The sequence below is a fragment of the Oreochromis aureus genome, linkage group 6 (genome assembly GCF_013358895.1).
Source record: "Oreochromis aureus strain Israel breed Guangdong linkage group 6, ZZ_aureus, whole genome shotgun sequence".
In the NCBI taxonomy this organism is placed as follows: Eukaryota; Metazoa; Chordata; class Actinopteri; order Cichliformes; family Cichlidae; genus Oreochromis; species Oreochromis aureus.
Window position 1 is genome coordinate 10886104 of NC_052947.1, and position 144179 is coordinate 11030282.

The 144179-nt window shown below is 39.4% G+C and overlaps 4 protein-coding genes and 1 pseudogene across 6 annotated transcripts; 1 reads left to right on the top strand and 4 right to left on the bottom strand.

Annotated features, from left to right (window-relative positions):
- Window positions 1-55704: 55704 nt before the first annotated feature.
- vasna (vasorin a) lies at window positions 55705-86743 on the bottom strand. The gene is made up of 2 exons (XM_031754108.2): window positions 86483-86743; window positions 55705-60329 (listed from the first exon to the last, which is right to left on the bottom strand). Exon 2 carries the CDS (start codon window positions 60306-60308, stop codon window positions 58218-58220), a length of 2091 nt encoding a protein of 696 aa, XP_031609968.1. The 5' UTR covers window positions 60309-60329; window positions 86483-86743; the 3' UTR covers window positions 55705-58217.
- An 18468-nt stretch (window positions 86744-105211) lies between these two features.
- On the bottom strand, window positions 105212-117681 carry LOC116331428 (beta-1,3-galactosyltransferase 2-like). Of its 2 annotated transcripts, none has more exons than XM_039613766.1 (2): window positions 116241-117681; window positions 105212-106774 (listed from the first exon to the last, which is right to left on the bottom strand). In XM_039613766.1, exon 2 carries the CDS (start codon window positions 106770-106772, stop codon window positions 105756-105758), a length of 1017 nt encoding a protein of 338 aa, XP_039469700.1. In that variant the 5' UTR covers window positions 106773-106774; window positions 116241-117681; the 3' UTR covers window positions 105212-105755. The 2 variants fall into 2 exon arrangements, with proteins under 2 accessions (XP_039469700.1, XP_031609969.1); XM_031754109.2 differs by lacking the exon at window positions 116241-117681 and adding an exon at window positions 108366-108646 and having other exon boundaries at window positions 105212-106753.
- On the bottom strand, window positions 113917-117851 carry LOC116331430 (beta-1,3-galactosyltransferase 2-like). The gene is made up of 2 exons (XM_031754112.2): window positions 117690-117851; window positions 113917-116219 (listed from the first exon to the last, which is right to left on the bottom strand). Exon 2 carries the CDS (start codon window positions 116212-116214, stop codon window positions 115222-115224), a length of 993 nt encoding a protein of 330 aa, XP_031609972.1. The 5' UTR covers window positions 116215-116219; window positions 117690-117851; the 3' UTR covers window positions 113917-115221.
- An 8126-nt stretch (window positions 117852-125977) lies between these two features.
- Window positions 125978-126835, bottom strand: LOC120440541 (annotated as a pseudogene).
- A 4311-nt stretch (window positions 126836-131146) lies between these two features.
- Window positions 131147-135423, top strand: LOC120440462 (sterile alpha motif domain-containing protein 3-like). Of its 2 annotated transcripts, XM_039613026.1 has the most exons (9): window positions 131147-131302; window positions 132237-132432; window positions 132602-132760; window positions 132919-133006; window positions 133202-133357; window positions 133819-134025; window positions 134289-134460; window positions 134586-134665; window positions 134770-135423. In XM_039613026.1, exons 1-9 carry the CDS (start codon window positions 131185-131187, stop codon window positions 135064-135066), a joined length of 1473 nt encoding a protein of 490 aa, XP_039468960.1. In that variant the 5' UTR covers window positions 131147-131184; the 3' UTR covers window positions 135067-135423. The 2 variants fall into 2 exon arrangements, with proteins under 2 accessions (XP_039468960.1, XP_039468961.1); XM_039613027.1 differs by lacking the exon at window positions 133202-133357 and having other exon boundaries at window positions 134770-135422.
- The last annotated feature ends 8756 nt before the right edge of the window (window positions 135424-144179 follow it).

A 144179-nucleotide genomic window follows, 5' to 3' on the forward strand; every position in this document is an offset into this window, starting at 1 on the left:
TCATCACTCTTCCACAGTAATTTTCTTTCCTGAGTAAATCATCCTGTACTTCATGTATTCCATGTGCTTTCAATCTTAGGGTTACTCTGTCATTCTGCTTTTCATCTCACCTCCTTCCTATCGCCACCTTATCCTGATCAGTTATAGGGGGAGTCCCCTCCTACTTTTGAGCATTATGGGAACTTTATGAAAGTCTGCTTTGTTATGTACTTTAATAAATAATTTATTTTTTATTGTCTGCATTTATTGTCTGTGTGGACTTATACTGTACTGACTTAGAAGTTACTTAGCTTAATTAGCACAAATAAAGAAATAGAGAAGGAAAACCAGACTAGCTTTGTACAAAGGTAGCAATGTCTTTTTGGATGACTTTTTAGAGCTCAGTAATTGTTCCATTGTGTTCCATTTAGTCAATCAATTCAAAATCAGAACCATAAAAGATACACATTGTGCAGAATTATGTGCCAAACTATTTCTTGGCTGACTAAGCTAAACAAATTAGTTATACAGACCCAGAACGTTCTCTGTTGTCTTTACTTGCTCATTTCACTAATGCAAATTGAAGTACTTGCATTTTAGATTTGACAGCAGCGGTAGGAGAATCATGGACAAGAAAAGTAATGATGATTATGAGCGTTGTAAAATGTATCATCCTCTGTACAAGCTTTTATCTGTGCAAATTTGAAAACATACAATCGGTATGAATAAACATATATATATGTGAGGTACACAAAAAGAAAACAGCAGTTCTAAATGTGCATAGAGATGTGAAAAAGAAAGAAAAATAGCAAATGAGAGAGGAGGAAAAATGTGCCGCATAGTAGAAACAGAGGGAGGTTTATTTCTCTTGTGTTGTTACAGCTGTGGTCAAGCAGAAAGAGAGTCATCACCACATATTAACATCTTGCTGCACTGGGCCTCTATATGCTAGAGGTTCTGATTAGCATGACGGCTCATGAGGAAAGAAACACACTGTTTACAGTTTGTTTATGCAGTGTACATTCCACTGAGTCCCAGCAGTGGAAGGCTTTGGCTTTGTAAATTGAGTGTGCAGAGGATACATGTTAATTACTCACTGTGATGACAGAAAGCAAGATGGAAAGCAAGCACTAATGACAGTAATAAGGGAAAGACAGAAGGAAGGAAAGTTTTAAGTCGGTATGACCCCCGCCCCCCACGACCTGTAAACCTGATAAAAAGCTGTCCTGTCCATTTACACTCAAATAAGCCTCAGCTCATACTGCAAGGACTGTTGCCAAGTGCTGCTTTGGACTTGGATAAAGGTTTTGTGCCGCAATCAAGCGATGTGAATGTTAGATTTGGTTGGACTTTTGTCCGAGGTCATAACACAACTCTTTGGACACGTAGTACCTTTCCACTTTTGGAAAGCAACTGGAGATTTGGCACATGCTGCTATTTTTCTCTGATTTTTTTTTCCCCCAGCATGCGCAATGCTGACTCTTGTGTATTTTGTTTCTCCAAAAGGCCTGCTGCTTCACGCATCATTATACTTACAAGACTCAGTTGATCTTGTATGAGAAACAGTTGTGCGTAATAAAGATTGCCAAATGAAATAGTAATTTTTTTTTCTTAAAGTGGAACTGCTAGACAGATTTCCATTTTATTCTTGACTCTACATTCCTATTTTTTGAGGCTCAATATATTAGTATACTGGGCCTTGATGGAACCCCTTGGTTTATTCACTACCTAATAAAGGCTATTTTAGTACTGCTTTTTTAAGGCCCCTTGTCTTAGCTTTCATTCTGATTCGCCCTTGGCTTTGCAAACGTAACAATGGTTATGTTGGTGGCAACAATGGTTAAAATTAATTCATATATATTTAAGTCCACAGCATAGTGGCATGGTGGTTGGCGCTGTTGCCTCCAAGCAAGAAAGTCCTGAGTTCAGTTCCACCATCAGGCCGGGGTCTTTCTGTGTGGAGTTTGCATGTTCTCCCCATGCTTGTGTGGGCTCTCTCTGGGTACTCTGGCTTTCTCCCACAGTCCAAAGACATGCAGTTGGTTAGGTTAGGTTAACTGGAAACTCTAAATTACCCATAGGTATGAAGGTGAGTGTGAATGGTTGTCTCTGTCTATGTGTTAGTTCTGTTGTTAGTCAGAATTCATTGGGTATATACTGTGTTCTTGTAATTTCTTCTTCAGGAAAGCCAGACAACATTAAACATTCTCTAAAAACCTAAAAACTGCATTTCTAGGCAGGCTCCCACATCTGCAGGCAAATCAGTGAGAAACATTCAAGGTCAGATGTTGCAGGTTGTAGATGGTGATGTGCTCAGTTGTCGAGCTGTGGCTCTGCCTAACCATGTTAGAGACTTCCTTCTTGCTACTATTAACCACTCACATGCATAGAAAAGTATGCTGGAAACAGTGCATTTAGTGCAGCCTGAGCATATGTTTTAGTGGGACTGTGCACATACGATAATTAGAACTATGGTCATTTTATCAGCCATTGTTTCTGTATGTACATGACAGTAAATAAAGGTAAAGCATAAGGGATTCATTTTAACTATAGAAGATCATATAGAAAGATAGATAGGGTGTTGTCTGTGACCTGTTTTTTCACAATTAATGAATATATAGTCTTCACAGAGACAGCTTAGCACACTGCTTGTTTCTGTAGTGACCAAACCAAACAGATTTACTGCCCACCTTTTTCTCCTGTTTGTGAGATGAACATCCGTTCTTCCTCTTTCCAGTAATCTGTAAACAGTGAGTGAAAACAGTTCTCACAGCTTTAAACCTGTGAGCCCAGTATGCTGAAGAGTTTATGACACCTCTCTTCTGTTTACCAAGCTACCCTCCTGTTTGCTGAGACCACTTAATCCAGGTTTCATTTGATGCCAGACCACACACAGGTGGGATTCATTTTATGATTCACTTCTTAGGATTTGCAGGTGTTTGCTCTGTGCACAATTTGACATGCAGGTAAACAGGAGGAGGCTGGCTGGTTCATCAACATGTGGGACTGTCAAAGTTTGAAAGAGGAACTAGTAAAAAGTGCTTTGTGTTTGAAATGGGCCTACAATAATACATTGTCCAACAATCACACAACCCCTTATGAACAACTACTTGGCAGCAGTGGGAAAAAAAAAATCCCAATTTTTTTAGGAGCAAGCCTCTCCGCTTGGCAGGGAGCACTGACAGAGCCCTACAAAACGAACTCCAGTGAGGCTCCTGACCAAAGTGTCAAAAACAGTCTGCATGATGGTGGCATGAAGGCCTGACCTCCTTTAGTGGGAAGTGGGCTCACAATTGACTGACATTTGCCTGAGAACACCTGACAACTGGCAGCACAAAAACTGGCGCCCTGTTCTCTTCACAGTTGAAAGGAGGCTCACGCAAAGTACATGTGACAGACATGAAACAGTCTGGAGGGGCAAACGTTATGCTTCCTGCAGCATCGTGCAGCATGACCCCTTTGGCACTGGGTCACTGATGGTCTGCGGAGGAGTATATTTGGAGGGTTACACAGACCTCCACGTGTTAGCCTAGGGAAGATAATAAATAAAATTGAAAAAAAAAATGGACCCACTGTCAGATTTTATGGACTTGTAGACAAAGGCATTGATTCTAGTGACTGGCCTTTACGTTCCCCACATCTGAATCCAACTGAAACCCTCTGGGCCATAAATATTACTCAGCCTCATTGTGACACAAGTTGGATCAGACTTTTAACTCGATTTTTAACGTCACTGGATTTTAACAAAGTCATTAAACATCAAAGGGTTGACAATTTTGTGATTCATGGCTCATCTTGGCAAATTTCACAATATATAATTTAACTGGAAAACCAGAAGGGATCAGAATGTGTTCTATGCCCTAAAAGTATAAATACATTTCTTTAATATATGGCTTTTATTTCGTTTTTTTGTCCATGTGCATGTGTGTGAGTGTGTGCCTTCATGCCTTTCCACTCCAAAATGTGTGTAGACCTTAAAAAAGACCAAGCATTTCTCATAAGTTTCAACTAATTTAGAGGTTGGTTTCAGTATTTCCTGGAATATATATAAAAAGACATGACCTCGCTCTGCCTGTGAACTCCTGGTGAACTGAGATATCCTCTGGGACTGGCTATGAGCATACTGGACCACGTGGTGAATGACTTGTAATGACAACATTTCATTATTCATTGTAATAGAGTGCAGATTAAACATTGAATATATGTTTGTTTTTTTACTCAGTTAGTTAAAGTTTCTGAAAATTAGGGGGAACAGAGACATTTGTTGTAATAAACACACTTATGTGCTTGTATGTGAAAGACCTTCTGTCGGCCCATTGGTTCTACTCTTAGAAACTAACTCCTGCCAGATGTGACTGTTGACCTTCACCACTGTTCATCTCGTTCTTTCTTCGCAAACCCTCTTTGACTTTCACTCTCTCATCACTTTTCCCCCATATTAACCTTTCTTGCCAAGTTCAATCATCCTCAAAAGTTTCATGTCAGACAGAAAGTGTAACATACAATATAGCGGCCAATACAATCACACATTTACCCCACATAATAATCTGTACGTCATAGCTCAGTCATGGATAGTGACAGAAATGTGTGTGTAAACCAGCTGTGTGTGTTTGTTTGTGTGTGTGGTGTTGGGGTGTTTACACTTGACATTCTCATGGTAACATACCTGTTGCTGTGACCAATCCAACTAATTTCCCCTCTAAAGACTCACTCTCTATCAACTGGCAGGAACAGACATGCTGCTACTCACTTACAAGCAGTGTATTTGTACAAATCTATGTGTATATCATGTATATGCACACTTGCAGCGTAGCCAGTTAGTTAAAAATAAGCATTAAATTTATATACTTTGGTCTTTTTCAACAATTTCAGAAAAAAAATAAAAAGAGGATTCCTCTAGTGTTAGGCATTGCTGGAATGCCAAAACACTATTAAAGAAACAGGCTGCACCCATGTGTGCATTAAAGCTTCATTTAGTATATGAACCGTAAAAATTACCACTCAATTTATATTCAGGTTCTGTGACTAAGTTGCCAGACTCTCAACTTTGTGGCCCACTGGCCAGGAAGTACCCACCACTTTTGGCCTCGAGATGCACAACCAAATGGGGAACTTCACAGGATGGCTCCAATTCAGACTGGCCAAGACTTAACTCACCCACATAGTAAGCAGGTGTGGCCCAGATCTGGTATCAAGCCGGCACTGCTGGCTGACTTCTGGCATGATAAGACATATGTCATCCAGATATGGGCCAGGCCTGGCATAGATGGCACTGTCTATGGGATTGCATGCCATATCTGGCTCGATTGTGATTTGGTTTATGTGGCCCAAGCCCATAGAAAACAGGTCTGGCCCGGATCTGGCATCAAGCTGGCACATCTGACTGACTGGTGTCATGGCAGGGTGTATGTCAACCAGATGTGGGCCAGTTCTGGCAATCATGGCACTATTTATATTCCTATTTTCCTATTTTAGTTAGAAGACCCAAATGCCATGTTGCAATACTATACTGCTATGGTAGCCAATGTTTCAAATGCAGGTTTAGCAGGTTTGTGAGTGTACACTTTATCCAAAACCTAGTGACGGTTTACTCATCTTTGCCACTGGGTGCCTGTAGCTCAGCAGGTAGAGCAGATCACCTACTGATTGGAAGGTTAGTGGTTCAATCCCTGTGTCCTCCAGTCTGCATGTCGAGAGTGTGAATGTGTATGAATGTAGTTAGGAAGCACTCACTTTAGAGAAATTGGGTGAATGTGGCATGTTGTATAGAGCGCTTTGAGTAATCCGGGAGAGTAGAAAAGCACTATGTAAGAATCGGTCCATTCACTGTCTGAACAGTTTCCTCATGTTGCTTTTGCACTATTATGTTCCGGCGCATGTTGTTATTACATGGTGTGTCTACAACTGGCCCGTGGCTGCACACAACTTACACATGGCCGACATACCGCAAAGAATGACGGCCCTTTGGTGGCCCAGATCAGGTTTGCCAGAGGTAATCCACACATGGGCCAGCACAGGACAACCAGTGTGTCTGCAACTGGCCTTGTGCTGGCCCATGTGTGGGCCACCTCTGGCGAACCAGATTTGGGCCACCAAAGGGCCGTCATTCTTTGCGGTATGTGGGCCACGTGTAAGCACATTGTGTGGGCCAGATCCGGGTCATACCAATTTTGCTATGTGGGCAGTGCCTCTAACAATGAGTAGTTGAATATCAAATGAAAAACTCAATAATTTATTAGAAAAAAAGTCTTTCATTTCGTTCATTTAAGATCTTTAAATCTTTAAAGCCTCTAATATATATAATAATATTACATTTTTTTTCTAAAGTAAATAACACACTTTATAATGTATATTGTGCTTGTTGCTTCTGGTAAATCCAGATGAGAAGCTGGTTTTGGATAACTGATCAGACAGGATGCAGTCATGCAGATTAGTTTCGTGCTGCTTTGAGAAGCGGACTGCACTGCTTAAAATTCTTATGTTTTCATTTTCTTGCCAAGTTGTCTAACTTCACCACTTTTTGACTTCACCTGGAGGAACATGTGTTTCCAGAATGTTGTCGGGCAAATATTAGTAAATGAGGGCCTTTATGTGTCTGTTTACACATTTGTTCTGTTTGTGTGTAAGGTTTATCAGAACACAGAATCTAAACACATCCATGTCATGAGAACTGTGTGGAACTGCTGATGCAAAATGTTCAGTATTTGGTGAAGTGATGGTTTGTTTTGATTTTATTTTAAATGGGATTTTCAATGGATTACATTATTCTTTCAGGGCAAATTACAAAATAAAAGTGTTTCTAAACAATAGGAAAGGCTCATTCAAATATGACAAAAGCCAGTCTAAAAAGGAAACCTCAGTTTATATACATCCAATATTCACTTTGTATATACAAAGTTTTGCAGCTGTTTGTGAGATTAAGAAGTTTCTAAATGAGTCAGGTTTTCTTTTGAAATACTAATCAGCTTCCAGCTACTCCATTCTTTGTGGAAGTTTTGCAGACTAACATTTTGCATATGATCCATTTTTGTTTGTTGTGTGTGTGTGTGTGTGTGTGTGTGTGTGTGTGTGTGTGTGTGTGTGTGTGTGTGTGTGTGTGTGTGTGTGTGTGTGTGTGTGTGTGTGTGTGTGTGTGTGCAAAATGGTTGACTGTGAATTTATTTTCTGAGAAACACCTTATGTTACTGTATGTGGGGAAAAAAGCTTTCCAACGAGTATTAAACCAAATGCTCATCTACCTTCTATTATGTGCCTTTAACTGAACATATTGAGAGTGAAAGCAAAGTTATGTCAATTCACTTTGATCATAATTTGTGGGTGAAAATAAGAAAACTTGCTAACATACAGTGGGGCAAAAAGTATTTAGTCATCCACAAGTTGTGCAAGTTCTCCCACTTAAAAAGATGAGAGAGAGGTGTTTGGAGTGTTGGAGTGTGACTCTTTGAGTTTGTGAACAGGTGTCTTTTATACTAATAACAAGTTCAAACATGTGCCATTAACACAGGTACCGAGTGGAGGACAGAGGAGCCTCTTACAGAACAAGTTACTGGTCTGTGTGAGCCAGAAATATTGCCTTTTTTTTGGAGGTGACCAAATACTTATTTTCCACCATAATTTACACGTAAATTCTTTAAAAATCAGACAATGTGATTTTCTGGATTTTTTTTCTCATTTTGTATCTCATAGTTGAGGTATAACTATGAGGAAAAATACAGGCCTCTCTCATCTTTTTTGGTGGGAGAACTTGCACACTTGGTGGCTGACTAAATGTTTTGCCCCACTGTAGAATCAAAACCTTGCTGTTACAGCAGCCATAACATAGCCAAACTGGTGCTTAGCTTTGATTAGCTTCCTTCTTGCTATGTTAGCTCTGCTGCTAGCTACTGCTACTATCAAGTGGCAAAGCAAACACCGAAAAATGTAGGACTGAAGAAAATGAATCGGTTCGTGGACTGGTTGATTGTCATCAATATCTGATCTAGTTGGGTCAGCCGTGGACCAATGTCCGATCCAAACATTGGATCAGTGCATCCCGATTTGCAATAACAATAGCACCAAATCACAACAACAGATGTTTTTTCAGGACTGGGCAAATAGTCCTGTAAAACAGGAATAGGGTTTTGGGGGAGTAACATCAAAGTCTAGCTCATGCATGTACAGTTAAAGCAGTGACTCTGTGTAACCTTATTTGACAGAAATTACTGCATTGTGGTGTCATTTCTGACCTTGTTTGATGAACAAAAAAGTGTATTATACACTTATTATACAAAGACCAAGGTTTGTTTGGGGAAAGATATGTTATATAGGTTATTGTGTATTCTGTGCTGTAGAGTTCCCGAGAGTGTAATTGTATAACTAAACAGATGAAGAAATACACTTGCTATTTTCCTGGGAAAGTCTGTATCTCCTCTAAAAATACACACCATCTGCTTCAAGAATTAAGACAAACTCAGCCGAGCTAGCATGCCATCACACCAATACCAACAGATCAGCAAGTTTTTTGGTACCATAGTTATGTAATATACTGTAGGCCAAAGTCCCCAGTGTCAGTCAGTGGTTTCCTTTGCAAAGAGCTGAAGACCTCTAATGACTTTAATTCATTTAATTTCCATTTGTTCTTGTTGAGGTTTTGTTTGCTGGGATCAAACGTGAGAACACCCTTTCTTTCTCTTCAACTTCTATTATTTGACTCTCTTCTGTGCTTTTCCTCCTCCCTGCCTTTAGTGGGTTTTCCTCTTAATTTCAAATAGTTTGCTTGTCTATTGTTTTTCTCATGCTGCTTGGGAAATAGAACATGTAATAAAATGTAACATTTTTAATTACCAAGGAGCTTAAAATGATAAATTTGCATGTCTGGCATAATCACTGCCCTACTTCTTAATTTACACAGGAGCATGATGAAATGGTCTTTTGTTTCAGCAAGCTGACCAACTCTTAAAAATGAATACGCTTGTGAAATAAGAGAGGCGAGAAAACATTGAAGTGAAATCAGCAAGAATAAGACAGACTAAAAGTCAGACTGTGGGTAAAGAACAAGTCCATATTAGTAAGCTTGAAAAAATAAGCACAGTATGTTTGTGTTATCTGAGTTGTCATTTTGTTGCAGTTTTTTTTTCTTTGTGGCTTCTGTGCATGAGTCCTGGAACGGCTGCTGCCTGGGGCAAAACCTCCAACTGTTAAAGGCTCTGAATTGCAGAAACCAGTTGTTGCCCTACGAGACAGGCTTTGAACTTAACACAGACCCCCAAGTCTTGGCCTTACTCCCATTTGGATAACCTCGTGTTCCCTACCACCTCTGTGTAGTGATGCATTTTAAACTGAAATGTGCACTGGAACCAGTGTAATTTAGTTCAATTGATTTTATTTATATAGCAAAAACAGAAAAATCCAAAACAATCAAATGATCCCCTTATGAGCAAACACTTTGGCAACAGTGGGAAGGAAAAACTCATTTAACAGGAAGAGCTCCTTGTATGTGACAAGAAGGATTTTAAATCAATGAAGAGAAGCCAGTAGAAACATGCCCTCTCTTTTTAGCTCTAGGTTCCCCATCTTGCTACATGTATCCAAGGTAACCACTTGGAACCTTAGCAAGGTGGAGGAACGTCTTTCCAAGTACGCAGCTCTCACCCTAACTTCAAAAGGGTGAGGATTTTATTCATAGTCATTATAGTCATTTTTTGTATGAGTGGAAATGGAAATTCTTAGCCTAACATTCTCTACCATTTATGGTTTTAGCAAGTATTTGTCCAGCCTTATGGAACTCTCTGATCGTGTATAATGAGTACGTGGGCAGAAGGTTTGAGGTTAGGCCCCAGTCGAACAGACCTAGAGACCAGTCAGTGACTCCCTGGCAACCATAAGTCACTAGGAAAAAAATGTATTTCCCAACTGGTTTGCGAGTGGTTGCTTGAGGTTGATGGCTGTTGCTGGGTGAAAATGGCTGCGAAGAAGGTACTGCTCAGAGAGTAGTTGGCAAGTGTTTGCAGTTATTCAGTGCATTGTGACCAAAGCAATTACAGAGAGGTTTTGTTACAACACTGTATACTTCTTTGAAGCCAATTTCCCAGCAACTGCCATCAGGTTGAGGAATAGATCTGAATCAGTCTGGCTACTGGTTGCCATGGGGTCGCCAGCGAGTGTAAATAAGTCTGTAAGGGTATCTTCAGACAGCTGTAAGTAGGTACAATTGCTTGCAAATTTTTTTTACTGATTGCCACTGGGAATTTTAAGAGATATAAAATAAATGCTTCTTAAAAAATTGGCATCCTTAGCTCTAAGATGTAAAATGAAGGGATCTTTTCCAAGGTCTTCATTATTAATAACTTGCATTTATGCTGCATTTGTAAAACATTCCTGATGTTCAGCTTCTCATGTTGATATTGCTGCTCACTTTCATGCCACAATACAAGTAATCTATAACTTACCCATTTTTGTGATGACCAGATAGCTTATCTTCTATTTTAAGACCAGCTTTGTTTCTCCCACCACTTTCTCCGTAAACACCAGCAATGAAATTTAAGACATCTAGCAGCACTACAGTGATTCAGCAGTTTGAGACCGGTGGTCTATTGGGGGCTCTGTGCCAACAGCTGAAAGACAACACTGGTGAGAAAGCAGCTCTGGCACAGCCACTGTATCAGCAGAGGAGACCACCCGCCTCAGCCAGACCGCCCGCTCTCATACGAACAGGTATTTTTAGCAGCTTAGGGAGAAGTACAGCCGGGATCTTACCTCAGCATGCTTGATTGCTCAGTGTTGTTCCCTGGCTTGATCCGTCCCCGATCTCTTTATGCATACACTGAATCCAAGCACTAACTTTGAATCTGTGTAACTTGCCTATCTTGATTTATTAATCAAAAACACATTTGTAAGATTCCAGCAACATTAAACTGAAGCGTCTTGCTGATATTAAAATTCATGATACATATTTGTATTGGCTACTAGTATATCAGAGATTCATTGGAGACATAGATTTTGAATGCTTCCAAAACCACATTTCTTCTTCTTCTGACACAACAGATTACACTTAAGTTGATAGAGGAAAGGCCAGATGTTACTTGGGATACATGTCCTGTTTTTGCTAGGTGCAAATGCAGTTCAAATATACCACAAAAATCTCCATAAATGTTTTTATAGCTTTACATCTACTGTAAAGTCCCAAGAGTGGTATCAATCTTCTCGTCGAAAGGTGGTTTCTATTTAATGAAATGCAAAAACTTTGAGATGCCACATAGCCAGTATTTAGTTTTCAGTCGTACTTGTACCAACAGATGTCTGGGGAAAGTAGATCCCAAGTAGATCCATGAGACATAATGTTATTCATATGCATCACCACACTCATTCAAACTCTGCAACTCATTTTCCTCCCAATCTTTTCCAATGAAAACAAGGCCAGGCTTTGACTCACTCCTTCCTGCCTGCTCCTCTCTCACTTCATCTCCACCTTTTGGGACTTTCCCTCATCCTCTTCTTTACTCCTGAATGTTGTCCAGGTTTATGATAAATCTCCTCTCTGGATTTGGGAGCCCCTTGCACCCACCCACGCAATCCTCTCCACCCAGTTTTCCCATACTTTCCACTGTTTTCCCCTCACCGATCTATAAACAATGCCAACACACGAATTACTCAGCTTGACCAAAAGTGTGACACAAGTTTATTTAAAAGTGATGCGAGTGTTACCAAGTTTTGGTAGTAGTATATCACATAGATTTTATTTTTTAATGGCGAGAGTTTGTGTATTTAACTCTGGCCTAACATTCAGCTCAGTAATGGTAACAAGTCTTTGCATGTGGCCCAGCCCAATATGTGTTTGAAAGGTTTTAATTCGCATTTTGAAGAAAGAATGATGGCACAAATAAATAAAATGCCACTGACTGACTTCTTAAGAGATCAACAGCTTGATTCTGATTTGAACAACACAACAGTCAGCTCACTTCTTTTTCTGTTGCTCAGCTGGCAACATGGGCTTCATGTTCCAAAAGCAATAAACGTTTTGGAGAAATTTAGGCACTTTCCAGTGGTTTGCGTCTTGGCCCTTTAACCAATCCCACTTTTAGCTACTGGACTGAGAGAAGCACTTAACCTGTCTGCCTCAGTAAATATCCAAGTGTTTCCTCCATGGACTGTGTCATAACAATAGGAAGCCGAAGGTCACCCTGAGGTCTCCTGCAAGACAAATAAACTGTGTTTAGACTTTATTATTCAGAAGAATTGCTTGGCACCTCAAGATGCCTAACATGTTACTGTACAAGTCATTTGAACTGCGTACTCCATTTTGGCATGAAATTAGGCAGTGTATGTAAACACAATAAGAAGATCTTTTTTTAAAAAATATAATTTTGGGGGGGGTGGGCAATAAAGAAAGAAATCTCATCAAACTTGCACACAATGATCACCTAATGGGTCTTAACCCAAAGTGTGCTTAATTGTCATTTGTACCATCACTGTTACATCACTGATGTTGTGGCTAAGGAATGAAAATACTGGATAAAGACTAATTTCCTCTTGGGCTGACCTTTTTTTTTTTGATAGATCATTACTCTTTCTTACCAGTGTCACACAGTTGAAGTCTTATCAGTCATAATGTGAATGGGTTGATGAGTTGGAGCCAGTTGGAACTTGGCTCAGAGATGAATGTGGCTTACTGTCAGTATCATGGGGATTTACAAGTGTGCAAAGTGTGGGGTTGTATTAGGCATGGGGACCTAGATCTGTTTATACAGTCAAATTGTGAGAACACTCCACTTTTTGTGGGACAGAAAGTCCTGATTATGTAAATAACTGAAGTTATGAGTGGATATGTGGTTTAAGGTTAGAGTAGGGTTGGGTTTAGGATAAATATCCAGGAAGTGTTAACTGACTAAGTTGATTTCATGTCCTAGTAACTGATGGGAATGTTGCTATCTGCCTGTGTGTGGTATTAGGGTTAAAGGGAGACAACGATTAGCGACACTTGTCCTCCTCTTGCCTCCCCTCTGGCTGCCGAGGATCTCCCTATTTCTGGCTCCATCCCAGCCAGATCGTGGGAAGATACCCCTGACTGAAAAGAAAAATAAGCAGATAAATAAAACAAGATAAGATAGTAAAGTAAACCAATTCAAACACCGCAAAATGTAGAAAACCATCCAATCACAATCAACTCCACATTTAGATCCAGATAAAGAAGGGTCAGAAGGAGGGGTCTCATAATAGGAACAGCAGGAAAAAGTCGATAGTTAGATTTACATCAACTGTCAAAGACTTTTTTGAAGGTCTTGCTTGTTTTCTTTTAAATGTATAGTAGTATGGATTCTTCCCTTTGCCCACCCACACACACACACACACACAGACACACAGACACACAGACACACACACACTATAGGGAATAATGCATTCAGCTGAGAGTCAAGAGGAAATGCAGGAAGAAGTTTCTCTATTACTTGGTTTCCCAGCTTCCGCCAGGATGCTCATCAAAAGATCATCATCAGCCAGCTCAGCGTGCAGCACTGTTCTCTGTAGTATTTTGGAGGTCAAGTACTGACTCCACAGAGGTTTAATGACTAAGTTCATTCCAAATGAGGCTTCTCTGGCGTCTATGACAGCAACAGATCATCCTGCTGCAATGTCCTCAAGTAAGATGCTCGGCATCGCATTGCATCAGCCCAGAGGTTAAAGCTCCAGTGTGAGAAATGTGAGAGAGAAAGATTCATTTCTCTTTGTGAGGACTTGTCAAAAGTAAGTCATGATGCTTGGCTGCAAGGCTTTTTCAGCAGGAAACTTTAGTGGGGGTGTAGTTAAAAGTGAGAGAAAGAGAGATATGGAAATAATGAGGACAGAAATGAGGGGGCGGGGGGATGCGAGGAAGTGTGGAGTGCTGTTTCCAATTAAAAGGGGCTGAGAAGGAAATGAATGAGTGACGTCCATGTTGCGCATATAGATTTCTATCTGTATACAGTGCAGTTTCCAAGTAGCTGAACGGAATGCAAAACAAGTTTCACTTTTCACTGGCAGAAAAATGCGGTTGGCCCTCTCCTGAATAATAAAATCCCAGGTGTTTATTCATTTTGGATTGGAAATTTTTTTAACTATTTAGAGCCATTGGTAAGAAAGTGGAAGGATATGTTACAGCTGTAATTTATTTTTCCAATAATGGAAGTATCTCTGAGTGCCAGTGGGAAAAAATCTATAAAACTGTCCTGCAATCATTCAAAAAACTTCTTCTACGTCTTCTAATATTAGCTCTTGCTTTATCATCAGATTGCACTGCAAGCACACTTATTGGCTTGGAACAGTTTGCAAAATGCTCATGTAAATGTTTTTTTCTGAGGTTTTTTATCTGGTTAAAAAATGAGCTTTTCTTCACTACTGTCATCAAGTACTTATTCATGTTGAAATTATTCGAGGTGAAGACTTTATAAGAGTGGGAAACCCATGGCCTAATCAAATCGCAAGGCTAATCCAAACCATGATCTTTCTCTAACTTTGATCAAGTAATTTTTGTGTTAAAACCTACAGCCAGTTGAAAAGCCTCTCACACATACTTTATGTTTGCTGATGTATTCTCAATGATTTCACAGTTACATTATAGTTTGTGTACCCTTTAAATATGAAACTAACGATGAACATGAAATTTAAGAAAATCATAAAAACCAGGCAGTTGGAAGTAGATGTGCTGGCAGGTGCTGCAGCATCCCCTGTCACAAAAGCTGAATATCATAAAAATCCCTGCCAAATGCAAAATAAAAGAATTACACCAAATAATGACATTTTAATGATTATAGTTAAATGATGTAACAAAGTAATCTGATAGTTAAAAGTTAAAAGTTAAAAAGTTAAAAGTCGTGCATTTTTCAAAATGGCCCATTGACCTTAGTCTTATCATAAGCCATAGTAGTAAGACTAAAACATTTTTATTATTTTTAATCAGTTGAAAACTGCCAGTGTATAAAAAGAGGACAGGAGGAGACCAGCACAATAAGGAGATTCATCCTACTTCATGTACATGTCCCTGATAAATGCTCTCAGAGACATTTTGAACTCTTTGCACAACACCTGTCATGAAGAAACCTCTCAGTGCCAAGTCACATCTGGAGTATCATAGCCATGCATGCAGATGAAGCTAATGTTTTCTCATTAAGCAAATTCTCACTGCAACTTGGAACTTGACTGCAAATTTGTCTTTTAAGCTAAGTATAATACGCACAATTTGGCTCTTGTCTTACATATATGCACACATAGACACACTTCTTCTGCTTTGATCTCTAGCTGGTGTTAGGCCTGGATCGACTCCTAAGCCCATATGCTGCTGTGGGTGCCTATGGTTGTCAAATTTCCTTCACAGCTCGTTTCCATGCATTGCGATCGTTAACAATTGTCCTTGCCTCGTCGAGATTTATTCTGCCATCTCTGATGTCATCCTCAACCTGTTTTAGCCATGTTTTCTTCTGGGCCATTTCTTGGATTCTCCACTAGGTGGGTCATTTACATCAGAGGAGTTGGTATGGTAGTCGGCACGCGTCCATTCGGCACACTTGGCCAAACCATCGCAATTTTGAATTTGCTCCTCGATTGGCGGTTGGTTGTCGCCTCTCCGTCAGTTGTCCTTATTTCGACGGTGGTCTCGAAGTGATACTTGTAATATATGCCGAAGGCAACGCATTTGGAAAATTTTGAGTTTGTTGAGGTCCGCTTTGAGCACCGTCCACGTTTCAGATCCATAGAGTCGAATCAGCAGGACCAGCGTCTGGAAAAGGCGAATTTTGGTCGAGATGGAAATATTGGTTTGCTTCCACAAGCACCATTTTAGAGAAGCGAATGCTGCGGTTGCTTGGTCTATTCTAATGTGGATATCGTCTGTGGATGCGACTTTCTTCTGCTCGATCAGTGAGCCCAGGTATTTGAACTGCTGAACTTGCTCTATCTGGATGCCGTCGAGGTGGACGTTGTCAGGCGACCCATCTGTTGTCAACACCTCCGTCTTGTCAGTGTTCATCTTATCAAGCAATATGACTGGGCGGCACGGACCCACACACACTGGCACCCCCAAACTTCATGGCCCTTTCCACAGCTTTGCGTAAAAATAACTCTAACCTTAATGTCTGTGACAGCATTTTGGACGGTTCGAGGAAGACAGAGTGGGAGACATGGGGAGAACGTGCAAACTCCACACAGAAAGGCCCTTTGAACCCAAGACATTCTTGCTGTGAGGCAACAGTGTTAACCACCGTGGCACCGCGCTGAATAACAAAGAAGCAATAAGCGAGGGTTCACTGTAGCGGCTTGTAAATTTTCCCACTTTATTTAAGAATTTCACATTTTTCATGCTGATGGCTTTTCAGACAAGGCTCGCCTCACAAAGGAACAACATTTCCCATTACCACCCACAGTGTTTGATTGACAAGCGTTTGACTAATTAGAGAAATTGGCAAGAAAAATTGGGCATTAAATGGTAAAACTGCCTATTGTGTATTACCACTTTAAAAGCTAATTTGAATTTGAAAGGCCACATCCTGTAGGACCTCTTAGTTTAGTTGTACTTTGTCACTGTTAACCAATTATCTGAGGCTCCGAATCACACAGAGAGAGGTGTTTGCCTAAAAGCTGCAGAAAAGCCAAAAACGCAACACTAACTAGAGACAAATGGTACTTGTCATGAGTATGTGTGAGAGCGTGTGTGGAGAGTTTCTTATGTGAACAAGCAGTGGGGAAAGTGTGGGCGTTGGAGCTCGAGGGGAGCAGGAAGGCTTTCCAGGGGAGTGCAGCAAAGTTTAGAAAACGAGGGCAAAAGTGTGAGAGAGAGATGGAGAGGGGGCAATAAAGCAGGAGGTAAGAACAAAAAAGGAGGGGGGAAACTGGCTCTGTAGATCCAAGTGTAAATATTGAGCCAGTGTATGAACGTGTGCGGGGGCGCCAGGGTGAATTTGACAAAGATAAGAATATGAAGGGAAGGAAGGAAAAGGAAAGTTAGCAGTGTTTCTTTTATAAACAGGCCTTGTCCTTAGTTTCTCTGCCCACTCCCCTCACTCGCTCTATCTCTCTCACACACACACTGGTTTTCATATCTTAGTGAGGACAAGAATTGACATAATGCATTCCCTAGCTTATTACCCTAATCCTAGCCATTAGAAAAGAATGCCTAGCCCCAACCCTTACCCTGAACCTAACCATAACCTAATTGTAATCCCAACCTTAAAACCACATTTTGAGCCTAAAAAATGATTTCATTTTTGTGACGACGTCATTTGGTCCCCACAGATATAGTGGCATGCCAACTTTTGATCCTCACAAAGTTGTATAAACAAGTACACACAGACACGGGAAGGCTAAAGAAGATAACAGTTTTGAAAGTTACCAAATACTGGCTTTCTGTTCTTTAGGTCCCTCTTTCTCTCCACTTAACACATGCATTTCATGCCACACGCCTCCTCCAAGCAGGCCACACACAACCACATGTTGGGCCCACATGGGCTGCAAGAATCCAGGATTCAAACCATCCACCTACACACACAAACATAACAGCACACACACGCGCAAAACACAAGACAGCACCTAAATACACACACCAGCAGCCAAACTCCACAGGCACATCCAGCCGTTCTATCTCGGTCCCTCACACATACACTAACATGCACACACACCTACACACAAGCACACCACCCCACATAGTGAATGCTTATGTTCATATGCACACTCTTCAAGGCTCTGGACTGAGGATGCGGGGATTTCCAGCCTGATGCTGCACAGCTGTGGGACAGCACCCAACTCACCGCCAACCTGACGCAGAGTGATGACCTCACCAAATGGGAGTAACTGAAAAAACAAACTGCACACAGTCAGATAAAGGACTTTTCCTCTATGCTTTATTATGAGGACTAAACACAAGATACATATGAAGCATTTTCTTTCTGATTGTGCTGCAATGAAGCACATAGAGTTTTTAAAATGTCTAGCTGTGACACTTAGAAGTTTTCATTTTTGCACATCTTATATATTTTCCTAAATTCCTAAATTTTGCAACATAAATTTACTATAAAAAGATGATTAATCAGCAAGTATTTAGCTGATGAAACATTTATTACCTCAGGAGGTGCCCGGTGCTTATCATCTGCCTAAATGATGGTGTCAGGACAATATACACACTTCTTGAAGCTTGGTGTTTTTGACATGAACCAGTTTGAAAAATGGGGGCAATCAGCTAATGCAAGTGCTTGATAGTGAGCTCATTTAGGAAGCTTATTTCACTGTGACATTGTAAGGATGCTAACTGTGCCTATCAACAAATATTGGTGGAAAACAAAATGTGGCTACCATTAAACCAATGGTGCATTCATGTCACATTCATAGACACCAATGTTGTCTATGAATGGAAAGGACGATAAGCCAAGATGAAAAAAAAGGTATTTTGCCAAATCTGTGGCACATTTACATTGATGTAAATTGTGTAGTTTCTCTGATAGATCAATATAACCTGAAACATCTGCTGATTACATTAAAATGAATATCTTTTCCTGCTCAGTGGGTAAAAAGAGTAACGCTGCAGTTACACAAGGGAAAACAGTGGTTAGAGACAGTGGCACAACTAATATTTCTGTGAGCAGGTGCAATAAATACGTGATTTCATTGCCTTTAAAATAGTTTCTTTTTTTTCTGCAATCATTACAGTCAGTTGCCATTCTCAGTAATCAGATGGAGTCAATCGGCAATCAGTCTGATCTCAGTTTGTGGTGCCAATGATTTGACTAGGTAACGCTGTGTTACCAGTATAGTGAAGCCGTTTCTGTTTGGGACACAGTTTTGACTTTATCTCTGCAGTTTCTCCATTTGTGCAATAAAAATTAAACTAAATTTCCACTCCTAAAAAACCTGTAGGCCACTCAGCTATTCTCCGGAAATCAGTTGATTACAAGGCAAGTAAGCCAGAGGAAGAAACACAATTAATGTGTATTTTCTCTTCACCTGTTGAGATGACTGAAAAAGCTTTGTAAAGCAAGTAATAATTTAACTGTAACTGTAATGTGATTATGGAATTTATTACAATAACATGTTAAACTACTGTCTTACAGAAAAATGTAATGTGATTACAGTAACACATTTCAAAATAACACAACGCTGATGGTATGTAAAAAATCGCAAATCTATTACGTTGTCTTATCTTCATACACAGAGATTCACATTATCTACTCCAGACAGAACCTCATAAAACTGAAACATAAATTTCTCCACAAACAGTGACGTAACTGCTGCAGAGCAGTGATTTAACTGCAAAGTAACATAGGAGCTTAGCAGCCTTGCGGTTGCAAAAAACATAACCAGAATACAACCATCTGACTCAAGTCCCCAACTTACGCTGTCCCAAGTCAGCCCACTATTGTTTGAAGCAGTGAGGCCCACTACACGTTGCCTCATGTCATGCAACATGTGCACTTAAGCGTGTTGATGGTGTTACAAGCTTAATGTGTGGGCATCTGATTGGTTGCTCCAAATTCAGTAAAATCACTGAATAACCACCAGTTTGTCGTAGACACAAGGAGGTTGTTGTCCTGTAGTTACTCTAGTGTGACTGAGCCATGAAGTGCACAGCAGATGGATATTCAGTGGACATATTTATGAGCCTGTGTCTGACACTTTACATCTCTCGCTCCTTTTGGACAGTACTGGATACCAGCGTACCTACCCTGAGAGCTTTCCCAGGTTAATAAAAAGAATATATTGTGTTGTGAAATGGGAAGAATTATAAGTGAAATGGGAGAGTGGGAATAACATGTTGCCTCCCCTGTTTGCTTCAAGTATTGACTGCTGAGTTTTCTCATGGAGGTTGTGTTGATGATTTTTAGCATCTATGTCAGCAGTAGAGTCCTCAACAGCCAGATGAACCACTAGCTGCATAATATTTCACCCTTATTCATGTGCAAGTCCTGTAACTAAACTTTAAATGGGACTTTCTTTGCAATTAATGGTGAATGGTGAACATATGGCAGAAAAAGCAGCGATTAATGAGTTTGAAGTCTACGGAGACAGATGCAGAGGTGGCGATGACTTACTTACTAAATATTAAAAATTAGAGAGTAGATAGGACAGACTGGGTGTTGCCTATTTGAGCTGGACTCAAGAGATGAACAAAAGGGAAAGGGGTTACCATGAAAAGAAAGCTCACCCTGACCTCTCTGCTTTGCTGATCCCTGAAAAGCTAGTTCAGATTTCAGCCAAATCAAGTGTAAATGCATTCAAAACAGAAATAAGCTCTTAGTTTGGTATGCACTTTGACCAATCAGTCGTCTTTTGATTTCTCAACTTTTACAACACAGTGCTTCTTGGGCTTATTCAGCATGTTTTCATTTCTTCCATTCGCTGCAGTGCTGTTATGTGTTCAAACTCAAAGAGCTGCCAGAAACAATTTAAGTACTCACACATGTCCAGTGCTGGCTCAACATGTCCACCTCATTATGGGTTGCTTAACAGTTTCACAATGTGTGCAGTTCAAACCTGATCACCATCTGTCTGTGTTACTTTTCTTTGACTAATTCAACAAGTAAATGCTCAAGGTTTCAGTTCAGATTAAAGGTTACGGCACTGCTAGATTGCCACTGAATACACTATAAATCAATGAGGTCACTCACTGTTTGATCTTCTTGTCACCAAAACACTCTAGAAGTTAGAACTTCTAAACATGGAAAACAAATTTAAAATGTCATGTTATGTATCAGATAATTGTTGAAGTTACAGGCAAATATATATGAGAATTGCACACTTTTCTAGGCCTGATATTGCAGTGGTTAAAAGTTTTGCCACTTTTTAAACATGAAGCATAAAGCACTTTCACTTCACAGCCTTGACTGGAGGAATCAACCATTTTTTGTTCTCTTTCTAGAAAACCAATCTGACACAAGCACTCAGTAGTGAAGGTGAATTCTTCTCAGGTTTACCTCAGAATGAGATGCAAAAACAAGACATCTGGTCTGAATGCAATTCTTATTTCCTCTCCATTCATAGGTAATCAACATCTAATTTCAACGAGTTTACAAGTGTTCCAAAGTTTAATGAAAGAGAGAGAAAACAGGGGACTGGAAAGTGGGTGCACCAAAAAAGGTCCTCTCTAAAATATTCCAGAAGTAGTTGTTAAAATCAATGATATATGAGAATCCCCAGTGGTCAAATATTCCCTTTAACCTTCATTTTTTCCCCCCAAATAAAGCCCATTCAGTGGACAAGACTGAGGATGCACAGGGGAGCTTTTAAGCGCGAAGCATTCTAACCATCTGAGGCAGTATGGTGTGAAAACAAGTACAAAAATATGACCAACAAACATTCTACCACAAACTCTTTGTGTTTCAAATGGACTCTGTCAAAATGTCGGTTTGATCCCAAACTTTCTCCACATCACACCATTTAGCAGCCATTAGGAACGGCCATGGTATTGATCAAAGTGGTTTTTGGGGAAACTTGAAGAACCCATTGTTGTCTTTGGCCAGCAGCTTCACAGAACATTGGGAATAAAGCTCAGTCTGGAGAATCCATTGCCACTCAACATCAATAACCTCAGGAGACAGAGTGCAAAAGAGCTGGGTAGAACAGCTGAGTCAGAAGAACATACCAAGACTGTTCACAGTGGCTGCTTAAATAGACTGAGGAAATTAAAAAGGGTTATGTGACAAAGTACTTAAATACAAAAACGGAGAAATTAAACCTATAAAGACTCATAATGTTTCTTATCTCCTTACAGCATTTTCTAATGTTTTATTTGATTCTGTTTTCTTGCTTAAATTCCTTTTAACATTTTATTGGAAAAAAGTGAAAGAAAAATCTGTAAGATACTTTTGCTCTTAACTAAAAGAACAGCTAACATTTTTGAAAATATTTATTTCTAGGTTTGGAACAATACTAGTTACTGGATAAAATGAACAGAATTTTCCTTTGCTCTAAGAAAAAACACAAATATGATGGTTAGCATCACTTAGCATAAAGGCTTAGCATGATTAGCAAGTCATGTTCAAATGTTATGAGCACAATTTCTTGCTTTCTTCACTGTATCTTATAGCCTGCAAAGATCTTATTGCCAGTACTACAAAGCAGGATTTATCAAGGTAACTTAAGTTTTAACCCAGGTTTTAGTCTGTCTTTTAGTAAGAATTTTTATATCACTACCTATGTTGCAGATCTAACTTGTTGGGTACAAAATTGCCACCTACCAACAAATAAGTTCTTGCGAAAATGTACTTTGATAGCTAGATTTAGATACTTTGGGTTTAGCCCAATAGCTTCTGTTAGTGAAGCCAGATAATGAAAGATATCCTGTGTATATACAGTCAACTTTTTGCCACTTCATGTTTTATTCAGATCAAGAAACTATTTATGAGCTTATATGCTGATTTTGTTACATGTTTGGAGACAGTCTTACTCTTATTCAGTGCTTTGAGCCTTAAAAGTGAGTTTCACAAACTGGCTTTTGTACAAGAAAGTTATTTCCCAACTGTTTTATGTACTTTGTCTTGGCTCCTATAATACAAATAGACCTTTTGTTTGCACCTCTGGTTTTACAGTTATGACAGACCTGTCTGATGTGCAAGTGTAGTTTATAATGTGTGTCATGTGTTTGCCTCATGTTGCTTAGTATGTGATAATATAAATAGTTGAGGCTGGCTTTACTGGGTGAATAGGCAGATTGTTTTTGGTTCTATATTCACAATGACTTTTCCCATATTCAAGAAGACCCGTGCTGACTGAACTTTTGTTTCACCTTATTAAGCAAGCTTAAGATTATGGGCCTGCAGCTATTGGAATGTAGTCTTATTGTATAAATCTGCAACGTTTAATTTGAAACATTATAACAAATACATGAGTCATCGTAATTACAGTAATATCAACAAAAAAGACCAACCTCAATGGATGTAGCATCCACACTGAAGAAACTTGCTTTGGCACTGAGCATTGCCAGGAGTGATAAATGGGAAGTCGAGTGAATTGGGTATCATGAAGTGTTTGGCCACATGTTCATCTTACATGTATTGTTGTTTTTAAATAACATTTCGCTATATGAATTTTATATGATTACTTTATAGAGTTATAATATAGTGAATTCAATAAAGTTTTGGAAATTTGAACTGTTTGTGTTTAACAGTGCCACCTACAAGAAAACAACATGCAGAACAATAATTTAACCAGTATTCCAATGTTATTTTAGTCATTATTTAGTGAGAGCCAAACGGTCACAGTTTGATGTGTATTTATGATAACTGATGTAACTTTTCACAGTCAAGTACAAATCACTGTTATTAAAAACAAAAACAAAAAAAATCTGCATGTTGCCCGAACCATAGTTTTCTCTCAAAGACAGATGTAACAGAGAAAACATCTTTTCAACAAATCTGAATCTGTGGCTTTTGCTTGTATTGTTCTGATGAAGCCGTGCACTTTTCCTGCTTGTGAACAAAACTGCACAGAAATCCGCAGGATTTTTACTGGAAAAACAAATACGGATGGATCCGTGTGCATGTTGTGGCCTATTTCACTGAATGGAATTCAAGTCAGACAACATTGGTGGTCTCTACTTGGTGTCGTATATGGGGTAAAAACATGCTTGTTTCATTCCAGTGCTGAGATAAAAGAAACTTGACCTACTGTCATGTCCCGAGGCTGCAAGTTATTTACATGTCTCTGTTTGTTAAGGAAAAACACTGCAGGAGATGGTGACTGATAGGATTCATCCACTGACAGAGTCTGAAGCATGTTTCACCTGCGCAGTAGGAAACTACTGCAGTACCAAGAAGGAAGCTGTTGTTACTTGCATGAAAGCCTCAGATACTCTTACTCAGAAATCACCCTGTGATTATAAAATTATTTATAAAATCTTGGTATTTTCTACCTGCTTTCAAGCTTCCTCTCCCCTACAGTAAGCCATTAACACTGAGTCATGCCTCATTCATAACACTGTTAAATGTGACCTAACAGAGTCATCCTAGCTTAATAATAGTTGTGGAGGAGACATGCAGAGGCCCACCAGCTTTTAGGTTTTGTTTCATGTTTGCTAGTTACTTCAGTTCTTCTAACGCATTTTGACAGTTCCCGAGGAATGGGAGAGAATTGAAGTCAGCTGTGGTTAATATCAATAATCTGCTGTGGGAATAAATTAGCACAGTGCGTTCTGTTAAGGTCAAGAATGAAGATATGAGAAAAAAAAAAAAACAAAGTGTCACGAGTTCAAAATATTGGGGATGGATACAGGAGGAAAACCAAAATAACAACACTGGTCCGGCCGGGTCAAGTCAAACGATGATTTTAATGCACACGTGTGGGAGATGGGACACTGTACGCAGACAGCACCAGATCTCTCTCCGAAAACCACACAACAATAGTTTTTATGAACATCAGGGTATTGGAACGCCCCCTCATGCGTAAAGTAGGTACAATACAATCAATGTTGACAACTTTTAACACATTAAAAGAACATCTTCTTCTTCCCGAGGCCAGATCCTTCCCAGTAATCTTCTAACTCTGCTTATCCCCTGGAACAAACAGTCTCTCCTGCAAGCAAAATCAAACAGCTACAAGACCTTGCAAACTCTTATTTAAATGTTTGAACTCTCCCCTCTACATGAGTTTAACTGCTGCTTGTGTGTGTGCGTGTGTGCCTCGACCTCAGCATTCACTCTGTCTATAAGGACAGAGGCCAACTCAGCATGTGTGCAATAACCTAACTGAAACCATACATGTAATATGTTGAATAAATGTTCTAATCAAATGCCACTACTCAAAGCTTAATAAAAGAATATAAATGACTAAAGGATAATGATGAATAACATGATATATGTGTTTTGTAAGCGTGTTCTTTCTATAGCTCAAGATCCTTAACACAATAGATTGTTCAGTCCTCGCGCCGAACAAAGTTTCCGACCCTCCACTGGTTGACCGAGCCCCCTCATTGGCAAGCACAAAAAATACAATGCATGTGTATACAAAGGATTATCACTGCACCTGTAATAGAAAATGTTAATATGGAATCATGACAATACCTGTAATACAAGTTGTAACATAAGGCCGACAGCCTAAAGAAATTCTCTAATGAAGTAACACTTAATGATGATGATGATACATAAATGAACTAATGAGTAATTATTGCCAATACACACTACTTAAAGGTTAACAAAAGATATATCTAAATAAAGGATCATAAAATAACATGATGTAAGTGTCTTGTAAGCATGTGCGGCCTTCTACGCTCTGCGTCACTTCCCTCAATAGATCAGCCAGACATCCCGCTGACTGTAGCTTTTAACCCTTACTGACGTGAGCACAACTCCATAATAAGCACCAAGCGGCAATATGTATAAAGATGATCATGGTTACACCTGTAATGAAAGATTATATGATTATACCAACACCTGTAAATAGAAGATTAACATGAGGTTATAACGATCACTGTAATACAAACGTTAATGTAATGTCAGTAGCTTCAATAAATGCTTTAATGCAATGCTTATTATATGATTCTGATGTAATGATAAAATAACAGTAAAATATCTCTTCTCATTCCCTCTATTGGATAACATCCAGAGGTCACCACAGTTATTGCCGTGTCACACCCTCAACCTACACAGCCACTTCCGTGTCCATCACCGGCATCATGGACATCGGAGTAATCACTCCTGGGTCCACCGCCCTCATAATTACCTTTTCCAGCAAACCTCTGGCACAAGGAATGAGACAACAACCACATGTGACCAAAATACCCACCAGAACAGAGAAGGAAAGCATGACCGAGACCACAACCCCTTTCCACCGTCCGAACACCGAGGTCAGCCAGCCCCCCAGCGGATTATGAATCCCCGAGTGTTCATGCATGGTTGTAGACAGACTCTTCAGGGCCTCCAGAGCTCGAGTTACTGACCCATCTGGAGCCGTGTTCTGCTCCGCTAACCCCTCCATGGCGTCTCTGAGACCTCGCGTTTTGTTCTCGCCCACGGTTCGATTTCACTAAGTGGTGCTTCGGATGGTGCTGGGCTGGCATGACCCCCGTGCTCAGACAGTTTGTGTGGGCCGGTCTGCAACAAATAAACCAAAAAACATACAACTGTGATTAATAGCATAACCGACATCAAACATATGATACTAAGTAATATCTTGATAATTTGTGTCCCAGTTATCTTTGTCTCTTTTCTGATCATTCCACACTGTAAAATGTCTTAATTTTTAATTTGATGGCTTCATACCATTTTCTTCTTGATCTTGTAGATGTTAATTTGAAACATTTTCATTTTTCCATTTGCTTCACATTTAGTGTACATCACCTGCACTTCAATTAACGGTCTCCAAAATCTGTATCTGTGGCAGACTTTTCTTCGGGTCACCACTAAATAGCACAGCAGACCTGTGTCGTCAATACATCCAGACAGCTTAGTTTAGTTCAGCAATATAAAACAATTAAAATCACATTTAAAGCTCTGAAGGATAATCTTTCTACAGAAATAATAGCCGTGTTGGATGGCACAATGGTTAGCACTGTCTCCTCACAGCCAGAAGGTCCTGGATTAAAATCCAGCCTGGGGCCTTTGTGGTGAGTTTGTGTGCTTGTGTGGACTGTGGGAAACCACAGTCACAAGACATGCAGTTAGTTGCCTTAATTGGTGATTTGAAATTGTTCATAGGTGTTAATGTCTGCCTGCATTAGCACTGCAAACAATTGGTCAATCAATCCAATCCATCAATTTTATTTATATAGCACTTTTAAAAACAACAACTGCTGACCAAAGTACTGTACAAAAAAATAATCAGATAAAATTTAGAATGAGTGTAAAATAAAAGATAAGAAAATAATAAGAATAAAATAATGACAGACTCATACAGAATTAAAAGCCAAAGAGTAAAAATGGGTCTTTAAACGAGTTTTAAAAGTATCCAGTGTTGGAGAGGTCCTGATATGTAAAGGCAGTTTATTCCACAGTTTCTGAGCAGTCACAGCAAAAACCTGATCTCCTCTGTGTTTTAATCTAGACCTAGGGACACCTAGAAGCATTTGGTCCGCAGACCTCAAAGATCTCGCCGGAGTAAACCAATTTAAAAGATCAGAAAGATATAAAGGAGCTAGTCCATGCAATGGTTTAAAAACAAGTGTCAAGATCTTAAAATCAATTCTAAAACTTACTGGCAGCCAGTGTAGCGAGGCAAGTATAGGAGATATGTGCTCTCACTTCTGCTTGCCAGTCAGAAGCCTTGCCGCAGCATTTTGAACCAGCTGTAGTCGGCCAAATGATGACGAAGTAACACCAGAGTAGAGACTGTTGCAGAAGTCGAGGCGAGATGGAATAAAGGCATGGATTGCTTTGGTAACCTATGAGAGGGTTTACCCTGCTTCTTAGTATCTAAAGAAATGGATAGAACAGCATTGTGAAAGTTTGTAAATGCTGTGCTGTGAGTAGCTGAAGGTAGGACAGAATGACAGTTTCCATTAAACAAAAACCTGCACTGTATTATTTTCATCAGCATACTACTCACAGCATCACCAGGTCCTCTTGTGCCTCACCTGCTAATGTGCACTGCTTTTTAGTAATTATGGCCCACTGAGTAAATCTAGAGTTCTTCCAGCCACTCTTGTTCGCTTCCACAGACCAAAGATGAGCATGTTAGGTTTATCGATGATTGTACATTGGACAAGAATGTGATGTACACTTGCATTAATCTATGGTCAAAATCTTACTTGTAGTATGAAGTGTTTTGAGTGGTCAGCAAGACCCCTATTTCACCTATTTCCACAGTTTTTTTATCACCAGAAAGTGCACACAGCACCAGTGACGTTAGCATGATGTTCATTCCAAATCTTTTGTTTCTCCTAGTCAAGACTTATAAAGGCTTGGTCTTAAAATCCGAGCCATGTCTTTATCTCCAGTTTCCTGTGTGACATAAATAATCAGTCCAGTTGTTTCTATGTAATTACTATTTCTTCAGAGTTTAGAGGCTTTGTTGTACCGTAATGTTGCCAAGTTATGCCCCTCATTTTTTTTCATATTGTTTTTAGTAACAGTGCAGCAGATGAGATCAGATGGAGGTTAGGGAGTATGACATGTTTGTTAGATTGATGAATTTATTTCCAGGAAAACCGCTCTGCCATCCGGAGTGTAATGCCTCTACAGACTGTTTATTTTCCAAGATAAAAATAGAGGAATGTTGTTTTCTTCCTGCTCGTTCCAAGTGCTCAACATTTTTTTAGAACACACCATAAAAACTAGACAGTTCACCCAGCAGGCGGCATGGCCATGACCTCTTAGCTGTCAGCGTCACTGGAAAATGTTTTTGGAGCTATGGTTTATTGTTTGATGTCCTACAAGATTTAGATCTTTAGTTGTACTGTAATAGCCCATTTTGGCTAAATTAGCATGCTGTTTAACCATATAAAGTCTGAACTGTGAAATAATTCATTCAATAACATTTGTTTTTAATTAATTAAATATCAGTTTGCTTATATGTATTTTCATTTTTATCATTTTGCTACACCTGTCATCTCACAATTTGTTTTTTCTTAACAGAAACATGTAATAGGGTTTGGATTAAAAATAAAACCCCACATTTGGCGTTACACTGTGAGGAATCTTGGAGTCGTTTTTGACCAGGATATGTCCCTCAGTGTGCATATTAAACAAATATGTCAGACTGCTTACCTGCATTTCTCAATATCTCTAAAAATATATCTAAAATTAGAAACATCCTGTTCAGAGTGATGCTGAAAAAGTAGTTTGTGCATTTATTGCTCCTGGGCTGGACTATCGTAATGATTTATTATTAGGCTATCATAAAGACTGAAAAGCCTTCAGCTGATCCAAAATGCTGCAGCAATAATACTGACAGGGACAAGAATGAGAGCATATTTCTCCCACACTCGCTTCTCTCAGTTGCACCCTGTGAAAATCTGAATCCAATTTAAAATCATGTTCCTTACATCCAAAGTCTTGAATAATCAGGCTCCATCTCATCTGAAAGCTGTCCTACTTATTGCATCACACCAGTGGAGCACTTTGCTCTCAAAATGGGAGACAGAGCCTTCAGCTTTTGAGCCTGTTCCTGTGGAACCAGCTCCCAGTTTGGATCTGCGAGACAGACACCCTGTCTACTTTTAAGATTAGACTTTTTGACAAAGCATATAGTTATTGCTGGATCAGGTGACCATCCCTTAGTTATGCTGCAATAGGCTTGGACTGCTGGGGGATTCCCATGATGTACTCAGTGTTATTCATCATACACCTCTTTTCACTCATTATGTGATTATACATTACTTGGCATTTAATCATGAGTTATTATTAATTTCTGGTTCTTTCCACAGCATGCCTTTGTCCTGTCTCCCTCCATTCATCCCCAACCGGTCATAGGAGACAGCTTCCCCTCCCTGGACCTGTTAAAAGGAAGTTTTTACCTTCCCACTATCAGCAAAGTGCTTGTTCATAGGAGGACATCTTTTAGGGTTCCTCTTTTTTCTCTATTTTATATTTGGTTCTTCACCTTACAATGTAAAGCCTCTTGAAGCAAGTGTTGCTGAGACTTGGCGCCATATAAATAAATTTACATTGAGTAAAACTGAATTGAATATGTGTGCATCTTTTCAAAGCAATGGGACTATTTACACAAGAACCACTGCCATATCACGTAAGAAGTTAATCATGTTAAGTGGTTTTCTATACAGTTTAACCAAGAAAGAGAAAAATTCCATCTGCAGTTACCTTTGCACCAATATCAATGACTTTGGTTGGCAAATTTCATACTGCCATTTTTTCAAGAAAAGAACAAAATAATTTTTTCATGCATCTTATCAGGATAGCATACCAACTTTGCAAGCAATAAATACTGTTACCTTGGAAAAAGCATAACATTTTGTTAAGGGAGAGCCTGAGTTTTATTTTGAATACTAACAGTTTAATAAAAGCGTGCACGACCAAAGTGCATTCGAAAAAAAGGAAGAAAAATGTTTGTTTTTCCATTGCTGCAGCACACAGTGTCGGAGACTGCACTACTTAGAAGTGATCTTGTTTTAGTTAAGATAAAAGAAAAATGAATAAGAGACGCCTGAAGAGATCTAAAAAAAGAAGAATTAATTTATTAGTTTTCATGGAACACATGAACTCACAAGAATTTCCTCTCCTCTATTAATCTCGTCTAATGAGTCTGCACAAACACACAAATGCACAGCGGTACCAGACGTGAGTCAATACAAGAGAACTCTCAACATGGAGTTTCAGTTACAGCCGGGTGGAGCTGAATACTCGATGAAGTCAAACAAATATAATTACCTCATAAGATCACACAGTCGACTTGGTGATTGGCCAAATAGTGAACGGCATTTCACTCCTCATATGTCATTTAGTCTTTAGATTTGAAATCATTTTAGTCTACTCAGTTACTTTGTGCACTGGCAGTTACAACTACATGCTAACAAAACAAAAAAACAAAAAAAAGAACAAGGGCTTGTTTTTTGGGGTGTTTTTGGGGGTGTTTTTTTTTTGGGGAGGGGGGCAAACAGCTGTCACTCAGCACCACCACATTTGGCTCCCTGCGACTTTCCTCTTTACCAAACTGAGAATTCAGTTAAAGGGTCACTGTTGTAACACACTGGAGGAGATCCAACACACATCTCAGACCCAGTGCAAGTGGTCAGGCTTCCAGGAAGTTATCTAAAAATAGCAGCTGCGTGTTAACCCAGGAAACAACCACGAAGCACGGTTTTGCCAAATAGAGAGGCATGAGCTGATAATGTTGTGATAATGAAGTGGTGGTTGTGATTTAGACATTAGAAGGTAGGAAGTTGAAACCTAAAGCAATCTCAAGTCCTGCTGTTCACTGATTTGTTCTTATATCTGGATTTCACACGAGAAGAAATCAGATTCACAATAAACCAAATTTCTAGCCTCTTCTCGTGGACTCCTCCAACATTAACACTATTCTTAGTCACATCAGTAACATCACTGTTTTCGACTATAGCTATCCAGTGTACATTTTCCAGTGCTAGCTATTCAATATTTCTTAGGCATATGCAAACAGTAGGAAAGTGAAGTCAGTGAAGCGGCTACATTTTCCTTTTCAGGAAACCCCATCCCTGATGACATGGGTTAGATCCATGTCATGTGATCTAAAGATAGATAGATAGATAGATAGATAGATAGATAGATAGATAGATAGATAGATAGATAGATAGATAGATAGATAGATAGATAGATAGATAGATAGATAGATAGATAGATAGATAGATCTAGACGTTTTTTCGTTTGTAACCCCTTATTTCAAATTCCAAATGAATATTCACAATTCAACGTTATATAATCCCACAGTATACATGTTTAGCTACACACAAATCTACACTCATATACAATACACACTTAAAACAAAGCTCCCAGACCAAAACAGCAAACTACATTTTTACATTGGCCAAACACCCAGGTGTCAGGGTCTCCCTAGCTTGGGAAGGAATTAATTTTACCAAAAAAAGTGAGATAACTTGTTCAGTTTTCACTAGAATAACTGCTCTTATGTCTCATCTTTGAAAGCTGTTAATCAAACCACAGTGTGGTTTAGTGTCCTTTTTGAACTCTTGAACTTGTTGCAGAAGATGTTTTGTAGAAAGGTGTGGCTCTTTCTGGATCAGTGTAACAAGATCGTTTGGCAGGACGCTGATATTTGAATAGTAAGTGCAATTAACCATGCAAGACACAAAAAAACATGAGTGATGAAACTGGTGATGTAAGTGGCTTTGGGTTGTGCTTAAGAGAGAGAAAGATCTATAACTTTCAGTGTGTGGGAAGGGGAGCGTGTGAGAGTCTCAGTGCAGTAAAAAAAACATTCGGGGTTGCAGATGAGGCGTGACAGGACTGACAGCAGTGGGACTCTTTGTTATTAACAGCAACTAATAAAATATTAACATATTTTCGACCCTACCCCTGCAGGCTTTGCACTCACATGTTCACATACCTATATATCATATACGCAATGACTGAGACCATTAGTCCATCAGTTGCTGTGCTGTGAGTGGATAAATATGCCAAACACAGAAGCAGATGGGGTGACCAAAGGTCCTGACATTAGGAGGGATAGGTACTCCCTAGGTGTTACAGAAAGTTTTGCAGACCTACATCTATGTTTTATCTGTCTCCGCTCACATAGGGGCATATCATGAATATGTGGAATTACTGGTAATGTTGGCTGTTTATGCTCATGTGTGTGCTATTGTTGGTCAAGACTTTTTGACCTCCTATTTTTTTCCCGCTTCCTCCTCTGTAGGTTAAATTTTTACTTATAAATATTCAGCCTATGAGAACCAAAAGCTGTTGGCTGTGTTTGTTAAATTTTCACAGCTCTTTGCGCATGGCACCATAAATCTCTAACAGTTTGATTAGTGTTAAAGTGATGGGTTTGGGTTGAGTCACCTAAGGTTTTAGAGCCAAGTATTGCTTTAAGCCTGGTGGCCCTGTGTGGAGGTCCTGGCAGAAATAGAATAGAGGTGAGAACCGGCCCGTCTGTCAGGCTGCTTGTCTGATTAAAGTTGTCAGGGTCATGAATTGCCTTGACCTGACTGTTTACCTTGACAGGGTCTACTGGGGCTTGGTCCTCTCTCTCAGATTGAAATTGACCCATACTTTTGTAATCACTGTCTGGTAAACAAGCACAAATATCTCTACACACACACACAGACAGAATGTGTGTTACGGCTTCTTTGCCTGTCCATTTTAGATGTCATTTTAAAATTTTATTGTTTGCTTTTAAAATTGTACACAGCCTGGGAAATGGGAGACTTTATGGGATGCACACAAATCATCCCACGAAGGTGTCTCAGATCAGGTGACCACCACACCTCGTTGTGCACGTGTGAAGACTGGAGTTGCCCCTTCATATTAGGCTCTCCAACAGGTTTTTAAGATTTGATTAGATGAAACTTTAGTAATCCCTTGGATGCGCTCCTCAGCGAGATTCAGTTTCCAGTGGCACATAACAGAAGTTGCATGTTGCAGATACAATAAAGGGGAATGAGAGTAAGGATATAAGCATAAATATACCATATATACACCTATACACATATATAAATACAGAATATATAATAGGGATTAATAGGAATATCAGTGGATTGCACATTTGAGTGAGTCTATTCACAGTGATTATTGCAGAGTCAAATATAAGAAAAAATTTTGCGAATATTGCACAGTGAAAAAAAGCACTACAGCTCAGTTGTTCCCGCCCTCCTTTGTCCTCCTGTCTCCCCTCCCTCTCCCCTCCCTCTCCCCTCCAGTGAGGAGTTAAACAGTTTGATGGCGTGTGGGACAAAAGAGTTTTTAAGTCTGTTGGTTCTTGACTCTGGGAGACGCACCCTGTAGCTTAATAGGCTCCTCAGATTATTTACGACCGTGTGCAGAGGATTTCCAGCATTGTCCATAATGTCCAGCAGTTTCTTTAATGTCCTTTTCTCTGCCACTGTCACCAGTGTCCAGCTTCATGCCGACCACAGAGCCAGCCTTCCTGATTAGTTTTTCCAGCCTGGATGAGTGTTTCTTTGCTGTGCTGCTCCCCTAGCACACCACAGCATAGAACAGTACCACCGACGAGTAAAACATCCTCAGGAGCTTCCTGGAGGTCTTAAAAGACCTCAGCCTCCTGAGGAAATGCAGCCTGCATCTGCCTTTTTTATACAGGTGCTGCGTATTGCATGACCAGTCCAGTTTGTTGTCCACCCACAGCCCGAGGTACTTGTATGTGCTGACCACCTCCACCTCCTCTCCGTCTATCTGAACTGGCAGTGGACCTGGTCTGGACCTCCCGAAGTCCACAACCAGTTCCTTGGTCTTTGAAGTGTTGAGTTGCAGGTGGTTTGTGTGACTCCACGTGACAAAGTTCCTCACCAGACTCCTTTACTCCTCTTCCTGATCATCCCAGATACACCCCATGATGGTCGTGTCCTTCGCAAACTTCCGAGTATGGCATAATTCAGAGTTATAGCAGAAGTCAGAGGTGTACAGGGTGAAGAAAAGAGGGGACAGCACAGTTCCCTGTGGTGCCCCTGTGCTGCTGACCACAGTGTCAGATGTGATTTAAATCACATTTAAAAACATTTTCTCCAAGGCATTTTAGCAGTAGTGAGTTAGCAGTCTCTAATCAGTTTCAGTAAAAAAAAATTGTTTTTTCTGTTATTCTTTCCTGGCTTCAAACAGGATATGTTTTTTGTACAGTGCAAGGTCTTTCCCAACTTTCTGTCCATAATATCAGCCACTCTGCTGCCAATGGACTTATCCCTGTTTGTGATTGATCAGATCCTACTTACACCACCCCTTTCATGTGAACACAAGTTAATAACCAGCTTTGTGTGACTACTTAGCCTGATTGCCACTGTTAGGCTAACTGAAGTCAGACAGCGAAAAGCTATCCTTAGTATATCAAACTTCCTCCATAATACAAGCCCCAGGGTCACCAAGGCCAACAACAAACAAAAAAGGTGCTATTTCTAAAAAGACGAAAGACGAAGTGCTTCCTCACAGAGGGTTTGAGGTATAATTGTTGGGGTTGAATCTCTATTATTGTACCGTCTTTACCTTACATTACGAAGCACCTTGCCGTGACTGTTGTTGTGATTTGGTCCTACTGAAATAATATTAAAGCAAACTGAACTGAATTACCTAAGCAACAATTACAGACTGTACTCTGCAGTCCATGGCTATCCAAAAGGGTAATTCAGAATGACATATCAGAAACTCCCTAATGAGCTTCCTTTATGTTGCAGGCAGATTAAAACAAATACAAAACAAAAACAGGAACTCAGCATAACAGGTCTGCAACAGGCCAGTTTCCAATTATGCCACACAAACCTCAAAGCACTAAGGGCTAGATATGCAGACCCACGGACAGCAGATGCTGTTCAGCTGTGGCATTTAGGTGTGAGGAAGAACAGACAGCAAACTGTGGCAGATCTGTAATACGGAGAGAAAGAGGCATTTTTCCTGAAGGCCAAAAGCCTGATGGACTTAATCATTTGAAGGAAAATGAGAATATAGGATCATATATGTGGGTTGCAAGCAGCATTCATTTTAATTGATGTATTATAAAAGTTGTCAAATAAGTTTTTTTAAAGTTTTTTTATTAATTTTTTGTTTGTTCGATTATTTCCAGTTTGTAAAGCTTTTACTTTACAGATATTGAAATATAATTAATATAATATGTATATCATATTTTCAGACTTTATGGCTTTGCACCAACTGTGAGACCTGAATGGGCTCTTATTGTACAATCCATTAAGAGCCACTTGTTTTACCAAACCAAAGAGAAGAAAAATGATGTATTTGAATTTATTTAGGTATACCCATCGTCACTGAATATAATTATAACTTAATTATAACTTCTTTGTACATGTGCTGAGAATTGACAAAGCATATTAACTTGTAATTCTGACTTACTACCCCATAATCAGGCAAGAGATTACATCATTTAATGCAATAAATGAGTTTACCTATCAGTCTTAACTTGCACCAGTAAATATAAATTTTACTATTTTTTTACTATTTTTTTAAATTTCAAGAAACCAGACATACGTGTTTCACAGTGTTCGCTATTTTTGAATGTTTGCAGAAAATATACTCAGTTTATCGTTAAGATAAAACAACAGAAAGAAAAATGTTAAAAAGCTCCAAACTGTACATCTGTACATTGTAGAAACTGTATTTCAGTTCAAACAATCCACACCACAGAATCCAGCATGTGTCCACGTGTGAAAGATTGAATGATAAACAAGACTGCAGCGAGGCAGATACTGTAGCTTTTACTGCTACTGTTGAGCAGTAAAAGTTATGTGATCACATGCAATAAATAAAGAGCAATAATTCCATATTCCAAGTAACTTTGCCCACAGGATTGTGGAATTTTTGCAGCTGACCCATAAATAACCATGAAAAGGGGACAACTGTGTATTCAGTAATTTAGCCTTCTTGTTTTCTCTGCAGCTTTTTTTTCTCCTCTCAGTTTTGTTCTTGTGACTTCCCTCCCCTCTCGCCCACTTTAAATTACAGACAGATGATGTCTCTCCCCTCGGGCTCTAACAGTGGCGAGCCTTGAAGAGAGCTGTTTATGTTTATTTATACAGCAAAACTGCAGACACGCACATGCACACTCATATTCAGAGCCCATTTTAACCTCTTTCTTTAAGCTCTTTTAATATGCTTAACATGATTTACTGGAAGCCCTCTAGTCTTAAACGGCTGCAGAGGTTTAGGAGGGAAAAATTCAGAGGAAATTTCTACAGGGGAAAACGCCCAACCCAAAGAATGGCCTGGCCTGAAGAAGGCATAAAAGACTTTTGGACTTGAAGGACATAGAAATGTGAGTTTTGGGTTATGGACTATAAATTGAAGAGGAACATGTGGCAGATCCAGGAATTGTTTCGTCATCTCTGTGTAAAATCTTCCTTGAGATGAAATAAATTTTGACAAGAGCCATGGTTCACCATGCTGAGCTACTGTAAATCCGTCACCCATTACACCTTAGATTTACAGCAGGAGCACTCAGTGGAAAACCATTTCATCGACAGCAATTTTCAGTGCACTCCTTCTTTCCAGATTATTAAGCCAAGGAAGGTTTTCCTTCATGCTTACACAGCCTCTGTGCTTTCACTCTTGAGTCTCCGTGGCGTTGCGCAGCAACAGTTCTTTAAACACATCACAATTTATTTTTTTTTTTTTAATTGAATACACTAAATGCACAGATAGAACTCAGCTGTAATTTCCATGTCTATCATTTCAAGTGGTTTAGTATCAGTTGACGGAAACATCATTGTAATGGGAAAATTTGGTCGCTGATCAGTGATTGAATTTTTAGTTCATAGTTGCAGTGACCAACTGGTCTTCCCGAGGTTGAACTTGCGGCACCCTCAACATCTGGGTCAACTGGTGGGAGGCAAACTGTCTCCCAACTGTCATAGTCCAACTCAGCTCACTGTGGTCACTCTCAGACATACTGTGCCATCTAATGTAGAAATGCATCAGTGCCAACTGGTTATATTCTGGTTATATTCTGGTTATACTAAGCAGTTATGTCTGTTTTAATTAGCCCTCCTATCACCTGGGATCTGTGCAGGCTGCAGAGGTATATGTTTTTGTCATATCTCACAGGTAAAAGCAGCTGTGAGACATGACATCATTCATCATAATCATTCATTTTGTTTCCGATGTCAGCCAGTTTGTTCCTAATGCTACAACATCGTTTTCTATTGCTGCTTTGACTAGTGCCTTAATAAAAAAATACAAATGTTTTGGAGTCCCAGGTGATCCCAGTCAAAAGCACCCAATTCTCCCTCTGCAGGTTTTTTTGGGGGTTGTTTTTTTTTAAAGTGGTATTTCTACATTTAATGTTTGCCATAATGCACTAAGTTAAAGTAACACAAGGGGGAAAGGGATACTCTGTCAGTCATCATAAAGAAGAAAGGCTCAGATGCTATCGCTGCCTTCATCATGTGGATGGGGAACTTCCCATACTGGCAGTTATCGGAACATTAGAGACGTCTACCTGAGCGAGGTGGGGCATTCCCTGTATGCCACACATGAAGAGGAGAGCTGATACAGCTATATATGAGCAATGAACCTCCTGGGAGTGAAAACTCCATCTGCTGACGTGACTGTCCGATACTCAACTGGAAGATCTACTTGAAAAAGGTGCTACCTTTGCTCCTGAAACACAGACACACAGAAAATAACATCAGTTTGTTCCTCCTGTCACATACCAGAGTGCTCTGAGAATACCATTGGCTAGTCCTGTGTGATAATTGCATGCAGTGTATTTCATTTTAGTTGTTTTTAGTTGTTTCGGGTCTCTCTACAACCATAGACAGAGCTAGATCTACATTGCCAGCAAAAAGTCAGACTCCTGGGTGCTGCTCTGTACCAGGGCTGCACTTTTTCACCTATTCTCTTTATACTGTTCACAGAGGCCACAGCTGAGGGGTGGAGAGCATCTGGTTTGTTGGTTTCAGAATCTCATCTCTGCTTTTTGTAAATGATGTGGTTCTCTTGACTTCATTAAGTCCTGACCTCCAGCTCACACTGAAGCAGCTGGGATGAGAACTTGCACCTCAGCTGGGTCTTGAGAGAGGGGGAGAGTGGAGAGGAAATTGACATATGAATTAGTGCAGCATTTGCATTAAGAAGGACACTATGCCAGTCTGTTGTGATGAAGACACTTGAGTGTGGAAGTGATGCTGAAGGTTTACAGGTCCAACCCTCAGCCGTGGTCACGAGCTGTGGGTAGTGAGAGAAAGAATAAGATTGCAGATACAAGCAGTGGAAATGAGCTTCTTCTTAAGAGTGTCTGAGCTCAGCTTTGGTGATAAAGATCTCTGTCATTTAGGGGGAACTCAAAGTAGAGCTGCTTCTCCTTTGTATCAAATAGAGCGACTTAAGGTCATTCAGGAAGAGATTTTGGCCATGACCTACAGACAGGATGGGCTGGCGAGATTACATTTTTGGGCTGATTGGTTACATGTTTATTTCAGTGGTTTTATATTAGGATCAAAATGACACAACCATTCTTTTAATGAAGCAACCATTTTAAAGGTTTATTGTATGTTTATTGTAGATGGTCACAAACATTTTGCTCATGCCAACAACTGTTTTCCCAAGTGTGTCTGTAGCATAACGCTATATAAGAAATGCTTGAGTCTCTGAGTCTGGCATCTCTACGAATTCCAGCCTCCCTTATGTTCCCTTGTCTGGTCAGGTGAAATGGTTGGTTCTTTGTTTTGTCTCGTATGACTTCATGTCACATTAGTTGTTTGTTATTCCTTTCTCTCTGTGTTCAGTGCTTTCAGTTTTTGGCCTTCTTAGTTTTACTTTTACTGAGGTTCTGTTGTCAGTTAAAGTTTGTTGTGTTCTGTCCACCATATTGTGCTTCACCTGTGTTTGTCAAGTTTTTGTCTGTGATTCCATGTTTAGTTACTTCCAGTTTTAATTTGTTAGCCCTTTGTCTTGCATGCACTGTGTTTAGTGTTTTTTTTCCCTAATTAGTGTCTACCGTGTTCCCAACTGTTTCCATTCTCCTGGTTGTCTTCTGAGTATTTATTGTCTGTGACACCCTCTGTTCATTGTCATGTCCTCTGTGATTGCTGTGTGTTTCCTTGCTCCATGTGCTCCCTTGCTCTGTGGTATTCCCTGGATTCCCCTAGATCCCTAGTGTTTGTATTCCTGGCTCCTACGCTTTCTTTATTTTGTATCTTGTGATTTTGAAAAGTCTCCTACATCAAAGCAGTTTTTGTTTTCACGTCTTGCCTCTCGAGTCCCACATGCTGGGTCTTCAAAACATGCCTGCTGCACAGCGTTACATGATAGATGCGTTACAATAGTCTAACTTTCCTATTTTCTGTTTTGTTTCAATGTTCTCAGAGAGATATTTAAAGCAATAAAACATCCAGTTCATAATTACTGACTTGCTGACTGCTGCTTGCTGTCTTCGGTTAGAGGTTTAGGCCGTTAGTACCGTTTTTTAATCACATGCTGGTTATAAATGATGGGCATAGCTGCCGTGATGTCATCCATTGGTTTTTAGCAATGTTGTCTGAATTGTCAGCTAGTCTAGCAAGTCACATTTATGAACTGTGATTTTTCTAACACACAGACACACACATCTAATGAACAAAATACACAAATTTCACCCACCAGCTTTGGTGAGTACACCGACCAATATTTTGTGGGTGTACTTCACAGAAAGCCAAATCATTTGCAAGGCAAATCAGAGTAAACCCTAAAATCACAGACAGGTGAGTTATTTAAAATATTCATCACTCACATTTTGACTTTATTTCCTAACTGCAATAGAGACAAAAGAAGGAACTTCAGGGGTCAGAGTTGAGTGTCTATTTGGATCTCACCATTCTGAACCATGTTTCAGTTACAGGGTGCTCTCTTACCTTTAGACTATTATTAGGTCACACAGAGTTTAAACTTAGGTCTCTTTTCTCCTTATTTTTTTCATCATTTTCAGTTATATATATACTGAACTTTCTTATGACCTGGAAACAATTAGGAACAGATAATCATGTGTCACCTAATAAGAATGCACCATCCATCTGGCTGAACCGTACCTGTTCCAACTTCCTTTGTTTTTTCTGGCAAAAAGCTGCATAGCTCCAGCTTTCTCCCATGAAACCCTGCATGCATTAATTAAGACCTGCAAAGGCTTCTGACACCCACACAATGATTGCTGATCCCCTCCTGGAGAGTGGGAACGTTGGACTGATTTGACAAGCTTAGAAGGAATACCGAGAAAGTGAAGGTAAGAGAGAAGGGGACCTATAACGTAATTTTCAAAAGGGAGTTTGATTTCATCCTGCAGGTATTTGGAAGGGACCAAGAGGCAGTCTCCAGGGATAAAGGCTCTCCTTTGTGCATACTTTCCGCTGTATGAAAAAAAGATCGACAAAGGGGGGAAAGAACCACTTTAATTTGTGTTTGAGAAGGAGCTGCGGTGGAAAAGTCGGGGGCAAAAGCTGGGCATGGTTTTCATTAAATGTTATGAGGTATTGTAGGGAGAGCTGCCAGAGTGTTTGCACATTGGTAATTCTGGATGTCAGTCAGCACTCAGTCGACTCGTACCTCAGAGAGGGAAAGACGTTAAATGAGAAAAGCAGATTGGAGCTTTAGCTAAGGAAACATGATGCACGTAAAGAATTGATCTCATTGGTGAATTTTAAGCAACACTGGTGGAACATGTGCTGCTGTACAGCACACAACTGGTGAGCTTATATATAACTTTTTAGATTATGCAATGCTCAAAAAAAATCAGAGAGACTCCCAAAACACATCAGAGTTTAATTGGCTGGATACCTATACTGATATAGACTGGGTAACTGGAACGATAGGATGTTGCATTATTTGATTCAAGACAGAGTTACCAACCCACAGATTTCAAAGACACCCTGAAAAACCGAATGAAAAACATGATGATAGATAGATAGATAGATAGATAGATAGATAGATAGATAGATAGATAGATAGATAGATAGATAGATAGATAGATAGATAGATAGATAGATAGATATCTGTGGAATCAAAGCCAAAAGTGACCTTATGTGGACAAGAAGATGGGTTGATGCTAAATTATTATAATTCAAATGGACAAGATATAGAAATAATTCACACTGTATACATTAATTATATATAAAGGAAGAGGAATAAGCTATAAAGGCCTATTTTTTTATTTCTGTTATAAAGTTGGATATTTTATCATGGGCGTCTACAGAGATTTATTCTCTTTTGCAATCAGCCTCATTAAAGGAAGCGCAGTTTTGCTGCTTCTGCATTGGCTGCATTTCTCAAAAAAACTCATCAGCATTAGATTTTTTTTTCTTAACGTGGAGGAATAGTTTTCCAAAGGATTTGATCAGATTTGTTGACATAAACCAGCAGTCTCTTCAGCTGTTTGCATCCAACACATTATGAAAAAAAACACTTTGGTGACAGTCAGTGAGTCCACAATGAAAAATGGCAAGTTGAGGAACAATGGCCACTTTTTAATGTTTTTGGATAAAGAATAGTGATTTAACATTGCATGGAGGTGGAGAAAAATGAGTCACCAAATTAAATCCGCTCCTGTTGAAGGGATTTGCATTGGATTAGTTTAGAGATTGTGGTTTGGAGCTTCACTCCTCTGAAGAAAGTAACAGTCAGTATACAGTATCCAAAATCTGAAATGACCCAGCGAGAGGCCGAGGCAGAAAGAAAGGAACGTTACTCAAGACTGAAAGCAGGACACAATCAGAGTGTAAGATGAGAGCGCAGGCAAGACAAATGAGTCAGCTGGGGTTTTGTTTTATGTTCACTGATATTCAAAAGAGCACTCGGCTGCATGAGATTGCGTCATGGCAGTTGGGAGTTGGACCAGGGGTTTTATGAGCGTGTGTTGTGCAACACCAGCTCATGTTCTTCTGTTCATGCTGTAATCCATCTATTCATAATGTCATTTTCAACCATATTAAATGTTGCATAATGCACCTTTTATAACAAATACTGGCCAAGTGTGGAATAAAAAAAGGTAAATGTCACATTTGTCAATGGCTAAGACCTGCTTTTTTCTGTGAAATCAGAAAGTTCTACTAAGAAGACCCAGAGAATGCTCGCAGCCACAAAGTGTCTTTATCCCTTTCCTTTTAAGAAAAGGGAAATCAAATTTTAATATTTTAAGATTATGGGACAAAAAGCCAACATATCCCAGCTTGTGCTGCAGTAATGTTGACTAAAAACCTGTGTTTTAATTTGAATATATGATCATTATTACGTGAAGCATATCAAGCTGAGGGTTTGGATGACCTTGGCTGAGAGGACTTTCTCCCAACACCATCATGAAGCCCAAATATTTAGGATTTATATTCTTTTAATGTACATTTTTCTGTGGTTTAGAATTTAAGTTTGAAATCTGTGATCACAAGTCTGAGGGGGGTTTCTGAATTCACAAAAAAAACATTCACAGAGTTTTAAAATCAGATTACAAAAAGCAGCAATTGCATTACAACAAATCAAATAAGCCCCGTTAGTCATTCCAATCACATCTCCCTGCTCGGCACCAGTATTTTGAACAGTTGGCATGTGAAACTCCATACATTGAATTCAACCCGAGACCCATTTGCAAAAAAACACCAAAACTTATATATTTTTGACATTATCAAACCCAGATTTAAACATTTAAAGGAAAATAAACAGATCACACTGTAAAAAAATGTTTTAGTACTTAATTTATAGACTCTGTGGCACCAGGACGAGTAAGGAACTGCTTTCACGGGCGCTGTCTTGGACTCAAAACATCACAAACTCGCGCGTGCACGTTGCATGCATCTTCACAATCGTGCAGAAGTCGTCGTCGAACAGGCTGACTCCCAAAGAAGAAGCGGGAGCTTTGTCAAAAGCCTGAAGATTAAGTTGTCATCGCAGGTCTAGTTTTAGCCTCTGCTGGAACTCTCTTGTGTTTTTCCTGTTTGACTGCTGCAGCTTCTTCCACTGTCTGTCACAGCTAATGCACACAGGTCTGACATATTGAATGACAGGCTTATGACCAGTGGAAATTTTTTTTCTCAGAGACACATCACTGTGTTTATATGAGTCTCAGCAAGCTGGAGCTTGAAACGGGATGCTCGAGGTTAAACAAATACAACCCCCCTTATGAGGTTAAACTATAATTAGTAAACAGATTATTAACAATACAGACGTTTAAACTATTGTCAGGTTTCAAGAAATGTTGACAGCTAAATTATACGGGAAGGATAATTACTCACTTATTAAAAAAGACTTATAGACATGTTTGTTTTGGATGTTTGGACAAACACGTTCAGTAAATTCTGTCTGTGATGCACTCACGATGCAGTGTCGTCTTTCTCAAACACCTCTGCTACATTCCAGTTTTGTTGTTGTTCACCTCCAGGGATCCTATCAACACACTGTGGTAATTTCTCAGTGTTTCCTTCTCTCATATCTCCTCTCAACGGGCTCCATATGACCTGCAGCTGAGTTTTAATTTTCGATCTCCCGCCAGCGAGCTTTTCAGTGATCACACAGCTCACTGCTGGTCTCACACAATCATAATCTCCCTGTGAGATAGAACAAGGAGGACAACAGTGTGTGTGTCTGTGTGCGTGTGTTTGTATTATGTTTGGCACAGCAGTTGCAGTACGGGGAGTTCCAACTGTTTTTATGAAGTTAAAATTAAAATAACAGAAGCACTTTTAAGCAAGTGTGTGTGTGTGTGTGTGTGTGTGTGTGTGTGTGTGTGTGTGTGTGTGTGTGTGTGTGTGTGTGTGTGTGTGTGTGTCCTTTCTATGTGGAGCTTGCATGCTCTCCCTGTGTCTGCGTGGGTTTTCTCCAGGTATTCTGGTTTCCTCGCACAGTCCAAAGACATGCAGTTACTGGGGTTCAGGTAACTGGCGGTTCTAAATTACCCATAGGTGTGAATGGAAGCTCTCTGTGTTATCCTGGTGACCTGTCCATGGTATAGACTCACTCTCGCCCTATGGCAACTGGGATAGCTGTTCTGAAGTATTTGTTGAAAAGTTTCTAAAACATTTTTGACATGGGATTAATTATCTAAGGGTAGCACTATCAGCTCAATAGATTGCTGAAGTTTTAACACTGGATTTTAGCTAAACTCCAAAACATGATTATTTAAGTTGTAAATTCCATAGAAGTGTGCTGATCTTAAAGAGAAACATAAAATGTTACCTTGTGCGAGTAAACGTTTGAATATGTGCAGCAAAATTCAGGAGACATGAAAACATATTGACCACACATTGGTTCTTATTTAGCACTTGTCTACTCAAGCACGCAAAGTGCTTTATACAGCATGTCTTATTTATCCATTTTCACACATTCATACAAGCACGCAGCCTCGCAGCCTGGTAGGTATTAGGTAACAGTAACGGGTAGGTAACAGTTAGGTATTTACAGCTAGTTTCACTCTGAATTTTCATGCAGCCAATCTGATGAAATAGTTTTAATGCTTAATGTTGTGTATTATTAGTGGTGTCCGTCTTTTATCTACAGTTTATCACTTTTAACAGTGCACTATATTTTCAGATGGAAGTTAGTAATTACTTTCCAGAATCTCTATAAGCCCTCATCCAGCCACTTGTGATCTTGATCAACTTTGGATGTGTGGCAGTAATCCTAACAAAGATCGCTTAGTAACATCTGAATCATTTGACGTATTATATGATTTCATGAGCGTTGCTTGACAGCCATATGGGAACATGCAGTCTAGCGTGTGAGAGAGAAAGCTTTCTCTCAGAATGGGTGCATAGTTGACCTTGTCTGTCTGGTCTCCGAGGTGAAGACATTGTGTTTTCTCTCTACTGCACCTGCTAATCAAGTCCGTTCTACACACAGAGTGTAACAAGATTAAAGATTTCATCACACTCACAGTTATTTGAGTCGAAGGAGACACAATGTCTTTTGTTGGCGGTGCAAAACCTCATATCTGAGAGTGGAGGTCACTTTTTTGTTTAGAGGCTCTTGGGGACTTATCTGTGTGAAAGGAAATGAACTGGTGTTTGTCAGTCAACAAGCTCCAGGCAGCCAAATATGAAATACAAAAGCTACAAAAAATTGTATATAAAACTCAAAGAGTCTGTTATATCAACACTGTGGATAGCTTAGACACGCAGCATTTGGCTGCAGTTCATCTAACATGGAAGGATTCCTAATAGGACAGAACAGATTTTGCTCCGCTGAAAACTGAAAAGCTATTTCAAATCTAATGAAGAGAAGTAAAACAGCTTAATATGCTTATAAAAGTGCAGAAACAATATGGGTTTCATGAAATATTGGAGACTTGAGACAGACTACACCCTATATGAAGCCTAATGTTTCCTGCTCTTGCTAACTGTAAAGTTGCAAACAGTTCATAATGCTGACCTATGATTCATACTCCACAGAATTTTGCAAAGTGTCACTCATTTGGTTTCCTTTTTCTTCCTCACCTTCACAAACCGTCACTCATCAGAGTCAGAAAAAACAGGCTTAACCACTTTTGGTAGGAAACAGTGAATGTGAATGCAGTGAGGGCATGCTCAGAGGTTGGCTGCCAAAACCACAATGGAAAAAAAAAAAATCAAAACAAAAACATAATTCTCCTTGAGTTAAAAACATGTAAAGGTTATAATGACTGCCCATCTCGAAAACCACTGGAAAGTCCAAAGTACATAAAATTAACTGACAAGCATTCATAAGCTTCTTTTTTCATTTATCTGCTGCTGTTGAAAGAACCTGAAAAAAAAGATGTTTGCACTGAAATCCAAAAAGTACCTCCAAATCGTACCAACCCACTCATTATATCTTGATTTTAATGTCTCGTGTTTAACTAATAAAAAAAATGGCAAGCTGTGGTTTCACAGAGAACTTTGTGCTTGACTATTTGGCTGAGAGCAGCGACTTCCAGGAGTCTCTGTTGATTACCTGTTACTGTATCTGTCCAAGAAATAATCCACCTTAATAAATGTACCACATATTGTCATACTTTATACTTCTGTTTTTGTGCAGATTAAATCAGTACTATAATATGTATTCACCGGTATTCATTTTGTAGGTATTATATGTTGAACAGCTTATTAACACAGTGTTGCTCTGCTGGGATGTTATCATACAACTATCTCTAAGGTTTATGGAGAATGGCTAGAAAAAGTGAAAATATACAGTGAGTGGCAGTTCTCTGGTGAAAAGGCATTGTTGATGCCAGATGGCCAGCCTGCTTCCAACAGAAACTTCAATAACCACTTATTACAACCGAGGTATGCAGAAGAGCATCTTTTCATGCACAACAGCGTGAACCTTGAAGCAGCAGAAAACCACACCAGGAACCCAAGGCTACAGTTCACACCGGCTCATGAAGATTAGACAATAGAAGATGCGTGGTCTGATGAGTCTCAGTTTCTGCTGCAACATTTAGATGATAATGTGAGAGTCTGGTGAAAATAATGAATGCATTTCTCCATCCTGCCTCATATCAGAAGTTCAGCCTTTTGAATGATGGTGTAATAATGTGAGAGATCCTGTCACACTTTTGGCTCCTTACCTCCAACTGATCATTGTGTAAACTCCACAGGCTGTCTGAGGATTGTTGCTGACCATTTCCATCCCTTTACAGAAAGAGCCATCTTCTCATGGCTCTTCCCACCAGCATAACGCACAAAGCTCAGATCATCTCAAACTGGTTTCCCCAGTCACCAGATCTTAATCTAATACAGCACCATTTAAATGTGGTGGAGTGGTAAATTTGCATCATGGATTTACAGCCAACAAATCTGCAGCAACTGTGTGATGTTATCATCTCAATATGAAAATCTCTATGGAATGTTTCCAGCATCTTGTTAAATCTATCCCATCAAGAATTAAGGCAGTTCTGAAGACACAACTGTTGGACTTTCACAGTGCAATTTGTCTAGGTTAAATTTTTCCACACTGTTTTCAGTCTGTGCTCACAGCCTGTCTTCTGAAGCCTTTTAGAACTGTAAATACATAACGAAATTTCCAAAATGTCAAATTATTCTTTAAAGTCATGTGTAAACGGCAAGCCAAAAGATAAAATTAAAGTTACTTTAAATACTTTACTAGATATCAGAGGGTTTCACACATTTGAATGAATACAAATAGAACAGTATCATAGTTTTAGAGCAATAAAGAGTGTCGAGACTCTTGACTGCAAAGCTTGAAATATAGCCAGTAAATATAGCCAGCCAGCAAAATTAGGGAAAACATCACTACTTCATGTTCTTGTATCAGTTAATAGAAATTTTGGTTTCAGTTTGAATGATTGGAAACAGTGAAAGAAGAAAAATGTTTCATATCTGGTCTTAACTGGCAGAGGGAGAAATGAGGGACCTGTGAGCCTCTAACAGGGAAATATAAAAAATGCAAAGTTTCCCATTTGTCCTCCAGAAAGTCTGGTGGGAGTTTGAATTTGAGAGTTAGGAGCACTAACATGTAAAAAAGGGCTTTATATGTATTTTCAACTACAAGGTTACAATTTTGTTAGAACAGAATTACCTGATTCTTGCTGCTGCATCCCACTTTCCAAAAACATCTATTCACCATGGTTCCATTGTGAAACTCTTACAAATGTACTGCATTTATCAAAATGAAGAAATGCCATGTCACGAGGCCTCAACATGTCTAAATTTGTCGGTATATATTCTCTTCTCCTTTCTCCAGTTCACTTCTCCCTTTTCCCTCCAATTTCCCCCCCCCTTCCTGTTCTTCTTCCTGCCAGGTCATGTTAAAACCTGCTTCACATCTGTCCTGACAAACACCAACAAAACAAGGCTCTTTGTTACCCGGGTGGCAGTTCAATAACTCAATTGGGATCAATTTGAGGAGAGGAGGAGAAAAGCCCAGAGGCTTGTGAGTAAATTCTTTAAAATGAGGAGGAACAAATAGAGGCAGGAAGAAGGGTAAGATAATGACAGCTGACAGGTTAAAGCAAAGAGGTGCTGGAAAAGAGCTAGGATGTAACTTATGGGTCATGCTGTAGCTGAGAGCCTGAATGACAAGAAGATGAGAAAGATCTAAAGAAGCAGAAAAGGGAGGCAAAGAGGAAGGAGAACGATAATAAGCAAGTAATTAAAGTTGACAAGTAGATGAGATGTGTTACTGAAAATAGCCAAATACTCTAAACACACCCTTTCATATGTGAGTGGCTTTAAAGAGGCTGGTTATGCCCTATTTTTGCCCAGGGTGAAAGGTCACCTGTTAAGAGGTGAAAGGTCAAGGGGAACAAGCCCTGCAGCATTAAAGTATTTAGATAGGTGCTTTCTGCAGGAAAGCTGAGTAGCAGTTGTAGAGTAGATCTGAGTGTAGCAGCTAGAAACCAAATTATTAAAAATTGCACAAATAAACCAAATAAAATAAATCTTTCTCCTGCATGTCAAATACTTCCTGACTGAAAGGGTAAAAAAAGGTGAGTCAGTAAGCTCTAGCTGTGCTGATTAGCTGGTATTCACAGTGGTTACTATAATGAGAACCTGATTCACAGAAGAAGTATGCCACAAATGATGTGCTTGATTCAACTTCACTGCCAAAAATCAGTGCCAGCACAGCTACACTATTAACTGTGAAGTTTGGCCTTTTGAAAAGCAAGGCAGAAAATACAGATAACTTATGACCTTAGTTCAAAAACTGTTGGGTTTTTTTAAGCACTAATGTTTTCATCTTAGCGTTCCCTTCTCTGGGAACGCTGGTCAACACAAACAAAAGCGAGTAAATTGTCCCCGGATGAACCCAGCTTGGGGTGGTAAAATCAAGTCCAAAATGGAGTTACATGGTTTTCATTTAACAAAACTGATGTGTGTGAATAACAGATTTCATTTACTCTGTGTTGGGGCAACTCGGTGATTAGCACTGTCACTTCACAGCTAAAAGGTACTGGGTTTAAATCCACTTGTCAGTGGAGTCAGCTATGTAGGCACTTTATATAACCTGTCTCTTTCACCCATTCACACAAACACTTTTTTATATGTCTATATGCTTTCTCACAATGAGAACAACTCTTGGTTCAGTATCTTACTCAAAAATACTTTCGCATGCAGACTGGATCAACCAGGGATCAAACCACCAACCTTCTGGATTAGTAAATGACCTGCTCTACCTCCTGAACCGCAGCAACCCCAAAAAGACTTTGCTTGCTCTCTCTACGTACTCCAGATTCCCCCCAAAGTCTAAAGACATGCATGTTAGATTAGCTTCCCTTAGGATTGAATAGCTGTTGGTCTCTCTGTGTTAGCCCTGTGACAAACTGGTGACCTTTCCAGGGTCTACCCTTTCTCTGACACCTGGGATAGACTCCAGTCCACCTTCAACCTTTAATTAGATATATGGATGGATGCATTGATAGATGGATGGATGGGTGGATGTCAGTCATCCATGTTTTCAAGCTTTGTCAGCACTGTATCTGCTTTCTGCATGAGCACATGTGAATAGGCCTTTCTCAGAGAGAAAACTAAAATTCAGTACAAGATCTCTCAGTAAGATTTCTTTTTTGTCCAGTCTTTTTCTTCAAGACATCATACAATATATGAAAATGTGATACTTCTTAAAAGTTCCTCTTAAAGCCAGAATTCAGTCATGTCTTATTACTCAAAGGATTTTCCTTGCAAACAACAGTGGCACAGACAAAACTTTCCTTGGAGTTCCCATGCTCCTGTCTGATTGATGCCTCTTTCACGTTATATGCATGTTTGCAGCATGTAGTTTACCACCAGTTAGTGCTCTATGGTGAGGAATATTAGTGAGCTATTAGTCTTGCTTGTTATGCTTCACCATGAAGGCCTAAAAAGTGCAAGCCTCTTCTAATCCCTCCTCTGTGCAGTCATGTCATCCTATCACAACATGACCCGGCCTGGCCCAGAGGGCCTATTGTTGTGCCGAGAAGTAGTTGCACTGGAGCCCAATAAAACCTCAGCTGCTGCCCCAAGGCTCTGATGAGCACAAGTCCTCCCCTCATACTGTCTACCTGGAAGCTGCCTGTGCTGGCTGCACGTTCTTTCCTTTTGCTTCTCTCTGTCCATGGTGGTTAACTTTTCTCTTTAATCTTCCATGGCTCCAGCAACTGATGTACCGAATGAAAGAAAGAAAAATACAACCATTTCTGATTTCATTTGACAAGACAATAATTTATTGGCACGCAAATTCAAATTCCTTTCCATTTCTGCTCTCTTTTCTGCTTTCTTTGTCATCATCATTTCATTGCATCTATTAGTTACAGCAGAGATGGCAAGGTCTCCAGTTTGCATACTTTTACAAAAATGTTTTTAGCTAGCAGATCCAGCTCTCTGTGCCATGTCGGGTGGTCCTGTGATATGCAGTGTTAAAGACTTAAATTTTAACTTCTGCCTCAAAGAACATGGAAATCATTAGGGGCCCTGGGTAAGAGGAGACCTTTAGGTTCTATGGGCAGATGAATGGTAATTAAAGCTAATTCAATTAAATGTTGTATTGCATTTCAGAGAGGGTAACAGCTATTCACAGCTTTATCCACTTTGTTTTTCTCATGAGAAAAGGAACTTGAGATCTTAACCATTTTGAAGGCAACTACAAAGTGAACCAGTACTGCATCTCTTTAAGTGATTCATTTTATCCAAGAGCAGTGATGTAAACACTGTTACCATCAGTCTGCTCCCCATGAAAAAGGTAAGTTTTATTAGAAATAAGGAGACCGTTTTTTATAGGCCACCAATTTTTGGGGTGCTTTAGAGAAGTTCATTACAGATATTATGTTCTTCTGAGGAAAATGTCTGTTACCTTCAGTGAACAGATTTGCATTCATTTCAGAGTTCATAGATGCCAGCATGGATGGTGTGTGCCTACAGGTGTGTGTGCCTGCATGTCAGAGTTAAATGTCCTGACATTGAGCTAAATGTCAGGTATATGCAAATATCCTGACATGACACTATGGCACACTTTTTCATGTTTTGTTTTATTTAGTTTTTTACATAGCCTTTACATTAAAGGCTACAAAATTCTGAGATTGTAACATTTATTTTAATTTTTGGAGTGCATTGTAGCAGTGGGACTAGGCATATTAGCAACTTAGTCCCTAATGGTGTGAAAAAAAAATTAAAGCAAAACTAGGGTGTCCCTAAGAGGTCAAACACACTGAAACCTAGATAGAAAAAATAAAAGCTTTAAAAAAACAGTGGAAGTGATTTGGGGGAGACAATAATGTGACGAAACAGTTTCAGAAGTGACCGATAGCAAGCATGTATCTACAGTATTGCATAAATCACACGATTAGAACACACATTACCTCTTTTTATTCCCCACAACACCAACAAATCTGTTTTGTGTACTTTTGCAGCATTTTTGAAGTGCATTTGCCCTGTCAGGGCCACTGTACGAAGCCGGCCATTTGCTTAACCAAGAAGATTTATTTGAGTGTATCCCCCAGAGCCAACCTGCCATTTCTAACATTATCACCTCCTACACTACAGGACATTCTCTTCTTCTGTTTCCCCGTGTGCATTTGTTTGTGAGTTATTTGTTAACATAGGAGTGGCTTCCTCCAAGTCCCCACACCTTTCCCGCTGGCACACCTGTATCTCCTTGGCAGTTACACCAGCAGTTTAAAAAATAAACTGTTGAATTTACGATATAAACCCAACAGAAAAAGGAAAAAGTAAGCAGCAACTAAATACAACAAACATCATGAGGTCATGAGATGCCAACAAAGTTTAATAGAAAAAAATGACCAAAAAAGTTAGCTTTAAAAATTCACATTTTTCATTTTAAAACTAAGAAACCTTGCTGTGACACAGGGTTGACTAGTTTTACCTATGGAGTGGTTTGCTTGTAAATATATTTAGCTGTAAGAGAATGACTTTGGAGTTGCAGAGCAGTCTGATACATGTCCTGTTTCACATGTAGAAATCTGTGAGCTAATTTAAGTCCAAATTTCCAGTCTTAAACTCTCATCTCGTGCTTGAGGGCATCAAAGATTAGTTCCAGAATATTTTCCAATTTAAATGCCACAGCATTAATGTGGCTGCCTTAGATAACAGAAGGGCAATTTAACAGTAATGTTATGAGTAATGACAGACAATAGCTGGGTCTTTTTATTTTTTTGTTTTTTGTCAAACTAGTCAATAACAAACCAATCACACAGTGGTAAGTTGGTAAGGCAGGTGAAATGGTAACCACAACATTTGTTTAATAAACTTTAGGTCTGAACTCCACTGTGGATAATCAGCAGTCTCTGGCCTGGATACAAACCCCAGGACATAAAACTGAAGTTGCAAATTTCCCTTCAAAGATTAGAAATGCATTCCAGAAAAAGACCACAGATCTCTGATAAGAATTCTTGCCAAAACGTTTAGTGCATTCAAAACAGATTTTAAAATCTATGAAGCGTGTGAGTCTTTTTGAACTGAGATATGTAAGCTCGTTTGTGCCAGAATTTTCTTTGTCCTGAAGATACAAACCAGTGTGCAAGCAGCTGTAGTAAACATCTCGTGGCTCAAGAGTTGGGAGTTCGCCTTGTAATCGGAAGGTTGCCGGTTCGAGCCCCAGCTTGGACAGTCTCGGTCGTTGTGTCCTTGGGCAAGACACTTCACCCGTTGCCTACTGGTGGTGGTCAGAGGGCCCGGTGGCGCCAGTGTTCGGCAGCCTCGCCTCTGTCAGTGCGCCCCAGGGTGGCTGTGGCTACTATGTAGCTTGCCATCACCAGTGTGTGAATGTGTGTGTGAATGGGTGGATGTCTGGATATGTAAAGCGCTTTGGGGTCCTTAGGGACTAGAAGGCGCTATATAAATACAGGCCATTTACATCTCTCCATCTCTGTGTGGTACTTATATATTACACAGGTATGTGAGCACTGATAGAAAGATATATTGCAGCACAAATGAGCTGCGTGTGGTATTCATGGTTGGAAGTTATGTGCAGTATCTACACATAAGTATGCATGCACATTGAAGCAGTGAGTTGAGAGGTTTCTGGGGTCTGTTCAAATCATTATCAAGACCAGAGATCTGTCTGCAGTTGGATTTCACTTCATTCACTCTTCCCTCGCCTCTCTTTTCACCGCTCACTCCATCTATCCACCCCCAGCAAGTCACGACTGCATTCATTACAACCAGACTGTTCAAATAAATCAAGCCTCTCTCCCATCCCCTGCCTTCTTCCTTCTCTCTGAACACCAAGCACATTTAGAGGCTAATGAGGGTGACAGACTGTAAAGTTAAGGTTTGTTTTAATCTAAGGACTTTTAGTAGCCTTAGTTTATATTTTGTATGCACTGGGTGTTAACATTAACTGGTTTTACTGGTTCATTTTAGTAAAAAACATAGATACCAGACATAAGTAAGACTAGGTGTATTTTAAATGTTTACCTTGGGTTATGTTTTTTTTTCCTCTATCTGATATGCAGCTGGCTAACTGTTCCTTAATTGTGGAAGCCATCCCAAAGCATTTTTTTGCTGTTTGTTAGCCTAAAACAAACTGAGCATAAACATGTTTGTTGTTGCTTACCTTCCACTGACTCTCCTCTGTCAGAGTCTGTTAGAAGATGCCCTCGAAAATTTGCTTTCTTTGTAAGTTCATCGCTGAATTTTACATAACAGGTTTTACTGTTGATCAGACATTCCCAAACTCCCTTCCCACAGCTTTTTTTGGTCTTCCAGCTCATGTTGCTCTTTTTATTAGTTTAATTGAGTGACTTCTAAAAAAGCAACCTATCTTTTCTTACCACAGCTATAGAATGCCATAGAAGGGTTCAGCCATCAACAGTGGTTGCAGCAAACACACCAAACACCCAAACAAAAATGTTTACCCTCCTAGTAATTTTCTGTGGAATTCAGAATGATAATCTATAAAAGCCTGCTCTCCAAGCCACAGTGGCTTCTGTCAGTTCTCCAGCTCTTTCAAAGAAATCTCCTTAATGTTAATCTCTTCCATGTTTTAGATTCCAAAAGGCTGTAATCTGTTCCATGAATATATAATTAGGTATTTGCATTTTTATAGAAGCTCCCTGCCTTTATGTTCAGCTGGTCAACCCTTCATGCAGACCTTTCACGCAGTGAAAGCGCATTTAGTTTCAGTCTTGCATTTAGTTCTTCTCCTTTAAACTGTATCCAAACAGAACAGTTTGCACATTTGTAACTTAGGCCACAAAGATTGGACAAGCAGAGTAGGAAAGATCCAGTCAGTGAGATCACAAAGCTAAAAATAGCATAATAGGTCTAATTAATAGCATTCGGGCATCCTGGCATTTTTACATGCTGGCTCGATGAGACATCTGAACGATAACTCATGTTTAAGTTACATGTTCATTTCCTTTCAAGGCCAGTCTGTCTGTTACTAATGTCCATGACATTCTAGGCAGAAGGTCCACTATTTTTAGATAAGAACGGTGAAGACTGAAGTCACCATTTTTGGTGTTTCTTGGATAGGCTCTAATCGGCAGGCTTTTTGTTTTTATACTTGACCTAATAATCTAAACTTCTACATGGTTATTAATACCATGTCTACCTGGATTTTCTTCAGTTGCTAGGACAACCGGGGATACTAAATTGGCCATGAATGGCAAGTAAAGTCCTCAAAAGTACAGTTTTTTTTTTTTTAATTTTACGTATAAACATACATTGTTTAGTGTTTAAATATGTCTTCCAACAAATTACTGCATTCTTGTAAACTTAATTAATCCATCAAAAATACATGGGAATGGGGCGCCGGTTTGCACATGCCACCATGTTGCCCCTCCATCAATACTTTGGCTGAGATAAACAATGCCCTCTTGTCTAACTGCATTTTATGTATATGGATAGAAACAGTCCACATACCTAGTATGCCAAAGTGGAAAAAAAAATGTGAAGAAAAGAGATAATGTGACCGGCATCTGGATAAAATCTCTTCCTCTTCTTCTCCTGAACTGAAGTCTGGGCTCTAACACATGAAAATGTGCATAAACATGCCTCCTACAGAGTAAAGAGACATGAACGTTCCTTGAGCTGCCATAGACTCCTATTTTAAAATCTCCAACTCTGCTGCTGAAAAAAACACATTTCCATCTCTCTGAGAGAAGTGAATATTTTTATGACTTAAAGCCAATGTAAGTGTTCGAGAGATGCTGACAAGGCCAGTCAATGGCACTTCATCGTTTTTTTTGTCATTTTGTGCTTTTTGTAGCATGTTCAAGTGCTCGAGATTTGGCGAACAAAATAATCATTTACTTGTGTGGTACTACCGCAAATTAGCCTCTGTGGAGTCTGTGTAAGACACCCATATATAGTATAGCTGGGGTTTGCTAACAAAGCCTGCTAGTGTTAGCTGATAACACTTGAATGTCTGCTCGAATATCTATGAAGTAGCAGAGTCACTTAACATCTGACTCGAAACCTGTTTGTTAGTGTGTAAAATTTTCCACTGGCATCTGTTCTTCGCCATTAGGGGAAAAATACTTAAAATGACCTCCATCCACAAACCAACACAATGTCACCAAGTAATCATGTTGTGGTTTAGGTTAGCCTAAGTGTGTGCATGTGTATGCATGTGTGTAATGAGGTAATAAGGAGTTACAGGCTGCGTGTAATCAGCTCCTGTTGTTAATGGAAATCCTTTTCTCAGTTGTTTACCATATTTCTATGACGACACTCGCGTTCATTTAAAACTAACACACAGTCTCAAAATGAGCTCGAATTCTTCTAAACCACACTGGCAGGATACACTGCAGTGAAAGATCATATAAAAGTATCTTCAGGCTTCAGCCAACACCTCTTGATCAAACACAAAACCACAGTCGTGTTATCATCAGAGCATTTTAATACTGTTCGTTTTCTCAGCATTGCTTTTATGGCAAAAAAAAAAAAGGTACACAGAAATGCTATTGACAGACAGAAAGAAAAACATACAACAATGACAAAAATACAAGTTTCCCTAAATAAACAGGGAAAGTAGTGTAACAAGCATGTTGAAAATATTTCAAACATTTCCTTCTCCTACGACTGCCCAAAGCAACACAGCGAGTGTTTCAGTTGATATGTTGGGATAAGGGGAAAACACGAACATCTGTGGCTTTGTTTAGACTGGAGAATTGACAAAATAAAACAGTGAAAACAGAAAATGGTGGCTTGATTTTGGACAGTTCGGGAGTATTATATAAGGACAATATGGGGTTGGAAGCATAAAAAAGGGGACACAAAAACAGCCGTTAAAACACACACACATAAACATCTGAACAATCAAACTCATGTAAGTTACTGCTGTTAGATAACTAAGAATCAAGTAAGGCCTTTTTTTCTCAAAACCCTGACAAAAAGTGATTGCATGGTGCTTCATTTTTAGTTTGTAATTTGATGCAATGCCATATGTTGTGAGACAAAATAAAGGCTCTATTGTTCTCGAAATGCACATCAGCATGTAATATGACACTCAAAGATGTCGGTAAGGCTCTGGAGCAATGTTGCTCAGGCACTTCTTTGTAAACCTATTATACTCAGTGATAGAGTATGAATCCTTTTTTTTAAAGGAAGAAGATATAAAAAACTGCAAAAAAAAATATTTAACCCCTAGCCCCAGACAGGAGAAAAAAGGAAATAAAACAGATACATTTCATTGCTTTTAGCATTTACATTTCACAGTCTGGTTGGCAGTAAACAAGCAAAACTACACAAACCAATAATAGTCACTGACCAAAAACACACAATGATGATGGTTAAAGTCAAGGGGCAGACAAGTAAGAGGGTATGAGCAAACAAAAAGCTAAAGGGGCCACTGTCTAGACGATATCTCTGGAACGATAGAGTCAGCAGCCCCAAGAGAAAACTAGTGCCTAAAACTCTAAATCTTTGAACTTGCTTTCTTGGCACGTGTGTGCTGCTTTATAGCAGTGAGCTCTGAGGCTGAAGGCCTTTGAACAGTTTAGGGATCTTTGCTGTTCAAAAACAGTCTGAGCCTTGTTTAACTATGTCTTTATGGAGTGGAGGCAGACCTGGCAGAGACACTAAAGTATCTGACACTGAACTTTTACATTCAGTTTAAATTTTGGAAAAAACAAAAAGCAGTCTGTATTTTATGTAAAAATGGCTGAGTTTTAATTAAAGTAGTTTTATGAATCAGCTTTAGTAGACATTTAATTTCCTCGCTGCTTTTGGATCTCCTCTTTGGAGAACTTTAGCTTTTATTTACTTCTCCATTTACTTCTCCACTCAGGACAGTCAAAAATCCACCATTTATGCATGGGTTTATAGGCAGGGACAATTACTGTTTAAACTCATGTTAGCAATACTGCAAAAAAAACAAAAAAAACAAAAGACATGCTAAAAATACAAAATGACGTGACAAAAATGGAATACCGTAATATCAACTAAACACTAATAATCTGCCTCTGACGGCACAGAACGATGCAGGCAAAGTCCATTCCCATTTACCTTTCACAGCAAATATATTTCCCACAAAAACCTAATGCTGTGAGATGTGGCAGAATTATGGTTGATGGGTCAGAAGAATCCAAATCTGCACAAGACACTTGCATGTTTTTGTTTCAGATACTGTCCACAACATAATATAGTTGAGTTCACACAGCTCATATGGTCTTCAGCTTATTACTAATTTTCAAAATATTTGTATTAATTCCATTTCCTTTTGAGCATTAACCTTGTGACAGTCTATAAGTGGAATATTTGAAAGGAAAATCTGAATATTTTTTTCAGTGCATGATCTTTTTATAATCCTTATGGTGCGGTCAGAGTTGGTTGAAACTCCAGTTTGTATTGGGACGTGTGGTCCAGGTGTTTTCATATACACCAATGACATGTGATCCAGTTCTCAAACACTCAGGCACTTTCCCCATTCCATATCTTCTAAATCCAGCAACAGGATTACAACTCAGTCACATTGTTTCTGTTTTATAAACAAAGACATATTTAATAAGAACTGTCAGTTACAGTTGCGTCAATGCAAAAGGCACTTCCGTTTTCAGTTCGCTAAGACCTTTCTAGTAAATTGCACTTAATTTAATCAGTTAGGTTTCACCACCATCCAGTCCTGCTTGATGACTTTTAAACCACTTCCTATTCATTGTCCCACGGTGATTTTGCAAATAACCAATATGATGTCATCGTAATTTTACCATTCAGTGACTCTGAAATAAATCATCCACTTTGCTGTGCCACCTTTTGACCTTGAAAGGATAGTAAGTGCCACTTTTTGAATTTTGGATGTTTGGACTAAAAATTCGATTTCCATCACTAAGTGAGCCATATCAGGATTAGGAACTATGGATGGGCAGTCTTTACAAAATCTTCACAACAGTTAGAAATAAGATGGTTTTAATGACGTAACATTGTTATTTGAAGGGCAGTGCCCTTGCACTAAGAGTGCTACATAGTCCAATCCCCCGTTTTGTTGCATGTATGGAAGTGGCTGAGGAGTGAAACACTGATCGATCTCCGGCTGTTTGAGGGGTGTTGTACCGTTTCCTCCATTCTCCAGACAAGTTTTCCCCTCCAGTTCCATGGGATCAGGATGAGTGGGGCCCAGATCCAACTCCAATCCAGAATTGGCCTGCTTCCTCTTCCTCAGACAGATGATTGTCCCAGCCACCACGGCCAATCCCAGCACCAGTGCAAGAGCAGCTAAAGCAGGTATGAGAGTATATGTCATAGATGTCTGTGTCTCCACCCAGGGCTCTGAGGATGTCATTGGAATCCCTTCGGTACGAGCCTCTGTACATGACCCCATTTCAGCAGAGTTGTTGGCCCGAGAATTGATTTTCTCACCCAAAGGACTAGCACAGACTGAATAGGTACAGTTTGGTTTCAGACCACGTAAAGTGTATTCAGGATAGGTAGGTGGAACATTCAGTGTAATGGATCGGCGATCAGGCCCTGAGAGGTTACGGTAGGTCAACTTGATGCCACGAATATGCGGCTGTGTCTTGATAAACCGGTGCAAGTCAAGAAGGATTGATGTGGAGGTCACCTGACGTGAACTGATGGCATCAAGTTTATCAGGCATCTCGGTGGTAACTATAGAATCTTCAGTTGCTGGTGGTTGAGGAACATCATCCACATTTTCACAGTAGAGGCCAAATGTTCCTGACAGACACAAACAGCCGAGTTCTCCCACTGGGTCAAAATAACAAGTGCCACCATTAAGGCAGATGTTTGGTGGACAAAAGTGCTCGTATTGCCCACTGGTGGAGCTTGGGAAGACTGGAGGTTCTGTTTTTGGAGAGAGAGATTCTTCACTAGGTGGTGGTGGAGGAGGAATAGCATTGGTATGGGTTGTTCTCGGAGATGTGTATGGCAACTGCGGAACAGGAGTACTTCCAATGGGAGAGCCCATTTGCAATGTTGTGGTTGATGGACATCCAAAATCTTTGTGATCCAGTTCTGAAAGCATCTTCCCAGCATTAACTAGAGGAAAGTGGCATCTGGTCTCTTCATGTCTCTCAAGAATCACTTTCTTCTCTTTTAGCCAGACAGGGAACCAGGCTAATGGGCACAAACAGTCAAATGGATTCTTAGCTGCTGTCAGGGTTTTCAACTTGGGGAATGTGTGAAAAAAATGTGGTGGGAATCCCTGGAGATTTAGACTACTGAGATCCAGTTCTTGAAGCCCAGATAATTTATCAAAGTCCTCCACCCTCAGATCCCCCAATGGGTTGCCAGCCAAGCTCAGCTTGGTCAGCCCTTTTAGGAAATCATGTTTTAGGGCCCTGGGCACCTCAGCTAACTGGTTTGATGAAATGTCTAGCTCATGAAGATTCTTCAGGGAGGCTACGAGATCCTCATGTAAAGTAGTAAGCTTTAGAGAGGCCACCTTAAGTGTCTCCAGGTGGGGAGTCTGTAGGTCTGAAGGATTCAGAGTTGGAATATTGTTGTTGCTGAGGTCTAAAAGGAGAAGACTGGGGAACTGAAGTGATGGGAGCGAGGTTAACTGATTCCCTTGCAGTTTTAGTTCTAGCAACTTTTCTAAACCTTCAAAAGCTTCCAAATGAATGCTCTGTATGCGATTTGAATGAAGATACAGCCTCTCCAGTTGTACCAAGCCAGAAAAACTGCCTTTGGATATATGGGTAATCTGGTTAGTGGATAAGTCTAAGTTCTTCAGTTTTGACAACATCTCAAATACACCATCCGGAATCTCTGTAAGATCATTCTGGCTCAGATCTAAAAGCTCCAACTCCACTAGACCTTTGAAGTCTTCTTGAGCCAAAGTAATGATGGCATTTTGGAAGATGTAGAGATTTTGTGTGGTTGTTGGGACACGGGGCACAATGGGGGCAGGAAGATTAATGCAGAATATTGACCCCTGCATCGGGCAGTTACAGCTTGCTGGGCAGTCAGATGATAACACCAGCCCTGAAGACAGGACAAAGAGCAGGAAGTATTGTATCATGGCGATGAAAGGCTTGCAAATCTGAAAGACACAAGTGGGATAGAAAATGGTTAGTGTCAATCATTAGTTGCTTGCTAAGGTGCCCATATTTAAAAGATAACTTGAAACATAAACCCTGGTAATTTATAAATAGCTCTACCGGTGATATCATTTACTACTCTATGAAATAAATGAATGTTATTTAAGAATTCTGTCAACATAATACTCAAACTCAGGTTCTTTTAGTTTAATAACAAAAGCAACAGTTCCATAAAACATGTCCAAAGGAAGAAATTCAAGTATCAAAGAACACGGAAACATAGAAAAGTACAATGAGGTGGATACACACATACTTATGCTAAAAAACAAAACTTTATTTCCATAAACACAAATATGTCTACAAAATATAATGCCTAGAGCCTCATTATAGTGGCTTTGCTTTTTCATATCTGTAATGATCATCCTCCCCAGGGATAAAGGCCCATAGGTTAAGTGAGAGGTTAACACAGCCCACCCAGGGTGACCATTTCTGAGAAGATAAGAAGTCAGTTCAGCCACTTCTTAGTGTTTATGGCATCGTTTTTAGCCCGTGAAACCCAGTCTGCTGCAGTGAAGCACGACATGCACAGCCGCAAGTCTCCCATATACAAACATATCCGAGGCGAATATGGTCTGCTGACAGACACATTACACTATTGTTTTATAGTGACAAAAAAAAAACACAGGACAGTAGAAAACTGTGGAAAATTCAGGCAATGCATTGAAAATTTCCAACTAGTTTTCCAGTGGATGTGTGAATGTTTTTGCATTAGTCTTAAATCTCATCCCGCTTCCCTCGTAATCACCGACATTACAGCACAAGAATTTACAAAGTAGTGTACAAACACTGGTCTACAAAGAGATAATTGTGATCTTACGCATGCATCAAGTTTCTATACTTTGCCCACTTTTATTGTTTATAGTCACATGTCTTATAGGAAGAATACAAATGAGTCCCATGTATGCAGCTCACCCAAAAAGAAAGAAAACACACAAAAAAACTGATTTATACACACTTAAATAAATAACTGCTGTGTAGTCAGTAAAGTAGTTTTAATAATGTCTCTGGATTGAGCACAGAAACAGTAACAAACTGTTCTGCTGTGGAATAATGAATAATGTAAAATTGTTTTAACTTACAAATATGTTGTTGTTTTTTTATAATCACATGTTTAAATGTTCTTATTATGGTACACCGTTTATCAATGTGCATTTCAGTCTCCATCCTTAACATTACATCAGCTCTTTGTCTTTCATCTTCCTCTCTCTCCCCTCCACTCCCTTGGCCTGGTTTCTATTTGTTAAACTCTCGTACTATTGCCCTTTCCAGGACTCCTGAGGCGGAAGTCAAGGAGAAACCTAAGATGAGGGCCATACCTCTATTCCCTCCCTGCCCTGTCTCCTCCATTCATTCCCTTCACCTCATAACATGAGCAAAGTAGGAATTTGCAATACTCTGGGAAATTATTTATGTAGTGACAGGAATGGAAAAAAGTGGTGCTGACAAGTGTTTTGAACACAACACAAGATTTTTTTTGTTTTTTTTTGTTTAGATGAACCAATAAGGACGATGCTCTGACCTGCTGCTCTCGTGATTCTCTGTTAACCTAAAGACACACTTTTATTTAACTGATCTTCCAGGACCAGTTAGAATGTTTTTAATGCTGTTTTATACAGATCACAGCACACTGTCTGGGAATTAGAATCTCAGATTTTTGCTTTAGTTACCAAACCAGTACCAGTGGGAAAAAAACAACAAAAAAAAACCCAAACAAAAGCTACAGACACAAACCACAATGCACACCCTAATACATACAATGAAAAGATCTAAAATCTGACAGCGTGCTCCACTGAACTATTCCTGCTATGACGGGCTTTTGTTCAGGAGGATGTCTTTATTTAAAGGCACTGCACTCCAGAGTCTGAAGCTTTCTTCGTGTGAAGTCAGTTGTTGTTTACAGAACATTATAGCTGCCTTTCAGTTCTTTAAGGTGCTACCTCTGACACACTTGCTAAGTGAATAGTGTAATGAAAGGAGAGGAATGACTGGAATATGAATGGTTGGAGTATTACACTCTTTAAGCTAGCCTTTATAGGCTTTTACAGAATATGTTTGCAAATCCAAGTGTGTAGGTAATCTCGAGGCCTTGCTCTTGCCAACTAACCACTGTCAGGACATGCATGTTTACAGCCTCTGTGAATGTTCTAGAGTAGAATAGAATAGCTCTTTAGTGTCACTGTTACAAGAACAATGAAAGGCAGTTTGGCATCGCTCCGTGTGAAATACACAATAGCGTAAGTAAGTATTTACATAATAACACAGACAGATTTACATTTACACAAGAAATATGATGTTGGAACTGAGCCTAACAAGCTGCTTTAAGTTACTCACGCCCTTATTCAGAGATCCCCACAGTAATGGAATGAACCATGTCACATGTGATATTTACCTTAGATGGTGTACAGAACTGTCCACGTGCTGATTCCAACATGTAATCCAAAGGCATACATGACTTATCAGCAGTAACAGTAACATGCGTACATGTATAATTAAATGTGACTTTTAGTTCCCCATATAAGCATTTCATGAGCTGTTTTTATTCTTCATGTTTCACAAAAAGAAAAAGTACAATATAAAATAAACTGCCTCTTTGTCCCTGTTTACTAAATAACTTTCAAAATATCTTTTAATACAGTTGTCACAAGCTGTAGCTACAGTACTGTAGCTGTGTATTTGATATCAAAATGAGTTGGTGTAAATAATTTTCAGTCATCTATCAAAACCTCGTCTCATTATGTCTTTTGACCATTTGACCAGAAATATTTTTCCAAGACTTATAAAACTTACCTGACGTCAGACAGCAGCAATGTAAATTATTAAAACTTGTGTATGCTTTACTTTCTACATCTTTGTTTAATCTTGACCATCGTTAATTTCAGTCAAGTAAAAGGAAAATAAGTTGGTAAGGCTTTTAGATAAGTGTTAAACACCACTGTGGCAGGCCAAATGAAATGCCTTAAACATAATATTTTCAAAGAGCTTACAGGAAAGCACATTTATTCTTAACTTTCTGCTTCACAAACACCTCATCTATTTTGAAATTTCAAAGGAATGACAGGATAAGTAGGAGGGGAAATAAGGAAAGCTTAAAGCTCAATCTCAACATAAGCACTTTAAGTTCCTCTGTTTCTTCTGCTGTCTGATATTAACCGGGTGCCAACATCATAAAGCCAAGAATCTGCCAAGCACAGCACTCCAAAAAAATGGACATATACAGTCCACGCAAGTAATCGTGCATTACGCTGCAGTCACAGAACTTGTTGCAAAACCAGTTCTCTTTATTCTTTCGTACATGTATAATTAAATGCGCCTGTTTTCTGTTGTCACAGTAGGACTTAATGGCACACAGCATATCCTTAGCCATGGAGGCTGTGTGTTGAAAGGGGAACGTGCTCATCAGAAGATGAAAATTAAACAGTTCGGCACACACCCGACCTGCAGAGCAGCAACGCGCAGGGCTCTGAATGTATTCACACAGGCACGCACACATTCCTGCACATGTTCACGCCAGGAGACACACACAAACACAGAGTCTACAACACAGCTGGATTCTGTTACCCACAATACACTGCAGCCATCTCTCACTGTGAGACAGAATGAGAGGCCCACATAAACTTTAGTCCTCCCCTGTGATAAGAGGTGGGCAGCGAGAATAAATGGAGATGGGGAATTGCAGAGAACGAGTGTGAGAGGTAAGATGTTTAAATAGCTGGTTAGCTGACGCCTGCCACCGTTCATCCACAATTTGCTGTAAACAAAGACTCACTCCTCTAAACTTAAAGTGCATGGCAAAACCCAAACATGATTGTGTTGTGTATTCTCTCAAAGCAAGGTGCAAGGAGTCTTGGTCCTGTAGAAGCACAACTATGGTGACTTGACGACAGAGAAAGAAAGTTCCACGGCATTATTATAAGTTGAACCTTATTTTGAAAATCTGGAGAACAGTCACATGGCTTAAAAAAGTTAGATGAGGGATGAAATGTCTTTTCCAAATTTTGATCTTTTTTATTCGTAACAACAACCTCAAGAAACCTGAGCAGGCTTGTACAAAATATTCTGCTCTGCTTTTGGTTTGTTGCTATGACTTCTGCTCCATCAAACTTTAATGGACTGATGTCACTATTTTCCCAAATGTCAGCAATGAAATTAATGAAAAATAAACCTCAAACTAGTAGTTGCTATGAATTATAATTTACCTCAAAAAGAACATATGCTCTCTCTCTCTCTTGCACTCTTTCTCCCCCTTGCTATGGCTGGCTGTACTGTATTGTACCACTGTTAGTTGTCAAGAATAGGATCATAGGAAGCACAACAATGGAAACAACACTCTTTGCAGAAAGCTTGTTATCTGACGCATGACCTTAGGGGGTTTGCACTGCCATTTCTCCCTCTGAAAACTACCATTCGGTCACTGGATTGTAGAGGTAGATGCTGGTCTTATCAATGATTATCATGATGACCCTTGAGATGATAGTCATATCAGAAAATTTACAAATAGCAACTGCACTAGAAGTATTCTAGAGATGCACGAGGAAACAACCATGAAGAGGAGATGATCCAAATTTCAAACACCTTTGGTATTTGATCTTATTATTTGTGGAGTTGTGAAACTTTATAATGGCAAATTTTATATATATTGAAGGGTAAAGATTGCTTGTGTTGAAAGCTAATATGCAAATTACGGAAATTCGCATTGTTCTTACTGCTACCAAAGGCTGTGCTGCGTTTCCCTCTTGGCTAGAATATCCAGATCAATGACCAATGCAAAAGGGCAAAATACATTTAAACCATTGTTGTTTAATTACTGAATAATTATTGTCTTTACTCTTTATTCCTATCCAGTTTAAGTACTTACATGTCAAAGAAAGCAGGACAGCTAGTTGGTGAAGGCTACGTAAAACGCTGGTATTAATTACACTTCATACCAGCATTATGAGGATTGGTAAACAGAAACTGCTAAAACCAGAACCAACTACAATGGCTGTGTAAAAGTGCAAACAATTGAGCAGTCATTTGGATAAATTGTTTAGAAGACAAAAGTTTGTGGTGGCAAATTATTCACATTTGTTTTTTTTACTGACACTAAATTGGATGATGGAGAGACTGGCAGATGTGAAAGAAAAAGCATCAGTGGTGAGGGTACAAAGAAGTAAAGCGGCGATCATAAATTCGTGTTAAAAAGTTGTTCTGCAGGGAGATTACTTCATTTTCTTTTAGAAAAGAAAGGAGTCTTGATTTAGTGGTACCAACTCTTCCAAACAGGAATATCGCGTTACCTCATGCTTGAAAAGCTTACCAGTAAAATCAGTTTAACAAGGTCTTTCTTTCTAAAACTCTTACCCCACAACTGTTTTGTAAGAAGATAAATTATAGCCAGTGCACTGTATATGTACTGTACTGGGGTTGCACAGGAACGTAAAAGCACATGGACAAACATGTGTAAGGATATTATAAATAAAACAGATTAAGGCTTAACACACACAAAGTAAATAGAAATGTTATTCTGATGGGCGTGCTGCATGAAAGGTCAGTTGTGTAAAGGATTTTGTGGTTGAGCAAGTCTCTTTATTTTCCATGACCTCAAAAGTTATGATGACTTCTAGGATTAGTTTGTTAATCTGAGCCTGACATGACGTCTTTTCTTTCTTGCCTTAGGAACATATAACGGAAAGTTGCATCAATCTTATCTGGATAGAGGGTCGGCAAGCCTGAGGATTTATGTTGCATCAACTATTCTCATAACCCAAGTATCTGTAGTAAAAAAATTAACAGAAGATTAGATTAATATATACCATTGGGTGAGATTAAATGAATATATAATCAGGGCTTTATGGTCTGAGATTACCAATGCAATGACTATAAATACAAATCATCCAAAAACTATAAATGACAATCCAAAAATTACAAAACACAAAGGAAATGTTTAGATATTGTATTGTTTTCCCATAGATTTGATTTTTACTCATGGGAGTAGTACTTTACTACTAGTTTTCATCTACAAATATAATTTATTAAAAAGTCTTCTGTGTGAAAAAATAACAGAGAAAGATAATCAGCTCTCTCCAATGAGCCTCTCATTCTCCATTTGGGGTAATCTTCTACTGTAGCTAGCATTTTTTGCTTTGCACAGTGCAGCAATCTGTTGAAGGTTCTGATTAGAGTTGTCCTCCAGTTCACAGCAAAGCTCCAGAGCTGAACAATGACTACCATCATCAGCTGCAGTCTAATGAGGTCTATCTGACAGCAGGACGAGAGACTCAGTGAAGAAGCAGCAAAATGATATAATGACCGTATATCCATGCAATCCATGAGATTGACTGGGCTGACTGGTTAGCAGCCACTAAAACTTTATAATAAGAACAAATGGATTGTTAACTACAAACCTACTGCTGCTGGTCTTTTGATTAAAAAAAGATAAAGTACCAGAACTACAGGATATGTATTCAGTCTCGTGCAGTCCTTTAAGTCCTTTAATGTGAAATAATACATTTACTGATCTAAACTATAAAAGGAACATTCCCACAAAGTTAGTCATCGCCTGTGAGGTTTTTGGCATCACACGTGCTGACAGTCTATATTAGGATGAAGAAGAATCGCATGTACAACGAGCCACATGAAAGACACAATAAATAAATCACATTAAAAGCTTAAGTACAAATACAATTTATATTTCTTTGTCATTCTCTTCAACTGCATTTACTTCTTGACTTGTTCTTCTGTGTGCTCTCAATAGAACCATTGTTTTTGGCAAAGTATATACAGCTCCACACTTAGACATGTATCTGTGACTTATGTTCACCTCCGTCTCTCATTAACCATACCTGCTTTTGTACTGTTAATAGAAGCAGTTACGTACTAGCTAAATTGTATGAGCGGACAACCTTTTTGACACTGGTAAGGGTAGCTTCAGATATATTATGAGGTTTGAAATATCAGATAAATGGCAATTAGAGCTGAAAAGCCAGAGTAGGGATCCAGTATCTGCCCTCTAGTAACTTACAATGGGTGAGGTGCGGTATCCTGTAAACAAAAATCTATCAGTGAAAGTATTATGACTTTAAGTCTGCCAGCACATAATGACAGTTAACCTGGTTATTGCCTTGTAGATATGAGATTTGTGCAGAGGATGTGTAATTAACAGTAGAAGCCATTATAGAAGCACTGAACAAAGTAACCTCAGTCAGCTTTGTGGATGGTTTTGGCCTCTGGTGGTTTCACCAACGCCTTGGTGTGGTGTTTTAAGGTATGGGAGTGTTCCAGTTATGCTCCTGCTATGCTGAAAATGCAGAGCAGTGTGCTGTGGCTGCCTGTTAGACCTTGAGTCCCATCTGTGGGTTTAAGGAACATTTCCGTAAGGAAATCCAGTCCCCTTCCCAGTAGAATACTAGAAGGTAAGCTTACCTTGAGGTATTCATGGGCAAAAGCCAACAGAAGAATATCCGAACAGATTTAGATTTCCTCCTGAAGTAATTCCAGATAGAGCTGTACTGACAAGTACTTGACAGTAAAACAGTGTTAGTGTTGTTGTAGTTTTGTATTTGATTGGACTTTGTTTTTAAATAGGAGCAGATACTTTGGCTAATCTTACAGGGACTGAATGATTCTTAAGAATTGGTTGGCTTTATTACTCTTCATTGACATCTACTTTTTAAAATCAGAATCTTAGCCATTACCAGGACTTACTAGGACACAATTTCTAACAGGCACATCTGTTATGCCCCAGATGTACCTTTCAACAATGATAACTGCGGAACTGCATTTTGGTCTCTCTGTGCCAGAGTTTCTGGCAAACCTTAAAGAGTCATTTTTTTCATCAAGTTATAAGCTAAGCCCATGTTTACCAAGTGAAGTTAAAAGCAATTATGTTGTTTTTGTGTCTGATCCACCAGCGTGATTCACTTCCCAGCTCCTCCAGACTGCATGTTGAAGTAAAGCAAGATACTGAACCCCAAGTTGTCAGAGTACAATTTGTGTGAATGTGTGTGTAACTGTGTGAATGAGGCTTGTAGTAAAAAGTACCTTGATTGCTCAGTTGGAGTAGAAAAGCGCTATATAAGAAAATCTAGGGTAGAAAACACATTTATTGTGCCTTGTTGCTACTAACTCATTTAACAGCTGTACACCACACTAACAGAACACAACAGAACACAAACTGAACTTTCATTCGTTTTTGCTAACTAGAAGAATATGTCTGTGTGTCTTAATGTGCTTTTGTTTCATCTTAACAAAATTAAGCAGAGAGATATTGTGTATGCAAACATACAGAGGAGGAATTAGCCAGCCTTGTTGTGTTTACTTGTGGTACACCAGCCACATGCCTGCATTCAGGGTGAATGTTGGTGACACTGGTTTTTCCACAGAGTTGAAGCCTCAACATCAGCAATGAGGCACCACAAGCACAGTTGGGTATTCTGATGTAACAATTGGAGCAGCAAACAAGTCACAAAGTCGAAGGTTGCGTGCATGTCTTCACGCTCAAGTGCCTCCAAATCTGTTTTGTCAATCAACAGTTGTAAATAAGCCTGTCACCTGGAGTCAGCTTCACACAGGTGTGCCAGCAGGCAAATGGCAACAGGCACAACCCATACAAGCATGCCTATTCTTTCACCCACCTCCTCTTCTTACTACTTGTACAAATTTTTCTAAACCCTCCCAGTGAGGTATGTAATCCTCCAGATGCTCCTTTTGTGGGTATTTTCCTTACAGTAAGAGTAAGTGCATAAAAACAAGTCTGATATCTATAAATGAAGCCTAAAATAAGTAACACTCAAGTAACTTGTTATTGTCTTTTTGCAATGTTTGTAAAGTCAAACTTTTTTCACCCCGAAGCAGCGAGCCTCCTCATTCACCTTCCTCGGATCTATCAGTTCTCGGCCTGCAGTCACTTGTCGCTCACTTTAAAGCGCTGTTCGCTGTAAACAGAATCTCTGCAGCAAAGACAGTGACAGAAGTCACAATAGCAATGAAGACTTTTGAACAAAAGCCAAGGTTCTCTGAGATTTTTACTGTCATTTTTCTCAATTAAGTAAGCCCGCCCCATCTTCATTTCTATTGCATCCTACAATCACTGCTTTATATCACAAATTACGTCTTTAATGTTAAACACACGTAGGGCTGCACGATTTTGCATAAAATGAGAATCACGATTTTTTTGCTTAGAATTGAGATCACGATTCTCTCACGATTTTCTTTTCCAATATAAATGTTTATTGCACTTATTAACTGCACATCAACTTCGTAACAGTAACAGTTGAGACTGAACATAAAAACAATAAATGTCTCACTTGTCTACTCTGACGTGATGTCGTAGTGTTAGCTTGCGGTGCTGCTACTATGGCAAAACACAGCTTGCAAGTGGTATCTTTTTGACTCTCATCGTCTTCTTTGAAACCAAAAAAACTTCCACACGGAGGAATGAGAACCTTTTCTTGGAATTAATGTTACAGTGGGGTTGTCATTCTCACCACCATCAGCGAGCTTTTCCTCTGTGCTCATTGTGTTTTCAGGCAGTTTCTCTCAGTGCTCTCCATTGTTTTTTCCCTGCCAGCTGGCTTCTGTATCACGTGGTATAAGGCTCCGCCCTTGTCATTTGTTGAGCAGGAAGAGTGAGCATTTGTTTTCATGCAGATTATGTCCCGGATCAAAATGCGGTACAATCGTCATCTTTTTTTTCTTTTTTTTTAATCGTTGTCATTTGGAAATGAGATCGCACATAAGTATGAATTGAGATCGCGATTTTCTAACGATTAATTGTGCAGTCCTAAACACACGTGTGATGTAACTGTTCCTTCTTCATCTTTCTCCCTTACCTCCACCCCAATTACTGACTGATGTTTGCCTGTTTGCCAACAGGGCTCCCTCATGTTTGTTCAGCCCTCTGGCAGGGTCCCTGTTAGGCATGACTGTGAGAGAAAAGTCGGGTGGTAGAAGCCTGTTCTCCGGTTTGTGCAAGGTTAGACAGATGCTTTAGACAGATAGCATCTTCACAGCTTATCTGCACTTTAAGAGACATCAAGCTCAGGTTTGGTTCTGACTAATCTAATTTGTTTGGTTCATCACCGCAAACATACACAGAGACAGAATGTTAAGAAAGCAGAAACTCGAACTGAAGCTTATCTTAATTGGCCGTTTACTGGTCCACATGAACCATCTGTAACCATGTGTACAGAGTATCCCATTCATATGCACTCAACTAACTTTGAGTTACCAGAACCCAACAATAAAGTTATCTTGGATAATTATTGATTTTAGGGGTTATAATCAGTTTTGTGTTGCATTGTATTGAACTAGTGACCTGTCCAGGGTGTACAGCTGCCTTTTAGCCTATTTCAGCTGGGGTACGCACAAGTCCATAACTTTAAATCTTTCCCCCCATGAAAACTACATTTAACCTCACCTGTACCCTGATGAATTTTGACAACTCAATAAACATCAGTAAATGACAACTTGGTGTTTGTTCTTTCTAAGGCTAGGCCTAGTAAGCCATTCGCTCTTTTGTCCTGGAATCAGGCCTAAAATAAGACAAAAACTGCTCAATTCAGAAAAAAAGAAACAACAGTTACCCCTGGTATGCTTAGAAAGAGTTTAGTTAGATAAGCAGTTATAAAATTAATTCATCCAACAATTTCCTCAACCACTTATCTAATTTATATTATTTATATTATTTTTCTTTATATTTTGGTGTTCAAAATCTTACATAGAACCAAATTTGTTCTGCGAATGTGCCGGAACTTATTTTCACCACAAGCTTCGGATGCTAGAGCACCGTTTGCGCGACTGTCATGGGAGTTCTCGTTTGACCAAAGTGTACTCTGTAATTTGTGCGGAAATTTCACTGGTGGTGAAAAATCAGAAGCAATCGGTGCTGTTGTTTACAGTCACACATCTAAAGATCAAATTTGTGCAGCACCAGTGAGACTTTGCAACATAAATGCAGAAAATGCAACACACACACACACATATAAAATATAAAACAGACCAAAAGCTTCCACCAACTGTCCCCTGCAGCTCGGTCATCTTATTAAGGCAGTGTTCGGCCAAGGAGTGTGGATGGATTTACTGCTGAGAAATTATAGGAAGTGCCAGTAGTATAATTGGATTTTAACTGAAAAATGAGTTCACCTTCTGAAAAACCCATTAATATCAGGCACAAACGGTTCATGTTTGTATGTAGACGTGCATCACTAAAGAACGATTTTGGCATCGATGTGGGATGAGTGTTTACTTTGTCACTTATCTATTTATTTTACCTCCTGACAGATCCTTTAAAATAAACACACACACACAAGCCCATTCTTGTCCCTGCTGGAAGGGGAATCAATTAGTGCAAACTGAACTGCGTGTGTGTGTGTTTGTTTGGCTCAGTTAAAGCCACTGACCTTGACTGGTTCATGACCCAGAAACAAAGGCTGCATTTTACACAGGAACAGATTTTTAACTCTTTGCAGTGCTGTTCAGAGCTAAACCCGGCCGTCTGTTCTATCAGCTTTACAAGACCAGACCTGTTCCCTGCCAGCATTTCCACAGTGTGAATGCAGCTACAGACACATAAAATGTGTCCTGGGAGGGCGACTTTGCTGAGAAGCCTTTGTGTCGGTGAGAGACGGAAAATATATGTGTATCACACATACACACAAACAAACACACTCTCTAAATGGTGTGGTTCCTGCACACTATTTAGAGTGGCAGGAACCAGATTTTCTATCTGTTTGTGCTTGCCTCACTATCAGCGCTCACAGATAATTAAACTCATCATCACCTGCCTCGAATAACCGGAAACTGCCTTCCAGTCAGTCTGCAGTAAAGTGACTATAACTTACTGTGGTATACCGCAGAGTGTAAGATTGTGAGTCAAACCACTTAAGTCGCCCAACGAATGATGTAGTGTCACAAGGTCAAAGGTCATGTTAACAGTCTGACTTACTTCTTAGGTTTGTTTTCATTCAAGAAGGAATGTGATGGATGTTAAACAGCAAACTATACAGAAAGAGGAATAGGTTACATCAGAAATTTGCCTCCGTGTGCAACCAATTCATTGCTGTTATCACTGCTAGCGTGCTTTTTTTTGATGGCCCCACATTGCAAAACTATGACTTCAGTATTATAGCTAACCAAAAATATGTTAACTTAAGTGATGAGTAAAGCTGTATCGTCTCTTTAACCGATCGACTGCTTGAAGTAGAGGAGGATGTAAGTGTTTAAATCGAGATTACCTTAATTAACAGCATATATAGTGCGCTCTACTTGCAGGTCTATCTGAGGACCCTAAGTTGGTGTTGTTTCTTCATCATCATAATAATGTTTGTCCAGGATCAATATTGCAACAGACCAATCACGTTGTGATGTCATATCTTTGGAATGTGGAGGAAAAAGGAAAAGAAATGCTTTTGTTTACATATAACACCCTTCTAGAACAAATGGTAGTCATTCCAAGTGTTTTCTTTATTCCTTTATGCTTTAGAATAAATAATAGTGCTTTCAGCGTTAGCACGGTTAGCTCGTTAACGCTTTAGCGCCGTGCAGCCCCACGCACGGGGTGATCCGCATTAACTCGCTAACGGAGATTTGCCGCGTTAATGCGGTTATGGCATTAACGTCATTTTAACAAGATTAATGCTGACACTTCTAATAAATATATAATCAAGTTAGGGTTGCTCATATCCAAATTTAGCTTATACATGTTGGTTTGCTAGTAATAGTTTTTAATAGCATTAGCTAACATCTTGGGTAATGCTAACTGAATGCTCAGACAATGTGATTGGTCAGTGGCAATACTGATACCGGAATAATGCCAACAAAAGGCTCAGATTGTGCCTATATGCTTTCCTTTTACGCCTAAATTAATTATAAATGGGAAATTCAAGCTAGTATTCGTAGGTTATTACATTTTTTAAAACAACTTATTTGATGAGTTAGCGATATGCAAATATTTGCAAAGTTTAACCTCAAATTTGGCCCATTCGTTTTTAACAAGGTGTTACTTAGATTGGTGACAATCAATAAAAGTTCAGTAAACACAAACATAAAGTTTGCAGGTGCCAACAGGTTTTGGCACTTCCACAGAACTCGAAGTAAAGGGTGTTTTCAAAGGTTGTTTGTTCCTCCCGCTGTCAAAAATCATTAATCAGTCCTGACAGGCTTTTGATGTCGAACTTTTCTCCCTGATAAAGTAATACTCATGATTGTCTGTCCAGTGAAAATAGGTCAGATGAGAGCAGACTGACCTAACCATCGACCAGTTGATCCTGAAACTATGTCACTCGATGTCAAACAGAGTCCAAGAAAATTGATTTCCAAACAATAAGAGAGTCAATAAAGAATTTAGCTTGGCAGAACGACTTCCAATATCCATGCCACTGAGCAGCTGTAGCTGTGAAGCAGTCAGACAAAACGACATAGTTTTAGCACTTTTATCAGCGTATCAACAGGTAATTGCTACAGCCACTGGTGTGTGGAAAAGGAAGCTTGTTAGACATTACAAAAATTGTGACTGGCTGATTATCATCACCTCTTTTGGCTGTACTGTACTGTTAACAGCAGTAGCGGTTTGTTTTTCTAACAAACTGTTTTTAAGGAGTGTGCTACAGAATCAAATCAAACTGGTTTAATTTAACTTTGGTGCAGAACGACAGCATGTTGATTTAACAGCAGTTACACAAAAAGATCCATGAAAGCAAAAAAGTGGAAAATGCTACAGTCTTTAGTTCAAGGTAAAAATATGAATGCAGAGAGTCACATGTCACACTGCTGTGCAATAGCAAAGAACAGTGTAGCTGCTGGAGAATGGTGAACAAGACATGAAAACTTTTATTACCTTTAAATTCCACATATGCTGCCCTACCTGCGACAAATCCAGTGCTTCTTTTTTGTTTTAAATAACAGACATGGCATTCTGTATGTCTGCAGTAAAATGCACGGCGTGCTGGAATCAGACTCCCGGGAAGACAAATGTGAAGGAGCAGTGCTGACACGCTTCACTGCAGGCCAGGCGTTGACACACGACTCAGAAAAGCCTCGAGGCTCGGAGGGATGTTTGGAAAAGGAACGGGGAGAAAAAATGGTGTCATGTTTATGTAGATGGATGGAGTGTGAATGCACAATCGCAACACATACACACAGACTCCCACTGAAGCCACAAGTGGCCTCCTTTGATTTTGCACTGATGGCATAAATAAGGCTGGCTTTTTATGTATGCCAGCTCCATTTAATAGCTAGACTTGATATATATTGTAGATACCTATAACAGTTAATTTGCATAGTGTTAACCTTTGCAAAGCAGCTGATGGTATCCGCTTCACATCTCTGTTTCACAGAAGCTGAAAGAGGCCAGTGACAGCAATCAAGCCTACTCTAATGCTCAGGTTATTTAAAATAACACTATTTTAGTTAGGAAAGCATCAGTTTGTAGAAAGTACGACAACAAAACAAGACAAAAGTTCCAAAAATACAACATGTAAAGCTGTTCTTCAAGCTTCCATTTATAAAAAAAATTGTTTGTTTCAACTAGAGGAACAAGGCTGAGTCAATGTGCACTTTTTACTTTAATGTGCTCTGGTCACTGCTTATTCAGCTGTCCTGTGTTGCTATCTCCAGCTGACAGACTACACTCAGTTTAAAGTCCTTGGGATCCTGTATGAACTCTTAGATTTCTTTCTACAAGTCATTTTACATGCAAGGCATGCAAAGAGAATCTGTAGTAAGTTTCTTTGCTTTGTCTCTGATCTTCTTACTGGTTAGAGGGGGTAAAGGCTCAGTTTGAAAAACATGAAATCACTCCATGCTACAATCAGTTTAATCTCAGTTTAACAACTTCTGAATTAGAACTGGCAGCTCTTTATAGTGTTGCAAACATAGTGACGTTCCCTCTAGATCTGGCAACTTCTGAGGCCTCTTTAAAGATCCCCGCATTTAAAAAAAAAGAAGAAAGAAATGTTTGGCCAAAGTCGACTGTTTTAATGAGAACAATTTATGTTACAACATCAAGAATGTGCAAATTATTTTGAAAAATCTAGCAACATTTAGCAACCCTTATAGCGGTCTTTAGTTTCTTAGTGTTGAAACCACAACTAAACTCACTGAAACAGAACAATGGAGAAACAAATAACACCTAAAGATCTTTTGCTCTTTGTTATTCCTTTTTTTTTTATATTTTCCTTGGAAAATGGGTGCAGGGATTTAGTCTTTGGCCTTAAAAAAGTTTTTTGTAGAGTTGTAAAAAACACAGTTTGTACAATTCCAGTAAGCTTGGAAGTTTTTCAGGAATTGTTCTTCAGGCGACAGTCTTTTCAGTGGTGGCTCTTAATCTTTGGAACAACTTATATCTGTCAAACTGTGTTATGTTCACAATTTGACAAATAAATGGGGACAAACTGTGTGTCTGTGCAACAGGCTACAAGTAACAAGGTGCCTAAAAATATAATTTATGACAAAATACTAGCTTATCCCTTGAGACAGGCGCCTTTTTTAAGTTTGAATGATTCATAGGTCAGTGTTGAGTGGCTTAACAAACAAAAAAAACATTCCTCTGAAAATATTGGTGTACAAGGACTGGACTGAAAATGAGTGAAAAGAAAAGCCTTCAGAAAGCCTGGAGAACTATTGCTCAAGGCCACGATTAAAAAGAAATTACGTCTGGCTCCTTGGATGCAAAATATAAAGAAATAAAGGGGTGGACCAAGACTTTTGCAGAGTACCATATATGAAGACTAAAGAACAACAGCTAACGTTAATGGTGCGTGAGGTTATCTATCACCTTCATTTACTGGCAAACTCTGGGTTTAGCAGGACACATCCCATCCTGCACCCCACTTTTTCTATCCCTTTGAATAATGGCAGCCATCAAATTTAACTAAGCAGGGGGTTTAGTGAACGCCAGAAGTCTGTGAACTGAACAGCAACCCAATCAAGACTCAGCACAGATATATTAAGACCAAACTGCTGTGATTGAGCCTGTGAAATTGCTTCATCAATCCTTGCAACCTCAGTCTGTCTAATATATCCCATCTGTTCTGGGGAAGGGAGTCTGGTGTGTCTTGGCCTCATCCGTGGTATGGAGTAAGGTTTCTGCAGTTGCCTGACCTGCTGACTGCTTGTTTTGGACTTTGCATTGGTCTGTCTATGTTTATGGAGTGTCTTATCCAGCAGTCACAGCTAATGTAGAGCACATTTGACGGACACTAGTAAATCAACACTGGCTCCTATCTACAAACTTAAAAGTCTGCCACGTATCTGAGAGCAAATTTTAGTTAGTGCACCCTAAAGATTAATAAAACGTGTCGTTGTTTGCTGTCTCAAAATCAAGCACAGCATTAGTTGCAGCGGTCCCAACAGATCAGCTCACCTTTACTCATGGCTCAGCTGATACCTTAATGCAAATCCATTTGGATGCAAAGACGTAAGGCACGGCTAATCCTGCCTACAGTTGTGGCACATCTGCAGGCTGCTTTGCAACCCATCTCCAATTCCACAGAATAACTGATGGAACTTGAGAGTATCTGAACCACAAAACAGCTGCTAATTTGCTGCTAACAATTCACTAACAGACCCCAAAGCAGCAAAAAGTGTGGATAAAATTAATTTCAGGGGATAAAATTATCAAAAGTGTCCCATCTTAAGCTTACACTCTAAACTTCAAAGTTGAATTTTCACATCTTCTACCATCCGTCTTTGGCATTGGTATGAATACACTTGTATACACAGGCTACATTTCCACTATGAACCCCTCTGCTTGCCATTGTTGTTTAAGCTGCTAAAAGCTAACTCTTGATCCACCTCTGCGCTCTTTGAAGTGGAATTCATCTGTGAACAAGATGTCCAAATTAAAAATACCACAAGCTCGCCCACAGCCACATTCTGCTATGCAGGGTTTAGCGAGACGGCGATGTGTGTAAAGTGCCAAGTCAGATGCATGTTAGACGACAATAACTCAGACACACAGCTGCTGTCAGACACCGGGGGAGTTTAAATAAAATGTAATTGCCACTTTTTACCCAAAATGTTGTTGTACCCAGGTAAAATTTGTTTGTCTTGAGAATAAAAAAAGCTGAGTCATTCTTGACCAGATTTTCTTTTACCCTGGCTTGTGGGAATTATAAGGAAATAATCCTCCTCATGATCTTATCCATGTTACAGATAAAAAGAACAGCTTGAAAGTGGTGACGTGAACAGACGTTCCTCATGAACAATAATTACTTGCCGTAATTCTTCTCAGCTTTCTGCTCAATTTAAAATCCGAATTCCTGTTTTACAGCAAACACAGTGATGAGTCGATAAAACACGCTTTGGCCTTTGATTTTTTTTGTCACTGCAGTGTGAGACATATACATTTATATATGTAAATACTTTTTCCCTTTTCTTCGTTCAAAACCCCATGATGCATTGAGCATTGTAAAGCAGTGAAGCAGGAAAAATCTGAAAGATATATTATCATCTTGTGAAAAGCTTACTTATCTTTTTCTTTATATAATCATTTCTAGGTTTTATATTCCAGACTTAACTGCAGCCAGTTTCACCTTTCAAAACACCGCACACCTTGGAACATCGTGACCCTAACCTGCTCTCATACTAATAAGCAAGGAAGTAACAGTTGCACAAGCCTCTTCAAACTCTTTTGTCTTGCTTTGGTGTTCCAAGTATCACCAGAGGCTCCTGGCGAAACGGAAACCAGTCGAGTCAGTTTCTTCCCATTTGGATCACCTATATTGCAATTTTGACTCAGACTCAACACTTTTTTTTCTTTTTCTTTTTTTTTGCCTGTGCTTCTTCTGCTTGGTCAGTTTTCTTGTCCCGGTCTTCTGGTTGACTGAGTCCCCCTTTGACTCCTGACCCCTTAATCCCCTGCCAGCTGCAGCGAGGCCCCCCAAGGAAGACCTGTGACTGTGCGTGCCTGTGTGTTTCTATCAGTATGTATGTGAGAGAGGCAACAAAAGTTCTATGCAAGATATGGATGAGCACTAGCATACAGTACACTTCTGTACTGATTAGCATTGTCTAAAAGCTTTTTTTCTTTACACATCATCATTGCGGATTGACATGTGCATGACATTTATCCTCTTACACGAAAGAATTTCTGTTAAATGATAATGGTAGTCTTGCCAGTTACAACATAACTGGCAAGACTCAACATTCATACAAACAGCCCATAAGGTTGCTGCTAATACACCCGAGGCTGTTATTGAACAGCGAAGCAGTGATTTATGTTATTCACAGTCTGACTGTTGAATTTCTTGGATAACGAGTGTAGCATCACACCTGCAGTCATGGATGTGATTCAGCCGACTTTACAGTAACTTTTGTTGATATCTTTTTACTGTTGCACAACTCTTACCCCCAAAGGGATCAGTTATGCCTCTCCATTCATTAGTCACTGTTACACTCTGTCTATCTATTGGAGGCCATCCCAGCTGACATATGACTAGAGGCAGGGTACAACCTGAACCATCCAGCCCACCCCAGTCCATCAGCAACCATTTTTACTCACATTCACACCAACGTCCACTTAACCAAAGACTGTTTTTCTTCCATTTGTGGGAGTAAGCTGGAGTACCCATAGAGAACATGCAAACCACCATGCCACTGTGACATCCCAGTTTAGTTTCACCTAACATTTTAAAGAGAGGAATCCTGAAACTAACAACCATTAATTAGTTGGTTTGTGTTTTTTTGTTGGTAATCCCTTAACTTACACCAAATCCTGATCAACCGCCTAGAGATTTTCCTTTCAGTACTCTCATGTACCAATTGACTGTTCTGTTGCTATCACAGGGCAACTCTAATGTCTTATTTAGAGTTAAGATATCAGTCTCCAAGTTAGTAATTTAAAAATACAAAATTTAAAACCAGATTCCTACCCAACAATAATGGCCTGAGCCCAGCTCTAGAAATTAGGTACTAAACTTGCTAGCAATGGGTCCCAAGAATACTCTTGACTTCATTCTGCCATAGCAAGCTTTCAGTAACTCTTCATTGAGTTAAATGTGCAATCCTGACAACACAACACCAAAGAAGACTGCAGGATGCTACCAAGATAATGCATGCTTTGAGAGCCATTGGTGCACTCCAGAAGTCGAAATGTCTAAGGTCCTAGATAGAATTTTCAACTGGAACGTCCCCTCGGGTCAGACTTCCAGCCTTCCACCAACACCCGCACTACCAATGCTTGAATGCATGTTTACATTTGTAAAACTGTAAAACTTGCAATCTTTAAAGTCACTGTTGTGTATTTGTGATTAGCTAAATAAGTGATATCAGGGCATTGACCAGGAACTGCCTTTCAATGTGCTGCAGCTGTGCTTTTAAGCCAAACTAATAAGCATTACATTGCATTGGTAGTGATGCATGGATGCCTGTACCTTGCTAAGGGGCTAAACAGGTCCTGTTTTTTCTTGCTTTTCCAAGTTGACTGTTAAAATGCACTCAACACAGGAGTGACGTCACTCCCAGCACCGATATCTGACTTCTAAGGCGAACATTAAGCAGCGTAATATTGTGACAGACCAGCATTAACATTTTAGGAAACATGAAACAGAAGATGTACCTCACATCCTCACATTATTTCTCACTAGTTCATTCCACTTGTTCTGTGCATACTTGTTATGCATAACTCACCTATTTTCTACGATTATTATTTACTCTGTTTTGTTGTTATTTTTTAGTCCAATCAATTTTCTACAAGTGTGAGCACCTCTACACCTCTAAAAGCAAAAGTTTCTGTAGTTTGTAGAACTCCGTTGTTTTATAAGACAATGTAGAGCAGGAAAGGCAACAGCAAGTCGAGGTATCGCTGCTAAAGGTGCTTCTACAAGCTACTTAATCATCTGTAGTCAGCTCTGTGAGACTGCAGAGAGCCGCAATTTAGAGGGCGTTTAATGTAACTGAATAACTGTTTTGTGTAACACTGATCTCAATTTCTTCTTTAAAAACCTGTGTGTTAATGTGCATTATATTCTCTATTAAAAAAAACTTCACTCATGAATTGTGCAAATAGGCAAACGGAGATTTGCAAACAGACAAAATCAGGTCTTACCTATCTGAGAGTAAACACGATACTGCATATGAACCTCTATGCAGACCTATAGAGGTCCCCTAAAGTAACACCTCACCTAACAATGACTCGGCAATCTTTCAAAAGTCCTGATGCGTACAACTAGTTAGACACACACGTCAACTATAGTGCACGCGGCTGTGGTGAGCAACAACGCCTGTTTGTCAAACGGCCTCTCTCCTCACCTGTTGTGTGTTTGACTTGTTGAAAATATCACAGGTCCAGACCTCTGCTCTTTGAAGTGCTTTGTGAGGCCCTGCAGTCCCCAGGCCATGTGTGTTTGTGTGTGTTGCCTTGTGCTGTTGAATGGGAATGAAAGGGTGTATATGTGTGCAAAGCAAAACTATGTGCCCCCAGGAGAAAAAAGAGATGGAAAGGGGCTCAGAAAGAGGGGGCTGGAAGTTGGGCTTTCTCTAATCTACTACACTACCCCCATCCAAAGACACACACACATACGCATAGATACACACTTGCCCTCAGGTATATCTCCCACTGAAGGACAGAGTGGTGAAGTGTTACCTTAAAGGCAGATTAAGGAGCAAGTCTGAATTTGAAAGCGTTCTTTATATGAAACAGAAACTGATTCTCTCAGGTCTCAATTGGCAAGGAAAATGCTTACTTGCTTAATGGTCATTGTCATTTTTAGGAGCTGATTTTGCAGTTTTATTAACGTGTCAATCTCAAGGGGAACTTGGATACTGAATACTAAGATTTTGTTCTTAAACTCGTCACACATTAAGTGCTATAACCCGAGTGGAAAAATAGGTATTTTCGGGTCATCAGAAGGTTAACTGTTGTCTCATCCTGCATTCTGCATAAAGCAACACAGACACAGTTGCTCTACTGGAGGCATCTTACATCTCCTGGTGTCTCCTGGTACCACGCAGGAATGTTACAAGGAGCCTGCATGTGTCACGCTCTTTACCTTCCTATTGAGCCGCCAGTGTTTATAGAACACACTGTGAGGGTGGGGCGGGTGTTCAGGAGGGGGGGGACATGCTTCATGGGTTAGTAAAACGAGTAACAACTCCTAAACCATCCATGGTGGTGGAAGGGGAGTAGGCAGGGTTTAAACTCAAGGAGGGGTTCCCCTCTGGTGAGCATGTTAAGCCTCATGTTGTTATGTGTTGTTTGAGTCTTGAATTCCTCGGCTGTCAAGGAGGCTTGTAAAGATGTAACGTGAGCCTTTTTTTTAATGTTGCTGAAAACAGAGACCAAATTTAGCAATATAGCCCAACTCCTGTCATTCAAATGCATGTTTTAGTGGATTTAGGCAAAAATTAGATGCATAACAGGCTGCAAAAAAAAAAAAGAGGCATCCACTTCCAGTAACTGAAACAATCTTTGTCTCAATCTTAGTTTTTTTTTTTTTAAAGTAAATTGAGTACAAGCATATTTTTTTAAGCTGTTTTGTGTTTGATGACGTAGCAAATTTGCTGTCTTAAAGGTTTTGAACAAAACAATTCAAAGATGATTTTTGTGATTGTGGAAATTGGGATACTTCAGTCATTGAGATAATAACGTGATATAAGTTCCTCTTTCCGACACTTAAATTGTTTAAATTTATCACACTAGTTAAGTTGGAAAGAAATGCATTCATCAACTGCTAAAATAACAAAAGGGAGCAAATCCAGAGCAGCGTAATGACCCAACTCGGCAGAATGATTTATTGGCAGTCGGAGGCTTGATGTTGGACGTCTGCTCCATCGGCGTAGCCCTCACTTCCTTAAATGTTCCCAATTGAGCTGACAAGCAGCTCAACCCACCGCACATCTGCAACAGCAGCAAGAGCGACTTCTTCCCTCTATTTTTACACTTTGTGCTCAAATACTGTTGCAACTGAATAACAGCGGAACAACAGCTGATGATACTGATAAAGCTTTTGGTTTAAAGCTACAGTGTGAAAACATGTCTATGTAAATATTCAACCATTCAACTGATATATTTTTTTGTAGAAAACGTAACGATTCCAGGAATGGATTTTTCCGAGAGAGGAGATATGCTTTAAAATTTCTTACAAGTAGTTATGAACAACAAATTAAACACACATAAACTCAGTATTGGAGTTTATCTGAGATTCAGACACGTATTTCTATGGTATTAAAGTATACTGAAACAAATTTAAGGCTAAACACCAGAACAGCACTAAATAAACAAGGTAGCAGATGAAAGTCAGTTTCAAATGAAGTCTCTTACATTCATTTTTTCCATTGCAAGGCTTCTGTTGAAAGCTTTTTGGTGTTCTAAACAGACTGAAGGTGTTTTCACACATCCACTGTTGAGTCAAATTCGAACTCTGTTTCATTTCCACCCTTGGTGCGGTTCACTTGTGCAGATGTGAACATGGTAATGGCACTTGGGTGTGGACCAAAATGACCACCCCTGATAGGAGTTGGTCTCAGTCCGGTATCAGGCGAACTCCAGAGTGGTTCGTTTATGGTGAGAATGTGATCTGACCTCGCGCCAAGCCAAACACCAGGTGCACGCTGCAAGTTTGAGCTAAACGCTGTGCATTCTGGGATGCAGCAGAGTACCGCAGATGTGCAAAGTACACAAACTGTAACAACCAGAAGTAAAATGATTAAAGTCGCCCAGATAAATACAAATGTCAGGAGTATAAATGATCCACTAGTTCAGGCTACAGCACCTTCTTCCTATACTGACTTTGTTGCTCCCACCTCAGACACAATCTGACCTTCAGGCCTGAATTTGGTCACTAGCTGACTAAAGTTGTTATAGGCAATATAGTATAATTAATACAATTGAGAGTATGTACTGTCTGGTGCCTGTAATAAGGTAAAGTTTCCTCCAACACTGTGCTATTAATATTTCCATTATTTTTTCAGCTTCGATGCGCTGACCTCACACTACTTCCTGGTTTCTCAAACCTCCTCACGTGGTTTTGTAATGACGCATTTCAGTTCACTTGGACTTTTCTCTGTTGGAAAAACATACAAGTTTACAAACTCGTCAGCTGATTTAGAACAGAGTGTAAAAAAAAAGGTGTGAAAACGCTCTAAAACTTAAAAAAATTGACACTGAATGTAAACAAATTCTGTTACTGATTATGATACAGGCAGGGTGGTTATCACAATTTACCTTGGATTAATTGGGACTTTCTGTTCCACATAAAAGAGAAAACCACAAAAAAACATTAGTCTTACAGAAAAAAACAAAGCTGGATAACAGAGAAGAAGAAACCAGAACAAGGGAGCAAGAGGGTGAGGCTTGACGGGAGCCTCTCTGCAATGTAAAAATGTCACATCTGCACATGTAAAACGCAGCGGACGCAGAGAAAACAAGAAAGGAATGACAGAATGGTAAAAGTGGTCAGGATGAAAACAGTAGGGAGGAACTTTTCATTCAGGAAAGCCAAGAAAACGCCAGCTCATCAAGGCTTACAAATCTACGGAAATATAAATAGCACGGTGTTGGAGGAAAGTTCACATCATTACAAGGGCTAGAAAATAAGTACTGCTTTTTGTGTCACTAATGTTGTTTGCCTATAAAAAGTCTACTCAAGTTTGGTACAGTGACCGAATTCTGACCTCAAAGGAGGGGTGTGTGTGTGTGTGTGTAAGATCTAGGTGTTATTCAACTTATGTGGATGTGAATGCATTTGTAAAGTCACATTATGGAAAGTCTAGCTAGTGTTATATACCTAGAATATATAAAAATGAATGTACCGACTATGACTTCACCCATCATTTTGTGGACTTTTATTCTGAAGCCTGAAGTTTTTGGTGTTGTCATCTTGGATTTTTGAAAGCAGACGATCAGGAGTGGGACAGTAACCAACTGCCAGTCACAATCACAACACAGCCACACCCTAAGGCGTAACCCTGCTCTATCGCTCAGAATCATAATTTACCAAATGAACATCAGACTGCATTGACTAAGATTTGTAAACTAGCAGCTGAAACCATGAACTCGTTAAGAACGGTTTTACTGAGTTCAGAAATAAAGGGAGAAGTGGGCTCCCTTCTGTAGAACGTGGCTGGTGGGTCACCACTTGTTGGCCATTAGAAAGAAAGGTTCAGCTACTTTTTGGATCCACAGGCTATGTTCACTCCTTTAGCAAAGAGTCAAGGTGTTAAGGCTAGGAAAGAAGTCCATAATGTTGAGCTTAGAGGAAGACTCGTGGAAATGCAAATAAATGTAACGTCTTCTGTATAAATGGTTACGTTTAGCTGTGAAACATCTGAGGACCACAGGGCTCATTTAAACTCCACTAAGAGGAGGGTTTTAGCTGGTGTGGCAGATAACAAGTGAGATCTCAAACACACACACACACACATCCAATCCTCTTCACCTTGTACCTCTTTACTTCATTCATGGGCTTATTAACTCCCTGATGGAGGAACTTTCCTTCATGTTCCCCCCTATTTAGTTGTCATGGTGGCTCGACCTGAACACTTATTAGCTGACCCCTGGGATTAGTCCAAGCTTGAGATGAGGAGAGTTGAGGCTAAGCCTTCACCTCGAGGTGCTCGCTGCAGCATCTCACCAGAAACCTTAATTAAATTGCTGAGACACCGCATCAGGAATGTTTGCTTTACTCTCCTGTATTCACTCCTGTCCATCCCATCTGTCTCCACCTTTCTTTGCTTTTCCCATAGTCATACTCCACGCTGGGTTTGTTATACTACCCCAAACTCATCACGGAGCAGACAGTGAGGGCAGCGAATTGCAATATAAGGAGAAGACGGGAGGTCACATTCAGCATATTGCTGTCTAGATTTATTAGATAAACAAGTCAGTCATGCATTGCCGGCATTCCTTCTACATATTACCACTGCAGTATCAGAGAGTTTAGACATGAATATTGATGACTAAAAATGCTCTTTTTAATGCTTTTAGAAGGAAGGTGACGGATGGATAAGATATAAATATTGTTTAGAATAACTGTTTATTTTTCAAAAGTTAGAAAACACCCCTGTACCCTGCCTCTTGTCCTATGGCAGGCTACGACCCTGAAGTGGATGAGTGGAAAACAGTAAAATGCCCAGCACAGCTTTCCAAAACCCCTAGAGGAATCTTTGACTCCTTGCCTTCTATTATCACGACCAGAGGTTTATGCATTTGTGTTCTGTTGCTTATTCTATAAAATGTCAGGGGGAAAAGTGAGAAATCCACACCATATGATCCCAAAAAAGAGAGCACCTTGTTAAACTTAGAAAGTTTTGTCACTGATATCAAAAGTTTTTTTTAAGTGTTCAGTTTACAAAAATATCAACCAAAGACAAGCAAAAAAAAAGTCCTTAAACTTGAGTTGGAAGTTGGAATCTGTGTTTTTGATCATTATCATACTTTTATATTTAAAATATGAGTGAAGCCAAACTCTTTAAAACAGCCACTACATAAAATGTACATACATATATATCCAGGCTTGACAGGATAACATCAGAGAGAAAACAAAATAAAGTCATCACTCTGAACTGCTGAACTGACTAGCGGTATGTCCCAGACGTGATACATTGATTTGTCTCTGGGGAATCGCCAGCTAATCGCGCAGATTAAAGTCTCAAACAGCCAGAGGTGAGAGAGACAGAAACGGTGAAGGGGCAGATAACGAGTTCTAATCCGATACATGCGACTCCAACACGGTCTGAAGCAACGACCAAGATAAGAGCTAATCCTGTTTTCCATGTATCTCTGTATGAAACGGTCCTCTCAGCGTCTCTTCTGTTAAGTGCGTCTCATCTGAGCGCGTCTGGCCAGCAGATCCTGACCCGAGATACTGACCCGTATATGCCGGGAGAGGAATGCGAGGATATGCTGACAAAATCACAACCACAAAGGAAGCTTTCACGTCCGGAGCTGGCTGAGTAAAAGGTACTAGAAGGACCCGATGCCGGATTAATTACGAGTGTGCCTCGGAGCGTCCAAGTTTGCAGAAGAACTGATTAACTCTGCACGTCTAATCGATATCACAGCACCCAAACGCATGAGCAGATTTTCTTTAATACAAATCGCTTCAATCCAAAGAATTAAAGGAACCACAACACAGTTCAGTGTGCACACAACTTTCAGTGTGGTTATCAAAAAGCTTACCTTGGCAAAGAAACCCAAAGTCCGCAGGAATACGCTGGAGCAGCTTCTACCCGGACCTTTTATCCACTTTGTTCCTCTCAAATGCAAAACCCTCCAAGAAAAGTTCAGAAACCTCCTCTTGCAGCGCAGCGTGATCGGCGTGTGCACGGAGTTCAGACCAGAAGGTGTCTCATGGCACTGCAGCGCGTTGGCTGTGCTTGGAGACACGGGTCCGCCGGTGTTCAGCGGCGCACGGACTTTTCAACAATATTGCTCATTGAAGTAAAGGAGGCGAGCACTTAAACAAGCTGGGGAAGTGGGAGGTACGGTACGGTGCAGAGCCGAGCGCGCTGCCGTGCGCGTCCTCGAGGCAGGCTGCACCTGCGAAAGGCATCCCTTATTCTCCACCTCACTTTATAATACGGCCTATTTTATTTTGAAAAAATTATATTTACATACAAATATAGTAAACACCAGGAAACAAAGAAATAATTTTACCCTTGGTCATTTTCAGTACTGCGTCATTTCCTGGTCATTTTACAGAAAAACAATATTTCGGTGTGACTTAACTTTTTCACAGCTTCATGTTTTTTACATTGTTATTTAATATTCATTATATATCAATGTGATTATGTCAATGATGGATTTTCTATTATTCAATTGTCCTTGTTTACTTGCGTGTCTCCTTTTCGGTAAGTTAAGCAAAGCAACCCGCACCCTGAGAAGTACGGCGTCATACTAAGTCAGATGGGAAAATAGTGTTTGTTTTTCTGTCATTTCAAATAAAGTTAATTAAAATTCCATTTAATTACAGTGTAATAACACCTTTAGTCATGGGTCATATTATTTTATATTTATTTATTTATTTATTTTTAGAGTTGTGTTTGTGCATTTTGTACTCACCCCTCTTTCTCTTAGGAAAATTAGTAGCTTTTAGATTCCAAATCCTGCATCCTCAAGAAAAAGCAATAAAGCTGAAACACAGACTCAAGTGAGATACCATGTCTTCTCTTCACCCCTCCAAGCTAACTGCAGGGAGATTTGACAGAAGTGAGAATTTAATCTCTAATCAGCTACAGGAAATGATCTTATAACACGAGAGCTTACAGGCTTACAAGAATCGGGTTGTTGACATCTGAAAGCAACCAGTTTAGTCTGTACTTAGATTTCTTTTTTGTTTCCTTCAGTTTCACCCAGATAGAAGACAAATGAAGGGCGTTTACAACACATAACAAATATGTCTGCCATGTTTAGAATGAGTTACAGGTCACTTTAGGTGCATCTCCCAGCTTTCTCTCAGTGTTTTTCCTCAAGCCCCCATTTGCCACAGTTACAGCAAATGAACATATACATAATGTAAACCTCTTTTTTATTGGCTAGGCATTTTTGCCTTAGTTAGTTAACACTGTTAACACAAATGCTGTAAGTTCAGCGATACCTTTATAAATGCTTATTCCTGTCACTTCTACAGTGATGAAAAGCTTGAATCAGAATCAGAACTTTATTTTCATTGTCACAGGTACAACGAAATTAAGAATGGTCCCCAATCATTGCATCATCCCTAGCAATATCAAAATATAAATAAAAACAATAAAATTCAATAAATAAAATAGATAGAATACTTAAAATACTAATAAGACGTAACAGTAAACATTCACATACATTCCCACATACATACTTCAGACTTTGCATAGATTAACACAAGAGTGGCGTGATGGATATTTTTTTGTAGTATTCAGATGTGCTATTGCAGTTGGATAAAAGCTGTGTTTGAGTCTATTTCTATCCTCGTGCAGAGTTCACATTTCCTGTTGAAGTGATCTCATAAACATTATGTAGGTAACCTGCTAAGTCATAATTAGCTGCTCTGAAATCATTCAAACATATATGCCTCATTCATGATAAAAGTTTGGTCTCCCCAATAAGTCTCTCCATAAACTTCAACTTCTTCAGAATTCTGCAGCTCGGGTCATAACTCGTACTCCCGTAAGAGACCATATCGCCCCAATTCTTCAACAGCTTCACTGGTTGCCCATAGAAGCCAGGATAAATTTTAAAATCTTAGTTCTCACGTTTAAGTGTATTCATAACATTGCGCCTCCTTATCTCTGTGATCTGCTTCATGTCACCATTGTTTCCCGCTCTCTCAGAGCTTCATCTGCCACTCATCTTGTTGTTCGTTCTGCTCGTCTTATCACTATGGGGCACAGAGCTTTCAGTCGCTCTGCTCCTCGGCTCTGGAACTCATTTCCTTCAGCCTTAAGAACTATAGATTCCCTTCCTTTATTTAAGTCACAACTCAAGACCTACTTGTTGAAACTGGCTTACTCACTTTAATGCTGTCGAACCTTGTTTATTTGGGGGGGGTTTGGTTTGTTTTAATTTGTTGTTTTTTTGTATTTTGTTGTTTTTGGTATTTTAATTGATCAGAATCTAATAATTTAATCTACTGTTTTATTGATATCTTTTTCTCTTTGTAAGGTGACTTTGGGTTTTAGAAAGGCGCCCTCAAATTGTATTATTATCATTATTATTATTATTAAAACAGGGAAGTGCAATAAATCTGCTTTACTCTTGTAGACATTTCCACGACAACTGCATTGCAGAAGCTCAGCCACCTATCACATTCCTCTGTCTTTCCAAGTTTACATTTCCATATTAGGCCTGTATATTTATACACGGTCTTGGGAACGCTGCTGCAGGTGCACCACTAACCAAATACTTCCGCCCGTCACTTAAGCTGTAAATGAGCTGTTGGATGGAGAAACTATATTCAAGTGCAGAGCTGCGCTCTGTGGACGGGAACCCACTGAAACCTGAAACTGTCGTCATGGTCACCAGCACTCAGCCTGGTAAAATGTGTTTAACAACATCGTTGATAGTGAAGCGTGCTCACTGGTGTCACTCGGGTATGCAGCAAGGCAAAAATTAATAATCCACCAAAGAGAAGACAGAGGAAAAAGAAATGTTTTTAATACAAAACTATGGAACATGTACAGCTGCTCCCCACACACACATGCCTCTCGCATATTAACACATTCTGGGAGATCTGACAGTCTAAACTGAGACGGTCAGCCAGACAAGCTGGGGCATGTGTGAGCAATGTCCAGATGAAATCCATCTATGTGACACACGCACAATAAAAACGTAAAGGAATGTGCTCACAGTTAGCCAGAGACACGGCTGATTGTGTAGAGGATCATTTTAAATTATCCGTACAATCAGTTTGTAGAGCTTTACGCCTTCCCCAAGATAACCCATGACCTCCTGTTAGCAGTCCACTGCATGGAGTGCATTTCACTGGGTGGATCATGCCATCCCATGGGATGGCATCAGGGACAGTACATTTAGTTGGTTTTATATTTACTTTTTACTTCTTTTTGGCAGCTATAGATAATTATGTTATCATGTACATCTTACATTATCTGCACTGCAGCCTTGAAGGGTAAATTTGAAGGTCCTATTGTGCAAAACCTACTCCAGACTAGCATTAAAGGCACACCTTTGCCATCCTTTTTTCTTATTATCTTCATATTTTACTTCTTATGATGATATTTTCTTTTGGGCATTTTTACCTCCACCAAGGAGGTTGTGTTTTATGTAGTGTTTCTGTGAGTGCGTGTCATTCTTCTCTGTAAACATGATAGCTTTTTAAATGAATATCTGAGGTTTGTAGAGTGGGCTCATGTTAATAATCCATTGCAATTTGGCTTACATCAAGGTTCAAGGTCAACTGAGTGATTTCTTGGCAAAACCTGACAAAATGCCTTGTAACTTAGAAAATACGATTCTTACAAGTGTGCTGTGTATTGTCAATATGTAGGAAGTATTGTATAAAGATTTAAAATATCATGTCACATTTGACCTCTGACCTTTTTATTCAAGGCCAACAGAAGGCCAAGGTCATAACAATGCTATGTAGAGCATTTTAAAATGATGTTTCATACAGCCATTGTTTGTACTGACAACATATAGATATATAGGTAATGATATGTGGGTGTTGTAAATTCTTATTCTAAATTTACTTTATTATGATATTGTAAAGTACATCATAGTAACAGGTCATAACATTTAAATGAGTAATATTTTAAATACATGTACAATGTTCCTGAAAAAGTATTTATTTTTTTGGTAAACAAAACAAAATTGTGATCAAAAACTTGTTTCACTTGATATTTATCACAAAAAAATGAAATGAAATTTACTAAACACTGAAATGATGTTTCATTGTTTAGTAAAATGTTTAAACAGTGTGGAAAACAAACAATGCCTGCACTTGGCACTTGGTTTTACTGCACTACAAACTTTTTTAAAGTAGGTTTAAAAAGAACAAAGAAAAAATTAGTTTATAAAAAATGCAATAATATTCCACTTAGAGTAAATACTGCTCAGATAGGGAGCTGCCTCAGTTGAAGTTTAAACTGTCTGAGTGCTTCTTGTTTTCTTGTCGTTGTAAATCATAACTTCGCCTTTGTGTTTTTCTGCTTTGACTCCCATGTGATACAACATCATCTGGTACTCTAACAAAATCAGATGCGATTAATCATTTAACCTCCATTCTTAATCTGCTGTACATGGAATCAATCCATAGTCCCGAATCTCTCACGAACATCAGCTGGCTTTTGTTTGATGGGTCTCATCACAGAGCTTGAGAGTTTGTGTGAGCGCAAATGCGAGGCTGAGAAAGAGGAACAGATTTTGACAGGAGCGCGAGAAAACAAACAAGCCAGATCCTTTGCAGCTATGTTTGATCTGCTGCTTTACAGCACAACACTAATCTGGGATGTTCTCAGGGGAAGAAATCAATACAGCAAAATGATTAACCTCAAGGTAACTCGTTTTAAGGTGTGAATGGAGGAAACCTAGTAATAGCTAGTGTGGATGAGCAGGGTAATTAGGGCATAAGAATACATTTCATATAATAATGTGTTATTTCTTCACATATAGATTACCAGATTAAATCTGGTAACATTACTCAGCCTGTGAAAATCATTCTATATCTTTTGTGGTTTTGGTAGAGCATGTTACAGTCTATATATATATATATTTATATATATATGTATATAGATAGATAGATATGTGTGTATATATGTATATATGTATATATATATATATATATATATATATATATATATATATATATATATATATATATATATATATATATATATATATATATATATGTATATATATATATATATATATATATATATATATATATATATATATATATATATATATATATATATATATATATACATATACGAGACTGCAAGACCAGACTGACCAACCTGTGCACAGCCTGGATTGATTACAAGCCCCACAGCTGGATACTGGAATGCCTAGAATTGTACAAGATCAACAGGACCCTAAGAGCCTTCATCAGGAACTCAATGGGGATGTGGCGCACAACACTAGAGGCCAACTCCAAGCCCATAGCACAAGTCACCATCAAGTGCGGGATCTACCAAGGAGATGCTCTGTCCCCACTGCTGTTCTGCATAGGCCTGAACCCCCTCAGTGAGATCATTAACAAGACTGGCTATGGATACCGACTACGAAACGGAGCGGTTGTCAGCCACCTCCTGTACATGGATGACATCAAGCTGTATGCCAAGAGTGAACGAGACATCGATTCACTGATCCACACTACCAGGATATACAGCAATGACATCGGGATGTCATTCGGGCTGGAGAAGTGTAGTCGGATGGTAACAAAGAGAGGAAAGGTAGTCAGAACTGAGGGGATTGAACTACCAGAAGGCAACATTGCAGACATAGAGGACAGTTACAAGTACCTGGGGATCCCGCAGGCGAATGGGAACCATGAAGAGGCCGCTAGGAAAGCTGCAACCACCAAGTACCTGCAGAGGGTCAGGCAAGTCCTGAGGAGTCAGCTGAACGGTAAAAACAAGATCCGGGCCATCAACACCCACGCCCTGCCCGCCCGTGATCAGGTACCCTGCTGGGGTAATAGGCTGGCCAAAGGAGGAGATAGAAGCCACTGACATAAAGACAAGAAAGCTCCTTACCATGCATGGAGGGTTTCACCCCAAGTCCAGCACCCTGAGGCTGTACGCTAAGTGGAAGGAAGGGGGCCGGGGACTGGTGAGTGTCAGCACCACAGTCTAGGATGAGACAACGAACATCCAAGAATATATTGGGAAGATGGCCCCAACTGACCGAGTGCTCAGTGAATACCTCAGGCAGCAGAAACCCAAGAAAGAGGAGGGAGACGAGGAACCATCATGGAAGGACAGGCCCCTGCACGGTATGTACCACCGGCAGATAGAGGAGGTGGCTGATATCCAGAAATCCTACCAGTGGCTGGACAAAGCTGGACTGAAAGACAGCACAGAGACACTAATCATGGCAGCACAAGAACAAGCTCTGAATACAAGATCCATAGAGGCTGGGGTCTATCACACCAGGCAAGACCCCAGGTGCAGGCTGTGTAAAGATGCCCCTGAGACAATCCAGCACATAACAGCAGGGTGCAAGATGCTAGCAGGCAAGGCATACATGGAGCGCCATAACCAAGTGGCCGGCATAGTATACAGAAACATCTGTGCCGAGTATAACCTGGAAGTCCCGAGGTCAAAATGGGAGATGCCCCCAAGGGTGATGGAGAATGACCGAGCTAAGATCCTGTGGGACTTCCAGATACAGACGGACAAAATGGTGGTGGCTAACCAACCGGACATAGTGGTGGTAGACAAACAGGAGAAGACGGCCGTAGTGATCGATGTAGCGAATGACAGCAATATCAGGAAGAAGGAACACGAGAAGCTGGAGAAATACCAAGGGCTCAGAGAAGAGCTCGAGAGGATGTGGAGGGTGAAGGTAACGGTGGTCCCCGTGGTAATCGGAGCACTAGGTGCGGTGACTCCCAAGCTAGGCGAGTGGCTCCAGCAGATCCCGGGAACAACATCGGAGATCTCTGTCCAGAAGAGCGCAGTCCTGGGAACAGCTAAGATACTGCGCAGGACCCTCAAGCTCCCAGGCCTCTGGTAGAGGACCCAAGCTTGAAGGATAAACCGCCCGTAGGGGCGTGCTGGGTGTTGTACATATATATGTGTGTAGGTAGGTAGGTAGGTAGATAGATAGATAGATAGATAGATAGATAGATAGATAGAGAGAGAGAGAGAGAGAGAGAGAGAGAGAGAGAGAGAGAGAGAGAAGTCAATTTTTAAACTCCGTCAAACCATGAATGGACACTGAAGACACGCAACAGCACTTCCTTCCAGAAACACTCTTAATACCACAGAACACAGTGGTGTGTGCTGTAACAGGCTAAGTGTGGCTCTTGCTGTGTGAGCACAGTAGGAGGACTGCAGTCGGGTACAAAGTGGGAGTGTTTCACTCAGTGTTTATGTGATTCACACAGCCGAGGCTGTGGAAGGCTTGACCCCCCAAAGACCTCCCCAGCACAGCGGAAATGACTTCTGTCTAAGTAAGACTTCAGCTTCTCTGTTTCAGTCTCTCCCAAAGTCCTTAATTTGAAGCTTTAGGAAATGTAAATAAGACAGGAAAACTAAGTAGCTAAAGCAGAGAGAGTGTTACTTTGCTTGTGGTTGCATTCTGTGTATCAGGCACTGTGCTTTTGTGTTTCTATGTGTATACGTGCCAGCCAGGGTGCATGTGCTTCTATTGTGCACATAGCTGCCTGTGCAGTGTGTTTTACAAGTTCTTCGGGCAAAGATTGCTGTGGCAGAGAGGAAAACATGAAATAACACAATGGAATTCAGGCCTGGAGTTACTCTCCCCACGGGAGGCAGGCAGACAGCGTTTGGTCTGGAGCCAGGAACGCTGAAGGAAAATGAGAACAGTGTCCATGCTACTAATCTTATTCTCTCTTTCTCTTAAGTTGTGACAGCGTCTTTTTGATGTTTTTTAGTGTGTGCTTGTTTGGGGTTTTTTGTTCTCTTAATGCAGAACAAGAGCTTCCATATGATTCTTCTTCTTCTCTTGTCTTTCTGCATATCTGTGTTTCATATTTCCTGTGTCAGTGTGTGCTCCTCTCACTCTGGTATATTAATAGCACTTTGCAGTGATGATTAGGTTGCCACCTGCGTCCTATCACAGTCCCACCCCACACAGACACACACACACCCATTGGCTGTGCGTTTGTGTGTATGTGTGTGTGTGTGGGGGGGGGGGGTTACATTATGGGAGGGGCAACATATATATATCAAATATATTTAAACATGTATGTATATAGGACGCTACGTATGTTGTAAGGAAATATCACTGCAAGGAAATTGACAGCAAATAAAAAATATGCATATGAGAGAAGGTAGTGAATATGCAGTAGTTTATCTGATAACAAAGGGAAGGGGTCTATGCAAATGAAAATATATTTGTCTGATATCCAGTTCACTTCTCTTAGATGTCTCAGTGAAAGTCCCACTCTGTCCCCTTGTCTCAGACAATGTGTGCAGTATTCAACATGTCAAACTTTCATTTTTGGAAAGTGGGCAAGAAAGCAGGGAGACATACTTGGTAAGGAAGGAAGGCAGTTGGTAAGACTGGTGTGGCCAAAAAGCTCCTGGCTTTTCAATCTGATCTCAAGTCAGTGTTTGCTCAGTCTTCTCTCCATGAGCCTCGGGATTTTATAATAGAAATCAGCATGGAAGGTTTTGCCTTTGGGTGCCACGTCATGGTGCACAACCAAATGTATTTAGGGAGAAAAAAAAAAAAGACAAGCATGGTTTTGGTCTCTCCCTTTAGCCTGATCATTGAGCTGTGATAACCTTTAGCACAAATATGGGGTTGCTCTCTGTCCAGGATTGAGGTCCATGATGAAAGTGCCAAGTTGTCAGAATGGGACGTCTGGTGAGTGATTTAAAAATAGTAGCTGCACTAGAAGCTGTCTGGATATAGCCAAGAAGATGCCTTTGCTCCACACCCCACACCCCCACTTTATTACTTAAAAATGTATTTGTTTAATGCAATTTATTTTTGGTTTTTTGGAGGGGGGTGATCACACCAATGAAGTAGAAGTCTCAAAAACTCACAAAAACTATGTATCAAATATGATGCACACGTTAAGAGCAGCTCTGCAAGAGATTAAAATTTGCAATTCAGTGAGGAGATTTGGCAGATCCTGTGCTTAACATGATAGATTCTTTGAAAATGTGTAATATGTTGAGCCCCAAAAAGGAAAAGACTGAAATAATTGGAAGAAAATGTGAAACCTTGGAATCAGTAGGCCTAATTATAGAATTGACTCAGTTTAGTTTCAGTGTGGTTATAAATATATTCCAATGTGATGAATGTCTCGATATCTTAATGAATTAAAAGTTATACATTATCTTACAAACCACCGAACTGCTGGAGTGCTGGAGCTGGTGGAGAGGGGAGAACAGGGAGGACAAGAAGGGAAGAAGAGGCAGAGGAGGTGACAGTGAGATGTCAGCACAACAGGAAAGCAAAATGATCTGACAGGAACTGGGAGGGTATAGTGAAAGAGAAGAGAGAAGAGCGTAGAGAGGAAGACTAGGCGAGATTTAATGGTGGACAGTGAGTGGGAAGAAGAGAGCAAGAAAAACAACAAGGCCGAGGGAGGGTGGACAGGGGAGGGAAGCTGGGATGACACAGTCATGGGAAACCACGTTCGGTCCCTGCCCCAGACTCTGCAGTTGTTGGCCTCGTCAGTGTTGTTGTTTTGTTTTCACATGGCCTTAAACCTCTCTGTGTGGACCACAAACAGATGTTAATGACGTTTCTCACTGCAGTTTGTGCTCGAAGTCATCAGTGCTGCAAATGGGCTGTGGTGAGACGTCCTGTGAGGATGGACGCCAGCACACAAGAAAGATGTTTAAAAAAAAAAAAAAAAAAAAAATCTCCAAAACACTCATGAAACAAAAACATGCGAAAAAAAAATGTTTAGAGATGTTGGCCAAAAACCCAATTCGCTTACTTTACAGTTATAACATTACAACAATGATGAGTGAAGGCCTGACAAATGTCAATATTAAAGGGTTTACAGCAGTTCCAGTCAACACACAGCAAACAGAAGCCAGGGGCGCAAAGTCTTTGTGGCTACAGCTGGGGTTGAATTCCATTCAGGCTTTCTATGGTAACAGGTTTCTTACAAAACATATAATTAGCAACAGTAGAACAATGCACCACATTATGATTAAAGATCAATGACAAATTACACAAAACTCCCACATCATAAGCTTGGTTTATCAGAAGTGCTCATTAGCACTGATTCTCTTTGATTTCCCGTCAGTGCAGCTGAACATTTATTTTAAAAGGTATTATCTTAATGTGAATCAATTTAAATGTTTGTTTTCAAGTGTGCCTGAAAGTAAAATACAAAAGGAGCCCACCGAGCCAGCCAAACCACAAGGCAAGCTTGGATTATCCTGTATATCAGTGGCACTTCAGGGAGAGAGCAGAAATACGTTTTTTTCCAAAAGTACTCTGTTATGCTTCTTCACTTTTACAGTTAAGTTCATATATATTTGGACACTGACACAAGTTTTGTTTTTTACCTGTTTATTGAAACATATTCCAATGATATTGGAATAGTTATATAATTTACAGGAACATGTGTAGACTCTCAGCGTAGAGAGTATCCACAAATTGGATGAAGGGTTTAGGAAATTCAGCTCCTTAAAATGTGCCAGCCTCTTTGTAAAGTGACCAAAAACAATGGACAGTTGACACAAATGCTATTTCATGGGCAGTTGTGGGTATTTCCTTTTGTTATGTCATTATCGGTTAAGCAGATAAAAGGCCTGGAGTTGATTTGAGGTGTGGTGCTTGCATTTGGAGGATTTTGCTGTGACATTATATGGAGCTCTTATGCAGGTGAAACAAGCCATCCTTAAGCTGTGAAAACAGAAAAAACCATCAGAGAAATTGCTACAATATTAGAAGTGACAAAATCTACAGTTTGGTACATCTTGAGAAAAAAAGAAAGCACTGGTAAACTCAGCAACGCAAAAAGACCTGAATGCCCACGAAAGATAACAGTGGGGGATGATCGCACAATCATTTACATGGTGATGAAAAACCCCTTCACAAAAGCCAAGTTAACAACACTCTCCAGGAGGTAGACATAATGATATCCAAGTCTACAATAAAGAGAAGACTCAAGAATAGAAAGGCTCGATTGTACTTTTCTAAACAACATCTAAAAAAAGTCAGCAAAGCTCTGGAAAACCCTTATTTGGTCAGGTGAAACCAAGATCAACCTCTACCAGAATGATGGTAAGAAAAAAGTATGGAGAAGGTGTGGAACAGCTCATCACTGCGGAGGCAGTGTCATGGTTTGGGCCTGCATGGCTGCTAGTAGGACTGGGATACTAGTGTTTATTGATAATGTGACACAGGACAGAAGCAGCCGAAGTAATTCTGAAGTGTTCAGAATTAAATGCAGTCAAATTGATTGGGTGGCGTTTCATAATACAGATGGACAATGACCCAAAACATCTGTCTGTCGATCTCCCGCTCCTTTCTCCCAGCACTCGTGAACAAGACCCCGAAATACTTAAACTCCTGCACTTGGGGCAGGAACTCATCTTTGAACAGGAGTGCGCACCGCACCCTTTTCTGGCTGAGGACCACGGCCAGATTTGGAGCTGCTGATTCTCATTCCCACCACTTCACGCGAGCTGGAGGTCATCACCCAATGAAGCCAACAGAACCACATCATCTGCGAAAAGCAGAGATGAGATTCTGAGACCACCCAATTGAAAGCCTTCTGCAACTTGGCTACACCTAGAAATTTTGTCCATAAAAATTACGAACAGAATCGGTGACAAAGGGCAGCCCTGGCGGAGCCCATCACCCACTAGTCCAACTTATTGCCAGCTATGCAGACCAAGCTCCTGCAATGGTTGTATAAGGATTGTATGGCTGGTAGCAATGGGCCAGACACCACATACTCCCTAAGCACTTCCCACAGGACACTCTGATGGACACGGTCGAATGCCTTCTCCAAGTCCACAAAGCACATGTAGACCAGTTGGGCAAACTCCCATGCACCCTCAAGAATTCTCGAGAGGATAAAGAGCTGGTCCAGTGTTCAATGACCAGGATGAAAACTGCATTGTTCCTCCTGTATCTGAGGTTTGACTAATGGATGAACTCTCCTTTCCAGCACCCTGGCATAGACTTTCACAGGGAGGCTGAGGAGTGTGATCCCCCTATAGTTGGAACACATGCTCTGGTCCCCTTGCTTAAAAATGGGAACCACCACCGCAGTCTGCCAATCCAGAGGTACCATCCCTGATCTCCACACAACATTGTAGAAACGTGTCAACCAATACAGCCTTACAACATCCAGAGCCTTCGAAATTCAGGGTGAACCTCATCCACCCCAGGGGCTCTGCCACCAAGGAGTTCTTTAACTGCTTCAGTGACCTCACGCCTGGAGATAGACAAGTTGTTTTATTTAAAATTTATTGTGGTAAAGTACAGAACCAAAATTAGAAAAAATGTTCTCTCTGCCAAAATATTCATGGACCTATTTGTATTTTCCAGATTTGTCCTTTGTAAATGATAATCCAGGAATGTCAAAGATTAGGCCCAATCCTGCCTGCTGGAGTGCTTTGCAAAGTGTGTACATTTCACTAATACCAATGCAAGCGTTCATATTGATAAAAATATTGTTAGCATCAATCTGCCCATCTTTAGCCAGAAGTACTGGCATGACTAGGAAATAGCAAGTTAGAGGTATTTTTAGATCATGAATTTCATATGTAATGCATGCATAAATGCTATAGTCACTGCATATGGGCAGAGTGAGACATGGTGAGTAAAATGTACTCGTTCGTTGTGAGTGCACAGTACTTGAAAGAACTTGACATATAACATATATGTCAACCGGAGTAATTAATTTAGTATTGCTCACTCAGAAAAAACAAGTTATTCTAAGTACTCACTTTGAACAAGTTGCCCTAACTTAAACATCTTAAATAAACTGTAACTGTATCTTTTTAAGTACTGGCAACTTGTTAGATTTTACAGTGTCAAAGCACAAGTGATATGGAAAGCATTTCCCATGACACACAGGAATTAATCTACCTTCATTATAACCAAAACAAAACCAGAAACTGTCCCTGATAGGGACAGTCTCACATTCTCACTTTCTCACTACTGTGGCTACAAGAACTACGGTATAACCATTATTTTTACAATCATGTTTACAAGAAGTATGTGTGTTAAAAACAAATTATTCCAATTTTCAGGTCTTTCAACCATCTATAAAATAGCACGAGATGTTATTATATAACATCTTATGCTGGAGCTTCTTTTTTTCTGTAGCAGGGCAGTCTGAACAGCTGTGTTTGTTATGAGAGAAAGAGGAGAGAGGATGCTGGAGAAGAATTGGGAGTAAGAGACTGTATACCATTATGTACGCTTGTTTAATTCTGTGTATATACAACATACATGGGCCTGTGACATGTTTGTATGTGTTTTTGTCTGTGTCTGCATGTGTGTTTTTAGGGAGCTGACCACAGCGGGAGGCCTCCAGCAGCAGGGGTTACCAGTGATTCTCACAGCCCGCAGAGTGACTCCTTGACAGGGATCGTGAGAACCTGAGTGGCAGGGGTCCTTGTGGTCAAGACGAACTTGACTAAATGTAAAGAAAAGAGAAAAAGCAGTGTACACAGAGCATCTGGCAATTCTGCTCAGGGAAACAAGGACGCTCTTTAATTTTCTCCCATTATACTCCTTGCCACTGAAACATCCTCTTTTTAAAAAGAAATAATAATTATGAAAAATTATTACTCATTGTTTTTAAGCATGCAGAAGTGGTCGACATGACCTGCCAAAGCTCAAAAGGTGAAAGAAAATTGATTCAAGTGACTTCGGTTGTTGGTGCCAGGTGGGGTATTTCAGGAACTGCTGATTTACTGGGATTCTCCCCATTCATTACAACTGAGGTATGCAGAAGAGCATCTCTGAATTGCCATGAACATTGAAGCAGATGGGCTAAGGAAGCAGAAAAGCACACATTGTGCCATGTGGAAACTGAGGCCAAATTTGGACCATAAAAGATTGGAAAACCAATCTTGTCTGAAAGTGTCAATTCAAGCTAAAATTTTCAATGGTAGGCTCATAATTTGGCATAAACAACATGAAATCAGGGATCCATTCTTCATTGTATCAGTGTTTCAGGCTGCTGGTGAGGTAATGACGGCAGGGATGATTTTTCGGCACGCTTTGGGTACTAATTGTACATCATTTAAGCACCACAGCCTACTTTAGTTCTGTTGCTGACTGTGTCCATTCATTTATGACCACAGTGTAACAATCTGCTGATGGCTGCTGATGTCAGTATGGAACAAAATCTTAAGCTTAATCAAAAAATTAAGGCAATTCTGAAGATGAAAAAGGGACCAACCCCGTACTAGCAAGGTGTACCTAATGAATTGTTAGAGAGTGTATATTTTATTTGGAATGGTTTGCTTAAGCCCTGAATTTGATTGTTTTAATTGCTTATCATTATCGTTATTATTATTGTGAAATTAAGCAAAATATAAAAATGCAATGGTGTAAATGTACTGTTTGTAAATTAAAATGCTTTACAGTGCTCCAACATTTAATATGTCTATGATGAAACATTTTTGGGGTTTGGATTTTTTGTTTGTTTGTTATTTTGCTTTTGACTTTTCATTTTAGAAGTTTCTTTTTTGTTGTTGTTGTTTTTTGTTAATAACAATAGATTTATAATCAGTCAGAGGTTCATAATCACAGCTGCAAAATCTTAAGTGGAGGTAATTACATTCTTCTGTGATTTTTCCAAACAACTTTGTTCTGTATGACTGCTTCGAGTCCCTCATCGCTCTTTGACACTGAGCTGGAACCAGCAGGACATCTGATTTTCTATCCGTTCCCACACCTGTCTTCTTGCTCTTTGCTGCTGTTCTTCTTTCTCTTAGTCATCAAAAGACACCACGTCCTCTCTGTCTTCCCCCTCTGTCCTTCATCTCAAACTCTTACTTGTGTCAGTTTGTGCCTGTTATTATTTATGGGCTGGTGAATGGAGAGAGATTGAATGAGACCCAGAGCTTGGCCTTTACCCTCACACTGTCTGCTACTCCTAAATCACCACAGAGTCTGGCTTACTTTCACATTAATGGTTTGTCCATGGTGTTTGTGTGGGTGAGAGAAAGAGCCAGGCACAGAAAGAACAAAAGCCGTATAGCCTTTGTTTTCTGTTTTCTTGTAAAACAAGTATTTTATTAAATAAAGTTCAGTTTCTTCAGTTATGAACAACCACTTGGTGACAGTGAAAAGGAAAAACTCTTGTTTAACAGGAAGAACCCTCTGGCAGAACCAGGCTGAGGGAGGGCCAGGGGGCTGCCAGGTCAAAAGACACACTGTGGAAGAGATCCAACAATTATTAATAACTAATGATTAAATGCATTTAATGACTGGTGTTTTAAGTTTATTTAGTTTAAACCCTAATATCAAAAGTATAGAAATTATCCAATGAAAACTAGGAGCTGGTTCCACTGAAGAGGGGTTTCAAAGTTGAGGGTTCTGCCTCCCAAAATTGCAGACTAGCAGTCTGAGAGCCAAATGCTCTGCTGGGGTGATATTGCTCTATGATGTCTTTAAGAGAAGATGGGGCCTGATTACTCAAGACACTGTATGTGAGTATTCACTCTACTGTGAGCTTGTCTCCAGATTTTTTTCAAATGAGAGTGTACCAATATTTGAGGGCTATACAGGTAAAAAAAAAAAAAAAAAAAAGAGCTCTTTTCATATTGTCATTGGATTCATTATCATCTACCAGCTTGGCTTAACTCTGTCACTGTGGTTTTCATGTAGAGGAGCATGTGCATGTAGCACAGGGCTGTTTTAACATATGCAATTAAAACTCTTCAATATAGTTATCTGTTCTATGGTTTACTTCCCATAAAAAAACATAATATTCTGCACATCAGTGCAACTTAAACCACTGTACCTGCATGCACTGATGGATGTTTTTGGTGGGGTGTGTGTGTGTGTGTGTGTGTGTGTGTGTGTGTGTGTGTGTGTGTGTGTGTGTGTGTGTGTGTGTGTGTGTGTGTGTGTGTGCATGCGTGTGTGTCTCTCTGTGGCCAAAACAGGACCAGCTCAAGTTTATGGCCCTGCAGTGCAGTCTGTTTTCTCAGGGTGACAGAGCAGACAGCCAGCAGTCTGCAGGGGGAATAGGAGGCTAGTCTGAAGGACACCTGGTCTGCGAGGAGCTCAGTTGGACAGTATTTTATGTATTTTGTACTTTGAAATGCATTGAAGCAATTGTAAAAATATATTTTCAGAGTGTCCGATTTTGCCCTGTCGTTGTGATTTAAATGGACATGAAAGTTTAAATTGGGTTTGCACGTTAGCCTGGAGCAAAATCATCATAATCCCCCTGTTTCCCTTTATCTGTGAAGCAAGTCACCTTTGTACGCTTTGAAAAAACAGCAATCGTGTCATTCATTGGTATTTGGTATGTCTGTCTTTGTCTGTGTATGCTTAACTTCTTCTCAGCTTCAGTAAATTTAAAACACACTCCCTATTCTCCCACAACAAACCACTGAGAAAGGCTTTTGTTCCTTAGGAACATAAATGATATCCAATTCTCCTCAAAGCTACAGAGAGAGAGAGAAGGAGAAAGACTGCACACAGTAAATCATTCTGAGACCCATCAACTCAATCCCTTTTGATAGCATCAAAGGAAGGAAGAAGATGAGCAATTTCCTGTGTTGTGTGTGTACAAATTGAAAAGTCTGTATAGTCTCTGTGAGGGTTTGTGTTTATACCTGAAACAGGAACACAATATATGGCCTAGTAATGCACACACGGCAGACACATGCTCAATCTGTCTAGTAGGCAGAGACAGGAAGTAGTCTGAAAAGGAGCAAGAAAGAAAATAGTTGCAACATTTAACATTTAAAGTGACAAAAAGCACAGCAGTGCTAAACTAACAAACTTATGGTTTACTCACACTAGCACACCCATGTGTGTGTGTGTGTGACCTTCAAATTTAAAGTTTGTTTGACTAGTGGGATTACTGGTCCTGGTCTTAAACAGGTGTGCCCCTGTATGGATCAGTTGGATCCAGACATCACTAACACATGTAGTGCGATTAACTCCAGGCTTACAGCTCCCAAGTGCTTGTACTCCAAAACCTCAAGGAGAGTTTAAGGTGCTGGGAGTCAAAATTGGTGGGCAATTGTGCTAAGTAATTAATACATCTGTGAGGAACAGTGTGTGCCCACTTCTACATTGTGTCACCAAAGGCATAAAATACTGAAGGGAGTGAGAGCGTGACAAACAAATTGTCACTATTTAAATTTTTTGCCATTTTCTTGGCTAAGGCTGCAGTCAGCAGGAGCTAGAACATGGCCTTGACAGAAAGCAAATGGATCGTAGAGAGCTGGAGATAAATGAAAACACATAACCCTATTACAAACCTGCACTCCAAGGTGGAAGAGACAAACCATTGTATGACCACTAGTTCTGAGCATGTTACTCGCCACTTTTTCCCCCTTATTATCAAAATGAAAATTGATTTTAAAAGCTGCAACAATGACCGTCATTCTTTCATGCATGCTTTTCATATTCTTTACGCATCTTTAAATTTAAAAAAAAAAACACCATTCCCCAAATAGGACATTAACTCTCCTGCTGGAGGCACAATACAGCACTCAGATGAGCTGTGTAGACTGTACGAAAGAAACACAGGAAAGTCTTTGGTGCCTCTAGTGCCCTCTGTCTTTATTGTAAACTTGAAACTGCACAGAAGTGATATTTAAAAGTGTCAAACAATCAAATGCACTTCTCTCTTTTTAGGTTTAGAACCCACCAAAGATTTCAGTTCTCACTGTTGTTTTCTACTGGAGCCAAAAAAGATTCACTTCAGTTCTTAATGATCTGATTGTTCCAATACACAGTACCCATGAGCACTTGCCTAAAATGTTGCTGATGGGTCAGAGTTTTTGGTGCTTCGTTATGTTCGTCAGCATGTTCTGGAAGTTTTTTTGTGTGTATGGGCGAACTCACTGCTGGCAGACAGGATTAATGGCAGACTTGCCTTTCATCTCAGCATCGTTGTTCCTCTTGACACAATGATGAGGAGAAGGTTCCTGCCACTCCTCCTGAGCTTCCTGATGCGTTCAAGTCAGCATTCCTAAATGCTTCTGTGTGAGCTAAACCTTTCTTTAGATGTCTGTTAAATGCTTAAAGTTTTATTTAAATGTTCTCTCTTGTTTCAGAAGAAAGCCAATGCTCTCAAATATATGACCAGATAATGTTAGGTAAATATAATTAAAAGTAATTTAACAATTATATATATCTTACCTCAAAAATTCAAAATTTCCATCAATTTGGAAAACAAACAGCACATAATACATTTCTTTGATGCTGTATTTTTGGCTAAAGATTAAAAATTTCAATCAGACTTAAACAGATAAAATAATTTTTATTTAATGTAATTATTTTATTTGGTTTTGAAGAAACTTACATCAAACTTTTAAATCAGTGGGGTTGATAAATATGCAGCACATTAAACATACTTGTTTGTATTAAAGTGGTTAGGAGCTTTGTGGCTTAAATCTTATCGAATCAAAGTCTGCCATCTTGTGGAACTATGACAAACTACAACTGTATTCCCAGTACTGGCCAATTTGTTTCATGGTACTTTTCCTATATCGCATTGCATCAGGATCATACACACAACATAGTTTAGATAAGATCAGTTTAGCTTGACATAGAAACAGGTAAGTTACATGAACTAGGAAAAACACCACAGCATTTATATCCCATATAGCCTTTATTTATATTTATATCCTTTGGTGTTATCCATACAATAACACCAAATATAAAAGACAAACACAGGCCGGAGAGTAAAAAGTACAGAAATACAAAAGAGCTGGAAAACTTAAATACAAGAGGATATAAAAGTAACAAACATCTCACACTTGAGCTGAGGACAAAGGAGGCCTGGCTGACTTCAATAAAAAGTGGATTACAGTATCATCTTATCATTTGCAAATTCAATATCACCACAGAGATCTAAGATGTAAATATATAAATATACTCTTAATACTAACCCCTGCAAAAAAGCCTCTCACAACCCGTGCTTCAATTAAATATGTTGAACTTTTTCAAAGGAAAAAAAATATATATTAACTTGGCCTAATGATCAGATTTGACCAGATGTAACAAAGGTGTCTCCATTTTGCCACATAATAAATATGCAATATTTCATTTTTGTTTTCACCATTGGCCAGATTGAGGTTCCCACTCCCATGATCCAAAATCCTACAACCATAAACAATACCTTTTTGGAATAAGTTCAGCACTGAACTCCCTGTTTGATCCTCTCCCAGTAGCCATTCATCTGAAACATGCTTGTTGTAGTAGAAGCGATCAACTTTGAAAGACTGCAGCTGCTCAGAGAATGGCTGGGCTTGACAAGAAACATTGTTTCTTCAGGAGGGTCAGTAGGAGATACGCCCAGGCGTTTCAGACACATGCCGAGGTAAGCATCTTCAATGTAGATCGGTTTGATCTGAGGTGACACTTCCAAGATCTTCCCAGGAAGGTCTAGTGACATGACGTAGGCAAAGCCGAGCGGATACGGGGGGTACTCTGATTCAGCAATCACAGATCGAGGCATGTAGAACTTTATAAATGGGTTCCTTAAAACGGGACTATGCCACCAAACCAGCCCAGTCATATAGTTTTGTTTAGCTGTGCTAGGATCCACCAACAGTTTCACCAGATTCGGGACATTGAGTAGCACATCAGAGTCGATCTTCATGACAAAGGAAGCCTTAGTACAGTGTGCAGCCAGCCACTCCAGCATGACCATAGTCTTGATAGTCAGATTATAGTAGCTGTCCTGAAAGTTGCTCTGAATCAGGTCATGGTATTGCTGATTCTCCTGCTGTAGCTTCTCTTGCTGATGTTCAGCATCACTTCCACCAGGGAGGCCCACTATGAAGACAGTCTCTACCCGCTGACCCAGAACCAGCTTCTCATTTCCCCACGTCTGTCGGATGGCATTCCGAGTTGCCACATTACCGGGTGCAACAGGAACCATCAGAATAAGGAAAGGAGTTGTGGTCCTACATGTGGGCGTGTCATCCATGATGAATTTGTAGTTTCGTGGGTAGGCCACATGATATGGTCCTGGATCCTCCCAACGTGGCTCTGCTGATGCTGCTTGATAAGGAATGTTCCTATCCAGTAACACTTTCTTGGAATTTAGATTGAAAACGATGAAAATCACTGCTGCTGCAATGCAAATGAAGATGCCTTTTAGGTGCCTCTTCTTGTTGTCCATGAAAACTACAAAGAAAGGAAACATATTTTATCACAAGAACTGTACAGCACGTATTCTGCAGGCTTCATTGAGTGGTGGCCTCCAGCTCACACTAGAGGGGTTCACAGCTGAGTTTTAATGTCACTCAGCACCTCCACATCTGAGGACATGGCCCTCAACAGGAAAAAGCCAGACTGCGCACTCCGTGTCAGGGATGAGTCACTGCCCGGGAGTGGAGGAGTTTAAGTATCTCTGGGTCTTGTTCACAAGTGAAGGAAGTGGGAGACTGACAATCAATTTTGGTGCCACAGCTGCAGTGATGGGGATGTTGCACCCATTTGGCATGAGAGGAGTGCGCATAGAAGCGAAGCTGTCGACGACAAGCTCATCATCACTTGATGTTGACTTCATTTATTTCACAGTTCACTTTTTAAGGACAAATTCTTCACAAAAGTGCAACACTTCTATGTCACAGAACAAGGTCACATTTGAAAAAAAAGAGATTTTGCAAAGTGCTCAATACATAATGGCCTTTTTTTAACAACCCACTGAAAAGAGAGAAGGAAAAAATACCCCCTCTAACCTTGCCAGTTATTTCTGAATCCAAACTATCTTAATAGTCAATATAGAAGCAACATCTGGAGTATATTGTTAAAGATTCTGAATTTTCAGTTCAGTGAAATGTTTTGCATACTGAACCTGGCAACTTACCTTGTTTTATGCTCAAACAGGTGTACAATGAAACCAGTCTACGGGAATTCTTGGACTTTAATGCAGAGAGCACTTGCACTTGTGATACAACACTTAAAAACTGTGCAGTCGCATATGCACACCTGTTCAGCTTGTTTTCCTGGATTATAAGGAAATATTAACCCAACAGTAACTCCGGACAGACATCCCCGATAGAATCTGTTTCCCCTGCGTCTGGAGCATTGCTGGGCACGGAGAGCGGATCCAGTTTACTCCGCCTCCATTAAAACTAGACGCGGAAGTCGTGATGTTTTAGTTCAGTTTAAAATCGGTGTCATTACATACCGTTTAGTTTGTGAGTTACAACAGAAAATGATATCGTTATTGTTTTTCACCCGTTAGAGATTATTTCACTATCACGAGGACATTTTGCCAGATAATTATTTGTATCCCCCTGTAACTTAAGTATTAAGAGGTAAAACCTACAAAATCTCAGGAGTAATAAGTCATTATAAGAAGTGTTTGTGAACTAAAAATCAAGTATGTGGGATATCCGTGACTTGGACAGCCCAGCGCGTGCTCCCGACGCAAGGGGAACAAATTGGCATAACCATTTTGTTCTTAGCAGCCAATCAGCATTAACCTGCCTTCTGGTCATCCGCGTTCAGCGACGTGCAGTTGACCTTTAAAATTCCACAGTGTTTCCACAGTGTGTTTACAGTTTGTGAATCCACCCTGTCTGTTCACTGACCGAGCGGAAAAATAAAAATAAAATAAAGAAAATTAAAGAAAAATTATAAACACCATAAATTTACGTTTTTAGCGACCATTTCCGCTTTTTGTGAGCTTCCTCGGGGCATGTAAGCCGACTTTGTCTTAAAAAGAAGAACTTTTCTTTATTCCAGAATCTGGTGATGCGTTTTCATATTAACAGCGATCAGTGCTCACCTGTTTTTGTCCCCAGCGTTCGGCATTAAATCGGAGCACGAAGTAAAGCGTGGATGGAGCGTTTATTCAGCACGGGGATACAAACTGACGTAGGTTGTGTTGTTCCTTGATTTCCATCCGCTTGTTTGTGAAAAGCGCTCTTCTATTTCTCTTTTCATTTGAATTTAGATAAACTCCAGAGAGTTCCTACAACGGGTGACCACAGGGAGACCAAACAGGTAAACTCCACACCCTGAGTCTGAGCACCGCCCAAAGCAATCACTTCCTTACTTGCAATGAAATCTTTACTCTAGAATTCTCAAACTTTAATGAGCTGTGGGCCACTGCTGGCACTGTCATCTCATTAGAGGGGCACTTTAGTGTTCAACTAGTACAAAAAACAACAACAAAATAAAACGAGAAAACACCGAAAAATATTTCCAAATGTAGTGTTTTGTTTTGTTGTTTTAAAAAAGACAAAACAAAACAAAAAAAAAATATTGCATAACAAGACAAAACTAGAAACGTGAACGCAAGATTTTTTTTTTCTCTTAACTGAAGCCTTTCTTTGAACTTCAAAATAAACGAATTGTTGCTCTCATTCTGGTCAGACACGTGGGAGCACCTCTGCTATAATTTTGTTCGTATTAAAAAAATAAAAATGCAGACATAAGTGTACACTTTCGTTTTTGACTGCTAGTAAAAATTTTCTTTACGAGTAACTCTCTCGTGGAATTAACACAGCCAATCCCTCAACATGTCCTCTCTGCTCATATTGCCTTAACCTCCTAGTGCAGGGGTCGGCAACCTGCGGCTCCGGAGCCGCATGCGGCTCTTTAGTCCTTAAAGTGCGGCTCCGCGTGGTTTGGGCAAATAAATTAGAAGTATTTAGCTGAAGTGTATTTTATTTATGTTAGTTCTTTTTAACTTGTAGTTCTAAATTGGAAGATTATTGTGATATTGAAATATAAAAATAAAATTATATTCTATTATTTTTTCATCGCTCAAAATAAGAGTCACACTCGCTAAGCCGGTATTCCGCTTGAAAATGCGGTGCATTTATCGAGACTTTCAACCCCAGGTAGGCCAATTATGGATCTTCGGATCCACATTATGTCGGCAGCTGTTCTCCACCGTGAACTATGTTAAAGACAAACACCGTTCACGCCTGACAGATGACAGCTTACAGTCCTGCGTAAACTGACTTTGTATAGCCCCGATTTGCGGACTCTGTGCGCAGAGGTTCAGGAGCAGAAGTCCCATTGTAAATATATCACGGCAGACCCGAGCATGCTTTTGAGCATCTCTTTATTGAGCACTTTTCACACACGGTTGCTGTACGCATACAGCCGGCTGTAGCTTTTCAGCTCACAGCCCGACATACACCACCAACAACACAACAGCACAGATAGCACAGACGTTAAGGCGGCGAGGCGTGATTGCGGGTGTCGCTCAGGTGCGTCCGCCTCCCCTGCAGCGGCGCTGCAAACCACGCCCGCCGCGCGCGATTAACCAGATAAAATACATATTTAGGCAGAATTTTGCAAATATCTATTTTTCATTTTTCAGCAGCATAGTGCTTTTTCCAATTATTTTTAAGAGTCAGGTCAAGGCTCCAACAGCCCAAAGGCGATATAAGGGTGGCGACTGACAACAGTTTTTGTTTGCTACATGGATCATTTTAGTTCAGGTTGGTGTCTTTCCTTTTGTTATATTTCTTTAAGAGTTCAAAATGTGTTGATTACATAAATATAATTTAATTTTCTCTGTAGCACTTCATGGATTTCATAAGCAGCACACCTTAGTTGTTCACACAAAGCATAAAGGTAAAAAACAATATATACAGTGTTATCTTCATTTTAGATGTCAAAAAGTATTTGCGGCTCCCAGTGTTGGGCAAGTTACTTTGAAAAAGTGATTCAATTATAGTTACTAGTTACTTCTTCAAAAAAGTAACTGAGTTAGTAACTGAGTTACAATATTCTAAAAGTAATTAATTACTTGGAAAAGTAACTATTGCGTTACTTTAAAAAAAAAACAAAGAACGTTTAACCCTCTGGGGTCCAGGGTATAATTGGCCTTTTTTTTACTACTCTTGATTTTCTCTCCACATTTTACCTATAAAAACTATTTACTTTGCCTTGTTTGGTATCATCCTTTTTAGCACAACCTCGCGTGCCTGAATTTACAGTTATGTTCTCATTTTGTCATACTGTATAACCAGAATTGATCTAAAATCAGACAAAAACCATAAAATCAGAGTAGAAAAAGTTATATTTTTACTGTAGCAACCACAAACATGTTTAATGAATCATATTTCATAACTTCAAATGCAAATATTAATTGTCAATTTTAAAATCCTATGCACAAGTTTTGCAAACAACAAATTTATTTGCATCCATTTACCTTTTACCCCTTTTTTAAATAACCATTTCAAACTATTTACAGAACAATCAGCTGTTCTTCAATAAGATGCCACACAAATTATTTGTGCCACTCCAAAAAAATAATTTCTGTCCGCTACAAAGGAGAACATCACAGCCTGATACCTGCAGGTCTGACAGCAGCAGGTGTATCACTCCTGTTTCTACCTGGAGACAGCAGTCGCCTCATTGTTCTGACACACAACACAGAACTATCCACAACACTACACACTAACTACACAAGACAACACACTAACTACACACTCCAAACACGCTAAACGTCACAAATCTCACATCTCAAAACTCACTCTCTCTTTTCCTGCTCTCTCTCTCTCTCTCTCTCTCGCCGTCACTCCTAAAACTTCCCCTGTTTTGTTTTTTTTCTCATAAGCAGAGAGTGCTTGCTAGCGCTAACGTGGCGAAACTATTGAGGAAAAAACGCCGCATATATATTGTTTATCATGACTCTGGTTTTACGTGGCCTATCAACACAATTTAAAAACTGGCACCTTGTTGCTTTGTCTTTAAGTGGTCATGTGATTGACTTACCGCAACTACTTTATTCTTCCTCAGTCAAACAGCAGCACTCATGCGATTGTTTTGCCCCCTGAGCTCCAGGTGTTGTGCTAGACAGCGATCGTGATTGCCGTCCGCGGGAGCGCGCAGCTGCTTAAAGCTGTAGCGTCCAGATTACTTACAGCTACTTCCATGCAGCTGATATAAGATGTGGTAAGCTGAACACAGCTTCAACCTTCTGTTTGTTGAAAAATAGTAACGGACCGCGTTTCCTTGTTAGTAACTGTAACGCCGTTGTAACGATAGGAATAGTAATTAGTTAGATTACTCGTTACTGAAAAAGTAACGCCGTTACCGGGTCCAAATGGCTCTTTGGGTGTAAAAGGTTGCAGACCCCTGCTTTAGAACATCACTGGTATCCTGTGGTTGAGGTCACACATTTAGAAGTTTGTTAAAAATATACTGCTGTGTTCGTTGAAACAATGTTTTACCATTATTGTTGTCTTCTTCAAAAGGGTGAATGCTTGTATATAGCTCTTGCAAATCGCTGTCATTTAATGGGACAAACCTACTTTGAGAGTTTGACAAGGAGGGTATGGAGACCTCTGCTGTAGAAAGTACAGCGATTCAGAGATGGTCTTTCCCTCTTCACGAGGAGGGGGCCTAAGGGTACATCTTTCGCCATCTTACAACGCTGTGATTGCAGCCATTCCCCAACTCTCTGTGAATGGTACATAACACCAAAGAAAAAACAAAAACCAGTCAGCTAAATGATATGTGTAAGAAGGCCTACCGAGCAGTACGGTATCCCAGTGGAGACGGCAGGTCTACTTGGTCCAGGTGCATTGCTGGATTCCTAAAGAAACATTTACATCAAGAACGACTGTTACCTACCAAATAAATAAATAGAGTTGTATGATGTTCGATCTCTGTCTGCTGCCTACCAAATGAAATAATTGAGGACTTGCTAAGTAATTTAGCTTTGCTAGTTTTGCTAACACTGCTATCAACCCGTCCAAAATGCTATACAATGAACTTACCAAGTGCTGCAGCGTTTGTGAGGTTGAGGGTGCACTACCGCTGAATCGTTGGATGGCCGACAAAACAGCTCTTCCAATGTTTTCAGCTAAATCGCTGGACATGCTGGTAGGGAACAGGTGAAGCAGCTCATGGCAGTCAAAAGTGACCATGAGAGGAGCGCAGACACACAACCTGAACACGACCAGCACACTTTAGCGCGGGAGGTTTTCTTGAAGCTTTTATTTTGGTATTTCCTTTGACCCGTACAATAAATTTGCATATTAGCTAAATATTTAGTTTCCCGTAACATTTAGATTTAACATTTAACATTTAGATTTATATATAATATTTACATTTAACATTTAGATTTATACATTTAACATTTAACATTTACATTTAGATATAATATTTAGATTTAACATTTAGCATTTAGATTTAACATTTAACATTTAGATTTAACATTTAAAATTTTGTTTTAAATATAAAAAGTTACAAATATTTTACTAAATGTTTTAAAAAATGACTTGAAAAAACATGTTTTTGTAAGATTTAGAGCTAAATGTGGAAAAATGTTGCCGTTAATTTCGGCATGTTTCAGTTTACAAACGGCGCCCCATACTGCATAGACAGAAAATGCTGATCTATAACTCTGCTGTAAAATTTAGATCAGAAGTGTTTAATGTATGGTGGCTATGTAGAAACACATTCTCAGACTGACTTTGAAAGGCACTAATATCAAAGTTAGATGCTTTGTTGTATTGATTTATCCACAGGCTCAGTCATATTCACTGTCCCTGATGGCAAACATCTAGAGATTGAACAATACAATGGCACAAAGGAGTGCGTGTGTACCTTAATCCCTAAAAATACTGATGATAATGCTTCTTTTACAGAAACAGTGACTAAATTGGAAAACATTGAAGGATGGATTTTATGATGAGGTTTGATAAACATGTCTCACACTGAATGACTTCTTTATCTTAACAGTTTCTGATGAATGAACAAATTAACTAAACTGTTAAAGCTCTCGCTTTTTGCAGGTGAACCCTCTCTGAGTATGCAATGCTGTTGACGCTGGATGGTGTTGAACTGAAAATTTTCTTCTGGTAATTTTCTTTATGATTTTATAAAATAATCAAAGTGTGGGATGTAATAGAAAATTTCTATTATTCTCATTTAAAGTATTTAAGTGCTTATGCATATGCTTACTTTTGACACTGTAATAGACTGTTCAGTGGATGTTTCTAAGGCTACGTCCACACTAGCCCGGATAGATTTGAAAACGGCGTTTTCATCTGAAAACGCTCTGCATCCACACTAGCGTTTTCAGTCGTTTTCACAGAGTTGTGCGTCCACATTGAAACGATCGAAAACGCTTACGTTCCAGTCCTGTAGCTGAGACTAAATTCCTGTTTTTGGCGTCAGACGAAGGTGTGTCTTACTTGTATATTTCTGCAGCGTTTTCATGTTTTTTGCATATCAAGTGCCTTTCAAGGAAGTCATGTGTCATCTACTTATCTAATAAAGCAGCAGCACATTGGCAAAAACATCCTTTTAATCCTATCAGGGACTGATTGTTATTGAAAGGAATTACGTGCGTTTTTTAACTTATGATATTTTTAGTATTTTATTTGTGTTTTGAAGGAAGCTTACATCATGAATTTAAAGCAGTGGGGTTGAAAAATATGCAGCACGTTAAACATACGTGTGGCTTAAATTTTATTGAGTCAAAGTCTTCCATCTTGTGGAACTATGACCAACTGCAGAATTCACAGTACTGGCCTTTCTTCCCCCCCCCCCCCCTTTTACAGTCATGGTACATTTCGTATATTGCATTACATCAGGATGATACATGCACCATAGTTTAGTTTAGATCAGTTTAGTTTGACATAGTTCATGTAAAGTACTTGTCTCTAAGAAACACACCACAGCTTTTATATCTTAAACTGGTTTATAATGCAAACAAACAAATGAAAAAAAAGAAGAAAAAAAAAAGCAAGCAAACAAATGAAAAGAAAAAGGAGTCAACAACATACACAATCTATAGTAAATATACACATTAAAACAAAAAATAACAAAACAGCACAGGGTTACTACAATATACTAAAGTAGTAGACTACAGTATAACAAAATACCATAGCAAAACAGTAAATTGTTTATGGCTCAGTGACTGGTTACATCGTTTCTGTTTTAATTCTAAAAGGATTCAAATCAGGCTCCAGATTAAGTTCTAAAAGCCCAGAATTTCAAATGTTAATAACCTGGTGAGAGAGATTACCGTTCAATGGAGGCACCTTGCAATTTCCAACTGATTTGTTGTACTCATTTGTTTACAGCACTTTGTTTATAGAAACTTCATTAGAAAATACACATCATTAACAATTATGGATTGTGGTCTTTTGGATGTTTAGCTATTGTTAAAGCAACTGCACAGTGATGGAATCTTATCATCTCAACAGTTGCAAGTTCTACAGCAAATATCATACGATACCATAACAACAAATATAAAGACAAACACAGGGTGGAGGGTAAAAAGTGCAGAAACACAAAAGAGCTGGAAAAGTTAAATACAAGAGGACATAAAAGTAAATTAAACATTTCACACATGAGCTAAGGACAAAGGAGGCCTGACTGATTCCAATAAAAAGTTGATAACAGTATAATTTAATCTCTTGCAAATTCAGCAATATGTCAATATCACCAAACACAAAGTTCTAACTTATAATTACACTCTTAACACTAATGTTGTAATGTTCAACTTTTTTAGAGAAAAATTATTCTGTTAACTTGGCCTAATGATCAGATTTGGCAAGATGTAACAAAGGTCTCTCCATTTTGCCACATAATAAATATGCAATATTTTATTTTTTGTTTTCACCATCGGCCAGATTCAGGTTCCCACTCTTTTGGGAAAACCTTCAGCACTGAACTCCCCGTTTGATCCTCTCCCAGTAGCCATTCATCTGAAACATGCTTGTTGTAGTAGAAGCGATCAACTTTGAAAGACTGCAGCTGCTCAGAGAATGGCTGGGCTTGACAAGAAACATTGTTTCTTCAGGAGGGTCAGTAGGAGATACGCCCAGGCGTTTCAGACACATGCCAAGGTAAGCATCTTCAATGTAGATCGGTTTGATCTGAGGTGACACTTCCAAGATCTTCCCAGGAAGGTCTAGTGACATGACGTAGGCAAAGCCGAGCGGATACGGGGGGTACTCTGATTCAGCAATCACAGATCGAGGCATGTAGAACTTTATAAATGGGTTCCTTAAAACGGGACTATGCCACCAAACCAGCCCAGTCATATAGTTTTGTTTAGCTGTGCTAGGATCCACCAACAGTTTCACCAGATTCGGGACATTGAGTAGCACATCAGAGTCGATCTTCATGACAAAGGAAGCCTTAGTACAGTGTGCAGCCAGCCACTCCAGCATGACCATAGTCTTGATAGTCAGATTATAGTAGCTGTCCTGAAAGTTGCTCTGAATCAGGTCATGGTATTGCTGATTCTCCTGCTGTAGCTTCTCTTGCTGATGTTCAGCATCACTTCCACCAGGGAGGCCCACTATGAAGACAGTCTCTACCCGCTGACCCAGAACCAGCTTCTCATTTCCCCACGTCTGTCGGATGGCATTCCGAGTTGCCACATTACCGGGTGCAACAGGAACCATCAGAATAAGGAAAGGAGTTGTGGTCCTACATGTGGGCGTGTCATCCATGATGAATTTGTAGTTTCGTGGGTAGGCCACATGATATGGTCCTGGATCCTCCCAACGTGGCTCTGCTGATGCTGCTTGATAAGGAATGTTCCTATCCAGTAACACTTTCTTGGAATTCAGATTGAAAAGGATGAAAATCACTGCTGCTGCAATGCAAATGAAGATGCCTTTTAGGTGCCTCTTCTTGTTGTCCATGAAAACTACAAAGAAAGGAAACATATTTTATCACAAGAACTGTACAGCACGTATTCTGATAACACAGCAATACACAAATTAATAAATAACAGAATTAAAGTCATAAGGCTTCCAGCTTTGTAGCCCTCAGAATCTCATTTCTGCTTTTTTCAGTGGATGGGGTTCTGCTGGCTTCATCGGGTGGTAGCCTTCAGCTTGCACTGGAGGGGTTCCCAGCTGAGTGTGAATGACAATCAGCACTTCCACATCTGAAGACATGGTCCTGAGTAGGAAAAGGCCAGACTGCCCACTCCGGGTCACGGATGAGACACTGCCCGGGAGTGGAGGAGTTTAAGTATCACTGGGTCTTGTTCACAAGTGAAGGAAGTGGGAGACTGACAAACATTTTGGTGCCACAGCCACAGCAATGCGGATGTTGCACCCATTTGGCATGACGCGGCCGCGCATAGAAGTGAAGCTGTTGATTTACCGGTCGATGCACGCCCCTACTCTCAATGTAATAAAGGAGCTCTGCATGATTCACAGTTCAAATAATTGTTTCGTATTAGGCCTTAGTGTGGTCACCCAATTAATCTACTATCTTATCTGAAATATGTTGTTTCCATTGCTCTCAAGGACACGCTTGCCTTTCTGAGTGGCTGGCCCTTGAAAAGCTCATGTTTAAACAGCAGTCGGGTGGAACTGCTGTGCAGCTCTGTCAGCAAATATTGAAAATATCCTCTCATTTACCCATCCAAAATCCCCCTATCAAAAGACCTTTAAACACCGGATGCGTAAAATTTGTGTGAATATTTCTTGCATTAAAAAAATAATTTTTGGTGAGCCCAAAATAAGCCATTCACACAGAACAATGTTGTGGCAATTATCTTTTTTTGGACACAAATAAACAGCTTTAACCTAATCAGACCACTGCACTTGGCAACAAGTGTGCTCATCGTGTTGAATATACAATTTGGAAATGACAAAATAATACTATTTTAACTCAGACACACAGCTAGACGCGGTTCTGGGTCAATCGGCTCACTGAACCTATTTCTTTGCCTCCTCAGATAAAATTCTCATGGTTTGATGGTGCCCTCTGGTGAGCACTGGATGTAGCCAGAATCTCTGTTTCTTCCTTTGCTTGTTCAGAAACATCTTGACCAGCTCATCATCACTTGATGTCAACTTCATGTATTTCACTGTTTCTTTTTTGAGAACAAATTTTTCACAAAACCACAACACTTTCAGTGCATCTCTATGTTACAGGACAAGGTCACATTCGAAAAAAATGTTGCAACATACTCGGTACATAATGGCCTTTAGTCTCAGAAAGCTTTGGCTATTTCTAACAACCCTCTATCCTTGCCATTCATTTGTGAAGTCAAATATCTTAATAGTCAATATAGAAGCAGCATCCAGAGTACACTGTTAAAGATTCTATATTTTAGGTTCAGTGAAATGTTTTACATAGGCTACTGAACCTGTTAACTTACCTTGTTTTATGCTGGAGCGGATGTAGAACGAAAGCAGTCCACGATCGTGGCTCAAGAGTTGGGAGTTTGCCTTGTAATCGGAAGGTTGCCGGTTTGAGCCCCGGCTTGGACAGTCTCGGTCGTTGTGTCCTTGGGCAAGACACTTCACCCGTTGCCTACTGGTGGTGGTCAGAGGGCCCGGTGGTGCCAGTGTCCGACAGCCTCGCCTCTGTCAGTGCGCCCCAGGGTGGCTGTGGCTACAATGTAGCTTGCCATCACCAGTGTGTGAATGTGTGTGTGAATGGGTGGATGACTGGATATGTAAAGCGCTTTGGGGGTCCTTAGGGACTATTAAAGCGCTATATAAATACAGGCCATTTACCATTTTACACGCATTCATGGAGTGTAATGCAGAGAGCACTTGCACTTGTAACATAACACTTGAAAACTGTGGCAATCACATATGTACAACTGTTCTGCTCGTTTTCGCTGTTTATAAGAAAATATTAAGCCTAGCACCAACTCTTGGCCTTTTTCCCTTTTAGAGATCGCCACACTCAAAGGAGGAAGTCAACGTGTAGTGTTGGTTTAGCTTCACAGATGAGTGATGTCCAAGCAAACAAAAAGCTGAAGCGAAACAAAGGGCTTCAAAAACAATGAAAAAATGTGCACTACAGCCACTGCCTGTGCATTTCATGCTGTACTTTTAGATCTGTGTTGATCTTTCTCAGCTTCTCCGGTGCTCGGGGAACGCCGATGTCACCCCCTTCCCTATTCCGGCCCATTTATCAACCAATCACCATTCGACCTGCGTATGGGTCATCCCTGTCCAGCGACGTGCAGCCAACATTTAGAATTGTCCGGTGTTCTCCAGAACACCGGCAGCGTTTGCCGTTTGTGAATCCCCCTCTACGTTTGCTGATCAAACGGAAACCGCTATGCAGACGGAAAAACTATAGACACCATAAATGTAGGCGTTTAGCCATCATTTCCGCGTTCGGTGAGCTTTCTCGAAGCATGCAAGCCGACTTTCTCTTATCAGGAGAACTTTTCTTTATTTACCAGATTTACCAGATTCTTTACACCAGAATCCTTTTACATAATAACAGCATTCAGTGCTCACCTGTTTTTGTCCCCAGCGTTCGGCATCAAATCGGAGCACGAAGTAAAGATTGGGTGGAAAGTTTATTCAACACGGGGATACAAACCCCTCGGTTGTGTTGTTCCTTGATTTTCAGCTTGGTCGTGAAACACGCTTTTGTCTTTACATTTGAATAAACATTTAGATTTTATACAGATAAACTCCAAATAGTTCCTATGGCGGTGTGGCCGCAGACAGGGGAAGTCCCAGTGCAGTTCACCTGAAGTCGCCCTGAGTCTGAGCCCCGCCCTCGTCACTCCAGTCTGTTCCGCTTATTCGCAATGAACCCAGTCGGCAGGAAATCGTCTTGAAATTATATTTTTAACAAATTTCTAACAATTAATATTTTTTCACTCCAAACGCCTCCAGCTGTTCGCTTGTGAGGATTTTTAATTTTCCAAACACTGTATTTAATGTTTTAATTACTTTTTTAAATGAAATATATAAACCTGTGCTAAATATTTGTAAAGGGAACCTACGGAACCTAAACAAATACTATATGTCAAAAATTATTCTGCTATTGCTCAATTCTTTCCTAGAAAGCTTTGATGAAAGTGAAAGTGATAATTCGTGTCGAGGTATCTAAAACGGTTTCTTACCGCCATTGTTTAAATTCACAGTATATATGCCTTTAGGGAATGATATGGGCATCTGATCTCTTCTTCAGGTCAAATAGGCCAAACTTTCATAAAATGTTTTTATTTTTAAAGCTGTGTTGGCAACGCTGATGAAATGCTACCCCTGTATGGGGATTCTAAAGATCACAAACATGTCACATTTGACCTCTGATCTTTGGCTAACTAACAGGGTAGTTATTTCGAAATATACTGTAGTATAATATTATGTAATAAATATAAATATGTAATAAAAATAAGCTCAAAGTCAGTACCTATCCACGACTTACTCCTATGTAATGTTTGTGTGATCAAAGTAGACGTCAGGCTGCCCTGCTCTGATTTTTACTGCATGACTAATTTCTTAAAGTACATTTAAAGAGAACAAAGAAATCGAAATGAATATACAAAGTAAATGTTCCCCAGGGTGTGCGCTGCCTTGTCTAAGGTAGCGTCCATTCCAAACCGTCATCCAGACACCTACAAAACTCCAAAGTCATAACACCTGATAAGAGTTGCACGTACATCCGTCACGTTATCATTGGTCAACATGTTGGATGTACTATCAAGTTAACACGCAAATTAAACTTAATACACTTTCATTTGGTTGGTTGTGAGGTTAAAACTGAGTTTGAAAATACATTCCCCTTTCAGTTACAGGGGCTGGAGTGAAAATCATTTTAAAAAGCAAGCTGACGTCTAAAGAACATGTTTGAAACAATTTCATGAAGCCTGGAGACCACTTTCAAACAAAGTTACAGTTGTCATGGTCCCAGGACTTCTGACCTGATGTTTTGAGTTTTAACATTCTGTACTAAGTTCATTTGTATTCTTAAGATCCCTAGGTTTTCTGTTCAGTATTGGTTATTAGATTTCCCCCCCGTGTTATCGCTGTGTCTCCCTCTGTGTGACCGTGTATATAGTGATTTGAGTTACTGTGCTCCTTGTGTCCAGTGTTTTCCTCTTTCCGTCGTGTTCTCTCTCTCTGCCTCCCTCGGCTGTCTCTGTCTACTTTCTGTGTTATGTTTAAGGTCCGCGTCTTGGCATCAACATTTTCAGTTTCATGTCCTCCCCGTAGTCTCAGTAAAGATATGAGACTACACAGTGAGAAGAGCAAAGATGTACAAGCGTCATCAAACCCAACACTTCAGACCTTGAATGCAACTTGATATTCTGTCCCTGAATGTCACAGACAGCAGAGGTTCAAACTAGAGATGGCACGATACCACTTTTTTATGTCCGATACTGATACCGATATCATAAATTTGGATATCTGCCGATACCGATATGAATCCGATATAGTGTGTTTTTTAATCAATAAAACTGTTTTTTTAATATCTTGCTGCATTTTGTATAAGTTCATACTCAAGTTTAAATAAACAACAACACTAAAGCTATTCTGTTATACCTGTATGTAAAAAATACACTGCACCCAAAATATTTCATAGTTCAGGAACACTGATCAATCTAATAAACTTAATCCTCCCTATTCTGGTATTTTAAAGAGTACTTAGCAGAAATATTAAGCAACCTAACTAATAGTGTTGTAAACTCCCAGCAAAAAAAAATAGGGAACCACCCCCCACCCTCCACCTCATGATGCTTAATCGATGTAATCAACTTTAATTTGATGCAGGGTGAAAAAAAAAATGCACAGAAATAAATTATTTTTCAAGAATAATTAAATAGATTCAACATCTTTCTTCAACAGAATTGCAGAATTCACAGATGGTACTTTCCCAAAGGAAAAAGTACTATAGCTTACTAGGGTATATTAGACTTAACAGCACACCACTAAAGAATTTCTAAGCCTAATGAAAAAGTGTTTTCAAAACATTTTACCAGTTAAGCTGCTGAAACAATGTGATTATTTCATAAGGGTGAAAGGATACATTACATAAAGCATTTCATAAAGAATAAATAAAGTAAAAAGGGAAACGTAGCTGAGACTGAATGCCTGTTGTTGGCGTCAGACAAAGTCTGCCTGGTAACAGGAAGACTGCCAACCCTATAAAACCTTTGTCTAATTATTGTAAGTTCAGTTCGACGCTGAAATCTGCACAGCGTTCGGACTCACACATGTGTTCATTAAAATGCCGTCTAATTTGCACTCAGGCTGGATCTGTGGTTATTTTTGGATTCCCCCTCAATATCTGAACCTTAACAGTGTGTTTTTCTTGTATCATATTTCTGCAGCATTTTCATGTTATTTGCATATCAGGTGCCTTTTGAGGAAGTCATGTGTCATCTAACAAAGATATAACACATCGTCAAAAGCATCATGATAGATTACTGCCTGTCTGCTATCATAAACTCACTAAAATGGAGCTACAGTTTAGTTCCTCAGTAGTTAATCCTTTATAGCATCCTTGATGAAATACTCAAAAATTCTAAATTTGAATCCTACTATATTGTTTTTTGTTGGTGTTTTTTTTTTTTTAACTTTTACAATATTTCTTATTCACATTTTTCATTTTTGGGACCTGAAAATGGATTTCAGCCTGCCATCTTGAAGAATGTCTCCATTCCTAAAATGCATCTGGAGTTGAGAGACGACTCCTTTACTGAAGACGTTTTCAGCAAATAAACAAATAAAATGACACACAGTTTGTCCCTTTAATGTGAACTGAAATAAAAAGAAACATATAAGCCATCATGAATACTCCTGCTCAGCAGTCATCACTGCTGTAGCTATGTATGCATCATTCTGAAGCTCATACTCCATATATGCACACATGCCTATGTCACAAAGTTTCTTGCTTTTAACTACTATTTTCCTTTTGATAATTTGAATATAAGTAATGTATGAGACATATTGCACACAACCTTGTAATGCAGTACTTTTTTACCCCCAGGAGTACATTTTCTCTGTCAAATAACCTGAAATGCACTGTCTCATAATTACCCTTTATCATTATAAACCTATAAGCTACAGTCCCACACATCAGCACCAATCCATATCCTAACAATGGCACATAAATGATATTTTTCTTAGTACTTAGGTATGAACGCAGAGCCAAAAACACAAAGCAAACAAAATAAACTGCTACAGCTTTAACATAAATCTGGATTCTTGATTAGCTTAGCATTAGCATGCTGTCTGTGCAAGTGCTTTCCAAGAGCCAAAGTTGTGTTAGCAGCTTAATGTAGTTGTTTCTGTTCTGGACACAGGAGTATTTTAGTATCCACGCTGAAAACTGTGTCACTATATTCCTCCTCAGGAACACGAAATGAAATCAACAGATTGTACAATAAGTGCAACTGGAACTGATAAGCAGAGCTGATATCCAAGCAGACTAACAATTCCACAGAATTGAACTACTGGGAACTGGTTATCTATAAGAGCTGTAAAGAAAAAAAATCAACCAAGAAAGTCCACCAAAAACTGTTGCAGAAGTACAAAATATCATCAGCCACAATGACGATGTCAGTGCTAACAAGTTTGCGACAAACAGATGTTTGTTAGCTCCTTTTATCCTATTGTATATTTTATTCTATTTTATTCTACTGTATATAGTATTTTATTTTATTCTATTCTGTACAGTTGTGTACAGTATTTATTCTTACTGTATTCTAATTTTTGCTTCAAAACTTTTGCACTGTCCACTTCCTGCTGTGACAAAACAAATTTCCCACGTGTGGGACTAATAAAGGTTATCTTATCTTGTCTTATCTTAGCTGCCACGAGGCATATGTTCAGTCTTAGTTAAAATGTATCTTTTTTTTGATATGATATTTGCAATTTGCACGACATGTTGCAAAAATCAGTCAACCATTGCCTATGTCATTTCCAGCAAGTGTACCACTTGTTACTACAGCATACTAAATGAACTACTACATGGTAGTATCTGAATTCAGGCAGTCTGTTTGTGTAGTTAGAGAGTGTGAATCAATTACAGTCTCCCACTCCGTTTTAACCTTTAAATGCTGGCCATCTTTGACCTCAGAACCCTCCTACTAAGGTGCATTTTGCTTTAAGATGTGCAGTGAACCTTGACTTTTTTGAGTCTTTGCTGCCGGTGTCTCTTATTTCAGGTGGGAGGGACTAAGACACAAGAGGAACATAACACATGTATGAAATGAGAAATGAATATAGATGAAATAAAGGAATAGTCTAAAAGAATTGAAATTGCTTTGCAGATTAAAACAATTTGAGGCAATATAGAGAAAATATATATTCTGTAACTAGTAACTTTTTGTATGTCAAAAACTGTCTTCTAAGGGCTGTTAAGGATCCCAGATATCCCAGTGATAGAAAACAAGACAGGACAGTGCTCTACTGTGGTATTATCATAGACTCAAGTATGTGAATGACACTTCTCACAACATTCAAGAGAACACTGAAAGGTTGAGGTTTTGGAAACACATATTAATTACATTCAAATAAATAAGAACAGTCCATTTAATTTAAATATATTTTAATATGTAAAATAAACCTTATAATCTTTTAAAATATTTATACTTTCACTAGCAGTCAATTTAAAGTTTAACCCCAGCTGTATTATTTGTAAACACATTTAAATAACCTCAGCATTCTCACATAATAATCACCAGTGTTGGGTAAGTTACTTTAAATTAGTAACTTAGTTACATTACTAGTTACTTCTCTAAAAAAGTAACTCAGTTACTTCGAGTTACTCGTTACTTTCAAAGTAACTAGTTACTAGGGAAAGTAACTTTGGTTTTACTCAGAATTCTCTTGCTAATGTGTTGCTTCCGTAACTGGATACCCAGCAAGATTGTCAGTCTTCTAGCTTGCTTACTTGCCACAAGTGCACTGTGCCACCTACCAATAGAAAGGAAAAAATAATGTGCACATTTCCATGAGAGAAATCCCACGCCTGGACCGTCGTTGACCGCCGCCATGATTCTAGCCTGCTTTTTACATCCAACACAAAAACTGCAGTCGTGGTGCTTTTGATTGTACTCAGAACTTGGAAATTCTGCCTTCTGAATAGGAAAGATGTAGGTAACACCAGACTGCAGATGAGCTGCATACAGAGCTGGACTGGGACAAAACAATCGTCCCGGCATTTTGACTAGAGACCGCCCACCATTATAGGAAAAATCATAAAGCCTTTGAATGAAAATAAACACTGTTGTGACAGTGATGCACACTGTTCTGATGGTATATATGTATCAATCTATCAATTGTTTGTTGTAAGACTCAGATAATTTTTTTTTTTTAAAAGCGAGACATTTTAAATGAGAATAATAAAGAAAAGTATTTCCTTGTCCCCCCCTTTCCCTGTTAATGCCCTACCTGCCCCCTGGCAACACTTTGCTAGACCCGCCCCTGCACAGTTACCAGCTGTCAGCTACTTAGAAAAGGATCCTGGTGTTATTTGTCTCTCAGAAACGGTTCATAACTTCCCTTCAACTAATTCATGTCACCTAAAAGGTAAACCTGTTTCTCCATCACCTGTTCAGCTCTGATGATTCAGTAAGGACATCTCCTGGTTTCATCTTCATGTTTCCCTCTCACCAGATAACCAAACCGATATCATGACCAGCAGCTTTACAGCTGTGGCTCCAGCAAACATCAGCTGATACTAGAAATTAATATTAAATAAATTCTAACAATAGCTGATCAAGCTTAAACGTGCTGCTGTTGTTTAGCGCGACCTCCGCTGGTTTCCTCTTTCTGGCGCAAAGTGAGCGATAAATAAACAAGAGAGCAAAGCCGATCAGCTGATCATTGATCAGTTTCGTGATTGAAGTAGAAACAGGAGAGAATGAGAGAAGAAGAGGCAGCTGTGCAGCTCCAGCTTTGTGTCTTTTTCATTGTAGCTGAAGTCCGGGACAAACTGTGTTCCTTTTCACCTCAGTACGAAACGCGTAATATTTTCTCTGAAAACGAGACGATTCTGTTTTTTACGGGACGGTTGGCAACTCTAATAATTAACCGTATGAACAAAATAAAGTTCAACATCAGTAACATAGCACCCACCCAGCTGTATAGAAACTCCGTCATGCTAGCTAGCACGCAGTACGAAAATGTCAGCATACCGAAAATAAACTCCACCTAAACTTGGTTTATATCTGACTCCGATAGACTGCAGGTCATAACTTCTTACCTGAAGTTCAGTTCACCTGACACTCGGACCGGCGGCCGCTTCGGGTCTCTCCTCTTGCCTCCCTTTTCCTTCATCCACCTGCTGGCCTCCACCACTTGCTAATGTTATTGAATCTGTGGAAGCTCCGCGATATCCACCACACGAAGTAACGAGTAACGAGCCTATCTAAATCCCAGTAACGAGTAACGCGTTCCTGGTTTTGGCATAATAACTAGTTACCGTGCTCGTTACCACAATAATAACGTAGTTACTGTAACGCGTTACTTAATAACGCGTTAGTCCCAACACTGATAATCACACATGTAAAAGTGCACCCTGATCAGACCTGGTAAACCTATAAAACCTTACACATCAAGCAATTGTTCACCTTCACCTTTCCAAACAAGTAACCCTAAATCACATTTAAAAAAAATAAATAACTTCAGTAGTGTATAACAATCTATAAATACATTAAAACTCTAGCTTAAAGTTAAGGTGTTAAGAACAAGGTGGCCCAGGCTTTTTCAGGTCTGTCCAATAATCCAGCAGCTGTTTAGAAGAACCAAGAATGTATGTGATGACCTGGGAGAATTCACAGCGATTATATGCAGAGTTATAGGCCTTGAACTGTGAGGCTTTTGGTGGTGCCGTGGGGGCAAGTCCAAGCTTTTTCATGCACATCCCAATATAAGCATCCTCAATGTTAAAGGGTTTGATTGATTTTGAGATTTCCACAAATTTCTCTGGAAGATCATTGGAAAAGACATATCCCATACCCAGCGTGTAGGTCGGGTATTCAGACTCTGGATACATTTCCTCAGGCACATACCACTTGGAGTTCTTGGAACGAATGACTGGTCTGTTCCACATAAGCATCCCTGTCAGGTAGTTTGTCTTGGGGATGCCCGGCTGTTTTAGCATGATTACTAGATTGTCAGCATTCAGAAACATGTCAGAGTCAATCTTCATGGCATAGGCTGCTGCAGGACAGTGTGTAGTTAGCCAGTCCATGATCACCATGGTTTTGATTGTTAGGTTTAGATAACTGTCTATGAAGTCACTCTGGATCAGGTCATGGTGCTGCAAATTTTCCTGTTTGAGCTTCTCAACATCATCTTCTAGAGACACCCAGCATAAATAAAGTGAGTACCAGCTCACCCTGAACTGTGTTTTCTTTGCCCCATGTCTGCCGGATCGCGTCCCGAGCTGCCACATTTTTGGTGCCACTGGAACCATGAGGACCAGGAATGGGATCTTGTTCTTGCAAACCTCTGTGTTATCCATAAGAAAATGGTAGTTGCGTGGATAGGCTTGATGGTACTGAAGGGAGGTAGATCGCACAGTCGAGTCGAAGGTTCAGTGGTTTTGTTTAATATAACTTTGTGTTTGGGATGAATGTGATAAGCAGGTGCATTAACCCTACTGCTTTGGTTTAAAAACCACTGGTAGTGTTCCTGCAGTGGGAAGTTCTGCCATAATGACAGTGAGCTGCTGGACAGGGTGTAACACAAGCCTAAGGCCAAAACACAAAACAGAACCAGGAGCTGAAACCAGGAATGAAATAAGGTCTTTTTCTGTGGAAAGATGCTCTGGACAAGCTCCCTAAAAAAAAGACAAGAAAGACAAAGATAAAAGTGGTGAGTTAGAAAACCTTTCTATACCATTGTTAACCAAGTGCACAGCTTCACAACATTTGAGTTAGAGCTCACTGATACTGAAGATGTATGCTTCAGTGGGAATTCTGCACTATATCAACACTCCTCTGAAACCCTGCGCCATAACCTATGGAGCAACTTGATGTGCACCTCCTTAATGATGTAACTACAAGCCAGGTGAACACAGCCCACAGCTATTGTGATCGGCCTCTTTAGTACTGCCAATTTCTGTTGTATGTTTCCAGCTACTTTTTTGCTGCAGTTTTTGAATTTGTCAGTGAAAGAATAACAACTATTGCCTCAGTATAAGGAACAATATTGATAGCATCAATATAAGGACTCATAAATGGCAACAAATTCCTGGAGGGAGATAATACAGTCATGACAATACTTAAAAAACAGGTCATTTCTTTGTTATACACATAACCCCTTTGTAATTTGCGTTTACTACAGGCTATTTACTAGAGATGGACCGATCCGATATTGCGTATCGGTATCGGTCCGATACTGACGTAAATTACTGGATCGGATATCGGTGAGAAATTAAAAATGTAATCCGATACATTAAATATAAAAAAAAAAAAACACCTCACAAAACTTGCAACACGGCGTAACTCGGCTCATAACCGTAGCACGTCTGAGCAGTATGCTCATGTGATAGAGCGGCTGTGTGTATTTGTAGCCTGGCTACCAAATCAGCATTTCATCTCCGAGGAAGTTATCCCAGAGAGAAGTAAAGCAAGTGTGTAAGTTCATCTCTGAATGTTTGTAAAGCGTTCCCATGTTAAGCTTAACAACCGATATATGGAGCGACTGCCTCTCTCTCTCCCTCACCTTCCTGCGGCTACTTCAATGTGAAACTGCTTAATGATCAGCTGATCGGCTTTTCTGTCGCGAGTCCGTCTCTCTTCTTTGTTTTTGGCCCACTTTGCACCAGAAAGAGGAAACCAGCGGCGGAACAACAGCAGCACCTTTAAGCTTGATAAGCTGTTGTTAGAATTTATTTAATATTACTTTCTACACCAGGATCCTTTTCTACGCAGCTGACGGCTGGTAACTGTGCAGGGGCGGATCTAGCAAAGTTTAGCCAGGGGGGCCGATAGGGCATGAACAGGGAAAAGGGGGCACAAAGACATACTTTTCTTTCTTATTCTCATTTAAAATGTCTAGCTTTTAATAAATAATTATCTGAATCTTACACCCAAAGTTTTAATCTGATGTAAAATGTATAGAAGTCCATTACTATATATAGTAACTGTTAAGTCTAATATACCCTAGTAAGCTATAGTACTTTTTTCTTTGAGAAGGTACCATCTGTGAATTCTGCAATTCTGTTGAAGAAAGATGTTGAATCTATTTAATTATTCTTGAAAAATAATTTAATTCTGTGCATTTTTTTTCACCCTGCTTCAAATTAAAGTTGATTACATCGATTAAGCATCATGAGGTGGAGGGTGGGAGGTGGTTCCCTATTTTTTTTTTTGCTGGGAGTTTGCAACCCTATTAGTTAGGTTGCTTAATATTTCTGCTATACTCTTTAAAATACCAGAATAGGGAGGATGGAGTAGGTTTAAGTTTATTAGATTGATCAGTGTTGCTGAACTATAAAATATTTTGGGTGCAGTGTATTTTTTACATACAGGTATAACAGAATAGCTTTAGTGTTGTTGTTTATTTAAACTTGAGTATGAACTTATACAAAATGCAGCAAGATATTAAAAAACAGTTTTATTGATTAAAAACACACTATATCGGATTCATATCGGTATCGGCAGATATCCAAATTTATGATATCGGTATCGGTATCGGACATAAAAAAGTGGTATCGTGCCATCTCTACTATTTACCTGTACTAAACAGATTTCAGGCATATCTTTTTATGTCTAAATATATTGGACATAAAAAAAAAACCACATGGAAACATAAGAAGTCACTTTGCCCTTCGTTGGAAAACAATCGCTTGCGCAGGTTATATCAAAGGGTCTATAAAGATTTTTTTCATTTTTTTGTAACGATAGCACTGAACATGAGTCATGAATTCCTGTGTAGATTATTTTCTGTCACCAATGCCTTGTGTGAAATTTTCTGAGGTTTTCTCTCTGTGCTTTTGAACTTTTTATTACCTGTTGGACTTCATATTGTTGTTAAATTAAATGTGTTTTGTGAATTTTGCATTTGAGTTCTCATCTCTGCACTCCACACTTTGTGACATCTAATGGTGACCAGAGGTGGGAAGTAACAAAGTAAAAATACCTATATTATTCTATTTAAGTAGAATTTTCAGGATTCTGTACTTTAGTTGAGCATTTTAATTTCTGACAACTTTTTGCTTTACTCCCTACATTTTACATAAATATCTATACTTTCCACTTCTTACATTTTCTAACAGACTTGTTACTTTGAGAGTTAAAGTGGGGAAAGGAGTGTAAGTCTAAGTATGTTGTGTTTGTGATACATCAGAATCTAGTTCTACAAAAGGGAGGAAGCATGAAAAGAGTGGCATTTTTAAGTGTTGGGTAATTTGAAATGTAATCTTTCTATCAGCTAAACAAACATCAGCAATCACACAAACTGTTTGTCTGCATTTTGTCACACAGTGTGTTTCTAGCTAAAGATCTAGCTGCTGTATTTCCAGGGAGAGAAATGAGAGAGCACTAACTTCACTCAGAGATGGAGAAAGATGTAGGAAGACAGAGAGAACAGCAGAGGAAGAAGAGAGGTTATATTTAAAGGTAAGGGCAAACTTAATTAAACTGCAAATTTAAAGCTTACATATGATGTCATCATTTTCAATGACATGTTGAATTTGTATATCGTGTGTTGTGATAAATTATATATATTATCACAAGTTTTCTTTATACAGCTAAGCTGTGCTAACTTTGTGTTATTCAAATGTTGCACGTTAGTGGGTAGCTTAATTTGCATTAATGTGGTGAATTCATAGTAAAGCACTGTGATTGGTGCACAGTGCAGCCGAGCTGAATTTGCATTTAATCTGACTGGAGTATTTTTAAACACAGGTATCTCTACTTCTTCTTAAGTAAAGAAAGTCTGTACTTTTGCTACCTCCGATGTTGATTCAAATTACTTTTTGATTATCAGTTATGGATTCTAAATGATAGCTACATGAGTTGTTGCTTAATTTGAGTATCTGCTTTATAATGTTAGTTCTGGTTTGGACTGGATAAGATTGGCAAAATGGTTGGAAAAAGAAGGAGGGTGATCTGAAGGGGTGGAGTTGCCAGAAGGCAAGATAGTAGATATGGAGGACGGCTACAACTACCTGGATATCCCACAGGCCAACGGGAACAATGATAAAAACACAAAAGGCCAATCCAGCCAAATATCTCCAGAAGATAAAACAGGTGCTGAAAAGCCACGTGAACAGTAGAAATTAGATGCAAGCCATAAAAGTATATGCCCTACACAGTCAGAAATAGGGGTACGGAAGGGGTACATTACTGTGCCCCAAGGTACAAAAATGACATTAATTCAGTCTAAGGACAAATATTGGACCTCGGGGTAACTATCTGTACCTTTTTTAGCGTCTGAAAGGTACATACATGTTCCTTAATTGTGAAAAGTACTTATTTGTACCCATTCTTTCAAAAGATAAAGTACAGGTTGATTAAGCTCTTTTTGATTAGAGGGGGGTTTTTTAAAATTATGTTTGACAGTAGTTTATTTGCAACTGTATTGATTTAAGCATATATTTTAGTGTTTTTATTTTATTTTTTATTATTTTCATTGCTGTTGTTGTTTTTGTATTCCCTCAACACCCCTTATTTTTAAGCTGCTTTAAGAACAATGAATTTATTTGAAAGAAAAAAAGTAAAAATGCATTTAAACATTTTTTTAAGAGAGTGTTTTTTTTTAAAGTATAACTGGATGAATTGCAAAAAAGCACCCTTATTGAACTCGGAGTGCGAGTCGAGACCATCCTCACAACATCAAACAAAAAGTAGAAGAAGAAACTCAACGAATAGCTGGTGGATTCTAGAACTTTCTGTAAATGCAGCAGGTGCCATTTTGTTTTATCAACGGAAGGAGATGGATTACGAACTTGCAAGTCCTGGTGTGCTCTGTTCACTTTCAACCGAGGAACTCTTAACAAAAATACAAGAGTGGGGCTTAGATGTCACCGAAGCTGAAGCTCAGCGTTTCAGAGGTAAGTTTTATTTAAAGAAAAATGTAGCGTAAATACTAATTATTGGTTTAGCCTAGCTTAACGTATATTAGCAATTTAGCTAGTTTCGGCATTCTCTTAGCTCAAATTATGTCTTTTTACAAACGTTTTTACAAACGTTTCATGTGTAAAGTTGAGGTCACAGTTCTGAAAAATGTGTACACATAGTATTTGTATAAGTTTGAACTTATATATGTGGTTCGGCCACAGTCTATGGTTTCGGTAACCCCTGCGCAGCGGAACGGCGCGAAATTTGATTCCCTGGTAGCTGAATTCAGTTTACCGTTAGTGTATTAATGGTTTAATAAATTTACGTTTTACACCCATTCCAAGGCCATCAACACACATGGGCGGCTGAATATAACGTTTAAAGGAAATATCTTGACGCCGCACTTGTTTAAAATATAACAAGGGTGTCGCAGCTGGGGTTTGATAGTCGCGTTTTAAGCAATGTGGGAACTTTTTCAGCATGTAATCTGAGCTTGTAATACGGTCCTGCGGGTGTTATTGCTATAAGTAATCGGTCTGAAAGAGCAGACGGCAGAAACTGTCGGAAATCTGGAGAAAGGAGTCACCTTAGTAGTGAATATTAACAAATTACAGCATTCTAGTCTTTTTTTTCTTCCAAACTTGAAAGGGCACAAAAGCATGCTCAGACTCTGCTCTCCTGTGTCCAGTAGTCCCAAACAAACATCTAAATTTAAAAATGAAAACTTTGCATATCGAGAGGATTCACTCTAAAATGTTGGTTTATTTTATTTAATTTACTGATTTTTTTAATGAATATTTCTTTGAACTGAAAGAAGTTGTACAAAAGGTTTTAATGTGTGTGATATACGGTTTTTACCCATGTAAAAATGTGGTGATAAATATCCTTACATGGAATTTAGAGTATGTACTACCATTTATCTTGCAGACAATGAGGTTGATGGTGACACAGTTGACTGCGGTCTTACTGAGACTATGGTTGCATACCTTTTCCAAGGATCCTTCAAAAAGCAGGTTAAATTCAACCAATTTGTGTCAAGGATGAAGGAATCTTCAGTGACGCTGACTCTACAGACTGTCTCTCCAGAAGACTGGCAACCATCTACTTCGTCAACTTCAATAAGGTATTTTCTTATTTATAATGAAGTTAGTATGTCTGAAGCATACATGTTGGCCGTTATGCACTTTTAGGATTTAGTTAATATGATCATTGTTCCTACCATATGTATTGCTACTGTAGTGTTTTATACTTCAATTCACGGAATAAAAACAAACACTTAACTGTTTTCACAGCAATGAAAATACTTTGAGACTGCCAGCCTCTTTTGAAATTCCAAGATTTCCCAAAAATCTGCAACTAAAACTGGACAACAAAGAACCGTGCCATAAAAATCCAAGGGACAGACACACAATAATCAGAGTTCTATATGAAGCTGTGGCACAGTATACTATGTAAGTTAATCAGGGTAATGTTAGCTTGTTGCTTTAGAAAAAGCTGAATCTGTCATATTGAAAATAAACGCTACATTACTAAGAAACAATAACTGACACTTGATAAAGTTTGTTTGTCAGCAGTTACTCTAACACTTATGTTTCTTCTGATATTACAGGTATCCCACAAATTCTGAATATGTGCAAGCTGTGAAGACGCTGGTAATGAAGTACCCTTTCCTCAAGGATCGTGAAGGAAATGGTTATGTAAGTTAAATTTAAAATTTGCATAAGGTTCCTTCAAGATTACAAAGTAAAAGTAAAGCTTTTTTCGATCTTATTTTGTTAGTAAGACAATCTGTAGCCTCTCAGTAGGTTTGTATGAAGTATGTTTACTGATTCTTTGTTGGGTGTATTTTGTGTAGATTGTTTTTACAGTAACTTATGTTTCTGTTCAACAAGCACACATGGCATATGTCTTTGAGACGTAAATTCAAATCTGAGCGGGCACCACTAGTCGACAGTGAGGCAGTGAGGCGTTGTAAGGAGAAGTTTGGTTCTACGAGGAGAGGGCAGCCTAATAAATGTCAACGAACAAGTCAGAGAAATGTTTGTCAGGTTGGTGTGAGGGACATCTTGAGCTATAAAATGTTCTTGCATCTGTTATTACATCTAAAACTAAGGATTCGGGATGCAACTGTACCCCTTTTTTCAAACCGAAACAATACCAATACTTGGATTAGAGCACTTGCTAATACAAAGTACCAGTGCTAATACTTCTACCTCACAAAAAATATTAATTGGAAGGCGCTAAAAGAGGATGAACTAGATTTTTTTTTTTAAAAAATTAAAAAAAAATATGACTCCAAAACTAAAATTTCAAGTTAATAATTAAGATTTTATGTGTAATTATTTCAGAGTTTCCATATTTTAAATATTGGTTCATGGTATCGGTTAACTTTAACCGATACGAGTTCTTTGTGATGCACAGATCGTGTCAGCTCTAATTGTATATTTAGTCTTATGTTGGGTTTCTAATCTGTTTTGACTTTCTCTTCTCACTCTTGCTTTCTTTCAAGGGACCATGTGTCCAAGGAGAGGATTTATTATCCATAGACGCCCACTTAAAGGTCTTACAGTGCCAATATCAGAGGATGCAACCCGATACCATGGTGGTTCATAACCGTATGCAGCAAACGTTTGCTTGGCGGCAAAAAGAGATTGCAGATGGTATGCCTGTGGAGGATGTGTTGAAGAAGTACCCCTTCTTAGGGATGCCTACTGGTGTAAGTCAGAAAGCTGAATTGAACTTGGAAATAGCTGTCACATTTAACATGTTTATTGTAGTAAATTTTATTTGCCCTTGACCTTGCTTTCTTCATCTCTCCCTCTTTCCCTTTTTTTGTATGTTCATGTAACTTCTGACAGTATTGTTGTTAAATTCTATAAAAAATAATTATGCGGCACCATACATAATTAATATCAACTTTAGATTATTTCATTTTCATACACTGTTATTTTGTACTGAAAATGAATTTTTTACTTGTAGCTGTGCAACGAACTCGGGTGGATCCAACCAACAACGGGTAATGTAAGCCAGCGATTTCGTGAAGGGCTCTCATGTGTTGCAGCAAAGGTGATTGACCTTACACGAGGGAAAACCCCACTCTACCAGCTCTACCTTGATGCAAGAGAGGAGGCTCTCACTGATGACCTACCAGGTATTTGCTTTTTTTTTTTTTTAACTTCAAGGCTTCCATTTTATAGTATTTTTATAGGTAACTGGAAATGCCAGATAAAATGCATGGGTGATCTTGTGTTTTTTTTTGTTTTTGTTTTTTGGCAGATCTTGACACAAGGGCTGCACTTTTATTCCTGCCATATGTCTTCAAGGAGAAACTGGATCTCTTTGTCATACTTGGAGAGGTGTGTGTATTAAAATATTTAGTCTATATAAAAGGAAAACAAATGTATCTTTTGTTAAGAGACTAAGATATTGCTTTCCTCTACCTTCTCTTTTGACTTCAAAGGTTCATCCTAAAACCCCCTATCCAACTGTTCAGCTACTTCAAGAAGACTGGAAACCAGTGTTCTCCAGAAGCGCTCCAAACATTGTGAAGTTGGATGGCAGTGAAGTGTGCAGAACCTCGTGTATTTTTGAAGGAATCATCTCTTCCTTCTGCTTGTATTTTGTCTTCAACCTTGCTTACCCAAAACATCTGAAGAACACCCTGATTTTTCTCCAAAAGTACATTGTGAAAATAGATGAGGGTGAGGACCAGCCTCTGCCAATCACAGTGACCAGACAAATAAATCTTCTGTATTGACCACCATGCCTCAGCCATATCAGTGCTCCAAATGTGGCAGAAGAACCTTTAGTTTGACAAAGCTTATTCAGCACATAGGACTTATTCATTCCCATGATGACAATTTTGATATAACTTGTGGACTCAGTGACTGCTGTTCTTCCTTCAAAAAATATGAATCTTTCAGACGACATGTGTATAGGAAACACAGAGAACAGGTGTTGTGTCCCCATAAAGACTTGGATGAAAATGAGCAGGAGGCAGTCAGTCCACACCCAAATGAATTTGCAAATGACATAACTGAAAATATTGAAACCCCTCCATCCTGGGATGAATTTTTGATAAATTTCAGAGACAATCTTTTCAAGTTCATTCTTAAGTGCAGAGAGAAAATTCTTTACCAGTCTCTGTTCAGGAAGAAATTGTGGAAGACGAAAATTTCTGATGTGTTTTTTCAAGGAGAACTACGATGCTTTTATAGCATATCATTTAGAGAAAATGGGTCTTGACGTGTCTTTGTGTCCAGAGCTTAAAAATGTCCTGCATTCAAATGAATTTTTTGAGAAGGCTTCAACAGCTATTCGATCTCCTTATTTGGTCAAAGAACATTGCAAATCAAAGCTCAACATGACAGAGCCTGTTCATTGCAAATTAAGAGACTCTGTGGGTCATACAGTTGGCTCGTATTCATATGTGCCTGTTGATAAGGTGCTAAAAAATTATCTTTCTCATGAAGACATACAAGATCACATTTTTTCAAGTGGCAATTCTGAAACTGATGAATTTCTAACAGATTACTCTGATGGAGAAATCTTCAGACATCATCAATTCTTCAAGGATAACCCAAATGCACTGCGACTCCATTTTTATGAGGATGAATTTGAGGTACTTAATCCCCTAGGATCTAAACGATCCAAACACAAACTTAGTGCATTTTATTACACTGTAGGCAATTTGGACAAAGGTACACTTCTCAGCAGAGACACATTCATCTAGCGTTATTGGTACGCTATTCTTTTCGTTAAGCGGTGTGGTTGGCATGTTATCCTTAAACCTTTGCTTGATGATTTGGAAAAACTTTCCACTGATGGCTTTACTTTTACCATTGATAAAACTGAACACACTATTCATGCTGCTCTTGCAACTTTATCTTGTGATAATTTATCAGCTCACATGATTGGTGGTTTTTCTATGTCATTTAACACTGGTAGAATTTGTCGGTATTGCATGGCTTCTTATGAAGATATGAAACAATCCTTTGAGGAAGAAAGCTTTGTTTTAAGAACATCAGAGGTTCACCAGTATCATCTTGCACGAATCCAAGAATTTCCGGATGATAAAACAATATATGGTGTAAATAGTTCATGTCCTTTTGACAGACTGAGTTATTTCAGTGTTACATAAGCTTTACCACCTGATGTAATGCATGATCTGTTGGAAGGTGTAATTCCTCTAGTTATGAAACTAGTGATTTGTAAAGCCCACACTGAGAAGCATATTACAATTAGAGAGATCAATGAAGAATTGCAAAAACTTCCCATTGGTCAGAATGACAAAACAAACAAACCAGTACAGTTATCAGAGAGACTTCAGAGTGTTGGTATTGTTGGATCAGCATCTCAAAAGTGGTGCCTGTTCAGATTGCTGCCATTTCTGATGGCAGACCGTGTGCCACCTAATTGTAAATATTGGCATGTTTTTCTTCTATGTCGTGAAATAACAGAGATTGTAATGGCTAAAAAAGTGCGAAAAGAGAATATTTTATTGTTGAAGTTGCTTGTCCATGAGTTTCTCACAAAACTGAAAAGTGTATTTGGGGATGTAATTACACCAAAGTGTCATTATTTAATCCACTATGCAAGACTGATTGAAATGTTCGGCCCTCTACGTTTGTTATGGTGTATGAGATTTGAAAGTAAGCACCAGTATTTCAAAACGTTGTCCCGCAATTGTAGAAATTTTATGAACATTGCTACAACTTTGAGCAACAGACATCAGTTCAGACAGTGCTGGGAGTTTTCTAACAAAAGTTTACTTGGTGAATTTGAAAATGTTTTTGGAAAAAGTGTGACGACACCATTTTTGTCATTACCTCTGGAACTGCAACAAGCACTGACAGTCTATTGTGGCTTTTCTGAAGTTGATAGTGCTAAGAAAGCTTTCCAGCGTGTGTCAGAAGTAATTGTGAACAGTGTCAAATACTGTGTAAGAGATGTGTTTGTCATTGATGTACTGCATTCAGAGAGGATTCCTCTGTTCTGGCAAATTAAGTACATATTTAATATTGACACAATGTGGGTCTTTTGTGGAAAAATTCTCATTCCTCTGTTATATGACAACCATTTTCATTCATACAGTGTTAGAGTTGATAGTGAATGGACATTGCTAAAACCTGGACAGGAAATTGATGTTGCAGCTTATGACACATACTCTGTTGATAACAGTTTGTATGTAACAGTTAAGCAATGTATTTAAGAAGGTAATAAATGTGACAAGTATTTTTGACTTTGTATCTTCAATTTTTCAAATCTTGAGAGGAAAAATATAGGAAATCTCTGTGTGTAGATACTGAACCTTTAGAAAGACATTTTGTACTCCTTTTAAGGGTTCTTTTTTACACTTTATACTAAGGGTACAACTTTGCCCTTTAAAGTACAGGTTTGACGTGTAAAAGGTACAAATTACAAGGGTACAAATCAGTACCCACAGTTTAGGGTACAGAACGGTACCTTAGAGGGTACCACCCCAGTGACAAGACATTGTACCCCTATAGGTACATTTCTGTACTTTAATTTCTGAGTGTGTACCTATAGAGGCCACTGATATCAATATGCAAAACCCCTAACAATGCACACAGCTGTCCAAAGTCCAGCAACCTGAGGCTCAATGAACCTCAGAAAGATGGTGGGGGAGGATTATTGAGAGTCAGCACCACAATGCAGGTTGAAACACATCCCGTAGTGTTGCACCACTGTCCACTAATTTCATTGACACTATCAAATTCATTCACAAAACCACTGAAACACACATAGAGCAGAGTTTGCTACTCTAATGATTCTGAGTATAGCAAAATATGATCTGTTCCTTTCTAAACCAAGCCTGCTTGTCTCTGAGTTGCTGGTTGATGGCATTCTTCACAGGCTCCAAGATTATTCTGATGATAACTTTACTTGGGAATGACAACAAAGTGAATCATCTCCACTTCCCATACTGCGAGAGCTCTCTGCTTTTTTAGTAACTTCACAAAGATGCCTTTCTTTCAGTCCGATGGGATCTCACCCAAATTAAGCATTTTATGAAACTGGTCCACAATGGTTTCTCCACCTTCTTTCAGTGCTTCTGCTGGGATGTTATCCTCTCCTGCTGCTTTGCCATTCTTCGGGCTCTTCGGGACTATACAAATGTCCCAAACCAGTATAAATGCAAAACGTGTAATACACACATTGAGTCACTGTGTCAATTTAATGCTTTGCCTCTCCAAAGCATGAAATGTACACGCATGCAGAATTTGAATTATTACATGCAGACGTTGCAGTACCAGCAGGAGGGGATAATACTATATTTAAAGCCAAGAAGTCAGTAGTGAGCAAAAAAGCTTTCAAGTACATTCTAGGGTCCTTAATCGCCAGAAGCGATTACACTATGTAGCTAATATGTATTTACATGTAAATGTGTTAATAATATCTGGTTAAACGTTTCTCCTGATTATTTGGATGTTGGTTTGAAATAAAATATCTCCTTTGGCTGATACTGCAGCTTATTACAACTTCTACATTCTGTTAAACTGTTTAACATTTCCTTAAAGCGTCCCTTCCATCTCATGAGCTGGTCTTTCACTGAGGTGAGCACCTCACCTGTCCTGTCTTGGATGCCATCTAGAACTTGGATTCAAACGTGCCTATAATCATACGATTAAACACTGGTTTCTGTTTCACCAAACTTCTGGTTGCCTCACTTGACAGCAGTAGAGCCACACCAGTTTGACTCATTTTCTTTTCTCAAGTAATACTGCTCATATTGCTACTGTCTGTAACTTTGACTCCCCAAAAGTTTTCCATTGTACTTTAATCAAGCTAAGTGAAGACCCCGTATACGCAGTGTTGCAGTTCAGGGAACGTTTAATTTGCACACTGCTTTCTGTATTTTATTATTTATTTTGTTATGTCCGCTAGACTGATTAAAAAAAATGCATTTTAATAGTCTACCCATAGATTGTGTACACTATAATTTGTTATACTGATATTTAGCAACAAATCATTAATCATCAATCATTTCCTGCTCAGAACACGACGGGCAACTTTGTCTAACTTGCCAGGCAGAACAATAGCTCTAACACACCCTCAGCAATAAAACACATAAAAGACGTTAAAAATTATCTTTAAAAAATGTTAGTTTTTCTTTCGTTTGTTTGGTTGTTTTGTTTTTTTAATCATTCATTGACACCGTAACTGTTTCTTGCTTTTAAATAAGTTGAAAGTGACTTCAACTAATCATTTTTATGTCTATCAAGTATCCAGTAGAGTAAATTCATAGTTTATAAGCGCATAAGTCAGTTTCTCCCCCAGTGCTAACATTTAAGCTTAATCAGTTAAACTTTTTCATACTGGTCTTGTCATTTTTTTCATCACAAAAAATGGAAACAAATATGAATGAAAGCTAAAGGGTCCCTTCTGGGACTAATGCGTCCCAGAAGGATGAATTCAGAGCCTTTACGTGCTGCTGCTTTTCAGGAAACCAAAGCTGAGTTTTTGTTTGGAAGCATTTTGATAAGTCCTTACCTCTTCGCTCCATTCGCACCTGAGCCAGTGTCAGGATCCCCCATGCTCGGCCCCGACCCTTCTTTTCGTGATTCCCTTTTCTCTTTTTTTCTTTTTCGCTTCAGCCACAAAATCCAGAGATTGTTTAAGTGACTCACTTAAGGAGTTCCATCCTTTAATGTTTCCAGATAAATGGATGAAGCGACTTCTTTTTGTCTTTTTCCTTTTTTTTTTTTTTTTTTTTTTTTTTTTTTTTTTTTTTAAATTGTGTGTGATATTGGATAAGTGACAGAAGGGGGGAGGTGCAGGAGGAGACTGGGGAGGGCACTGAGAAGGGGGAGGAGAGAGACGAGACACAGATAGTTTGTAATTTTCCCCTAATTAAAACCAGCTCATCTTTCCACTCAAGTTAACTGTAATCTCAAAATTTACTGCATGTGGTCTTTTATGGTATTTTATATGGATGTCTAGGGCTGGGAGTAGGAAGGGTCTTAACCACAAAAATTGTGCGCATGGGAGGAGACGCATACTTTTTAATATCGAAGGAGTCAGCCGAGTATTGACAACTTTTACGCACAGTGCTCCTCTCGGCACTCTACATCGGCTCTGTCAAGTGCCTTTTTACGGCTGAGGTGCTGTGATTCCTAACAATCTCTCCCTGTGTGATAACATTATCAGATGAATCTACCGGGATATCTAGGTGGGAAGGTACGTCATGACCTGGCTTGTACGACGCTGTGCACTTTTAGAGCAGTGGGCTCTTTAGAGACAGACTGCACGGCCAAGTGCTTGATTTTATAAACCTGGGCCTGAAAACACTTGAATTCAAAGATGAACAAGTGTAGCCCGGTGGTTTAATCCATATAGTCTAGCGCCTTTTCGTCTAAGCATCGATTTGGAACGAAAGAGAGCTTTCTAACGCCACATCCCATATAACGAGGAAGACAAAGAGCTTCTGTTTCTTATGCTTAAAAAAAAAAAAGATTCCTCTACTGAGCAGCTCCTGCAAGTGTAATTTGCAGTTCTGTGTGAAAAGGTCATTCTTAAGGAAGAGAAACAGGAGGGCGGTCAAAGGCGTTTGTATTCTAAATGACAAAAGTGCTCCGCTGAACATCATTGCAACAGGTCTTGTGTAGTGATTGTCAACAGCCACCAAGAAGCCTGGAGAACTACTCTCTTGTAATTTCTTTAACACTATTTAAAGAAATTTCCAGAAAGCTTGCCTAAGACAGCTCGCGCTGTGTTGAAGAATGAAGAATAAGGTTGTACATAGGTCATATCAAATACCTAAATAAACTTTGACTTTGACGTATGTTTGAATTGCACAAATATTTTTCTGCCTATGTTGTATTTGTTTGCACGCTAGTGTTTGTTCAGTAAATAGATGAAACCTCTTTCCAATATTCCTTGGATATTAGAAATAAATGACGGGTTCCCTTAAAACTAACATATGTATACTGTAAAATAATTTTGTCCTGACTGAGTTATAGAGAGGGATACAAAGAATCTGACTGTCACAGCATCAAACATAGTTTTGATCTGTAATATTTAATTTAATACAATCCACATCTTAACACATTTTTTTCATGTAAGTTTTAGTAGCTTAAACAATATGACAACAACATGCTAATGACATTAGGGTAGCTATATCTTTCTTTTATGTGCATTATATGATTTTTATCTTGTGTGATAACTACATCAAAAGTTCTGTTTGTCTAATATTTTGCTTGACATTGTCTGACAGTGTGCAGAGCTGAGGCTAAATTTTATATTTTACTAAGTATCTTTATCATAACATATCAAGATTTTATTCAGTTACACTATGAACATTAACATTCAAATATTTAAAAAAAAAAATATAATAAAACAAAAAGTACTACTCTGTTGTAAGTGTTATTGTTAGTAATTCACCAATGTTAGCATTCTAACATGCTAAAATAAAGCATTTAACATGGCTAGCATTACAACTTCTTTCCTTTCACTTGTAAGCATTGAGGATATTCACATGCTTATGTTAGTGATTAGGTTAAAGTACAGCTCAAAGAGCTGCCAGCGTGTGTGTAAAATGGCAGTATGTATAGAACACTCATTGTGCTAAATGCATACTCCTTTTTAAAACAAGCATGGCTTTATCTTTACTGCAGTGCTCTGACTAAATTAGAAACAATGACATAAAAGTCCAAAGTTCAAACTGATCTGTTTAGTTCACTAAGCTGACCAAACATATATGGCCTTTCTTATATTTATTCAACACACCTTAACCTCCTAGGACCTGGCGTCCACATATGTGGACATCACATTTTGGGTTATTTAGACCAAAATACTCAATTTTGCTCTACAAGGGCCTGATATCCACTTACGAGGACATTATCCTGCTACTGTTCTATCAAAATTTTAAACGAATATCCTCATATGTGGCTCTTATTTTTCTTAAAAACAAAAATAAGGAGAAAAAAAATCTGGTAATTCTTTGTTTTTACAGTCATCGGGCCCCAATATGCCCAAATAGCAAAGAGAAATTAAAAATGCATGTCGTGGAAGAGTTCAGGTCTTAGGAGGTTAAGTTTGGAAAATGCCTTTATGCTTTAGACCACGGAACTAGGTATCTGCAGACATTATGAAATATCTTGCAAAAGGTTTGAGCCACCCATCACTTCTTTCAATTTTGTTTGGAAAATGGAAAATAGGTGAAGCATTTAATCAAAACATAGAAACATACATAAAAATGCTTTCATGGTCCTTCTGTCCTCTCCAATCAGCTCACTACTTTTTTTCCATTATATTGTATGTTTGTTGGTCTGGGTTTTGTGCAGAAGCAGGACTCTCCTCGCCTTCTACCTCCACACACCTGCAGTAATCACACGCCTGTCCCTGATGTCCTTGTTTGTGACCACTACTTAAGGTAGTGCCAGACCTTCAGTCTTCTCTGGATTGTTGTATTGTTGCTGAAGTCTGGCTCCCAACTTTTGAGATTGTACTACTTTCCTGTGAGAGAGGAACTTGCTTGCCTTTTCCTTGTGTGCATATTCTTCTAGAGAAACCTTTGCTGGAGAGCAGTGTCTTGGAGAATCTGTGTGAATCTGAAAATAATCCTGCCTTGAGGAGACTGGAACCACTAATGTTGATCTTCTGTCACAGCCTGAATTCTATGAGCTAGCTTTCTTCTAACTTCTTTAAGTAGTTTTCAGGCTTCTTGAAGGACATTCGAAGCTCTTCTTTGGATGTTGGCTGCCTTTTGTTCTGTTCTCTGTCCAGATGATTCCACACTGCTTCAATAAGTTTGAGCTCCAGGCTCTGGAGAAGCCAGTCCATAACTGATAGTATTCCACTGTGTGTTTTTCCATACAGGTACATTTTTACTGAATTGGCATTGTGTTTGGGGTCATTGTCATGCCGAAACAAAAGCCATCACCAATCAGATGGTATTGTTTGTGTATGTTCGCAGTTCCCCAAAAAATCCCCTATCACTGGCTGAAATGCAGCAGTCACTGTTGTACGCCTCATAATTTCATGACAGTTTGAGTCAAAATTTTGAAATCTGATTTCACTCCTTGTTAAGAGGCATAACAATTGTAATTTGGCAACCTCATCCTTTTCTCCACGTTTCCCTTCCTTGACAGCTAACCTTCTGAGAACATTTCTAATGAGGCTTCTCATTTCAGGTCTTTGGTGGATTTCTTCCAATTTCTTAATTTCAGATACTATTCATCTATTGCAGGTAGTTTTTAAGCAACACCACTTTTTATTTTGTCCTCCACTGTTCCACATCATGCAGAGATCCACTAGGCTTTCAGATGATGGGTCTTTGGAGATCATCCTGTTGGTGCAGAAATAATATTTTTATGCCTATCAAACTGTTTGATTGTTGGCATTTTTCATAGATTCAGTTAAAGAAATGGAAACAAATTCTGTGTTCCTGTAACTGGTTGACGGGGAACAAAAAAATAAAACATTCTTTTATAAATGGAGGACTACACCAACTGTGCTTTAATTTAAAAAAAAAAAAAATAACCATCTTCAAAAAAAACCTAAAGAACTATTGCTCAGGACCACTTTTAGTAAAGATGTGGGTGTTCTATCTGAATTGCAGGAATCCAAGAGAAACAGTCCACAGGATTTTTTGCCACATCCATCCATTCTTTTCCACTTATCCAATTCAAAGTCAAGAGGGGGCTGGAGCCCACCCCAGGTACCACAGGACAAGAGGGGAGATACACCCTGGACAGGTTACCAGTCTGTTGGAGGGTTAACTCAGAGCAGACAAGGATTCACACTCACATTAACACCTACAGGTAATTTAGCATCACCAATTAAGCTTTTCCCACTGGGGCAATTTTCCCATCACATTTTATCAGACACTTCTGTGTTTAACCACAA

Coding starts and splice junctions, on each gene's coding strand:
- vasna (XM_031754108.2), bottom strand. CDS start 60,308: ATGATACAATACTTCCTGCTCTTTGTCCTGTCTTCAGGGCTGGTGTTA.
- LOC116331428 (XM_039613766.1), bottom strand. CDS start 106,772: ATGTTTCCTTTCTTTGTAGTTTTCATGGACAACAAGAAGAGGCACCTA.
- LOC116331430 (XM_031754112.2), bottom strand. CDS start 116,214: ATGGACAACAAGAAGAGGCACCTAAAAGGCATCTTCATTTGCATTGCA.
- LOC120440462 (XM_039613026.1), top strand. CDS start 131,185: ATGGATTACGAACTTGCAAGTCCTGGTGTGCTCTGTTCACTTTCAACC. Junction 132,433..132,601: donor ACTTCGTCAACTTCAATAAG/GTATTTTCTTAT, acceptor CTGTTTTCACAG/CAATGAAAATACTTTGAGAC. Junction 132,761..132,918: donor GCTGTGGCACAGTATACTAT/GTAAGTTAATCA, acceptor CTGATATTACAG/GTATCCCACAAATTCTGAAT.